At 39.8% G+C, this 121,896-nt stretch overlaps 3 protein-coding genes across 13 annotated transcripts; 1 reads left to right on the forward strand and 2 right to left on the reverse strand.

The window, feature by feature from the left end:
* Positions 1-2,868: 2,868 nt before the first annotated feature.
* On the reverse strand, positions 2,869-33,087 carry LOC147799144 (lon protease homolog, mitochondrial-like). The gene is made up of 21 exons (XM_087137038.1): positions 32,149-33,087; positions 30,939-31,027; positions 29,217-29,339; positions 28,640-28,829; positions 27,636-27,697; positions 25,797-25,867; positions 23,787-23,845; positions 22,807-22,890; positions 22,296-22,427; positions 22,012-22,100; positions 20,600-20,738; positions 19,890-20,012; positions 19,473-19,528; positions 17,812-17,899; positions 17,350-17,472; positions 14,309-14,425; positions 12,978-13,118; positions 11,835-12,000; positions 10,138-10,352; positions 8,208-8,372; positions 2,869-6,078 (listed from the first exon to the last, which is right to left on the reverse strand). The coding sequence occupies exons 1-21, from the start codon at positions 32,881-32,883 to the stop codon at positions 5,935-5,937; spliced, it is 3,111 nt and encodes a 1,036-aa protein (XP_086993164.1). The 5' UTR covers positions 32,884-33,087; the 3' UTR covers positions 2,869-5,934.
* A 6,813-nt stretch (positions 33,088-39,900) lies between these two features.
* LOC110987633 (uncharacterized) lies at positions 39,901-58,155 on the forward strand. 11 transcript variants are annotated; one of them, XR_015425311.1, is made up of 9 exons: positions 39,906-40,004; positions 41,129-41,158; positions 41,430-41,508; positions 51,064-51,149; positions 51,837-51,972; positions 53,892-54,485; positions 55,103-55,246; positions 55,689-55,758; positions 56,076-56,198. XR_015425311.1 is itself a non-coding variant. In XM_087137099.1 (8 exons), the coding sequence occupies exons 1-8, from the start codon at positions 39,921-39,923 to the stop codon at positions 56,342-56,344; spliced, it is 1,422 nt and encodes a 473-aa protein (XP_086993225.1). In that variant the 5' UTR covers positions 39,906-39,920; the 3' UTR covers positions 56,345-58,155. The 11 variants fall into 11 exon arrangements, 10 of the variants coding, with proteins under 10 accessions (XP_022106210.2, XP_086993225.1, XP_022106208.2 ...); XM_087137099.1 differs by lacking the exon at positions 55,689-55,758 and having other exon boundaries at positions 56,076-58,155; XM_022250518.2 differs by lacking the exons at positions 41,129-41,158; positions 41,430-41,508; positions 55,689-55,758 and adding an exon at positions 46,023-46,143 and having other exon boundaries at positions 39,901-40,004; positions 51,064-51,241; positions 56,076-58,155.
* Positions 58,156-62,356: 4,201 nt separating this feature from the next.
* Positions 62,357-120,513, reverse strand: LOC110987618 (uncharacterized). Its single transcript, XM_087137315.1, has 22 exons — positions 120,413-120,513; positions 115,233-115,276; positions 113,874-114,113; positions 111,313-111,596; positions 109,665-109,809; positions 106,209-106,368; positions 104,356-104,503; positions 103,681-103,813; positions 102,944-103,257; positions 99,168-99,306; positions 98,570-98,895; positions 89,438-89,573; positions 88,139-88,491; positions 87,501-87,639; positions 79,885-80,222; positions 79,459-79,597; positions 78,100-78,281; positions 72,597-72,749; positions 68,949-69,125; positions 68,288-68,417; positions 66,045-66,329; positions 62,357-65,717 (listed from the first exon to the last, which is right to left on the reverse strand). Exons 2-22 carry the CDS (start codon positions 115,270-115,272, stop codon positions 65,521-65,523), a joined length of 4,158 nt encoding a protein of 1,385 aa, XP_086993441.1. The 5' UTR covers positions 115,273-115,276; positions 120,413-120,513; the 3' UTR covers positions 62,357-65,520.
* Between the last annotated feature and the right edge of the window lie 1,383 nt (positions 120,514-121,896).

The following is a 121,896-nucleotide window of genomic DNA, read 5'->3' on the forward strand; positions in this document are numbered from 1 at the left end:
ATGGCGACATCCTGCGATAACTTATCATGGGTAAGACCGTAAGACGACATCGTAACGATTGGATGACAACATAGTTTAGCATGGGATGACGACATCATAAAGGGTAGACATCACACTTGCTGGATATCTCTGGATGACGACATCCTGAGATAATGATTATTGTCATCTGAGGATGTCTTCGTCCAACTTTTATGACATTGTCATCCCTTGATAAACTATCTCAGGATGTCGATATCTTATCTTTATGGTGTCGTCATCCCGAGAAAAACATGTCTAGATCTCAACAAGTCGGATGGCACTTCCAGAGCTCCGTATGTCCATAATGCATATCTGAGCTAAATAAGAGTCCCTGGGAATGCAAGGGAAGAGAGCGAGTATAACTAGTGGCGCTAGAATCTCCCTATTAATTCGAGTGAAATGATGTTTGACTGGGATTCTGCCGAACTGTTATAGAAATGAGGAATCACGTGAGATTGTATTGTCTGGTGAAGGAAACGTGCCACGCATTCAAAGTTTAACAAAGGAAGTGATTACGAATCCCCCTATATAAGAGCCCTCCCCACGCCATCTCCCCAGATTGGGGGGGGGGGAACTCCGTAATGTGATGCTGATTAATAAAGTGAATGAATAAACGTACAGTTATTGGCGCAAATAGCCTGAGTTGCTGAAAGCGCCATTAAGACAACAACAACAACAACATCTCCCCAGTGTTTGAAGACAATTACACTGGCCCTCTGAAAATGGGGGTGGGCAAAACAGCCAAATCTGAGATATAAAAAATGTATCAATCGGGAGGCTGTCACGTGATTCTTCATTTCGGTAACAGATCGGCAGAATCCCAATCAATCATCATTTCACTCGTTTAATTGGGAGATTCTACCTCGCAGTATGATTCAGATCACGTGATAGCCAGTGTAATGTGAAGGATACCTACACCGGAAACACATCAAGGCTTGATCAAAACTTTAATGAGAGTGGTATCAAATTAACAAAAGGCTAAGTCTGAATAATTTGGATCAATTCACAACCACTCTCAATAAACATAGCTAGTGGGTTCCTTTGCATTAAGTAACATTAGCCATCCGACTCCGTGCCGCTAAAGGCTTCACACGGAAACACGACCATTCCATAATTAGAATTAATTCGGAGGATGATACTAACAGTCCTATCTGGAAGCCCTCTTGCTTGGAGTGATCGCCTGATAAAACTGCTGCCGTCAAGACCAGTTGATTCTCCAATAGATGTTGGCGTTTGGGTGTGTGCGTGAGGTGGAGTAGACCCGGCACTCTTGGGATGATAATTGGGTGTGGCATCTGCAACAACATTATCGCCCCTAGGGATACGAGAGGCAAGCAGCCACGAATTATGTTGGAGGTACCAGGACCATAGTTGCTTGGTTCATGAATTAAGCGCAGGGGAATGACAACCCCCATATAATTAAAATAGGCTACAACACTAGTCTTGTCTCGAGGCATAATGAAATTAACGTTTTGCATCTGGCAAATTCTTTATCCACCAATGTAGCTCAGACTTGGCCTGAGAAGGCAAGGATATTTTGGCCTGAAAATGTCCGCCATTTCGATTAAATGCTTCATCTTTTGCTATTTACAAACATCTGTAAGACATAGGACCTAGTGGTACCGCTGGGAAGCTGGATACTAATCTGCCTATAACCTTGGCAACTGACAAAACAGTCGGGTTTGTCTGGTTAACTACATCACGACATGCATTAACAATACCAGTAACCTTGTTGGGAGGTACGCTCACCGTCATATCCACTGTGTTAATGACAAACCTCCCAAACTCCAATATTTGACATGGGGTTGGCTGTGATTTAGTTAGATTCACCAAAAAACCAAGTTCATTCATTACGGCATACCTGGATTTAAAGTTATTCACGCATTCTTCGATTGTGTCCCCAACTGAAAGGGAATCATCTGTATAATTAACAGAACTGTGGGCGTAACTACGTATAGAACAGCGATTGCTGGTTTCAAAACTTTCGTAAATATACATGGTGCACTGGACAACCCAAAACATAAACAGGTAAATTGCCACAATTTATCTCGCCACTGAAATCTCAGAAAATTTGGGTGTTCTTGGGCTATGGAAATAGCAAAATAAGCGTCTTTGAGGTCTACCGATGCAAGATAGCACTTTGGTCGGATAAGCGTCAGCGCAAACTCCAAAGTTTCCATCTTAAAATGGTGGTACCTAACACACTTGTTCAAGTGCTTCAAGTTAATTACGGGCCTCATCGAGCCATCCTTCTTAGGTGTCAGGAAAATATTGGAAACAAACTGGCCATGGCATGCACAACGAATTTATTTCTTTGTCTACGTTGCTTCAGAATCTGAAAACTGGATCTGGGTCGGGATAACATGCTGAATCGGTACTCTCTCAAATTCAATGTGACAATGTGCAACTGTGTCCAAAACCCATTTATCAGAGGTAATTTCAGACCAGGCTGAGATAAAATGTCTCAATCTTCCTTCTATATGGATATCAACGAGGTATGCATTTACTCACGAAGTGAGTTGCTTCCGTTCTGTCTTCTGCAAAATACGCAGAAGACAAAACTCGCATTTTGCTGTTGATAGAGTGAAAGTGTCCCCTTCAGTAGGATCCCTGAAACTTGAATCCTAAAGACCGTGCTCTACACGTGACACTCCAGATCACATGCCTTTTAAGACCGAGTTGCTTCCAACATTCTAACTTGGGGTACATTCTTATTGATAACTTGAAAAACAAACCTGTCAAGAGAATCAAGCTCTTTCCACATTTAATAAAACATTGATAAAGCTACAAAGAGTTACATGTAAGTTACTTTGTGTTGATAGAGGACACAAATCTGATATAACATGACTCTTTTGTAATGATTCACCACATTTTTTTAATAAATGCTAAATTTAGTGAATATTCATTAATCACAATAGGAAATATGCATCATTACAAATGAATATTAATTTCAGTCCACCGTGAACAGGACAAGAAAAAGAAAGGAAACCTCAGAAAAACTCAATTATATTATTTGTCATTCTACAAATTTACTTTTGTTAATCCATTCCCAGGCAGTTATGAGTGCTTACAGCATAGCATGAATTTATCAGAAATGATACACCAAATCCAATTCAACTACTGAAGTTGCTCAAATATGGGGAATGACTACTTTATTAATGCAATTCACTTCAAAAGTGGTAATTATCCACAAGGCACACATGCATATTTTAAATCACTTTTCATTAGCTTCACTACACATGTATGCAATTGTTAAGCATTCCGACTTTGATACCATGCTACTGGCATTGTTAAGGGTGGCTAGCAAAGACATGTTCATATGTGTATTAGCTTCTTAAGGTACTGCAGGAGTGCATACTGTTTCAAGGGATAAGCAAAATGAAACATCTTGTACGTTATTATGACTACTGACCAATGATTCCACTCCACAGTCACAACCCACAAGAAATGCCTAAACCGGTAGGTCATGCAAGGACTTATTCAAGCAAGGATTAATTTTTCAGAATTATTGATTGTGTTATCTAGATGTAGTCTTCCTGTCATAAACATCCTGGATGCATCACCATTGCCGTCCGTCTGACATAACATCCCTCTGTTCTTGCTTTGTTACTCCAGTGTAGTGGCAAAGTGTCTTAACATCAGACAACTTTGTGGAGTTTAGATTTGGTTCCCAAAAATTAGATTTGAAAACAGCTGTTCAGTGGCTTGGAAAGCAAGACCAGCAAATTTCAGCGCCCTCTTGGGAATAATTTACTGATTGGAGGAGCTGAGCCCTTGCCATATACATGTAGCTGAGTGTTGCGGATACTGGCTGTCCAGCACACAAAGTAGATGTGTTAAGCCCCCATTAAGTCTACAGCAATGCAGAGATATTCTCAGCATTCATGGAACTTCACTTGGTAGCACGACAAACCAGTGTTGTATTACTCGTACTCGAGTACTACTCAAGTACCGTTTTCAGAGTACTCGTACTTGTACTCAGTCTGCAAAATACAACAAATTGTACTCGAGCATCAAGGTACTCGTACTCGATTAACAGTACTTGGTTAAAAATCCTTTAACTTACCCCATCCATTAAAACACGACAAGAAAATCAACCTTCCCAGACTGATGTTTGGTACCGCCCAAAAAACAGAAGGCCTAATACTAGCAGATGGAAGCATTTACATACAATGGCATAACATCTGTGAGCTTACTAGCCAATCGTGTACGCAAAACGCTGGGTCATTGGTTATTCCTAGTCTTGATTTCAAGACCTTCCTGTTTATTCCACAAAAAGAACCATCATCAGACGAATCGCTATCATGTGAAGCGGCAGGTATACCTGAAGTGGGTGGTCGCAGTGAATTACATTATACAACACACACTGCATTGACAGACTGAAGCACCACAAAAGGCATCTTGGACCCAAGACTAGGGTATTCCTAAAAATGATCTCTTGATAAACGCGGATGTTGTTAGTCTGATGCCTACACCTGAAAATTCTAATGACATATTTAGCATATAGAAAAACATGGGCATCGGAATGAGAGCCTGGAAAGTAGACTCCACCATACATGTGCGAACAAATACGTGTCGTAACTGACGGTGAATGTATGTCATGTACAAGTGTACACTTCATGTACTGTACATGGCCATGTGAAAGCATTTACTGTCCATGGCCATGTGAAAGCATTTACTGTCCATGGCCATGTGAAAGCATTTACTGTCCATGGCCATGTGAAAGCATTTACTGTCCATGGCCATGTGAAAGCATTTACTGTCCATGGCCATGTGAAAGCATTTACTGTCCATGTGAAAGCATTTACTGTCCATGGCCATGTGAAAGCATTTACTGTCCATGGCCATGTGAAAGCATTTACTGTCCATGGCCATGTGAAAGCATTTACTGTCCATGGCCATGTGAAAGCATTTACTGTCCATGGCCATGTGAAAGCATTTACTGTCCATGGCCATGTGAAAGCATTTACTATCCATGGCCATGTGAAAGCATTTACTGTCCATGGCCATGTGAAAGCATTTACTGTCCATGGCCATGTGAAAGCATTTATTGCCTACTGTTCCTCTCCTAATGTTGACTATCAGCTTTTGAGAAATCTAAGAATCTGAAACAGCTACGTGTACATAGCTATCACACAATCATGTCATTTGTATCAACATTAGTACAATTTGGCTTCAAAGAGTAGGCCCTGCCGATAAATTTGTACAAAATGGACTTACACACCTAAGTGAAGCTTTTTGTTTAGGGAATCGGAAGTACTCGCACTCAGAGATGCATGTACAAGTACTCATGCGTTTAAGTACTTGTACTTGAAAACCAGTACCTCGGTTGGCAAAGTACTCAGACTTTTATGTACTCAGACATCTAAGTACTTGGCAGTACTCTGTACTCGGAAACAAGTACTCGACTAAAAGCACTGCAACATACTCAGCTTCAACTCATGGAGTAACATATTCTATCTGTCTGTCATTTATGTTGGGTTGAATCTGTTTTAATAGATGCCATGTATGAATTCTTTACCAGTAATTTCAGCAAGAGGCTACTTATCCGTATCATATCTTTCCCAATGTTCATTTTATCAGTACAACAAGGGCACTACTAGATTGCCCTGATAGGCACACATGTTTTGGGGGAGTACTTGATGCATTCATCAAAGCTTTTCAAATAGTTTTGTAAACTTGTCTTTTCTGGGTATTTTTTGTTTTGACTTGAAACACATTTTTTCTTTTTAGTGTTATCTGTAAGTCTCTCAAATTTTGTCAGTGCAAATGGTACAACAGTATTGATACAGATTGAGCATGAGGGATGATCAGTCATCACAAATGAACATGGTCATCTCTACATTTGAAATTAAGGCAGGCCTACACTCTCTTTATCTACAAACACTAAAATGAAGGATATGCATATTTTCTTAATCAAGGGAAGACAATGCTGTATATTTCTCTGTAGTTTTCAACAAAGTGCACTTCCAAGCCTTCTGTGATGAAATTTGGCAGGTCCGAAAAGTCTTTTCTGTTCTCAGCTGGGAGTAGGATGCAGTCAACACCAGCCCTGCGAGCCTGTCAAGAGAACAACAAAGCAATTCTCAAGCATTTTCTGTTTTAGAGGTCATCTTAAATGTAAATTCTCTGTCAACAGTTAAAAAGAAATAAATTTCTTTTTTTTAACCATGGTATAATGAAGTGGATGTTCTTATCCTCATCCATGCCTCAAATTTAAACTTCATATTTACGTCCACTCATTCTCACTTCTAAGAAAAATCATTCAAAGGCCGAAATTAATCTAAGTCATTTTCTACAACTAAGTGTTTGATTATTGATTTTTTTCAAGACAACCTGAATTCGAAATTGACATGGTTCTTATACACCTCTTCTGACAACCCTTACTGACCTACATGTTTATCTGTATGGTGTTTTGCAAGACAAATCTGGCCAGACTGTCTAATTATTCCATTATTTATGCTGACATTTCTAATGGTTTAATCACCAGTACAATGACAACAGCCAAGTTTGCTTAGAGCTGCATATGCGGTGGACAGTCACCAGGCCTTCTGCAGTACAGAGGTCGTGCATGGCCGGCGTACACGTATTCTGGGTTACTCATTTTGATAGAATGGGATTGCATTAAAGTCTGCTGGTTGTGTATCCGTGGCTCTTACCAGAAAAATGGCTGCCATTCACAATCTCTAAGCAGTTGTCTGAGGTGTATGCTTACTTGTGGCTATTCTGTGTTGGCAGTTGTCTGAGGTGTATGCTTACTTGTGGTTATTCTGTGTTGGCACTTATCTGAGGTGTATGCTTACTACTGGCTATTCTGTGTTGGCAGTTGTCTGAGGTGTATGCTTACTTGTGGCTATTCTGTGTTGGCACTTGTCTGAGATGTATGCTTACTTGTGGCTATTCTGTGTTGGCAGTTGTCTGAGGTGTATGCTTACTTGTGGCTATTCTGTGTTGGCAGTTGTCTGAGGTGTATGCTTACTTGTGGCTATTCTGTGTTGGCAGTTGTCTGAGGTGTATGCTTACTTGTGGCTATTCTGTGTTGGCAGTTGTCTGAGGTGTATGCTTACTTGTGGCTATTCTGTGTTGGCAGTTGTCTGAGGTGTATGCTTACTAGTGGCTATTCTGTGTTGGCACTTGTCTGAGGTGTATGCTTACTTGTGGCTATTCTGTGTTGGCACTTCTCTGAGGTGTATGCTTACTTGTGGCTATTCTGTGTTGGCACTTGTCTGAGGTGTATGCTTACTTGTGGCTATTCTGTGTTGGCACTTGTCTGAGGTGTATGCTTACTTGTGGCTATTCTGTGTTGGCACTTGTCTGAGGTGTATGCTTACTTGTGGCTATTCTGTGTTGGCAGTTGTCGGAGGTGTATGCTTACTAGTGGCTATTCTGTGTTGGCAGTTGTCTGAGGTGTATGCTCACTTGTGGCTATTCTGTGTTGGCAGTTGTCTGAGGTGTATGCTTACTTGTGGCTTTTCTGTGTTTTTTTCCTGTTTTTGTCATACATGTATTTACAGTTTGCTAACCAGTTGATGACAAACTGCTTTAGCAAGGACATTCAAACCTCACTGCAGATGACCTTGTTATAACAGGAACCTTGTATCATCAGCAATGAAATCAATAAAGAACAAAGGATTGAGGTCTACAACTTCTTTGGTATAAGCAGAATGTTGTATCAACAATTCTCTAATTGATGAGGTTCGACTGTACTTTGAGGGCGAACAAATACGCACAAAAAATTCAAGACGTGAAATTAGGTCAACAGCGCCATCAAATGTGAGGAAGCAGGAAGCAGGCCATTAAAACTAAATCTTTACTGAATGTACCAAAAAATGGGGGAAGGGGAATGAAACCCTAAAGGTCTGGTTAGTTTCAGGGGTGGATTTTTGGAAAAGGAAATTCTGGCATAAATGTATTTTACAGACCAAGTAAAGCCGAACAACTTTTAGTGGTCCAGGTCACCTATTGTGCAGATCAGAAGGAAGCTTCCATCTAACCTAATGTTTGGACGCATTAAGATTAGCCCCTGCAATTGAGATGAGAAAGGGCAAGGCTTTGACCAGTAGCCAGCCTCATAGGCCATCCTTGGTATATTAACACGAAGAGGTTAAGTCTGAAAAAGACTTATGTGGGGTACTAATGCTAACAATGACAATACCAACAAGATCTTGCATCAGGTTTTGTAGACTTACAGCAATAATCTTCTCCTTGATTCCTCCAACTGGCAGAATCTTACCAGTGAGAGACACCTCTCCAGTCATGGCAATGTTCTGTCTGATTGGTCGGTTGAGAGCCAGTGATATTAGTGCTGTGGCAATCGTGCTGCCAGCACTGGGGCCATCCTTTGGTGTGGCACCCTGTGAACAATAACAGAAAGGCATACAGCAAAGGTAGTCTCATTTTCTTCACTAATGCACAACCTGAGTACAAAGCTCAGCAATTATTACTGTTTTGCTATAAAGGGCAATTGCTATGTTTAGTGACAATCCTGCGTATAAACTGTGAAGCCCTTACTGTGTTTGGTGCAGAGAAGGCAAAAGTTCAGCCAAGATTTTCACAAGTAATAGGGATACACAATGCATGTCTTTGATCAATCAATGCCTAGTCACGGCCGTCTGCTTTCATGTATTAATTTTCACTTCATTCACTTTGACCATCTTGTGACTAACATGCAATGGATTGATCATTACATTAGTGAAGACACCCAACCATTATGATGCGGTATCACATTTTCAAGCTATCTGTTTTCAACTATCGAGTAAGAACTTAGAGAAATGAAATGTACATGTATCCAGGTACAAAGTCTTACATGTATTGGTATCTCTTTCCATCAGTGGAAATATCAGGATTGAATACTAACTTTGGATACTAAAGCATTTCACAGAATTAGAATTACTTTGGAAATATTTAACTAAATATGTATAACAAGTAGATGGACCCCTTTCGAAATACAATGATCTTATACACGTCCCATAAATGCATCACCTGGAAGTAATCCCTGTTGCCATGTTAAACTCAGCTTAATATACTGAGCATGAGGTTTAGGTTTCACACACCATGAAATAATTTATCATCATGACAGGTTCACACACATCAAAACATACGGTGTTGGACTTAAAAATGTGCATCGCATTGGGTTGACTTGGCCAGACCAACCCGAAACTTTACAGACACAAACTGAATCCGAACCGAAACCGATCTTAACTCTCCAAACTGACCCGACCCAACAAGAGATACGGGACAAACCGACAAAAAGGTAACTAAACCCGAAAAAATCTCAATGCCTGGTTTGGGCTAATCATCCTTTATTCCACACAAATTGTATCCGTTTTTGTGCCTGAACTTATGCCAGTATTGTAGGAATATATTTGTGAATATACTTGTCAGATGTAGTCGTATCGTCCCATGTCCTAACAAGGTGACCTGTGCTATAAAGTTCCTGCATGTCTACAAACCATGCACAATATTTGTCCCTTACATAACTTTGTCAATTTTATCTGCCTTGTTTTTCTCGAAAGAAAAATCTCGTGAAATATGCGTAGTTGGCCGAACTGCATTGAACTTTGTGTGCGGCTGTGTGCGACTATTTCCGGTCTACTCACAATAGTAGGACAGTTCACTTTTTATTTTGATGTGCCGCGTCACTGTCGCTACAAACTATGTAATCTGAAGCTCTAAAAAGTAAGTTCATCAAGTGAATTTCCTGTTTCAGTTTTTCAGTTATTTTTTAATTCCTTTTTTTTTAACAATATAGCTTAACCAACCCGACCCAACCCTAACCACAAATGGAAAAACGTAACCGACCCAATCCGACTAAAATCTTGGAAAAAAACGATCTAACCCAAAGTCGGTTTTGGGTCAGTTCGATTTCGGGTTGGTTTTGTAAAACATTAACGGGACTCATAGAAATATGGATCATTGTAAGATTACATGGTTGATTGGATTTCACGGTTGTTAGAATGACAGATACCATCATTCCCAACAGGTTTATTAAATTATCCAACAAGTTTGTGCTTGTCAAAATTTACTTTATGTTGAAGCAAACAGGCCAGATAAATCTTTAAGGAAAACAACCTCAAATGACGTGATGTAGTAAGAATTTCTGAACATGAGAGTTCTCACCTCAGGTACATGTAAATGGATGTGGCTAGTCTCTAGGTAGTTGTTATCTGGCTTTTCGGTGAACAAGAAGGACTTGGCAACTGTGTAGGCAATGTGGGCACTCTCCTTCATCACATCGCCAAGGTTACCAGTGATTTCCAATGAGCCAAATGCACCTTTTGTGTCGGTGGTACCCACCTTACGCAAAGCTGATTCTATGTACAGTGTTGAACCACCTGTATTAGAGAAGTCAATCAATTGTTTAGATTATTTACTTTTGCAAAGTTTAACCCCTTCACGCCGGAATTCCTTTGACCGTGACTGCCGGGCTGCGGTGTGCCCAGTATGCAATGCTCTGTCCAGCAGCAGGCCCCATTGAACCAGCAGCTGCATGGTGAATAGACTGTATGTGTGGTATGCACTAATCCTCACACAAAACCACGGCTGTGGACGGCTCCCTTAAGAAAGGGTTAAAATTTTGTACAAATACATAAAAAGACAATCAAGACTAACCATGATCGGCATTTCTCTGATCCAATATTATCTTTTTTTAGAATGTAGCCTCGCTTGTCCATTGAATACAGTGCATTTTTTATCTTCTGTGAATGTGTATAGGAAGCTTAAGATAATGGACCAAATAGATCATCAATCTATCAAAACCTTTGATCTGTTTTCTGATGAAGCCTGCGTTGCATTGTTCACAATTTAAATGGATGGGGCAGAGGGTTGCACAAATTTGCCTGAATGTGCTTATTTGTTTGGATAGGCATCTGGCAAAAATTTATGGGTAGATTAACCGAAAGCATGTACCAAACTTACGATACATACAACAAGAAGTACACTGACCCTCACAGCATATGAACTTTTGAGATGGAAAGAATGTTAAAATTCTGTTTTCAAATTCTCATAATGTTTACTTTGAATAATGCACCCGCAGAACTGATACATAATGCACCCTTGATAAATTCGAAAGCAATCAGCAGTGAAAATTGATCAAGTCTTACCTTATATTAACAGGCAAACAGGTGCTGCCAAATTAATAGTCACTGACCAAATTAATGGCATGATCTTACATGACAATGTCTATGCTATGCTAGTGCTAGCCTTAACCGCATGCTGCCGGGGAACCCAGTTTCGGGCACATAGGCTTTATACACGAAACCGGGGAGCCCGAAACCGGACAAAAGAGCTGGGCCTTGTAACAAAAGATTGTACTCTGAACAAAAGACAGAGCTGCTGGGAATTGCCAACTTTTTTTCAGTTGTCAATAGCGGAGGAAATCCATCCTTATTTTGAGAGATTATACCACTATTTGTGGCAGTTAGCACGAGCATATTACCACCGGGGACAAAAGTGCTCCAGCAATGAGCGATACAGTACTGCTGCATGCTAATCTGTCCCCTTTTGAAAAGATGCCTGTAGCGTACTGTGCCAGTTTCGGGAACAAAAGAAAGTTACATAACAATGCACAATCTTGGCCTTTTTACAAGGCGGCAAGCCTGGCTGAAATACTTGGGCATCAATAGAAGTTGTCTGTCAGATTAGAGTAGTCACCATACAGTTATTCGTGTAGGTGTAAATGTCCAGTAAATGAAGCTATGATTTTTTTAAGAATTTTGAAAATGTAATATCTTGAAAATCTCCCGGTTTTACGTCATGCAACTTCAAATTCCACCCGGCAGTAAGTGGACGTTACTAAACGATATCTACAAACCCACCCATGGCAGTCCATGCCAGTCCCATGACAACTCCAGCTGGAGTTTTATCATACATCCTCTCGCTAGTGAAGACTGGTTTGCCCACGTACTCATGAAGATTACTGTCATTCACTTCAACTCGTTCAGACTTGTCACTAACAATCTGGAATGCAGACTTCCGGAAAATCTAAATAAAGGCAAACAATAAACAACCACACACAATTGAACATGTGACCAAGCTCATCAAATAAGGCACGAGTTGTAACACCTAATTTCAACCTGTCTATTCTTTAACTCTTCAAGGCTCCACACAATTGAAAATCAGTACTTTGAAACACTTCTATTCACAAACTTGGCAGACACTTTCATTTTCTGTTTTAAATCTGAGATCTCTTTAGTGGAATGGTAATTCCATAGTGATGGAATGACTCTTGGATGCATTTGACACACCTTAAAGGTGGTAGTGTTTAGATACCTTTCCAGGACCATTGACATACAACTTCATGCACCAACTTTAAGATCCATTTTAAATTTTTCAAAAAGACAATTTCCTTGGCTAATTACGAATGTTCATGAGGTTAGTAATGGAATGACAATACAGTGTGCCACCAAGAGGTTGTTATGTGTATTGTGTAGTTGACTAAAAATTAAAAAAAGGCCGACTTGAGGAAATATGTGATTGATCATGGTGTTCTGTTTCTCATAAAAAAACACCATTTTATATTAACACGGACTCTGTAAAAACTTCAGAATCTTTAACCTAGACAAAAAACAGTCAAATAATTCAACATCCTGTACACAGCACAGCCAGCAGGAAGAGGTTTTGTTGACAGTTTTACTACAATGCACTGCGCAAAATGTCTCCCCATGGTACCGTCTTGTTGGGGCATGACACTGTAAATTGCCCATATCTCTTGGAAGCCTTTTGAGTGGCAAACTCAGGGCAAGTAGACTGACCACTGGTTCATTCATGTAGTTGAGCCAAGGGAAGCCTAAGATTGTCAGTCATTTGGCTGTGCTCAGTCCAGTAGATGCTTCATTATTTGGAGATGGACTATAAACTGAACCTCATGATTTAAAGTCATGAGTTTCTAGCACACTTTGAAGCAAGTCTGATGACCAGTTCAAGTACATTAATGGAAGATGTCTGGATAACGACATTACCTTTTCAATGTGCTTCTGGAGGTTACGCACACCGCTCTCTCTACAGTAAGCCTTAATGAGTGTATTGAGGGCATCTTCACCGATCACTACCTTTTCTTGATTGATGCCTGTTTGCTCACGAGCTTGTGGGACCAAGTACCTCTGTCAATCAAAACCAAAAATGTTAAGCCTGAACAAAATACTGGCTCAATTAATATCACACATCTTCAATCAGTTACAGTTTTTATTGGCGCTGTATGATTTTAAGCTAAAAGCGCTGACTTTGTAAAAATGATAAGACACCACAACCACAGTCATTTACAAAGTTTGATTTTTCAACTGCGTTTTGAAACTTTGCGACTATGTCATTGTGACATATCAGGCAAGATATGGGACGGAGGGGTACCCCTCTTTACCTGTCCAATCCCTATACACATTCTAGACTATTGTTACCTAAAACATCCTAGAAGTCTGTAAAGAATTCCTGAGATTCCGATCAAACAATGACCAACACAAAGGTGGGGGGGGGGCATTCTCTCCGTCCTATATCTTGCTTCAAATGTATTGTGAATATTTAGCTACAAACCCCAGTAGTGGCACACAGCTAATGGAGAGCTCCACGCACAATCAAATTCCATGAAATATTTCCAGATTGTGTGTCCAAAAACTTATGGAAACAAGGATAGGTGTTATTTGGTAGTGTGCACAAGTTACAGCATTGTAACTTCTGCTTAGGATGACATCACCGTTTTACTGGGAATATGGTAATGAAAGTGAAATCCAAAAGGGCATGAAACACTGTCAGCAATGGCATCAAAGGGACCTAAAACATGATTATTTGTCTAATAGGAGTCTGTTTGGCACTTTAGGAAATGAATGAACCCTTAATGTGTGGTCTTTATACAAGTACATGTATGTCCAAGGGTACGGTCACAGCTGAGATATAACACAGCAGGTATGCGCATGGACATGGTTGATATTGCACCAAGTATCTACCATCAAAATCATAACATGACTTTGCTGGCTTAGGACTGATGCATATTCATCTTTGAAGGTGAATGTCTCACATGTATCATTTGGTGGACATCAAACGCTATTCTACATGATACCAGATATTATGCTTGTATGCAGATATAACCCTTTGCCACCAGGGTCTTGGTACACTGAGTCACAGCCTACAGCCAAGACTAATGTTTAACCAGTGTGTCTGAGTGCATTTCAATATAGAACCCCACATTGCTTTCTGTTGCATTCAGTAAGTTTTCTGGACTTAGTTGTGTTGAGTAGAATTCCTTGAGGACAAATGATAGGAGTCAGGGTTAATATAAAGTAGATGCTTTGTTGCAACTAACCTTGGCAATAGCCACCTTCTCCTGTGGTACATATCCAGACACATCAATCAGTTCCATTCTATCCCTCAATGGTTCGGGAATGGTATCAATCACATTGGCAGTGCATATAAACAGCACCTGTGTAGAAACGAGGACCAAACTGATTGCTGTGATATGCAAGTAAAGAACTGGAGATGGCTGTAATACTGTGCAGAGTTTATGAAGTCCAAATTTGTGTTGTTTTTCCAACAAAATTTAGGTTGCCACAATTGAAATCTGGTACCTACTAGTAGCATGCAACATGTGCAATAGATAGGTAGGACTTAGTGCTGCAAGTAGGTGCCAAGATTTGGTTTGGGTTCAGTTTGGACATGGTTCAGAATTTTTTTGTCAAACTTTGGTTTGGTTCAGGTTTGGACATGTACACACATGTACAATGCAAATTGAGACATCAAGGAGCTTGCTACAAACGTGCCGTAGTACTTTTGTGTATAACATATGTTAATACAAGCAGTGAATCTCCTCTCCATCCCAATCTAAGAGCAACTTCGATTTGAAAATTTTTCATAATTGTTTCCCCAAAGTTCGTTTAGTTATTAGGAGTTAAAATTCCATAAAACGTTACTGTCAGAGGTGTGAGAGTTTCCAACCGTGTTTTGCCGACCAAAAGCGGTTGTGTTTGGACAGCGCTTGACTTAACAAAACGACAGTAGGATATGTGAAAACAAAAAAACGGCATGCTCAAATGGGAGTTTCCTCCTTTACAGGATGCAAGATTAAATTAGATTTCGAGCCTAGGGAATTGTGTTTTAGTTATTTTTCACGAAGCAGATTCAACTGCCAAATTATGGCATTCGATGTATTCGAAGAACATTGGTATCAAGTTAGCATTTTTTCCCAGGATGGTGCTCCTGTGGCCAATGGGGCCATTTTCCATCAGTCTTTTTCGAACAGATAACAGCATTTTGTTGAGATTTGCAAACAACTTAGAGATCTGGTAAAATTCCATTACAATGCATTCACACTACGACTTCACTACGATGACACTACGACAAAAAAACATGATCAAATGAAAGGCAAGTTAGGCCATCACGCGAACCAAATCTTGCCATGCGCTGGAGTGCTGCACCGGCCACAGCCGTCTAGCAAAATCAATATTCCCTCTAGAGTTGCTTTAGATCGAGCACAAGTCCGATTAGCATCAGTATCCATTAAAATTCATCTTGCACGGCCACTTATGACATCCTTGGCCTTATGTGGAATGTAAGGGGGTGGCTATCAGAGATTGGCAAACATACACGTAATGCTAAATCTGAATACATATAAGCACAGTTGGATGTAGTGAGAATTTAGAATTGTTATGCAGGGCATCGGAAATGCCATATATTGCATGTTCTCAATTGCTTATTAGTGAATTCTCACCACATGCTTTTTACAACATTACAAGTTTACTGTACATGTACATTTACAGTACGTGTACCAGCACATGTGCCGAGTGCCGGTGCGGCAGTACTTATCATCCATTTTTAGTTGTGTTTCCTTATTTATAATTCATCAAGTTTTCTTGCATGCACTCTTTGTGCTCTCAGTGCCATGCCATATTAAAGCCAAATATCCGAACTGACCGGTTTGGTTCGGTTCCATTCGGTGTGAAAGTGCTATGTTCGATGATTTTTTATTCGGTTTGTTGGTTCGGCTGCAGCACTAGTAGGACTTCATGGAGATGACCATGCATCTGCATGTGCATGTACATTTAAAATATGCATATTAATTCTAATCAACAAAAGGTGAAAAAAGACTGAGTGTGTTCCAAGTTACAACTCTTGTAACAAATACTACACATTAAGAGTTTTCAACCGTACGTGTCCACTTTTTAAGAAGATGTAAATTGACTCAAATATTGAAATGAAAGCAAATGTATGCCATTTCTGAAGCAACAATAAATCTAAATAACCAATATCTATAAAAATGAACAAAGAAATTGACTGGAGCGGGATTTGAACCTGTAACCTCTGGAATACCATACCAGTGCTCTACCAACGGAGCTATCCAGCCCTATGTTGGTGGCTCTACCCATTGGTCAATATCTCTATTCGGGGGGCGCTAGCCAGAAGCCATTAAACCTGAAACACCATGTGGCCAGTGATCACACCCCAATAACACGATACAACCTGGGTTGTAAGTGGTGAACAGGGGTCACTCAAAGAGGATATGGCTTTTTGAACAATGTCATTTAGATTCATTTTGTGGAATAGTTACAACTTTCTGTTATGTGTTATGTTAGGCTCTTTCAAGTAGTATGCATGCATTCATATGTAGACCCCCTTTACGCCCATTGTTCTTCACGGCAAAGAAAAATTGCAAAACTGCCATTCCTGGTTGGTGCAGGCACATTTGACCCATTACTTTTAATGAGAAACACAGTTATTATCAATATTTAACAGCAGTGCTTAGAAATTATTTGGCGCTTGACAGCGGACATTTTAGCACTGTGTATTATTTCATCTGCTTTTTCACTGATGGCCAGCCACAGTTTATCAGCCACTGGTAGGCAAAAAATACAAATGTGACTCAAAAACAGAGGGAGAGACAGAGGTACTGGAGGAGGTATTTACTTCATGTAAGTATCAGCAAGAGGTCAGCAAACAATACTATGGTAAACCGGTCAGACACAACATGTACATATATATATGCACTGGACCCATAGCATGACTTGATCTCGTCAACTGGATTAGTTTCCTGTATCATCATTGTCAAAAGGTTGCTAATTCCCTAAGGGTCCTCTGAGTGCCCTTACAGATATGGATTCAGAGACCAACCACTGGTCCAGGATTAAGATTGCATCAATAATAGTCGATAGTGATAACCAACATGAGGTCTTTACACATTCAACAGTTGGCCAACTGCACATCAGTGAAGGATGAAATGTCATTGTTCATGGTGACTAATGGAATCTTGTGAGCCTCAAGGTCAATGCTTGTCCTAATTTATGAGGACAGGTCACCAATTCACTTCAAATTCAGGAAGGTAACTGAAACAAAATCATTAGTTGAAAGCCACACCTTGCTGAGGTCAACAGGAACATCTAAATAGTGGTCTAGGAAGTTGGCATTCTGTTCAGGGTCAAGGAGCTCCAATAACGCTGAGGATGGGTCACCTTGGTAACCCTTGCCAATCTTGTCAACCTGTCCAAAGAAAACCATAATTATGCTCAAAACTGAATGTTAAATTCAAGAACGTACTTGAGGACTTTGCCTCAAACAAGTCAATGACCCAAAATAATGGAACATACAGCAATTTTAGATGACTGGGGCTGGGTGTCTTAGGGTTTTCAATCCTTCATTTAACTTTTCATGAAAGAAAGCTCACTTAAATGGATTTCCTAAATTATATGAATTATGCAAAATACAAGCCAAATGGTTGATTGACCTTGCTTAATTTGAAGGCTGGGGCTGAAGTTTTGACGTACATGAACTAGGAGGGAGAGGCATGCAGTACAAGACTGAGACACACACATGACTGACCTCATCAATGAGAATGAGAGGGTTTTCAGTCTTCACTTTCTTCAGACACTGGATGACTTTACCAGGCATGGCTCCAACATAGGTACGTCTGAATAAATGAAATTCAACCTCCCACTTTACAAAAAAGTGTTTGTTTTGATGAAGAATTACTGAAACGTTGAAACAAAATTAAGAAATGTTACATTCAAATCAGAAGAGATGAGACAAAAATACCACAAGTCCAGAAACCAATTAAGTGCCAAGTTGCACCAGGACTAGGATCAGCAATCTATCTGATTTATCACGAACAAACACCTATTGACTGGTACAGACAAGACGACAGTTTGTAGCCTTGGCGCTTATGCGAAGGTCAAATATTCCAGTGAAAATCAGGTATTCTGAATCATACAAGTGCAAGCTTGCATGGACACCCTGTGAGTGGACCTCACTGTTATTGCTCATGCAAAAAGGATATACACACACTTTCAAGTTTTGCTGTCTGCTTTTAATTTTGAGGTTTCTTGTGAAAAATGACCCCCAAATCAAGCCTGGAAGGAACATTCAGTGGAGTATTTCATGTAAATGTACTTAACAATGACATACATGTACACGAACAAACACATCATGTAGCCACAGTATACTAATTTTTTTTTATAAAATCCGTAATATATAGGTTTTCCCGGTTAATTTAGTACTTCTTTCATTTAAAATTGCCTAAATGAAAATATAATTTTGTCAAAGAAGGGTCACTTGCCCTAAATGTTGATTAAAATTTTACAATTATACCACTAGATTTCACTTTGAAAACTGTAAATCACAAAAAAACCACACTTATTCGTCCTATTTATCGTCATTTTCGTCTCACTCTGCAAATGGCGTTGAATTGGAAAAAGCAAATCCACACCGTCCTCCATAACTCACTCTTATTTAACTCTCTCTTGTTGATAAGATTAAGGGCCTATGCTCTGTATACAAATTTATATCACTGACGAAATTGAATGATTAAATCAGTAAAATGAATGACAAAAAAACCAATTTGCTTTTCCAATTCAACGCCATTCCCAGGAATGAGACATAATGACAATATGTAGGATGAATAAGTTATGTTCTGAAAGTGAAATCTAGTGGTGTTACTTCAAAATTGGAATCAACATTTAGGGGCAAGTGACAATTCTTTTCAGCAATTTTAAATGAATGAAGTGCAAAATTAACTGGGAAAAGCCATACTATACATGTATGTACATAGTTCCTTTTTCTTCTAACCTTACTGGAAACACACTATTTGCTTCATCACTCCAAAATGCTTGGACTTACATGACACACCTTTTCTGGTCATTGGTGCTGGAGACTAGTCCAAATTTTTACTAGCGTTAGAGTCAAGTCCCTTTACAAGGCCAGTCATGAGTAACAGGGAGCATAATGACAAAAGAATGCTTTTGTCACATCTCAATTGAATAGCTTGTGAACTGGCTCAAGACTGAATGACTTGTGATGGACTTGCAATGGATTTACAGGTGCATGTACTTACAGAGACTTGTGATGGACTTGTATAAAACACTGATGTTTACAAATAGAATCATGCAGGATACAAAGAATTGAATTCATAAAGACACAATGAAAGCTTTATGTTGTGACTTTATCATCTGCATCCTAACATTCAACAGTCACACACAGGGCATTACCTGTGTCCTTTGATTTCGGCCACGTCTGTCATTCCACCAACACTGAACCTGAAGTACTAGTCAAAGCAAGAGAAAAGGAACTTTATCAACATTCACTCACATCCACAAATGGACTGATCAGTTAACATAAAAAGCTTGACCAACTTGCTGTTAGTTATTATCAAAGGACTTATCAGGCAAGTCTCATTTCATGATTCCGTTAAACACATGCTTTCCATCTTCCTTTTCATGGACACTCGGAGCTAGAATGTAAAGATTTTCCCTTACCAAGGAAAGTGTTCAATCCTACTCCTGTCTGCCTTTACTATGCAGAAGTTTTTCACCTGATGTCCTGTTTTTTCCAATTCTGTTAATTTTGGACCTTTTCTAACCTCAATTCCTACATCAATTCCAAGACCATACAGTGATGATTCATACCTGTCTGTTGAGTGCACTAGCAATAGACCTTGCTATGCTGGTCTTGCCTACACCTGGTGGTCCATAGAAACACAAGATTTTTCCCTGGGTGGATCCCTTTAACTGGCTCACTGCTATGAACTCCTGTAAAGATAAATATACAGAAACACAATGACTCATTAATATGCATTATGCTAGATGTACATGGAGAAAAGGCTAAGCCATTGTTTATGCCATGAGCACAACAGGAGGGACCACTGACCCACCCTTCTGAATGTGTTTGCAATGCATGCAGCTCTGCAAGAAGGTATGCCCAGCTCCATGAGGATGAATAGCAACATTCCTAGGAGCCCAATTTCTATGTGTCTAAAAGCAGCAAAGAAAATACTGAGCCAATGATTACACTGCACTTGTAAACAGTCCTACAAAACATGGCCATTTCATAAGGGGCATTAAAGCCTACATGTATGTGTATTTATTCAGGCATTTATGCTAAAAATTTTAAAATGTGCATAAGTTCATTTTTTAACAAAGTGAGCTCCTACATACTGTATTTTATTGTTTGTAATTTTGTACACTGACAGTCAAAACGTAACCCATGGGGCAGTTTGTTTCAGCAGTGTATGTAGTTTAAATGGAAAGTCATCTTGTGTCTTTGAGTAACGTCATCCCTCTAAAACCAAGATTTCACTGCAGGTAGTGGTGTAAAGTAAAGAGCAATGAGTGTGTACCAGAATGCGTTTCTTGACATCCTCCATGCCATAGTGATCCCTCTCCAGGACTTCCCTTGCTGTCTTCAGTTCAAGATTCTCATCACTGAAGACTCCCCATGGCAACTGTGTCAACCAATCCAGGTAGTTACGGGTCACACTACCAAGATAGAATTCAAATGACGAAGCACTGAATGGCCTACCTACGCGTATGCAACTTTGTTTTTCAAACCCATGCACGAACACATAAAGGTGTACACTTACCATTACCTGACAAAGACATGCAACTTATGGTGCAAAGTGCCGGACTCACACGAAAAATGCTTTTAACATGCAATACATTAAGTCTAAAACATACTTTACCAGTTGCAACTTGAAAGTGTTCCCGAAAATAATCACTATCTTTGGATGGCTCTCTGATCAGCTGGGCACAGAGACAACCTACCACTATCTTTGGATGACTCTCTGATCAGCAGGGCACAGTGACAACCTATCACTATCTTTGGATGGCTCTCTGATCAGCCGGGCACAGTGACAACCTATCACTATCTTTGGATGGCTCTCTGATCAGCAGGGCACAGTGACAACCTATCACTATCTTTGGATGGCTCTCTGATCAGCAGGGCACAGTGACAACCTATCACTATCTTTGGATGGCTCTCTGATCAGCCGGGCACAGTGACAACCTATCACTATCTTTGGATGGCTCTCTGATCAGCAGGGCACAGTGACAACCTATCACTATCTTTGGATGGCTCTCTGATCAGCCGGGCACAGTTACAATATTGTCTTAATAATGCTATCCTCTTTCTATGATTTGCCTCTGTCTTTTTGATTTACTTGGCCAAACCATAAATAAAATGTCATCTTCTTTTGCTTCCAAGGTAGAATGAGATGAAGCATGCAGAAGAGCCATGTTTGTCTCAACAATAGGCTACAGTTTGACTATGGCACTTTGGTTGCTGTCCAAGCTAAACATCAAAAAACAGTGTAGCAAATCACACATTTTGTTCAAACACCGATGTCTGTGACAGTGTCATACAACCAAAGTCGATACAACAAAATTGTGCACTTACAGGTAAGCAAATAGGACCTTAGCAGAGTAAAATTATAATCACTGCTAATTGTTAATAATTTCTCTCTATAATTTATCACCACAATACTTGGAAATGATTCATGCAATGAGCATGCCATATGAAAGAAGCTTTGACATATATGCATAACATGCATCCACACAAGTTCATGAACAACTATTGGCAAGATTCTTAATGGGATGACTTTTTTTATTACATTCTTCCATACAAAATACTGTTGGACACAGCTTAAACTAAATTACATGATTTTGACGAATGCTTTGCTTTTCTTTAATTTTGCCTTTCGTTGAGCTGATTGGGTACAACTTTCTACATATGAGCTCAAGGCCTATTTCTTACCTAAATTCTGAGGAATGGTTATCAAGGAAAGACAATTTGTTCATCTCTTCATCGATGACATCCATGACTGGCTTTGGTACTTCCTTGCCCTGTAAGTACAAATGCATTTCCTAACTTTTTCTTCAGAAGACTGAAGTGGTAATATGTGTGAAACAATGACTGTTGAGTTGCCTCTTTGAGGTAAATTTTTGGCAGCAAACTTGACAGTGATCTACCTCTATTCCCATACAGGAACACAAGCAAAGTTAACGCAAGGGAAATGTATAGATAGCACAAAGACGCACCTTGAGTCTCTCTCGGAATTTCTCTTCTATGGCATCCTTATCATCTTTCTCCAAGCCCAATTCCTTCTTGATGATCTTCAGTTGTTCTTGGAGCATGTAACGGCGATGAGCTGTTTTCACTTTCTCCTCTACCTGTGAAAAATCAAGAAGAAACTCAGCAGTAAATTTCCACACTTGAGGTATCAGACATATCTAATGAGCCTAAGCGATAAAAAACTGTGACAATGTTTAATTTGTAATAAAATAAACAACTGTGGCCCTATTTAAGTTGCAACAAAATGACTGTGGCCTTACTGATTTGACTATGTACATCCAACCCTGTACAATAAAAAAGAATGTCCAAGACAAATCCCTTAAAAAAATTCCTGTGAAGGGCAATTGAAAGTGCCAAAACTCAGAGACAAAAGCAACTTTTTTTTTCTCTCAACAGGGTATAATTCCTTACAGCTTGACCTCACTGTTATCTGGAGCCAGATCCTAAACCTTTGGCCACAAGCTGCTGGTGTCTTACCTCTTTACCAAGTCTTTGCTGGAGTTTGCTCACTTCATACTCTTTCTTGAGAAGACTGAGTGCTAACATCAGCCTCTTAGGTATCTGAGATGATACGTGTAAAGAGACATCAGGGTGGTTATAAGTATTTGTATTTATTAGGCCTTTTAACAGGTGTTTCTAAGCGCTCTTTGAAGTTGGAGTAAGTGTGTCTTTAACTGAATGTGTCCATTGAGAGTAGGTCTTGGACATGCCATGGCAGCCTCCTCTAGAGGGTGGGTGCAGCAACTGCAAATACTCACTGACAATAGTGAGTCCTGGTGAGTAGACCTTGGGCAAGCCAAAGGTGTTAAGTGGAATAAGATCGCTGATAACGACAGGCATACACAAATATGAACGGCAAATTCAGTGCACTGACATAAGTGGTCACTGAAGAAAAACAATCACACTACCTACAAGTATAACTTGTAGGTAGTGTGTAGAATGTAGATGTATCTTTGAGTTAAAAATAAACAGGAAAAACCACATTATGCGCAAGATACATGTAAAACAGAGGGCTTTGGTGTATTTGTCCAGTACTTAGAATGCTTGCTCAAATACCAGTTCAGGTAGCATTTGATACTCTTCAAGTACTTGTTCAAGTGCATTAGTGTACAAGAATAATTCGGCAGGCCTTCACCATGCCAACAGGGGACAGTTTCTTTTGTTAGGCAAATTAGGAAAGAGTTGTGGGAACATTTCTGTCCCTGTGGGTCATTATGGGTGCATACATGTATGTATGCATGTGTGCGATATCATACATGTTCAACACTGACTGATAAGATGTCAAATAGTGAGTGTGACATGCAGTAATATGGCACCCTGCATGTGATTGTTCTGGGCCAATGAAAAAGAAAGTACTCGAGACAGAGGTATTACAACATGAGTTGAAACATATTCAGTGGGAGAACCAAAACATTGTTGGGTCAGATTTAGAGAGAATTGCTTGATGTGATCCTTACATTCATTTCTTCTAGAACTTCCTGAAGCTCAGCTGGTTCTGCTCCAGTCAGCGCAGCACCTGCCAATCAAAGAAACAATTGAGCTTACATGGAAACGAATTCCCTTTCACAAAGCCATTCCATATCCAAGAAAATACTATATGCACATTATCAATAATACACCTTCATGTACACATGGCCAGTGCATTGAAAAAAAGAAAATTCTGCATACCGTTGGCTACAACCTCAGTCCTTGTGATTTGGAAATGGCAGGCGTGTGAAAAAACACTCCTGGACATTTCCAGGTGTGCAATTTTTCTAGGAGTGTGATTTTGAACAATGAATCAAAACCTTGGATCAATCAAGACATAGTAAAATACAAATATAAAATTGGGTCAGCATTACATATAACCAATCAACAAAACCAACAAGAAATAGTGCAGCAGTTTCACATCACACCTTCTTCCTTCAAGCAAACTGGAAGAGATACCAGTATGTCCAATACATTTAAAAAGAATCAGAGTTTCACGACGGTCGTAAAATCATGCTCTTTCCACAACAGCAGCCTTGACGGACCATGCAGTGATCTCCTCAACTGCAAGATCACTCCAATTCTCCATGGATTTTAAAAATAAATTTCCCGATTGTGCGAGGTTTCTATTCGCCGGATCCCTTTCCTATGAGAGTTATTTCTATTCATAAATGCAAAACATGTCTGCACACAAAGATCTGCTGCGGTCCACACTGGCATGATCTCACCGTGGCTTTCATCACTATGTGGCACATCGTGATTGACTGGTCTGGTCCCATCCTCAACTCTAAAGGAATTTGTTGTTGCTCACTACACCTACGGCGCGGTAGCCAGCATCGTGAAAGCATGTCAACTTCTAGAGATCATTTTGTGAAGATGTGAGTAAAAAGCCCAGATTTTCTGAAAAATGCCATCGTCAGTGATCGGAACAACTGTCATAGGACAAACATCTCCACAAAATACTTGGGATAATTGGAAAATTTGACCGAAAAGTGGTGTCATCTCATGGCTGCGCTGAGCGATTGAGGCTGTTACGCTTTACGACTGCCATTAAAACTCTGCTAAAAAGTGTGTGCGTTCCAGAGCTGTCAAATGGTCTGCAATCCTTGTGTTCATTCTTTTACAAAAACAGGATATAGTCTGTCCATGTGAATATACTTTGGTTTGTCTTGAAGAAGAACGGTAAAATTCCAAACATGGTCACAGCGGTAAAGTTAGTACAGGCTAGCAATTCCAAACCTTTAACACACAGCATACATACAGGAACAGAAACACTTATTTCAATTGGTTCACATACTGACAAATATCTGCTCCATTAAGAGCCTACCTCAACAACCATGTCCATCCCGCTGCTTTCGTCTTTCCCCACCCTGTACCCGAGGTCACCCATCCCCTCCCACCTCTTGAAAGCACTCAACTATTACGGTTGTATACTTGTGAAGTGAAAACGTGTGCAGTGCAAATGCACGTGTTGCGAAGTTTTGCATAACACATGACCGTGTTTTGTGTGAGGAAGGCTGATTGGTCAGTGACCACAACTGGACTCAGTTTCGTCCAATGGTGTTTAAGCTTATAACTCTTCACTCATTATATATACTGACAACCCCGGCGATAGCCATGTATTTGTACAGCCCAGAAACAAGACTTCCCCTTGCGCTTCCAATGTGTGTGACGTACTACAAGCACATAAAGCCATGTACATGTACAGTTGGTGTATGTAGCATTATGCATGCAGCAACGCTAGCGACATGTGTGTGCCGAACGATTGTACATTTTACACTGACAGAGCGACCGCGCAAAACTGTGTCGCCGGGAGAATCAAAAATGATTCCGTCATTCCTAACAATTAGGTAGGCCTAATGTTTGATTCTTTTCGTTTCATTTCTCTCAAAAATTGCGAAGTATAATTATAAAGTATAAGGTGTGAGACTTATAGATCAACCCTTTGGGGTTGTAAAGGGTCCACATTTGGCTGACTTTCATACAGAACAAGTATTTACCTAAATCACTAAGATACACAGGATTGTCAATGACTCTCTGGCCAGCTTGGATCATTTGAGCGACAGATTCTCTGTAGAAAGGAATTAAAACACATAAATGCACTCAGTGAAGGTTACCACTTGAAGATTATCAAGTCAATCATATTTCCCAATGTACACACTTAATGTTGTTCCATTCAAGTCACTAAAGTCATTTTCATGTCAAAACTCGAGTCAAGTCAAGTCATTACATGTGGGTACAGATGTTGAGAGGTTGCGTAGAGTTAAAGACATTTGAGTCAACATGTAGTCAAGCCATTTTGCTCAAGTCAATTCAAGTCACAAATAATTAAACTCAAAACAACAAATGAACATGGGAGAAAAAGTTACTTTTTGGCCTTTGTTTACTCACATCTGGGCTATTAAATTGGGTGAATACTCTTCATGAAAATAAAAACAGTGCCGGTGATTGTTATCCATTGAAGGAGGCAACATTTGTTCCATGATACCTTCCCAACCTAATATTATACAAATCTGTTTCTTATTATGTAAATGAGGGCTTTCATCTCTTTGTGTTTTGAAATCAAGGCAAGCTTTTATGAAAACAGGGCATTAATTTAGCTGACATTCCAACAAAAGCTTCACCGATGACAAATAGCTCAATGATGAAACCAAGAAATAAGAAATGCATTGTAAGTCCAGTTCTAGGTTAGCATTACACACTGCAGAACCACAAGGTGAAGAGTCCATGACATGATGTACGTTCATTGTACCATGTAGAAAGGACAACTGACGTTGATGGCTGCTATATTTTGGGTATGCATGTAGGATGTTTCATTCATGACAAGGAACATGATAAACAGGCAAAGTAAGTCACTACAAATATTTCTAGCAAAGCCGTTTGATTTATCAGGGCTTGAGTGTTAATTTTAAGCTTTCACTTGAGTCCAGCCTTCTGATGAAGGACTTAAGTCACATCGAGTCATTTGCTCGCGGTGACATGAGTCAAGTCACTTACTCGTCGGGACTCAGGGTGAGTTGCCAGAAATTGTGGATCAAGTCGGACTCCAGTCGAGTCACTGACTCGAGTCATTACAACCCTGGTTCCACTGTTCCACCAAATATTCCATGTCTTTTCCAGGGCTAAAACGTGACAATTTCCTTGACTTTTATTTTTCTAAGAAACATTGTTTGCTATGATGAATTGGCAGAATGCCGTAGCCACTAACACAGACTGACAAGGATGTATGATTTTCAGTCACATGGTTTTTGATGGTCAGGGTTCAATTTACATAGATGTGCGTGACAAGGTGCGTGCCCTCGAAGTCTCTCAACATTCTGGCATAATGAAATTGCCAACAGAAATACACAGATTCGAAAATGCACACACCTCTGTGGACATGTTTCACTTCCTGAAATGCTTTTACCCATCCTGTTATGTCATCTGAAAAACCTCCATAGCCGGTAAATTTATTATTATTTTGACATCACATCAGAAGCCACCATTCAAAGAGAACCCTTGCACAAACTTGCTTTCCACGACTTTTCCTTGACTTTTTCTCCTCTAGCAACAGGAAGCCATGACACTATATTTTTCCCAATTTTCCATGACTTTTCAGGACAACTTTTGTCCCCAGGATTTACCCCATGTATGGGGACCCTGATTTCAGATCTGGCACATTCATCCACCACGAATGCTCCAAGATGTTCATTTCCTTTTGCATTGACATTTGTGAAAAGTATGCAAAAGCCAAGCCCTTGATAGAAATTACCATTGTTTGTGACAGAAACTATAAAAATTAACAGCTACTTGACAAATACCTCTTGATAGAAGGTAGCCCTTCTCATACATGTACCTACCTGTACAACGGATTCAACGCAATAATGTCTCGTACAGTTTTCACAACTTCAGCAGTCAGTGCCTGCATAGAACAGTTGCAATACACATGCACAATATTAAACACTACTTTCCCCCCCCCCGTCAAAAAATGACACTCACTCAGGATGCTGACATTTTACAAATTAAAGTTGCATTTTCCCTCTCTGGTGACTGGGCATTTGGAATTATTGCCTCAATGTTCTTTCTGCTTAAAGGGTACAAGTAGCTACTATAAATTTTAAAATACAAACTCTCAAAATGCACCTTTACATCTCGATTAACCTCATTGTCAATTATTGTTTCAGTATTAGAAAGTGATATTAGCCTGTCTTTTCGGTTTTCATGCTAATGAGTATTTCAATATTGTCATCAAGGAAAGGAATCTCAATGTTGCACAATTTGTGCAGAAAAACTGCTAAATTTTGTTAGATTTGGCTGGTCTCAAGTTTCTTTTCTTTGGTGACTTATGGTCGAATAAGTACAAAGCAATAGGCAAACATAGAATCCTTTCTCAGAAATGTTTTCATTAAGCTAATTTTGGGTTCATAATTTGAACAGGAAAACCCATGCATTGAAACCTGTCTTTCCTGAATGACATCCCATAAGTACATGTAACAGTGCCCTCAGTTGTCCGGGAAAGCAATGACATTTTTGGATGAGTTAAAAATTACATTTTTGCATTTAATTGAAAAGGAGGGTCAAATAATTTTCATTCACTGAAGATTATTGATTTGCAGAAAAATTGGCAAATGAAACTTCATTGCTGATACACTTAAAGATCTGTGGCAAACATATTTACATCATCTATTATCTCACTATAGACTAGCAACATCTTTATATTTTGGAAGTGCCATAGTAATGTTATGGCCTCTTGCTGTTTCATCAAGATTGCAAATAATTGACCTTGTTTTTATTTGCTTGGGGTGACAAGAGAACTGAATTAGTCCGGTTCCTGAACTATTATAGTTCTACATTTGTATAGCACCTTGATTTCTTCAGATGTCTTGAATGGATGATGTACAACATTCTCCACTTCTGCCATCAGCACCTGGTTGTCAGCCACTGTGCCCAAGGCATCTTCACTTCCCTCAGATTCTGAAATTACTTCTTCTCCTTTCTGTGACTGTTTGTCAGCAAAAATGTCAGCATTGTCCAAAACTGATGTCAACTTTATTCTGGGATGAAAAAGTGGAAAAAAAGTAGAGATGTACTTTATCACACAAATGGCAAAATGACCAACAACCAGCTGTAGTAAAGAAATTTTTCAGAGCTAGAGAAAGTTTACTTCGGTAATGTCTCTTCTATCATTCATGAGAAAAAAAAAATAAAAATACAGAGTTTTAGTTCATGTTTTGGCCCTCTTCAAAATTCCATCCATGTACATGTAAGTCCTTCCAAGTTTGATTTTTTGCCATATCTTCTGCCTGAATACATGGAATAAATGTTCTTACATAAATTAAGATGGTCTATCTTTGCATGGCATAAATACTCCAAGCAGACTGAAGCTTAGCTGCAGTAGACCACATGTATGTACATAAGTACATGTACATGTATGTGCGTACCTCCTATGTCCCATCACAATCATACGTAGCCTGTCACCCAAATCTTGCAGCTCATGGATCTGAACAAAAGTACCAAGGTTGTAGATGTTATCCAGGCTATCCACCACCTCTGAGTCTGGTTCTCTGTTGGCAATATCAAAACCAAGAGAAACACACAAATATTAAGTACACGAACAATTGATTTTCAGAAGACTGAGGGATACATGCACCGTACTTCATTTTCCAGTAAATAAAACGCTTAAATGAGAGAAAAGTTTGCATTACAGCAATTTTATCACTTTTTATAAATGTACACTTTTTTGGACCAAGAAAAGTTGAAAGTTCAAACTACTCGGTAAAGACGATAGTTACATGGTGTTTGAAATATTATAGGCTATATGTACGAGTTCACTTTTGCATTTCGTTTGTTTAATTTAACTCTTCTTGGTACATGTATTATACATGTACATGTGTACTCGGTCTTCAGTACTCGGACTCAGCCCAGTACTTGGCCGTGAGTGTAATCAAACTCAGTGCTTTGGACACAAACTCATCACCAGTGTACTTCTACTTGGCCCAGGACTCATCACCTGAAGTACTCGGAGTACTCTGTACTCAGGTTTGAGGACTCGACTTCAACACTGCTTGATGCCTGAATCAAGTCCATGAATCAACAATCCGTGTAAGAGACACTGGATGTGTGACAGATAGGCCAAGAGGCAGTACATCTCAAATGATGACAGCCACTCAAGATTGGTACGTCATTGTAGAACACCTCCGTGACCGACGCCGCAATGCAGGAACTACAGCAAGGGCAATGACCAGGCTAATGAATTACAGGGTTAGTGCTTACTGTCAGAAATCAACTCAGCAAGGGCAACGACCAGGCTAATGAATTACAGGGTTAGTGCTTACTGTCAGAAATCAACTCAGCAAGGGCAACGACCAGGCAAATGAATTACAGGGTTTGTGCTTACTGTCAGAAATCAACTCAGCAAGGGCAACGACCAGGCTAATGAATTACAGGGTTAGTGCTTACTGTCAGAGATCAACTCTGTGCAGTAGGACTCTGGAGTAGACCCCCCTACGGGCATCTGAATGAAATTCTGGAGCCAGTAGTGAGGCCATTTCTGAATGGACACCCAAACAGATGCTGTTTCAACATGATAATGCGCAACTTCAGGCCACCGGAGTGATTACCCAATATCTTGAGGATAATCACATTGAACTCTTACCATTACATGGCCTGCCTTCAGTCCAGACCAAGCCCCATCGAGCATGTGTGGGATGAACTTGATTGGCACATCTGGTCACGTCCAGAGTAGAGTAGAACAAATCAAGAACTTGGGAGTGCGAATGGCCAAAAGGGGATTTTTTGTGGGTGGGGAAATGCAGGATCTTTTTATTCATTTTGGGGTCACGATTAATGGGGTAAACATTAAATTTATGATGTGTTTGAAATGGTTATGTATTTTTTGTTACTTTGAAATACTTCATATGAACTAAATGTTTTCAATTTCTGTTAACCTTTAATCAGTTTTCACTTGAACTCCATGATGATTTGTACATTTCTAGTTCAATAAGCTTCAAGTTACTTTTTTACCACGTGAATGTGTAAAAGGACCCCTTGTTCAGAAAGCAAACTGAATTAAAGGGGTTTTGGCATGGTGAAGGATAATTATGAAACTAAATTGATGGTCAATTCTGGATGTACAGTACATGTAGCTAAACCAGTCAACTTACTGGTCATCTTTTCTCAGGAACAGTCCTGCATAGGGTTGAGCTAGACGCACCTTTCTTCTTATAAGCTCCATCAGTGGCTTGTTACTAATCTACAAATAAGAATTCAATTGTCAATGTATTTGTATTGCATCGTACATGTACATGAGAAGTATTCACATAAACGTACATACTGTAAATGGATCAACACCTGAACATGTTCCCACCTCCTTTCTCAAAGGAAAAGTCACAGAAAACTACATTCAAATTTCAGTGAAAATCTAAAAAAATTCGGTCAAGCTGGGGGAACAGAAACTTACATACATGTACTATACTAGTTTGTCTAAGGAATCTTGCAGCATCAACCTTGATCACAGCAGTACTATTACCCTGATATTCTTTTTGTAAGTATCTTCAGAGGTCACATTGTATACATGTACAATGCAGTGTATTGTTGGTCATCTGTCATTTGCATCATCATGCTGAAAGAATATAGTTTTCTGATGCTTGACAAATGTTTAATGCGTTCATGCTGTTGTGAACATTTATCAAGCATATCTGTGCAATCTTTCCTGCACTCCTTACATTCATCCAACATACCCCCTTCTTTAAAAAAAAAGAAAAAAAAAGTAAAACATCAACTTGGATCGATAAGTCCTTCATTAATGTGGTTCAAAGAAGGCACAATTGCAGAATACCCCGCCACTCAACTTGCCCACCTCGTAGCTGCGGATACGAAGTCACGCTTCCATCCACAAGGCCCACTTTGTATCCCCATATCTGCTCCCTGGAACCTACATTGGACTTAGAAAATTCTTCAACCTTCCCCATTCACTTTGCGTTGCAGGACACACAAGGCCCCCTTTGTATCCCTGTATTCGCGTAGCTGCTCCCCATGACCCACATTGGACTTAGAAAATTCTTCAACCTTCCCCATTCACTTTGTTGCAGGATGCACAAGACACACTTCGTATCCCTGTATCCACGTAGCCACTCCCCGGGACCCACATTGGACTTAGAAATATTTTAATCTTCCCCTAGTGAGTTGCATGTAATTTAAGTGAGTGCTTCGTTCTTGAAAATGATTTCAATACTGTACACAACACGTACCTTGACGCAGCAAAGATAGCTCGGAAGTTGAACAACCTCCACTCGACTACGTAGCCATGAATTTTTAGGGGGTATTTTCGCGTGGCGGGGTATTTTGCAATTATTCCACGAAGAAAGAAATTACCTCAACTATTTTAATGAATTTTGGGAAAACTGGATTTCTCTGCACAGCAATGACAGGCAATGGCGTGAACACCTCAGGAACAGTCATTGGAGCTAAGGATACAACTGGCACAGCACTCGGAGACGAGGGGAAAGGGGGGACTTCCTTGCCCTCACTGCTACCTGTTCCTTGGCTATTCCCACTGCCATCTCCTCCACTGTCCTCTTCAATGCCAGAGTCTGAGGAATCGTCACGATCGTCCCCATCCTCTCCATCCTGTCCTGACCCTTCCTGGCCACTCCCCTTCCAAAAGTACCGCTTCTGCTGCATCAACACACTGGAAGTCAGCAAAGGGCTCCACTGGCCAAATCCCAATTCTACATGGCCCATCAACGAATGTCCTATCGAGGAAGTTGGCTCAGGAATGAGCAGCTTGGGCTTACGCCTAAGCCTACATGTACCTGTAGGCCTAGGCCTACTTTGGAAAACTTGGCTTGACCGGTCACAACTGGTCAGTAATGATGATGATGTCCAAGCAAGTTTCTGCCTCCGGAGGGGATGCTCACTGCAGCAATTCAGACGCAATTTTCGGAAAGTAGTAACACTAAAACTACGCTTACATCCTACAACATCACTAAATCTTGTTCGCAAACATGGCAAAGCCGACAGACCTCCATGTACATGTAGACTGCTTGCGATCGTGCACAAACGGTCCACGTGCGTTGTTGAAAAATGGCGGCTTAACTTAAACATCATTCTTCCTTTTCGGTATTTCTCGTAAGAACCCAGTGCTGACTGACACTGAAGATTTTCTTTCCCCAACACGTGCAACCCCTTTTTTTTATCAATACGATCATAAGAGACCAAAAAACTAAAAGAAGTGCCAGGCACGCACGTACGTTTGTGTTCACCAACACTAGGCCTAGGTTTACAATATGTAATGTATACAAGTCATGTCATCATGCATCAGCGATGAAGCGAGGACGCCCTCTATCAGTTATTTCAGTTGCATTTTTTCCGGCAGACACTTTCCACTAATAAAACTGTGGCTGCCGGTTTCATTACACCAAATACGCGCCCATAGAAAACAGTGCAAAATGAGACCGAAATAGCGCCGCCTGTTGACTTTCCTGAAGAGGTTGGCCTCCGTTTTTTCACTGGAAATTCAAGATTATGGCAAGATGACCCATTTTCGTTTCAATTTTATGGGGGTTAGCCACGGCAAAAAATTATTCGCCTTTCACCGAAGATATTATAAAATAGTAATGAATATGCGTTCTGAATGTAGCCACCCACCTCTATCCAAAATAGGCCCGCAATTTTTGGACCAGATGTATATCAGACGCCGATCAACAATAGTGTAACCAAAACTTTAAAACAATAGCAAAAACAGAGAATACAGAGATGGCCAATGCGATGTTCACACATCTCATTAGCGGGTATCTTAGGCGAAGGGGAATACATGCCCCCTCTCCCAGTTACGTCAGTATTCATAAAACGTATAAACCCACGAAGGGAACGGTGTCAGCCTGAATAATTCATTGGTAATATGTTTGACTAGAACGGAGTAGGCCTATGGGTTCTTTTTATGAAATGAGATTTTACCAAAGAAGTGCCAAGGATCAATATCCCTACTGCCCTGAATAACTTTTACAACTCTATATTATACTCAAACAAAAACCAGTATTTTTATTCACTCTCCAAGGTCCGACGACGTCGGTAAAATAAAAGAAAAAACTTCGTATGCGTGAAGACTGCAGACCGCGCATTGCGTGATCTCGTGCTCATTACATGCCAGCCTATAGAATATCTTGTCGCCCTGTTCTTGGGCACACTTGGGTCGAGTTCGGTCGGGCCTGTTGTTGACACAGGTTTCTTGTTCTCGCACTCGAACGGCAGGAACATGACCCAAGAACACTGTTCTCGGAACAGGATCACACACCACTTCCTCGTCAGGGTTTTACAGGAACACACGCAAAAACACGTGAGATTTTGATTTTTGAACAGCTGCAAAAAGTAGGGAGAAGGCTTTCAAAGCCATAGACAATGGGAAGTTTTGCAAATTAACATTAATTATTTTCCGTAACACAGAAATGAATGTTTCTGTTTACATAGAAAAGAATAAAGCCCATCCAAACATTAACTCTCGAATAACGTGACGCCGCCATGTCAAGTTGCATGTTACTTGTCACTAACTAGCAGCGATAACCGGTTGTTTGTTCCTGGCGTTCGAGCGGCCGACCCACGAACAACAAATCGAGCTGTTCGTGAACATACGGGAACAACCCCGGCGGAACAAGCCTCGGCGTAGTGTACGAGAATCCACCTGACCCCTCTATCCACTCCGAAAGGAACAAAAGAGGGCGTGTTTTTTTGGTACGCACCGCATGCGCGTGCGTTTACAGTGGAGATCAGTAGCGCGTTTGACGCGAAGCACGCTGAGTACGCGTAACAAATTTATTCCTCAATGTAATACCATGGTATTTGTATGGTCTTTGCTTGCAAGAATCCGCTTGGAAAACTTACTACCATCTGTCTTTCTTTTGCCGCTTAAGACACCCTTCGAAAAGTGATAGTTCTCGAGGCTGCCCGTAACCATTTTTCAAATGGTTTTCCTCTACTTCTCCGGCACTGAGAACAGTTTGTCTTTTTCATCAGTAATATTAACTCTGCCTCAGTTGGAAGTCTCCATTTCCAGAGAGCTGATCTGTTGATCCTGGCCTGTATTTTCAAAATCGTTCCATTTTCTCTGCCAAACAAGTTCCTTTTTCGAAACGAACTGAGAGGGTCACTGTTGATACTACTGAGCTCAGCAGAAAATTATCAATTCTGTATTTCAAAAAGCCAAGGTCTTTCGGGAACAAATTGCGCGCCGAGTTAGCGCTACGTCGATAGGGTAGCCCTCCGAACCAGGTAATTGATCTCGACTCTGACGGGTTCTCGACTAATCAGAAGGCCTGATTTGGCCCCACATGACCCTCATTAACATAAAACGTGGAACAGGAATGTTCCTTTTCACACGGGGTGCTGGATAATTTTAGAGGGATAGGATTAAGGAACGTACCATTTTATGTATTTTTTTTGTGTGTGCGTTTAATTATGGTGAGCGATGTCATCTATACAGACTGACAGAACATATAATGGTCTAGGGATTTTTGAAATTTATTTTTACTTATTTCAATTACAACAACGATTGTAGGTAGGCGTATTGTACTCATAGAGGACTGTACATTTTCTCTAATATAAAATCACATTAAAATCGGATGGTTGATGACTGTCAAGTTCGAAACAAATAAAATAATACAAGAAAAGAATAGAGAAATATTATTTAAAATTAAAAATTAAGAAATACAGAACTAAGGATACAGAAATTCAGTTCAACTATAGTTGGTCTTTGGTACAAAAGTAAAGAACAATGTACGGTGTTAAAATCTGCTGCTATCAGAACACCGGATAATACATGTACTGTTAAATACTATATGAAAATACAACAGTCAATTTTGAACAAATTTGAGGTATAATTGAAAACCAAACGAAAGATGATATTTCTTCAAACTTTGACCACCCATACAAATTATCATAAACACAATGAGAGTGGTCTGTTCTTACTTGAGTAAACACAATGCAATTATGTAACTGTCACCACTTGTCTCTCTTCTGAAAAGGGGGCTCGAGGATATACCTTCCGGAACAAGCTGAAATTAAATGATTGTCGGATCTACAAAATTTCTTCGATTAATGACTCCTTCATAACTTCCCCAGCATTTGAGGCACTAGTAGTGACGAGCCAGTTCGAACGATTATAGAAACCATGAACGATGTACATGGATGGATATCAGATGACTTTGCCCAAGAACGTGTCGCACTGCTGAACTTTGTCTATGTGGCACTGAGAATGGACTTTGAATTTTAAAAGTGACAAATCCTAATCACTGAAAATGAAACACAAGCTGTAATTAAATGTTGGGGTCATTTCTTCGAAAAGAGAAAAAGAACAACATTTTCTTAATTTTTGCGGAGAGGAAAATCTTTCTGGAGGGAAAATATCGCCAGCGCAATTTAAGCCATGAATCCTGCAAGCAGACTGTATGCACACGCTCTTATCTACCATACCATCGTGTGCTGCAATAGAGTTAATCTAATGAACGTGTTGGGCACGATCTGCCGATATGTGCGACAGCTTGATCTTTGCGCGATCTGTCACAGCACCGGTGGCTTATACGGTACGCCAGTGCGGCTAATACATACTGTTTCAATCTTTATTTGCTCATGATTTTTGCTTGGTGCGTCTTATACTCCGTTCTATGATTTGTCGTTAATGCCGCTTTCAGTCAATAACCCTTTCTTAATTCACCACGAATCGCGCAAACGTTCGGGCAATAGTGCAGATTATTATTATTATTACTGGTTAGGCCTGTAATTATTATTGGTTTATTTAACTATTGTGTCGTGGCAATAGGTCAAATTGTACATGATTTACAATAAAATTGACTTAAAAGAAAAAATACAGTATTAAAAACTGAATTTAAAATATTTCTGAGAAAAAGAAGATTTTATGAACCACTATCTAATGTTAAAATACATAAAAGACGCGGAGTGGAATATATAAAAACAATAGACATGACCTCAATGAGATGAAAGAGATATAATGCAACCGTACGCGTGTCACTGAACGATCGGACGCTTAACTAGAATTAATAAGATTGATATAATTTGGAATTGGGCTATTTCTAAATTGATTTGTTCCGACAAGTATCATGGAAATATCATTTGAATTACGAATATTCCTACCGTTGCTGGCAAATCGAGATTTACAACGTTCATGTTTCAAAAGGTCTTCAGCAAAATTAAAGTTATGAATTAAGGCTATGGTGATCGGCTGATCGCGCCCATCGAATGCACTGCACGTGAAAAACCCCTTCAGTGCACCGTGAACAGGCAAAAACGCGTCCATTAATGGCAATCAAACCGCACACGTTTAAGAAATTCACGTTTGCTTCTGGACAAACCTTTTAAAATTACAAAACAATTTGAATCATTATATTGGAGATACTCTGTAGGTTAACAAAAGGTATATTTGGTATATTATACTAAATATACTTGATTTGAACTGGACTGAAAATAAGGCCAATAACAAGAAACGCTATAATGGCAAATAACTTGACATGACAATTTCGGTGCAATTTTATGAAAGGCCTGCTTCTAGTTTTTTAGAAAACGGTCGGATGTTCATCCTCGCCTATAGAGCGAAAGTTGACCCCTGAGAGCGTGCTTCTGGAACCAAGTTGGATAGGAAAAATAACGTGCACAGATTTTAGAATTCGTAATATTTTTTCGTTCAGTTCTTCTCAAAAAATCAAACTTGGAAAAAGGGCTTTAAAAATATTTGCTAGTATATCAATTTACAGAAACTGAAAAATTACCTGACCTAAAAGAGAAATATCCTGCCAAAAATTGACCCATTACTTCCGAAAATCTAAAATACATGGAAAACAGTACAATACGGCAATGTTGTACGCAGATGAATATTTACTGTTTTAAATTTTATGATAGTCTGTGGGTAAAAACCAAAATAAAAAAAGATCAAAATATTTGGACATTTTGATAATTTATAAAGTAATAAACATACGTTTTCCACACCCTTACCTTGCATAAGCTTCCTTTTTTTAGTAGGAGATCAACAATGTTAGCGATGCGTTGCGTTTTGGTTGCGTCATGCATGATCGTCGCGATTTACAAGCAGTTTTTGTATCTTTCCTCGAGCACGTGACCCTCCAGGCTAGACCGTACGTACGCGCTGCCGTGACATGTATATGTTCATGCCCCAAATAGACGACAACGTTCATTACAAGAGCGCATGCGTACTTCATTTTGAAGCCGACAACAACGGTTTTTGTGCGAACAGACGACTGACCTCGTAAAATACCAAAATATAGAAGCATAAATGCACACAATTTTCCTCCATTAGTAAGATTTTTAGATGACGATAAATCTCAGAACAGTATAAAAAGCGGATTTTACGGACCCTTTAACAAAGAACACAAAGTAACCCAGAAGTTGCAAAAATTGCACTGATTTCATCAATTAATTTTTAACAGAAACTAAGTTTTCTGAAACAAAAATCCAGCACCAAATTAAAGATTAACCCATTATGCATTGATTTCAGGCATTTATTTTTAATCCGCCGGATAAAATTTGCTAATAATTAGGTCCCCTTGAATCACACTAAAATTGTATCGATCCAACATTGCACGAAAAGTTTAGCCATTTTGTATTCATTTTTATCACAAAAATGGTATACCCAACACTGGGATGACGATTAGATTGTACCGATTTTGTTAGTACTGATACCATTTCATAAGGTAGAATCGTAAGAAATTAGTGACATTTCCTGTTCAGGACTTTCGCTGCTGTGTACGGACCAGTGCGGTACCGAGACGTCGAAGTCGTCGTGCCCGCCCCAGCACATGTGCATGAACATGTACTGTACATGTGATGCGTACACACTGCACTTGACCCGTGACTTGCCACAAGAACTTGTTACTCAATAGTCTACCCTTACAAGAGTACGGTGCAAGGGTATCCTCTTTATTGTCAAAAGTTTGACAAAGCAGTAATTCCTGACTCTAAGAATTAAGTTTTATTAGGACGTAAATGTTTTTAAATGTGATATGTGACTTATAATTCCATTACAAAATGTCTGGATTCACATGATTTAGCACGAAAATTTGGTTCAAATTCAACCTCATTTTACAAAAAAAAAATCAGGCGGATTCCAAGTTTTAGTGCAATCGATTAAGAACTAGAGTCTTCTAGTTTATACGAATCTAGTTTTTATAACCAGGAAAACTCATTTTTAATAGATATTGATCAAATTTGGCAACACTCAATAGTTTTTTGGGTTATTTAAAACCACAGTTTCCATTACTTTGTTTGAGACGGGGCACAAAATCAATACAACGAAAAAAATAAAACGATTAATGTGATTTGAATTTGTCTTGAAACATTTCATTATTCATGCTCCGTTTCCTGGAAATCCATTAACAAAGATGACACCTCATTTTTACAATCACGGCGCGCACGAAATCAGACATAGCCTGTTGCTATGCCGTTGTTACTTGCAAATCTTGCGCACGCGCTCTTCGGTAGTGAGCACCAAGAACATACATGGCATTCGATTATTACTTCCACGAGTTGATCCAGGTTTAATTAACATCGTGTTGCGCTTTTTTGACGTGGGGCGCTGTGTCCTATCTTTTAATAGAGATCATTGTGTTATACAAATATCTTGGGCGAGATTTTTTTAAGTTGGTGCTTGGATCCCGTAACCTTCCGGATTTAGAAGTGGAAAAAATATAAAAACAATTTGAGAAGTCTCAGATACGCCAACCAATCGTTTTACTAAAAATTAGTGTAAAAAAACCGACGGCGAAGTCCCCGATTTGCTGGCTAGTGCATTGGAAATACACGGCGACACGCTGAAAATAGACTTGGCCGTTCAATGCTCTGGAAACTGTTCCGTTTTGGACATTCCACTCATGATGAATTCTGTTCTCAAGGCTTTTTCCGACCTACAAGCACAAAGTTGTGAAATTGGAAGACGGGCCTGGAAAAAAGTTATGTTGATATGACGAGACTCATTCCCGATCCTCCGCACGGTTGCCAGGCCAAGCTAGGCCTAGGGCAGAGCTTCACCATTACATTCACTGGTACCGTCTCCAGTTTGCATAACAGAGAGACCGGGAACCAGTCTATTGTGACTGTCGCGCGTGCTGTACATACAATGCGCGCTCATGTGTGACAGGGACTTTCGACGTGTCAAAGCGGAAGCGCCACAAACGCCGTGGCGGCGGCGTGTATTGTGTCCCAAAGTGACGGTAAGGGGATACCTCTTTGTTTGTAAGAATTTGTTTAATTCTCTTTTTTTAAAACTCTTGCCCATAGCTCAGCGTGCGGCATTACCATGACACAAACTGTATACTACCTACTGAAACCGTGATATGGGCCGGGTACTCTGCATGATCAGTGCAGACATTCTTAATTATCACTGACTGTACCATTCATATGGAGGTAGACTGTACATGGAGGTATGGCTGTAGTCTTGTTAGTCAAATGCATTGTATGTAGTCCGGGTTGGCGCGTGTGAGTTGTATATGCCATTTATCATGGGCAGAGTCTGAAGTCAAAAGTTGAAATCGAGAAATGAAGTGACGTGACATACGTACAGTACATAGCGAGAGGGTTTGTTGTCTAGGAGTGTGTGAATGGAAGGGTCAAATAAATAAATTGATTTGATGTAATGAAGTAATGAATGCTTATGAGTGGTAAGAGAAATTCCCAAGCTAACATATTAAATGGTCTAACGTGTAGAATTGGTTTTGCTAGGGGATCAGCACTGATGAAAACAGTTAATTAGACACTGCAACCTGTGTAACGCATTCCCTGTTGTAGCCGATGGTAACACCCAAGGACGCGTACAATGTCAACGCAGTGTCAAATTAATGCAAGTGACCCTCGCATAAATTCCTATCAAGTCGGTGCTGGCACAAGGTTCATGGCTGAGTGGCATGTACATGTATCTTTAATTTTCAAGGATAAGCAGTATTTATTGGGTGGTATTTGAGTAAAGGTGCAGGCCAGCAAAATGCTCTGCCCTAAATAAAGGGACCCTCTACATGTATGTGGGCCACGGTCTGGATCTGGATCTTCTGAAGTGTTCAGAACATTTGCCCACAGATGATTTTGTAAATGCCACTTCTTTCGTATGGTTTTCGTTCCTTAATCGATCGACCTACTAATTTAACCCCGCACACTCTCATAGACACCATACTAACAAACAATGATCAAACTGATATCCATGCAGGTGTACTCAGTGCAGACATCTCTGTTCATTTGCCTCTGTTTCAAATTACTCCTTGTTTTCCTCAAAACTCCCGCTCTGGGTCACGGACTTGCATGACAAGAAATACTAATAATCGTAGTCTTTGTTCTTTCATTGCAGATATTGAGTCCATGGATTGGACCCAGGTTTTTTAGTGCCAGCAAGCTGATCTTGCTTACGATTTTTCTATGGCACATTTTGTTTGCTTATATAATCACCACTCTCCATTTGTCATCAACAGGAGAGCTAATAATAAGACTATAGACAACCCTGGATTACCAGTGCCATATCATCAGCTCCTGTAAGCATAAAAACAGGCTCTACAAGCGATTCTTAAGAAATCCATCATCGGCTAATTAGCTTCTTTACAAAAATTATTTGCAATCATCAAACCGCAATTATTCGTCTTGTCAAGACAAAGTTTTATGCTTGCAAGTTCGACCAGTGCAAATCTAACATCAAAGAAACTTGGAAAGAGATTAACAGAATCCTCAACAAAGGTAAAAATACAGATATTCCAGAGAAATGTACAGATAGAAAAAACATATTTTCCAATTTCAGTGATATTACCAACACCTTCAATTCGTATTTTAATAACATTGGCACTGCACTTGCAAACAAAATTCCTAAAACTAATTTGCACTTCAACGATATCTTCACGAACTTCATTCCTCTTCATTTTTTCCTCAGCCCAACAACTTCAGCTGAAATTATTGACATCAGTAAATCACTTCGAAGCAATACCAGCTGCAGCCTTGATGACATTCGTTCCTCTCTTCTTAAAAAAGTCATTACATTTGTTGCTGAACCTCTTGCTGACATATTTAATCGGTCTCTTTCTTCAGGCAGTGTCCCCTTAAACCTGATTGTTGCCAAAGTCACACCTTAATGGCAACTCTGAGGACATCCATAACTAGGCCTATCGTTCTATTTCTGCTCTACCGTCTTTCTCTAAAATTCTTGATCGGATAGTTCACAGTCGACTAAAAATTTCTGTCTCCCATTAATATTCTTTTCAATCAGCAGTTCGCTTTTCGCTCACATTATTCCACAGACATGGCTCTTACTCATCTCACCGACCTTATTTCCAATTGCATGTCAAACTCTCTACTGCAGGTATTTTCATCGATCTTTCAAAGGCATTTGAGACAATTGATCAAAGCATACTCCTTCCTAAACCTAACTACTGTGGATTAGAAGACATGCCCTAAAGTGGTTTGAGAGCTACTTGACTGACGAAAAACAATTTACCGTGGTTCATAAAACACCGTCTGATAGAAGTAACATCACGCACGGAGTGCCCCAAGGATCTATACTTGGCCCCCTTCTTTTCCTGCTATACTTTAACGATCTGAGTCACTCCTCTTTTGATCTTTCTTTTCTGTTGTTTGCAGATGATACTACTATCATCTATTCTAATCCAAATCTGCAGTCTCTGATTCGTATATTCTTAACAGTGAACTTTTAAAGTTTTTTCTTGGTTCAGAGCCAACAAACTGTCCCTTAATACCATCAAGGCTAACTGTTTGTTTTTTCGTAGAGATTCAAGCTTTTTAGATGCTGTGCCCTCTATTTACATTGATGGCAATGCAATACCGAGTACCCGCAGTAGTAAGTTCTTGGGCGTTGTGCTTAATAATCGCCCGTAATAGTCCGTTGTCATACAATTTTAGTCATATACTTTGAATTACTTATCTCATCGTTTGGTAATTGTGATTGTCTCAGTAATTTATTTGGGCATGTTTATATTTGCCTAATGTCTCATGATTCATCTACAATTTATTTCTTCACATTATCTCTGCCAATTAACTGTTTTCATTGCCTTATATTGCATGCGATTGTAATGAACTTGCTGTTTATTGGCTTATGTAATAACTACTGCGTTGCTCTTCACTTTCTTTGTCTCTTAATTTTTCTTCTTTGACTAGTCGCATGAGTTCATTTTACATGGCTTCATCTATTTTTCCATCCGTCGATGCTCACTTTCATCCCATGTACATTGTATTTTTATTTGTCCAATTGTAATTTTGTCACTGTTAAATGTTCTGTTTTAGCTTTTTTCAAGGCATCTCCATATCAGCCCTTGGCTTCAGAAGATGCCCCTTAATTTCCAATGACTTCATTGATTCTTGTCCCCAATCTATCGAAGCGTATAATATTAACTACATGTATATATAATTTATTCTGTTATTGTATTGGAATTCTTCGGCATTATGGAAATAAATGTGGCTTGATTGAAGTTACAAAATCAATTTGGGCCTCCAAGCTTACAAAAAGGATGGCTATTTTTAACTCTGTCCAGCAAGAAAATTACTACAGTAAGTCCGAATGAAAACAAGTATGTAGTATTGTTTCAACTGGGTCCCGGTCTCATGAAAAAAATAAATGGACAAAATCCCCAAAACTAAACACTAAAAATAAAGATGGACTCACATGGATTGATGAAAAAGGCTGACGGAAGTGTCCCCAGCCGCAGTGATGTTAAAATTGCCTCACCCATTTCAGGGCCATGGGCCTTTATATTAGGTACAAAATTCTATTTAATCGGTTTTCATGCCCGTCATGATATAGTTCTTCTCCAACATACAACACTGATTTACTCGGCTCATTACTAACCCTCTAGGCGAAGAGATCATCTAATGCTTCCCTACTTGTTGTCCCCAAAACACATAAATCTTGGGGGATAGATCTTTCTCTCATGGTGGCACACATCTGTGGAACAAATTACCCCTTACGGGGACGGAGTTCTTACAGCTGCTGCCAATCATCTAAACCTTGTGCATGCTGTTGCCCTTGAACATGTAGACCTTGAACTCTTGTGGTTAGAAATAACTACTAACCATGTTAAAATTCTTTTTGGTTGTATGTTTCGACCTTCTAACTCTCCAGCTCAGTTCTTTACTGACTATCAAAATGTTCTCGATTCTGTATTTTACCGGTGCCATAAATATTTTGCCATCTTTGTGGTTGGTGACTTTACTATTAATTTTGGCCCTTCTGTAATCCGTGGGTCAATAGATCAGGTCCAACGTGCTTCCAATATTTTAAATTTTCATCAAATGGTTAACCTGGTCACACGTAGGCATTCTTCTGACAACACTAAGGGGTCCACCCTTGACCTGATTTATACTGATACTGATAATAGACCTGATATCGCCAGTCGTTCTTCTTCTGTGCCTGGTTTTGGCCTTAGCGATCACAGTGGAGTGTTATTTGATTGATCAACCACCTTTGACAGTAAATCCTTGAACCGTACTTTTTATCAGTACGACAAAGCTGACCAACTGTCCTGTGTGATACGCTTGATCAGGTGCATTGGGACACACATTTGTCGCCTGACTTAGGTATTGACCAAATATGGGATAACTTTAAAGATTTACCTTTTGCAGCTGTCCATGATGTTGTTCCATTGGCAAGGCAAAAAGGTGAAAGGCGGCGGCCTTGGATCACTTGTGAAGTAGTTATCCTTACTAGAAAAAACATGGGCTTACAAAGTGGCCGCGCGAGAAATAGTAATTATGTCCATCTCTGGCTTAAGTACAAAAACTACGTAACAAGGTTATATATGCCATCAGGAAAGCTTACAGTCATTATTTAAAGGATTTGGCCGACGACTGTAAAACTAATCCTAAGCGATTCTGGTCGTTTGTAAGCTTAAATCGTAAAAAAATCGTCTGTCGCTTGTCCTCACATTGAAGGGAAAACTATAACTGATTCTGTGACTATTGCTACTGAATTTAATCGCAGTTTTCAACTGGATTTTAATAATGACAATAACTCTTTTGTTCCTGTTCTGTGTAGTCACACCTGTAATCAGTTTGAAGTCAAGAAACTTTTGGAAACGTTCAAGTTCACAAATCATCTGGGATTGACAACATTTCGCCTAAGCATCTTAAATTGGCTGCCAAAAGTTTAGCTTATCCCTTGACCAAGATTTTAACTCTTTAATGTTGTTCCTGTTCATAAAACTGGGTCTTCTCACAACCCGTCTAATTATAGATCAATTTCTCTTTGTTCCGTAGTTAGTAAATGTCTTGAAAAAATGGTTTCTAAACATCTCACTGATCACATGTACAGAGGTGGTATCATATCCGACTGTCAGCATGGTTTTCTTCCAAAAAGATCTTGTATTACTCAACTGACGACTGTTTATCATGATTGGGCGAAAACATTAGATACCCCTGTAGTCCAGACAAGAAGCGCAACTCCACATCACTACGATACAAGGAGGATCTTCTAGGCCTAATGGTTGCTTCAATATAATTATTTTATTGGCCGTACAGGAACAACGACAACATTCTGGAAACACAGAAACAGAAAGAGGGCTTAATTAGCAATCTAACTCGAAACGATAAATTTCAAACTATTCACTTTCCCTACACTCTAAAAACTTCCGGGTCAGATTGACCCAGAATTGGGTCCCATTCGGTATGACCCTTTTTCTGGGTCAAAATATGACCCCCTTTCGGGTCATATTTCACCCTTTCTGGGTCATAATTTGACCAGGAAAAGGGTAATGCCGAATGGGACTCAATTCTGGGTCAGTCTGATCCGGGAGTTTTTAGAGTGTAGTGAAGAGATTAACATAAATTGACATTCTACTGGAATATGGTCAACGACGTCCAATACTACTGAACTAGTCGCTAAACCAGATATCGCCGTAATTAGAATAAAGCTGAAACTAGAATTACTGGGCCGGTCATGAATAAAACAAACAGAAGGCAGAGTAAAAATCAAACCATTGACATGTGAGAAAATTGAGTCAAATTTGTCTAATGTATCGAATGTACAAACCAGGAATAAATATTTTACGGATAGCCAGACTAAGAGATATCTAGTAAATTGAAAGCAAATCTACATTCATTTTTACATTAGCAATCACTGATGCAATCTTATCGTATCGTACATTTAATCTGTGTAATTCCAATCTTAAATAAAATCATTCCTTTCAATTGTTCTACAAATGTATTTACCTGCAGGTTTTCTTTTTCCGGGCTTGTACCGTAATACACAGGATACAACGGAATGATTCAAAAATGCACGCCGTTACGCAGCAGTCCAGCTGTTATTCAAACCGCCGTAATCCACCTAGAATCGATGTCATACACTTGGACTGGTCGAAGGCCTTTGATCGTGTAAGTCACTAGTGTCCTCCTGTAAAAGTTGCACAAATAAAGTATTTGTACTTTATGTGGTTCTGTTTTGCAGTGGTTCCAGTCTTACCCACAGGGACGTCAGCAACGAGTACAGTTTTGTGAGTCATACTCTGATTGGGTTTCAGTTCCCTTTGGGGTCCCTCAGGGGTCTGTTTTGGGCCCACGCTTCAATATTTTTGCCTTTGATTTACCTTTTTGTGTAAAGTCAAGTTTAAGGCAGTATGCGGACGACACTGTGATATATAGGACCATCTCTAACAAGTATGATGAGCTAATATTACAAAATGATCTATGCAGTATAGTTACCTAATCTTAATTGTATGAAGCTTAATACCGATAAATGTAAACTGATGTCCATCACTCGCTCCAGAATCCTTCAAAGATCCACATATCAGATTGATTCTCGAAACTTGGATCTTGTCGATCAGTAAAAATATCTTGGGGTGGTTATCTCCAGAGATCTTTCTTGGACTCATCATGTGAATTCAGTTGTCTCAAAAGCTACTAAGATGTCTGGTCTTACCAGAAGACTGGTTAACTGTAAAGATCTTTATATTCTTGTCACACTTTACTGCTCTCTTGTCAGACCTAGTCTTGAGTATGCTGCCCCAGTTTTGTACTCAAGTTCTCTTTCTCAACGAAAATCATTGGAAAGAGTTCAAAGGCGATTTACTCGTTCCTGTTTGGGCCTCCCAAGACGTCATTTGCCAAATTCCAGCAATGATAATATAGAAAGTACTCGACCCATTGTTCCAAGCTGGGTCTGTCCTACTTAACGAATCGGCTAAACTTTTTGGCAGTCGTGTTTGTAGCAAAATGCTTCTAGAACAAATTCGACATTGAATCAGAGAGCTATATCAATCTCAATTCTAGAGCAAAACGTCACAGATGCCTAACGAAAGTCGCGAAAGCGTTTAACCAGTGACCAAATCTGAAACACGTTCATGGTTCAGGTCGCCCAAACGCCCTAGTACTGTACTGGGGCAGTGTACTGTTGTTTGAAGCTGGACATAATTTTGATGAGTGCGTAGCTCTTGGAAGCTTGGAATCAAGACAGTTAGATTACTGACAATGAAAAGCAAAGATTTCCAAGCCACGGTTTTTTTCAGGAGGTCTTTAATGGGACATACTTCTACAAGGCTGCCTTTAGCAGTCCCCGCATGGAATGAAAATAAAGCCCCAGATGATCTCCCCAAGAAAGGCATAACTGAAACGTAAAGTTTGCGGATTATACCTGCCTAGTGGTTGTCAGATGTCCAAGTCAGGTGGTGGAGTCAGAGTCTGTGGCAACTACAAGCTTTATACCGTTAATGCAATCTTGAACCTAGAGCAGTACCTATACCGACTCTTGATGATCTTCTTCAAACAGTAGAAGGCCAAAAATTCAGTAACCGAAACTTGTCTGCCATCAAAAGGGGCTAGATTCAACATTATCCATACGCACACTTTACCCATACACAAGGCTACCGTTTGGAATATCCAGTATCTTGGCCCCATTTTAGAGGACAAGGATTAGAATGTTGGCAAACATTCTAATGTGCTTGCTGCACTTCAATGACATCATTTCTTGAACGATGAGAGATATCTGGCCAATTTTGAAGCTTTGTTGTCCAGATTGAAAGATCCAGACTGGACTGCGTGTCAAGCAGGAAAATGTGCACTCCTATCCTTAACCCTCTAATGCGTACCTGGTTTGCAGCTTAGACTAGGACGGAATTGCATGGAGTCCGTTGCCACAGAGGCTTCATACCAGCCAGAAGGCACAGATGCCTAAACCAAACACAGCCGCAAGTGTATCTAGGACTCCTAGGTTACTACCATAAATTCATCGCCAACTCGACAGAGGAGATTGTGTCAATAACACAACTGTAGGTAGAAAATGCGTGAGCATGACCGAAATACAAGAAGAAAAGCTATCCAGGAAAGCCAGACCCAAGGTCCAAAAAGGGGACCAGAAGGCTAATGAGAAGTTGAAGAAACTTGTGTACAGTGTAGCGTCCTAATAAATTATGACACGTCGAAGCCGCTTCCACTGCAGATAGATGGCAGCCCCAATGGGCTAGGATCAGTGATCTAGGACCTGACAGCCTTAGACTCAAGGACTCTTATAGTTTTGCCCCAAGACTGGTTTTACTGTTTTTGTCGGTGCACCGTGCAGGCGACATAATAATGCGCGTACGCACTGCTGAAGACCGCGCGCCATGCAGACTGAGATTATTGGCAGTGCGCATGCGCAATTATTCATAATAATTTGCGCGCGTAAGGTTCTTTGGCAGGTCGTCTCTTGTGAATATAGCGCCCTCTACTGGTACTGCTATCCTGCTGGGCTTGCCAGAGCATGTTGCCATTACAACAATCGAATTTATAATACCGTCTCAGCTCATAAAGCTCAATTTTGGTGAATAAACACGATTATTGTGTTGAGCCCAGAATTTGGGAAGAGGAGTGTTGCTGGCATGGAAAATGACGGAGTTGGGAGTTTGGTCTGTATTTGCCAGACTCAACGGTCGATTTGGATTAGTTTGTCCGTTAGCAGGATTGGGACTGAATTTCTGACTTCTACGTATAAGGGTAACAGGTTTTGAGCTTGATCTTTGCTGGCTCTGCCTATCGACACCCACTCACTAATTTTAACCTCATCTCCCTCGCCAGTCAGAAACTCGTCTCTCACACTCACTCAGATCTTCTGGCTAGGGCCTATAGCGCGATTCATTCTCGACGCAAAGGTATCATTCTAATGGAAGTGCGACGGTATAAACAAAGAATCGCGTTTTGTGACCACAGCTATGGCTGGTACCATATAGCAACTTACAGACGGCTTACAGAGGGCTTGAGGATGCTCGTTCACGGACCCGCCTAACACTATGTATTGTGTAGGATTCATGTATATGGCTGCAGTTCGTTTTTGAGGAGAAACATCGCGGACTGGATGAGAACTTTTAGACGGCTCTATATTCGGCTCTATGTCTCCATAGTCGCAGGGATTGAAGTTGGAAAAAAAGACAGATGAGCGTGCATGAAGTTCGCACACAATATCCGTTGGTACAATGTTTTATGTAACAGCGAGAAGGAATCACTTCAGAACTGCATGGCACTCAACTGAGAGTATTTAAGATGAAAGCTCTATCCAGATCATATGTGTGTTGATCTGGAATAGACCAAAACGTGCCCAACTTGCCAAGAATGCGTCTATAGTCCACAAGGAGCCTCTATCCACTCAAATGAATTTCCAGACAAACCATTGTGTAGGTTTCATATTTACAACGCTAAAACATCGACAGAATGTATTGATACGGTAGTTGTAGATTCCGTATAATATTGCACACTCCCTCTCCTACGAACAAAGTTGGCAGGAACTTAATCTCCCACCCATCTACAACAGGTTAATCTACTTGAGCATGGCTATGGTTGTGAAATGCCTTCACAGACGTATGGATGTCCCTTCTACCCTTTATCCCCAGCCAAATGCAAGGAAAACTGATGTCTTGCTCTTCAGTCACAAGTGTAGTCGGACCAACTGCCTTAAATATTCTCTGTTTGTTTCTTTCTGCAGGTTGTTCAACACTCTTCCTTCTAGCCTCCAGAATTTGTGTCTTCTACCCTCTCAAAATGAATTTTCCCGCTCGTTACGTGACCACTTGTTTATAAACCCAGAACCCATCTCTCAGGCTTTCTAATCTTGATAAAACCTCCTTTTTCATGATGCCCTGGATCTTGGTTCCCAGTGCCACTAGCAGAGAAGCATCCCCATAGCATTATGTTGCCACCACCATGCTTTAAGGTGGGGACTGTGTTCTTCAGCTTGTATGCTTCTCCTTGCTTATATCCTTGGGGCAACTCCATTTTTGTGTCATCAGACCACGGGACCAATGACCAAAAGATAGGATCTTGTTTCAGATGTGCTCTAGCAAATGACACGAGCTTCCTTATGTTTCTTCCTGAGTAGTGGGGTCTTCCTGGACCTGCGTCTGTGGAGACCTCGTTTGTGCAATACTCACTGGATGGTTGCCCGTGACACCTTCGTCCCTGCCTTGTCAAGGGTATCAATTAGGGCCTTCGTTGTGATCCATAGGTTATTGTTGGCCTCCCGGCAGATTTTCAGGTTAGTCCAGGAGATACTTTGCACTTCCTGCCACGCCCATTGAGGTTTTCCCCCGTGTAGAACCTCGTATGCTTCCTGATGATACTCTGAACTGTTGCAACAGGGACCTCATATTGCTTGGAAATTGCCTTGTAGCCTTTGCCTTCTTTATGGGCATTCACGATACGCTGGCGTATATCTTCACTGAGTTCCTTCTTCTTGGTCATAGTGACGAGTAACTGAGAATAATCGGAAAACTTCTCTTCTTTCATACTCTTTGGGGGAGATGGCATTTAATCAGAATGTTGAACACAGAGTCATCAAAAGAAGATATAAATTCTATTGGAACATCTTGAAATAGCTTTCTGCCAAAGATTCTTGCAGTCACAGAACATGAAAATTAGCAGTATGAATGAAAAGATATTTTTCTTGGGATTTTGTCGGGGTAGGAATAATTTTAACCAGGAGCAAAACATTTTGATTTTAGAAAAGTATGTTATTTTCCAAAGGGTATGAAACATTTAGAATACAACTGTACATTAAAAGTAAGATTTTTTATTTCCACTTTTTTTCTTTAGGCAATGGATGACATCTGTATGTAAACTAGATCCGAACAGCACACACATTTGTAATAATAATGCCAAGAGCTTGCGACTCATAGCCAAAAAATAAAGTTCGCCTTCTTATCATGAGCTGTTTATGCCGACGACGTGGACTTTGTTGCAAAACACTTTAGTGGTGTATTGGATTTTGAACTTTGAGTCAATGGTACCGTATTTTACCATCTTTCCAATATCTGTTCTCGGTTTCCTTAACAGTGTTCAATAAATCTACAGTGTCCTTATTCTTCAGTCCTTCATCATGGCTGCAGCAGATGAATTTGATGTTTGCATTGTTGGAGCAGGTTTGTGGGGCAGTGCAGCTGCCAAATATTGCTCTGCACGCCTTGGCAATTCAGTATGTCTCATTGGGCCCAGCGAGCCAACCACGAAACAGGTAGTAATGTTCAGTCACTAGACAAACATGTTCATGAATAAAGGTATCAGTCCAACCTATTTATGTTAGTTCTCGATATAAAAATGCTATGAACATGCAGCTGAACCATACGCCATTAATGTCCAAATTGTGCATAAAAGACATTACCTTTGACTATGAAAAAATACTTGGAGTGTACCTTGAGATTTACGTGCTAAATATTGAAAAAGGGAATCATCTGGGGGTTGATGATTCCCGCACTTAATTGCACAGCAACAGATAAAAATCTGTTGGTTCTAGGGAATATCTGTTAATAACCTTAAGATGTTAGAACCTTAATCTGTTAAAAACCTCTCACTTTGGGAAAATCTGTGCAAATCCTTTCCGACTTATGGAAAAAATGTGAAACTCTTTTCGTACTTTTGCAAAAGTTTTCACGGTTTATTGAATTAAAAATGCAATGTACGGTAGTTGTCTCTCCACACACTTGTCACATTAATCAATATGATTTTTTCAAACATGTAAAGGGAACATGCATTATTGTTGTTGAAAGCCAGTGATAACAGAGTTTTGAAAATACGTGTTTTTATAAACACGAATCACCTTGTTTTGAAAGGATTACGACAGCCGGTTTGTTTTTGGTGCACATTATGATGAGGGCCGTGCAGTTGGAGCAATCAGTAGCAGGTTCGAGTGGGGAGAACTTGCAAGGCGGTCAGCTGGAAACTTCAGTAACATTGAACAAGAAACAGGTAAGAATTGAATGTGCATGGAAGCAATAACTTTGATAATAGAGTAGAATGTTTGACAGGAATGCCTCTAATCTATGTAAATTGAAGATAATGTTTTGATTGTTCGTTAGAATATTAGATTCACTTTACAGGAGTACAGGCTACATAAAGAACCGTGCTTTGAGACATGCATAATAAGCAAAAACATGTATTGCGGAAAGTTTTTTTTAAAGCTGGTATGAATTTCACAAGGACGTCGATGTAGTACAGATTTTATTACAGACAGAATAACTATACCTCCCCATTTAAGTGTTTGTTACAAAATAAACATTTTAGATATATACGTTATGTGGGAACATAGCATGGGGAAGTTGGAACATGGTTTGCACGTACTTAGGTGTACTCTAACGAAGTAAACTATTTGTCTTCAAGTGAAAAGATAGCACGTAAAAACGAAATAAATATGCAAAGAAAAATGAAAAAAGTTCTATAAATATCCCATAAATGTATTAAGATTTGTTTGCCATTAAATATACGAGGGGAAAGATGATAACCATTACCTAGGAGTACTTTTTATGAGGTGAGTTTCCCCTTCAGAAATCTTGGAAATTGGGATTACATTGTTCATCTTTGCTGCAGAGAAGTTGGCGTTATCTGCTAAAATCTATCACCGCTGCATGTGGCCACTCCAGTTACCAACATACAACCGTAAACCGTTTGTTAGGCATTCCGCTCTGGGTTAACTGACAACTACATAGATTTAAGATTTGCATCAATTCGGGTGTTTCTGCACCAGTTTCAGCTATTAAAACTGCGAAATGTGGTTTACAAACTTCACAAATGCATATGCAATATTTAAAGTTGGCATCTGTGGAGAAAACTATAAGCATAACCCACACACTGTAAGATCAAGTGGTATAGTAACTGGCGCTGATGGGGTTTGACTCTTAACCGCAACAACATGTCCTTAGGAATATTACATTGGACGATGAGAGATACTGGCAATCCTGGTGTGGCCTGGGCTAAATGAGAATTCATGGCATGGTACAGTTTATATGTCTTTCTTTGTCTATTAAATTTTAAATCGAGTGAAAGTTTTACTTCTTTCTTTTACAGTATGTAAAATAAACAACCCCATCTCTAAGTTTATCAGTTTGTAAAAACCAATTCAAATTAGTGTGAACTAATTTGAAGTCCTCTTAGGCCTTATGTACGTTCCTTTCTTGGTTTTTAAGCTTAACCACAGAGACAATAACGTGTTTTAATATTAGTACAACTGACGTACGCGTGGGTCTACGTTTATTATGTGCTGCATGCAACTAATTTTGTGGTGCACAAAAATTGAAAATAGATTAGAATCTTGATCCAAAATGTAATAGCATTGAGTGTAACTTGCCTTCACAGGGCAGAGGGCGATCATTGAATTGTTTTTCCAACTAGCCCTAGTGGCCTTGTGACTTTTGTAACGCTACTGTACTAGAATAACAACTTTTAAACCAAACTTTTAGCTCAGTGATAGGGTCTAAAATATAACTTTATAAACATCATAAATTTTAGAAAGTGCTGTTTTGAGTGCTGAAAAAGATTTATTCAGAAGGTGAAAAAACAAATTTCTTTCCCTGTTCAGAACTATTGTGGCACTGGTACTGTGAGCATTTGGTAGATTGCTGTTGCTGATTGTAACCGATGTTTTCGACTTACCCAGACTGGTCCTCCCTATCAAACAACTATAATAATAAATATCCTTTTCAGGAATGCTATAATGCAATTGTCTGATGCAATTATTGCAGGAAATGTGTATCTCATGGAATAAGGTCTATTCTATCTCAAATGGTACACTTCTAAATTTCAGGTTAACTTAACTATACCTATTGTTGACAGATATATGACCCTTAACTCTGCAAACAATATTACTAATTGTTCTAAAATGTATGATGCAGGTATACACTTCTACAGCAATGTTGGGTCGATGTGGTTGACTGCACAGGAAAGCTCACTCAGCCAGAAACTGCTTGATGTTGCCAATCAGACTGGTATCCATGCCACAGTCCTTGATCAGGAAAAACTTCACCAGTCCTATAACTTTTTGTCCACCGAAAGCATACCATTACAGAAAAACACAGAAATTGTGGGTATCATAGAAAAATCTGGGGCAGGGTATCTTAGCCCTCGGAAACTGGTTCGGGCTCAACAGATGCTTGCTCATCGTCAAGGATGTAAAATAGTTGATGACATTGTCAACCGTCTGTCATGCCACGATTCTCAGCACAGTTTTGACCTGATTACAGAAGGTGGGAAGATCATCCATGCCAAGAAAGTCTTACTTTGTGCTGGTGCCTCCCTTGCTCTGGAAGATTTTCTGCCTGGTGGATTGCAACTTGATTTAGCTTTAAAGACTCAGTTAGTAGTGCTAATGGAGATAGCACAAAAAGACAGAGACAGGCTTCTTGACATGCCATCCCTACACGTCCACGAGGGAGAAAAAGATTTGGGACTAGACTGCTACATATTGCCACCTATTCAATACCCAGATGGTAAATATGTTTATTTAGTGCTGATTGTATCTACCTGAGCACGTTCAATGTTTTTCCATGGTGGCCAACATCCTAAGGGACAAAAATATTTTTAGCTTCGACAAAAATGCTTCCATATGGCTAAGGCAACCAGCCCCTGTCTGAAATAAATCAATCAAAATCGCTCAACTATTTTTTCCCCTTGTAGCACCTCTGGATTATTGTTACTTCTGCATGTGCGTATCAGTGGTCAAAGCACACGCTTGAACTGTTGTTTAAGTTTTAAGTGTTAAAATGAAACATTGTTTAATTCTTTGTCAGTTGGTAACAGCTTTAAATGTAGCTGTTTTTGAAATGCAGTCACTAATGCAATTTGATTTAAGTCAGACGTACCATTTTTGAAAAAGTCAAAGTTTTGTACATTCTTCGAAATTTGCCCATCATGCACTTACTGATGAGCGTGATACCATGAATTACAAATAACTTCAAATTCAAACCCCTGATTTTTGGATGTGTTGTAAGTATTCAGGTTGTAGGTGGGATCTGAAAGGGGAGACTCTCCCACAGCTTTAAGAAGGTCCAAACCCCCGAGCCCTTTAGGTTAAGGGTTTATATGACATTTTGTAATTGCTTTGCAGGTCAATGGTACTTGAAAATTGGTCATGGTAAAGTTGGTGAAGAGGAAGTAACATCAAAGGAGCAATTGAAAGCTTGGTATTGTGGGTGTGGTGATGCCAGCACATCAGATAGACTCACTCAGCGCTTACAAGATTTATTTCCTGGTGAGATTAGTATGCATATCCATTTGATCTCGCTATATTTTTTATTATATTATCCTTAAAAAGGATAATACAAGACATGGTCGCTCATTCTTCTAAGTCTTCCTAGTTTTGGGATGCCATTTTTTTTGGAAAATGAAGAGGACCTTTTCTGGCATCTTCTGGCCTCGTTTTGTTAAAGTTTGTATGCTCATGCATTGGCAAACATTGGGATCATGAAGTAATCTCAGGTTAGCTCCGTTAGAAATTTATTGTTTTCGGTGAAAACATGCATTTCCAAATTGAAGCATCACTGTTAATTATTGACCTGGAGCCAACTCACATGTACATTATTATTGATATGCAAAATCTCCGTAAATGAAGTTAAGTGATTGGTATTGTACCGAGTACTTAGTGTGGAGGCCAGTAGTCTGGTGCTACAACTCTTTGTATGCCTTAATTAAAGAGGAATGTAGCGTGTAACTTACTACCTTCGTGTGGACGCGTTACGACAGCAGTGGCAATTAAAAGTCTAGGTAAAGTACACGATTTGTTTGTACGGAGCGATTTTTTTTCAGTGATAGCTCAAGTTGTGGGGGGGAACGAAAAGTACACTCTGTAGGATTTTGGTTTATTTTAATTAGCTTCACTTAGTTTCTTCCGTTGTTACAGCCCTTTTGGCTAAAATTTGCTTTTTGTTTAAACAAACATGGTGGCGGTATACTTACTTCCATCTAGTAGCTTTTGAAATGTGCTCCATCTTTATTTGAATGTGCACATAACTGTGTATCATGTGATTTGTCTCCCTTGACGGAAATTGTCTCAAAGCATGTGTAAATTTATTTCTGTCTAGGTTTGAACCCAATCTCCCTACACACTGTTACCTGTGTGACTGCATGCACACCAACAGGACACCTTTATTGCGACATGGTTGCCCCTGGACTTGGTGTTCTAGTTGGTGGTAATGGATATGGAGCTAAGTCATCAGATGAGATAGGTCATATGGGGGCTAACATGATACTGAAAGGGGAATGGGACTATGACATGCCCAAGGACAAGTTCGCAGTGCAGTTGAAATCACCAGAGTTTACAATATCCCCACTAAAACCTCAACAGAAATGATACAGTCATCGTGTATGCTTTGAAACTTTTATTGATGTTGGTGAGTCAGGAGTGATAGCTTGGGGTGCTTGAACATTTAGTTTAACACGATTGGGCCTTTTTATTGTTATGTATTTCAGAACTTCACAAAAGTGAAGTTGAATTTGGATTCTACTGAGCCGTACTGCGACACGGAGTTGTACACCCTTGTGCTTATACAGCCTTCAGATTTTAAAGTATGTCGTCCCGTAAAGACATCTAGCTAAATATCTCACTGTCAATGCCCTAACGAAACGAGGTTCACTTTAGGGTGGGTGGCACCATGGACAGAAAGAAGAGCATGTATAATCCCTCCGAGCAAGGCCGAATCTAGACCCACTTTTGTTGGGGGGGGGGACAAGTAAGCAGCGGCCCTGGTGCACTTTTATGCGCATCAACTGATCCCACCAGTCAGAATTAAGCAGCTGCTCAGAAACACAGTGGCTCTGACCATATAAAAAGACCTCCATTAAGACACTTTATGTCTTCACTTTGACTAAAGAAAAAAATCTCATCAGGTTTTTATTTAATTGGGGGAGTGGGCCCTGGCCCCCGTTAGCTCCCCTTTAGAGAACTGAGGTTTGGTTTGATTCTACAGAGATAATTATTTACGCTAACCATTATTTTAATTATTCATAATAACCATCACATGCTGTCGTCATTGCCTGAAGTGGAGAATTAAAGAAACGCCAGTACACTGAAGCAAAGAGTTTCATGCTCATTTACCCTTGATCCATCCTTGCCCCCGTATCGTAATACGGCTTCATAGAATCCAAATCCACCTTCAAGTTTGTTAAGCCTCTTGAATATTAGGATTCTAACTCACCTTGTATAACGTCACTAAGTGATCATGTGAGATGTTTAAAGCTAAAATCGCGGGAATGAGACACCAAAGAAATGCAAAGCCATCAGATAACAGAAAAGTATCACCATATGCTACGAGTCAGTATATTACATATAACGTCAATAGGCCTTTAGTCAAGTCAAATTTTCTCAGATTCACTTTTTGTGAATGTCTGTACTCTTCTTTTATGTATGAGGACTATTTAGATTCTTATTTGTAGTTAGATAGACGGAAAAGTGCACTTTTAAACATTCCAAATTCACCAAGCATTTCTGGACAAGTTTGGCCTTGATGCAAACCCAGGAAGACACTGCTCCTTTTGCATGCTTTCATGTTTAAATTGTGAACTCTAAATTTGCTATTTGAAATCATTTGTGAGAGGAGATTGCTCCCCGACTTATTGCCACATACTTACACAACAATAAATTGCGAAAGGAAATGAAATCTACTGTTGCAATTTTTAAAAAGAATCCAGAATTTTTTTGAGCACAAATCAGTGCAACATTTAGGTTCAGTGCCTGGTATATCTTCGTCTTGCTCATGAATATGCAAATGTACATTAGCATTAACCGCCATAAAAGCTCCAAAATATGGGTCAAGATAGTAGAACTATAATTTAAAATGAGGTTAGTTGGAACCCAAGAGTGTAGTTACAAGCATTTTAGTAAGATTTAGTATAAAAAATTCCATTTCATGGTCCCTTTAATGATTTGATATTTTCTTTGTTGTTAAACAACAATATCGCTATTATAGTTAAGTTCCTAAGTGATAAATGTGTATGTACTCCATGCCTCTTTTGTTTGCAGTATTCCATGATGCCTTTATATATGCGCAAATAAAAAGCTCTGAAAGCCATTAAACAAGTCCCCCAATCTTCTCAATCTGCAGGTACAAATTAACGAAGCATTTATACCAATTGTATTGCAATAAATCAGAGGTAATCAGAAAACTGTGTTTCAGTAGATCTTACCCGTAGAAGTGATTGTGTTTTATAAAAATGTGGCATGTCCAAGAATGCCTTAGCAAAATCTTCATCTATTGCTGTGTCTCTCACTGGGTCTACAGCGCTCATGTTATTCATATTTTCCTAGAGGGCGCAAAAAGTGCAAGCAATATAGGCTACGCTACCCACAGTGCCCAGCGTTATACCCGCCATCTTCTCTTCTCTTTCTCTTGGCGTTGGATAGTGTCAGCTCTTGAAAAAATTCCTGCGCCATTTTCTCGGGTTTATCTTCACCAACCTCATGGTCTGCTTGTGTTTATTGTCGATCGATTTATTAAAGAACAGAGTTCGCCTTTGTCTTGTTTATCTTCAGTTGTTAGTGTTTATTCTGGTAGGTAGGTCGCGGATTATACGCATATGGTTATGTAGTCATGTGGTAGGCTAAAAGGATCCGTAAGAGGAGATCGACTACCGCTACTGGAAACGGGACCCACTGTCTCTGTTGAGGCGCGAGGTGTGGCATTACCCTTCGCTGGGCCTAACCTCGACCTTAAACCTGCTGGGAGTACCTTCTCCCGTCAGTTGATTTCATTCGTCGCCCAGGATCAGGGACAGCCAACCCAGTCCCTGGGAATTGGGCTACAGTAAGCCTGCCCCGCTTATAACTATTTACGACAGTCGATAGAGAAGTTCGCCAGCATGAGACGCCAACATATAGCAGGAGGCCTAAGCTTCAACGGCAAAAGGTGGGCACCCCTCCTCTAGATTTGCCTGCCAGGGCCTCGAGACGAGCTCCAGTTTCGAGCTCCGTATCCATGGCCCCTACAGGCCCAATGTGAGCGGTTGAACAGACACAACCCATGGTTCCCCAGCGGCCAAAAATCCCCAGGCTAGCACTGCTTCACATTCAAACCCTTCACTCACCGGCTCGCTTGTTTCTGGCCTGCTAGTCGGAGACTCACAGCAACCGACGGTTTCCCCAGCTTTATCATCAACTTCGGAACTTCTTCGTTGATCGGGAACTTCTGCTCGTATGCCTTGATAGATAAACGGAGTCACTAGGCTAAACAAACAAACAAAACAACAAGCAAGAAACTGTATGCAAACAAAGCAACCAAATAAGCACACACCAAACAAACAAACCTGACAACCCAACAACAAACGAAACACGCCGTATGTCGGCGTCCGAGTTGACCTCAGACCGATCCTGCACAGTGTGAAACCATGGAGCTATAAAAAGGACGCTGCAAACTCTCGGGATCGATGTCTCCTCCGTTTTCATCGATAATTTGAAGGCGTTCCAGGGCTCCATCTTGGCCATGGCAGCGGCCGGTTTCCCAACGAGATTTGCTGGACAGTTCAACCCAACGCAGGTCATCACTCCCAGCAAGATATGAGCGCTCTGGGCGTATACCAGTTCGTCCCCATTGTTAACCCATCGGCTCACATAACCCAGGGTGCATTCGTCCAGACCAAGAACACTTTACCTCGAGCCTGGCCTTCGGTCGCTCTCCTTACTAGCTTCCGACGGTTTCTATTCACCCATCTCCACATTTTTTAGACCTGGGTGGAAATCTAGCGGCCGGAGCCGGCGATCACCGCAGCCAGGAGATCCTCATTAACACACTGGGGCTTCAACTTCAGGATAGTCACAACTCTCCCAATCAAACAGATCCTCGGATACTGAAGGGGATTACCCGATCCTGTTTCTCAACAGCATTTCAAACAACATACATCCACGGAAAACCCGCAGGACGCTCTACGCCCTTGACGGTCCTTCCGCCAGACCAGTTTTACGTCATGCACATTTAGCTAGACTGGGCAGCAAACAACAAGAAGGTCATCAACGCTTTGTTTTTCTCTCCGCAGAAGGATTTTGAAGATTACACGGCAGTGCTGCTAGTCCCGGGCACGGCCAAAAATAAAGTTGCCACGGATGGAAATGCATCCGGCTAACAAATCCGGTTAAACAAATACTTTGCCGCAGAGCGTCCCTTCCTCATCCCCACGGGAAGACTCGATTTAGACTACTGCCACAGCTCTCGAGAAAAGGCGAATAGACGATGGTGGGCATGCTGCATATACAGTGGTTAGCTGTAGCTTATGTGAAGTTTTAGCAGATGCACTGTGAACTCGAGGGAAATATGCATAGGAAAACAGGTAAGTATCCGCTGGTAGCCCTAATACATACCCTGTTACAGTACTCTGCAGTACAGTACTGACTTGGGGATAGAAATCATCACATACCCTATGTAAATCCAAGTTCCGCCCGAGAACCTACAGAAGATCAAGAGAGCAAAGAAAATAGACTCTTTAACCTGTAGCAGTCTTGAAGGTTCAAACAGTAAGTGGGTTTCTGAGCTTTGTCTGTCGGGCAGTCAAACCAGTTAGGGCTTTTCTAGGGCGGCTAATATATTAGACATACTTAAATGACAGGTAAAAACCAACCAACAAGGTGCTATTAAAGCGGATCTGAAAATGTCACTTAAATTCCTGGAACCCTTTATCAGGACAACAATAATTGCTGCACAACTAATCAGGAAATTTAACTCTTTTCCAACAAGAGCTGAGGCCCTGGCTATGGCAGCTTTTTCAAGGAAAATGGTTCCACGGTATGGCCTGCTAAGATTGCAAATGGGACATATTCCATTGCTTGAAAAGAGGTTTAGCGCACCCATGCATAGGCTGTTGTCAGGGTCTTTGACGCCAGACACCTTGGATGCGTACCAGGGAGTACATTTTAAGAGTCTCGTCTCCAATGGAAACGAGCTTCAGTTTGGCCAACCACAACACAGCAACTTGTATGGCATTCCTTGGCAGCCCTGTCCAGAAAGGGCATGGCTTCGTTTGCCATTGGCTTGAATGTCTCAGCACTTTCTGTTTTACACAAAAATCATAATCGGAATGACCAAACCCAATTTTTTTATCAAAAGAATGTTCGAAGGTCACAGAAGCAATAAAAGAACGCCTGACACGGGTGACCCATAACAAGGGATGTCTTGAAGCAATTGTGCCCACATTACATGCAGTAGGCTATGCAATAGCGCTGCTTTCGGAGTAAGGCTGTCCAAAGCTGATTTCTTTTTGGTGTATTTTGCATTAAGGGTACTGGCATCCACAGTCGCACTGGGGACAGAAAGAGTGCTGGCCATTACGGTTTTTAAATGGGCAGAGGGCCTTGCACAGTTTGAGCACGTGTTCGTTTTTTTCAAAACTGTCCAACAAGGGCAGTCAGCAACCTTTTGTTTCCTAGCATACCCTGTTTGGCCATGCCCAGATTAGACTTTAAGACAATTCATTGGCATACGATCGACCAGCAGTTCCAGGCCCTCTTATCAAACAGCCAACCCATTACGCGGTATGAATTCTAGGAAGTGTTGCACAAAGCTGTGCGCCAAGCAGGGTTATCAACTTAGCAGCCTGGTTTGGGACACATTCATTCCGTGTGGTGCAGCCCCCACAGTTGCTCTGAATGGTGCCTCAGTAGGGGACTCCCGAAGACGGGCAGATAAGGTAGTAAGTAGATGGATTTATTAATGCCTCCTTACGGTAGTGATATTTCAAAGCAACACGAACCAGAAATTCGACCAAGGAAACTACTGAGCAATGGGCTTTAATATGGACTTTGCGTTTTCATGGTTTTGTGGCACACAAAGTTATTTCATCATCCACACAGAGCAGACGCAGAGGACATGGCTATTGGGCAACAGCATTATTCGCTGGGCCAAAGGCAGAACAGTGCTACAACCATATCAAAATTGGGCACAACCAGCTCGGATATCCTCTGGCCTAGGAAAGGTGGGACACTTCTTCAAGACTTCCCCCACAGGCCAAATAGTCTCCTGCAGACCCATGCACAAATTCACTTTGGCTCAAGCGACATTGGCCAACTTGAAGCAAGGCTTTGTCATGAGGCAATAAAGCTATGCTTTAGCTCATTACGGCTAGCCTTGCCACACTGCCACGTAGTATAGTTCTCAGTTCTCCCGGAAAACGCCCGATGGTGTGAGAAAATCACTGACCTCGTTCGCAAGACGCCGTCTGAAGAAGCTAGAAAACATGACTCTCATACCCCACAGAGCCACTTGTTCCTCCAGCTAAGATGGAGTTCACTTGTCCAATAAGAGGAAGGGCATAAGCAAACACTTCAGAGCGGCTGTGAGACCTCAGACGGTAAGGCAATCAAACAAACAAATTTGTCTTTTTTTTACAATTTATTGCGAAATGTCCCAAGTTCAACACTTTCCCATGCAATTAAATATGTCGTGTTAAATATATACTGTCAATTGATAAAAGTGCGAAAATTCAAAAAATCTGTTGATTCTCACCTAGAATATTTGATTTATTAGCTGTACAAATCCTATATTAAAATAATGCTCCGCTTCCGAAAGATGACCCTACTACCTATATTTGAATTGTTTCCCAAACAGGGATCGCACTTTCACAATTCTGGTCTCAAACCAGCCGCAAATATTCCACAATAATAATTCCTGAATTAATGACCTTGATTCCAGGCACTGCAAAATACTGAGTTATCAACACATAAATATATCTCAAACACGGCAATATTAATGTAATTAAGTATAGACAATCACACTAGTCTAAAATGAAATAATTCCTAAACCACATCAGCATCTTATATGGGTTATTACCAGTATCACCACAACTCGTCCAAAGGTGACATATTAACAATCGCAGCTTGCCACTAGGCAAAATATCAAACATGGTAAGTTACTCAATTACAAGCCAAGTACAATAATCTATACATGTAATACAATAGCAGGGAACAAAATTTACAATCGATTCAGCAATATATGGCACACAAATTTATGAAGTAAGCCACGAATTGTTTTGGCAACTCTTTGCCTGAATCGTCCATCCTGAACGAACGGTGTCCACTATCCCTCATCAGGCTTGTGCACGTTCCCTGCTGTTCCCAAGTCTCGCTTCGTGGTCTCTCAGACCCGCCTCACGTGGTTCGTCCTTATCAAGATTTGGCTTTCCCTGAAGAGGGCACACTGCACCCCTTAGACAACCAATTCCAGGAAATTCCTGCCTTGGATTTTGGGATTTCTGAAAGCAATCCAATGAATCCAATTCCAAAAGAATGGTGCGATACATAATACAGGAAAAAATGCCTCCAAAAGAAAACAAAAGATCGATTACTCCCAATTCAATTACTAGATTCCCATCGAAACAATAGGTCTCGAATTAATGGTAACAATCGATTGAGAAATCATAGACCTTCTATTTACAGAAGTTAAAAAGAAGAAAAATTACAATCATATCACTCAATGTCTCATATTGGGCATTTTACAAAAGTTAAATAAAAAATACAGAAAGAAGTTCTTACTGGTTTTGGCCCTTGTTGTTGCTTGTAGTCACTGTCGCCGGCCCAAAGCTCAGCACTGTAGTTGGAAACTACTACATATACAAGATGGCCTCTCTCTATGAAGGCTTTACAATTTTGAATCTTGACTTCAAAATAACCACTGGAGCCAAACTGCTCCAAATGGCATGGAATTAGCCAAATGCAAGAGAGCTCTTGAACCATGGCGACGTTACCATCACTAGAATAGCATAACAAGTGGCCCTGGACAAAAGACGGTACACTCCTTTTATATACCACTGCGTCCACCACTTGCACACACACCCAGCACAAGCATTCATTCAAACAAAAGACCTCCTTGGCTTAATAAATAACTTACCTTTGTTCACCCCTGGTACAACTCAAACCCACGAAACCAAAAGCCCAAAATGCTAATTACATGTGAAGGAAGTTAAGCAGAATGAAAAGAAATAGCCCTCTAACTTCAATTGGTATTCAAAACTGGGGATAAAAACATTTGCATATGAAATACAAGGCCTAAGTTGGCTGAGCTCTGACAGCGGCTTATCCGAGTTGATGCATTCACCTAAAGTATATTGTCAAAGGAATCAGTCTTGTGCTGGTTCTCAATTTACTTTGTAACTATCAGTACGTCTGAAGACACTGCTTTGCCCTACACCCAAGCTGTAGCGAAGAAAAAGCCTAGAATTACCCTTTTATTTTAGAATATTGTCACAGAGATGTTAATTTTAATTCAGTTATAAGTTGTATTATGGGTCACCGTGGTACAAGGAACCTATACTACAGGTAGGCTGTGTCACTGGATGATAGTGTTCCCGCACTTCCGCTGCTGGTGGTTGTAGATCAGAGCCTCCCTCTATGGGCTCTTGTTAGTGAGCACATTGTCAAATTGAAGTTGAAAGGATATCAGTGAGACAACGAGACACTTACAACTTAATTGTTTAGTGGTCTCGAACAGTGGTCTCGAACCTTCCATTAGCAAGGAACTTTATGAATGGAATACTACTTTAGTAGTAGGCATTTCAGTGGTCTTGAATTTTGCAAGGAAGGGTTGTAATTGTATGCATATGCATAAATTATGCTTGTTAAGCTATATGATTATTTGTCTTGGCAGAGCAAAATAAATTATTGCCGAGTTACCAAAGTGCTAACTCTCAGACTCTGCACAATAACGCTCTAAAACAATTCATCACAACATCTGTGACCTGAGACAAGTTAGTTGCGGGCCCTTCCCAAGCTACCTTTCGTATGAAAACTAGTGCACAATGGAGTTCGCAGTGTGGACTCGAGGAAAAGGTAATAATTAAATATTTAGAAATTATTAGTCAAACAACTACACAAATTACGTATGTAGGTAAACAGTTTTCTAAATAGTGAAGCCAACCATACTTTTGAATCATGGACACATCGAAATAACAATACTTAAAATACGAATGCAAAGAAAATGTCATTATACGTGCCTTTAAGAGATACGTGTTGAAGAAATGCATGGATATCAGTCCACTATACATGTACATGTTAGATTTTAAAGCGCATTGAGATATGTTTTGCATCTGGGTGCGATTAAATCCCCTTCAACACAAGCAGTTGAAATAATCTCTTACTCAGTAGATATGTCAGTTAAAAATTCAAGGGCCTAAAGAAATTGCAGTATCTGGTGCATCGATTTTTTTTTGAGGGGGGGTCAGTTCCAACCCACGCTGGTAACATTTTCTGGCTTAGGTTCATTCACTCAAGCAGCAAAGTGCAGTTTGATGCGTGAAGCTTTTCTACAGCATTTCAGGCGAATAGAGAGTTAGACTTTACTGTTCTGCCATACAGACAACATCACATTAACATTACAGCCGAAAGAAAAGAAAATTCAAGTGTATAGTGTCTAAGTGCATTACGGTTCGTAGTTTTGTCGTAATTGATATTTTGGCATGCTAATACAGTGCAGAGTTATTACAGCGGATATTTTAAACATGTGGACCTGGTAACGTTTAAGTTCTCAAAAGCAGACTTTTTAGTTCTGTCCCACTCTACATATTGGCACTGGACGGGTGTTTCCATTTGCAGATTAATGCCCCAACGGTAACGTGCAGTTCTTCGATGGTGTCTGATTTGATCAGCGTGACTGGCAGGGCATCTTTGTCAGTAAGTATCCCCTCGTCGTAGTCCCAATGGGACCTGTTGCGAGCATAGCCACAGTTGCACTTCTGATGATCAGCGTTGCACTCTGTCATATCGAGTGAAAACAAAATGATGTTTCATTGCCGTGCAATCAAATCAAGGAAGTAACTCAATTGAAAATGAAAATCAGAGAGTTTTTGAGTGAATTAATCGTCATGAAACTTGAAAAAAAATATTCAGTTGCTTTCAAAATAGTTACAGATCGGTCAGTCCTGCAATCTGCTGCTCACAATCGTATCACAGGGGTCTATTTCCCAGCACAAATATTCAGAATGTACTTACTTTCATTACGAACTAAGTGCACATGTTGTGTTTTGGATATTGAAATGAAACTGCACTTTTAAAATAGGACAATATATGAACACACAGTTACCATCGGTCAAGCCACAGTCACAGCCTGTTTTCCCAGTAGGAACTCCCCAATTTGGCATTATTTCTCCATTCCTGGCACCCCACTTGAATGGTTGAGATGTCAGTGGCGATGGCGACGCGGTAAGGTTAGTTGTGGGACACACAACTCTGACTATTTGCTGACACGACAGCGAATTTTCGATTACACTAATGACTTGCTGCACATCAATGTTGTACGTAATGGCCCTGCTCTGCGGTTCGCCGATTTTGAAAGAATCCTCACCATCGTGGTGGATGATGGTTGTACCTATGAAATACAATCAAGTAGGTGACAGTTTGTAACTGTTTTTGTCACTTAAATTTGGGTTCGCCTTTGTAATTTCGTCAGCAATTTATATATGGTGGCGTCCCGCAGTTCACTCTGAAAGCCGACTACCATCAATATGATAATCAAGGGGCCCCCCAGGGTGAAAAATCAGGAGCCCTCTAGGAGTAGCAGCATTGCAACTTTTGTTCATATGGCCAATTGAAACCGACGGACACCGTAAACTGCAAACATTTTTCTTGCATTCGATTTTAAATAGAGTAAAATACCCCCAGACCCTGTATCTCTGACATGAGGGTCTACTCTACAACACAAAGCACATTGCAGAAAAATGTTCTCCATCGCAATACCTAATTTTTTTTTATATAACAAACTTTTACCATCTGTATCGCATTGACTGAAACATACCGATAGTGTTAATATTTTGGGACCTGGCAGATCTTTAGTCAGGCACTAATTTTGCTTAGTTGCCAAAGTTGTCTGATTCTTGCTTTAGGGGTTAATGAAGTCAATGAGGTCAAAGTTCAAGTACATTTTAAATAAATTAAAATCTGTGTACATCGGTCAATATCCAAGAAATTGTTTGATCCTCAACAATTTGGCAATAGAAAAGGGGTCTCAACCCCTCACTACCTGGTTAACGTGCTTGATACCTTAGCTTGCAATGCTGACTCCCAAAACACACCATCAACACTTGTGGCTACGGACTAAAGCAAAGCGTTTGGCAGGGTAGGTCACACAATTCTGAACACCAAGCTGTTAAACTCAGAACTCGCCCACCCGTGATACCCGTGGATCTGTGATTTTTTCCCATGAAAGTCAGCAATGCGTGCAATACAAGACTGGCACACCATCACTGCTTGCATCCCACAGGGAACCTGGCAGGGCCCCATAGCATTTCTTGCCATGATCATGATACAGCTGCAGACATCTCTGCCAGCATTAGAAGTATGTTAACGATATGATACTTGTGAAAACGCCCTCAACAAAGCCGCATGCAAGAAGCTTTGACATTAATTGAAAATGGTCCTCTGATAATCACTTGCAATTGAATGCAGGAAAATGCGCAGAAATGAGAGTTTACATTTATGTTTTCAGAAAAAATGCCACCACTAACAGAGCTCAGACTCTGTGATCAATGATTCAAGAATGCAATTCACTTAAAAGAACAGGCCTCGTTATTCAAAGAGATCTTAAATGAAATGAAGTGGCAAGGGATTTGGTTTCGAAAGCAAGGTTTTTCATAGGCGAATGTATATGCTAAGACTGCTTATGCACTTTGCCCTGTCCATAATCCATAATCATACAAGTAAGTTGAGGTACAAATTTCGAGATGTTCAGACTCATCTTTATTTGATTTCGACTTGATTTAATACAGAATTACAAACATTTTATTATTTTGCACAGAGATGAGACCGACTGGATTTACATGCATTAAAATTTGGCGATGCTATCAAACTGATACCAATATGGGCCGGTTATTCGTGTTTGTATCTCAAATAAACAAGTTATCTCTTCGTAAACTGGAGGTTTCTGCGTGTTTTTCTGGTGAATATCACCTTACAGTTCATGGTCAGGTCTTGGAAGACAGACAAGATATGGTGGTACAGGACGTAACGTTGGCTGTATGCAAAAAATTTGTAAAGCAGTAGGTGCGTATGTTGTGTGGACAAAGACTGAATGTTGTGTTATAATTTGCCAAGGTTGGACGCCGGTCTTCAATTTACACTACGGTTGACGTCAAGTGTATCAATTCATCATGCTATGCGAAAAAAACCCCGTTTTTTCTCCATTTCTTTTTACCTGACACAGGTAGCTAAATTTCATGCATGTTCCCTATGTCCAATGAAATGAAGGTGCTGTCAAAGCCGGGCTAGGCTATAACCAATTGCATCATTAAGTGCACATTTTAAATAGCTGCGCTTTGTTCTTTTACTCACCAGTTGACATATTGCAGAAAACCTGAAATGGGAGCTGTCCTTGGTTTAAACCGTCCATGTCTATTTCGTAGGTGTCATCCAGCAGATACCCCTCAGCGTGCAATGTTTGACATGTCCTAGCAGTCTGCAACTGAGGAGTTAACGTTGATGGGACATTTGTAAAACAGAGTTATGTCGATTACCGAAAAATAATGGATCACTTGGGAGACATTCCCATAAGAACGTGCACAAACTTTACTGTCCCATAATTGAATATTCCCTCATCTGATCTGAACCAAACTTTGTATGTTTTCAATTTAGACCCTAATATATCATCTCTCAAAAATTGGACGGTAAAATTCGGCCTCCTTCTGGTAACCGTGACTGGGGCATTAGGGAGACATGTCTCCCTAAGAGATGTTTCCCTAATGACCGATGTCTCCCTAAGGTCGAAAAAGCTACCTCAAAATGTATCCCTAGTGACCCATTTGTAAGGATATATATTACAAAAAAATAATGATGAATAAATAAATAACCGGAATAATTGTGAATAATTGCGAGTGTCACTTTAAATCCGGAATTGTGGAAGGAATAGCAATATGTTGCACTGCAAAAGTTGAACGTCACACCGTGTTCAGGTAAACATTTCGTTGAAGCGCGACCATCGTTCGATAATACTTACATGTCTACGACAGCCAAGGAAATCAAACTTCATCCAGGCGCATGTTTGTGAAGAGATTAAATCGATGTGAGCTATGTACATTCGTATGAACTGAGTGAGGACACTCTGGCTGAAAAAGCTAGTAGTCCTTTCCTCCCGACAATAAAAGACTGGAACCCCTTCTGTTGGTAGGAACGCCTGGGTGTATAGCAAAAACAAGAACTGAGAGGTACTTAGTAATACACAGGCCGAATGAGTCATTTATCATGTATTTGCTGGGCATTGGTCTCATTTCTACATTTTATCATCACTCAGAGTAGAAAGAATAATTATTTACGCAGAATAGTATTAATTCTGAGGGAATCATGAACATCTATGAGTTGGTAAGTTTCCTTTAATGAAGGAATTTGTCTACAAATTATTGATATTTCTTGTTACCTTTCCTCTACATCTTTGCTCAAGAAAGGTGAAAGGACAAAAAAAATTAATAGAATCAATTATGGTAAAACCAGAACTTGGAAAAACGGACACATCTCTTGGAATAAAACTACACAATTTTTCTCCCCATGTTTCAGGTTTCCTTGCGTAATAACATCTCCCAGATACCAAACACTGAAAAGTCATCTTGAAAAGTCAAAAGGTCTGTTGATAGTTCTCTACGGACGATTTTAATGTATAATGATGTTAGACAATCAGTGCAATAAGTAGCAAAGTTAGGGAAGAAATGGTGAAATCCACGTTTTGAAGATGCAAGATGTAGGCCTATGGGTCTTGCGCTGATGAAACGTCTCCCAAAGACAAACAAGATATAGAAAAGTAATAAAATATTAAGATATTTTTATCAATACCAATTCCATCACATAAAGGGAGACTCCCATAAAGAAACTTGCAAGCAATAAGCTACGACCTCATTGCGTTCCAAGTGAGAATAAGCAACACATTTTAAAAAATTTTAAATAAAGAACTTTTAAAATTCTTATTATGTGATAAAGAATACGACGAAGCATACAGTCTGGTCGACGAGGAGATAAGTAAATGACTGAGAGGTGCAATGATCTTTAGAAGAGGGAAACGTTTATTAAGTGAGCTTTGTGATGGTTATGCATTCAGTTGGAAAACTGAATTGAGTAAAATATCAAATTGACTGAAATACTGTTCCTCTTTAAATCAGAACTGTTCTTGATATATTTAGAATATAATCCGTTTTGGTCGACATCTTCAAGGTGACATTGTTGTGCGCTAAGTTACAGTCATTTGATGTAGATGGGAACCAGCCGGCTGGTTCTCTCCCTGGTGATGAAACATTACCCTTCTGATTTGTAAACAATTTGATTTGTTCTTTATCTTTGCCATATAGATAACTGGAGTTGTTTACAACAGACTCATAGTAGTTTGCGTTATTCCACCATTAAGAGTAATGATTATGTATATTTCGTCACTGACCCTACGAATCGACACTCGGTTGCAAGTGCGCTATCAACAATTTCAGTTTCACGAACCAGCATCCGGTGATGCGCCCTCACATCGGACACTGAAGCGAGATGGAATGTTTTTCGTTTTCCCAAACTGCCTAGCTTGTCACAGCAATTCAGCGCGAAGAAATATGCTTTGAAGGGTTTGATATGAATTTCATCCACCTGTATACCTCATGCCTTACCCGAATTTTTAATTAGAATTCGTCTTAACTAGTGCAACTCTGATCGGTATCTTTACCTGAAAACGAAAATGCACGGAGTGTGCACTAGAAGTGCCGCAGTGTACCGAGTGCCAGTTCTTCAAAACGAAAACAGCTCGGTTCTCTGAAATGCGCACATAATCACCTCACGCACAATTGAGAGTCCCACCTGTTTCAGACAGGCGTTGTAGAGTCGCACCAAACCAAAAAGACTAAAGAGCGACTTGGGTGGACTTAATGAAATTAAGGTTTCAGACAGACGAACTCAATACACTAGACACGTCTTCACGTAAACAAACGAACATATGATATAAGCTTAGCAACAAGTACGCATCGCTCAAAACTGTAATTTTTTTTTTCGGATCAGCTGTAACGTCTTCTTCACCTAAAATTACACGTGGCAGAAATTATGAGGTCGACTGACCGACCTTTGGCCTCTCACTTGGAATTACATGACTTAGGCCAGAGTTTTATTAATGCCAACTGAAAGGCAAATACAGGCTTTACACAAAATCTATACACTGTAAAAACTCTGGTGTTAAAATCAACACTTTTTGGTGTTATCAAAAGACCACACCATAGGGTGTTACTTCAACACCGCTGATGACACTTTGCACACCTACAAGTGTTACAATGCACTGGAGGGTGTTAAAATTAAGCAACACCGAATAACACCCAATTTTTGTTAACACCAGTGAAAAGTGTTGGTGTAGTCCTCTGATAACACCACGGTGTTAAATTCAACACCGGGGTGTTAAATTTACACTCCAGTTTTTACAGTGTTTACAGAAGTCCCGTTAGGTCAACAATTAGTTCCATTATCAAACTTAAATCGAGTTCCGCCTCAATACTTAATTGCAGCCTTGAAGTCAAGCTAACCATGTTCAATGCAATCTTTACATTTGCACAAATTTATAAGTTTTTTATTTGGGGAGCTGATTTCCCTTTGAATGGATCTCATTCAAAGCGTGAAAGACTTTTCCTTCCCCCATGTTATGGGAAACATGTACTTTGCGTCGGGAGATGCTAATTTCGCGGTAGGCCTACCGCTGCAACGGCTGACTCTGACCGGCCAACTGACCTGGCAATCTCGGTGGTCGAGTGGTAACGACGACTGAACTTGCTATATAGTCAGCAAGAGGTAATAAGACAATCCCATTTTTAAGCTTGTGAATTTTTTGGCAAGCTCTTAGACAAAAACTGAGCATAAGTGTAATTGGCCTACATAAACGTCGGTGTAAGGGCAAAATCCGTTATCAAAAACTCTTCCATTTTCAAAGGAAAATCGGTTGTGCACGGAGTATGAGAGATGTTTAGAGTCAAGGTGGCGCTGAGCATAACACTGGACCATCACGGCCAGACGTGGCAGGCATAGCCTATCTGCTTACATGTACATGATGTACATTATTGTTATTGTGCATGAATACAGTTCAACAAAACCAAGCAGAAAAACCCATAAATGCCAAAGCGGCTGAACTTGGTGATAGACATGAATCACAAGTGTTAATTATCCTCATGTGTGACTTCAAATTCATTCACATATTCCAAGTTTATAGCCTCCGAAATATCAATTTTCTTTTGACCAACGGAGGAGCTAAGACGACGTAAACGCGCATGAATCCGAGTACAGAGTGCACGCGATAGCGAGTGAACATGATTTCTTGTTTTTATGTTAGAGGGTCACTACTTATTTCCATACATTTACAAATTATTTGCATTTGGTTTGGCTCATGAAAAGTACGACGTCTTAAACTAAGTTTGTCTAGTTTCGCTCTGAGCGCCTTCAGTGTCGATTGCTGCAGACGTCGAACGTTAGCCGTATACTTCATTCGAAATTCGCTTTTAATTTGGTTCAGTGCAACTCTGAAACGCCTGTTCGTGGTGTAGGTAACTTTTTCAGATGGACTGTTTTTCCAATAAATATCATTCTGCTCATAGGAAGTCAACAAAGAACTGCTTTGCATTCACAAAAGTAATGATCTTGTATTCATTACCTCGTTGCCGTAGTTGTTCCTGATTGATATCCATCCCGTGGAATCATTTGATGTTCTGTGTTTCAAATAGAAACCATACGTACATCCATAACTCTCCAAAGTCCAGGATTCGAGTATAAGACCCGAAATACGTGTAGGCTCCCCAAAGTCAACCTGTGGAAAAGGTTTGGTTCTAGATTATTTCATCGCTGTTGGAATTTAGCAAGAGATACATTTTAGGGGAGGGGTGTGTTTTAAGAAGGGCTTGGAGATGCCTTTCTGATTTTTTGATTGTGAGGCTTAATTCAGGGAATTTTACTTGCTTTGGTGACGAAGCAAAAAAAAAAGAAGAAAAAAAAAGAAGGAGGATTTCCTCCCCAACAATGTTAAAAGCCTGAAAATAAGCGGTCGATACTGAAGAGTTTCATGTACATGTTAATACATTTCAGCAAAGCGAGTTTGCAACCTCCATACATTTTAAATTAACTAACTAAGGTAACTGGAAACGACTGAAAAATTCAATGAAAAGAGATATGAAAATACACGACACGTTTTATCATGTATCGAATTTCCCGTGCACGTAAACTTGACAAAACTGAATTTAACGTAATCAAAGTAATTTCTAAACATGATTTTAATTAGAATCAATTAAAAATGAAATTGTTTCTAACACACCGTAAAAGTGTCCTCAGCACAATCCAGGAAATATCACGATGGGGTGTTGTAATGTAGACAAAATGTACAATCACCTGAACCGTAATTTTCCGGTTTAAAGTAATGGTGCCATTTTGTGTGACCTACTTTAAAGATCCAGGAAAGACGCTTTGGGAGTCAGAAAAATACTCCATGGGTACAGTCCACTAATTTAAGTGCGAATTTGTGGCTAGCTCATTAGCATTAAAAGTGCCTTCACCGTGTGTTTTGAAAAAAGGAGATTGTTTGGCCCCCAAAATGCTGAGATTGTGTAAATCGTTGCCAGGATCAATTCCCTGGTCTTTAAGATTGATATGAGACCAGAATGGCAAGAACTACAGTTGAAAAATGGTCCTAAGTGCCCGAGAAAGTTGAGGGTTGCCACTTGAAAACTGGCTGCAATCAGGCTTTGGAAATATCACTCTTCGGGGGTTAGTTTTTGGGGGAATAATTAAAAATTAATTTGTTAACCAACAAAAAAGTTGAAAGATATTGAATGATTAGGGAGCAGACAATAATTTTATCTCAGGGATGTTCGTAAGCATGTTATTGAGCCCTGAAGAGTGCTGATTTTACACTGTTTCCAATGGGGCCTGAATTAGACTGTACCCCCATGTTTGATGACCTGCCTTTTTAGGATCATGCAGATGTTATTATCATTTGCAACAAATTGTTTGTATTGCCAATCTTGTACGATTATTCCTTTTTAATATAGTTTTCCCGGCTAGTTCCACACTTCTTCAATTTAAAATTGCTAAAAAAGGTTTAAATTCGTCAAAGAGGAGTCACTCGCCCCAAATGTTGGTTCCAATTTCGAAAAAAACACTGCTTGATTTCACTTTCAGAGTATTGTAATTAATGAAAAAAGCAATTCTTAATCATCCTATTTATTTTTGTCTCTCTCTGGGAATGGCCTTGAATGGGAAATTTGACAGTGGGCCAGCCAATATGACATAGCCCTCTAGAAATAGTTTCAGGGCATTGTTCGGTGATAGCTGGCAACCATCTTCAATCAGTCATTTATGCCATAAAAAACAAGATGTGGGTGGATGCCACTGTCAATTTTGCATTGATTCAAGGTCATTTTAAGGTTACGAGAGGTCAAGTGATGTCAAAATTTACTTTTTTTTATGACTTAAATTTTCATCTGCAGTTACATATGTATGCACAGAAATCATTATCAACATCATTTGATGGTCCTAAGTTATGCAAATGTTGAATAAACTTTTATTTTGCACACAAAGTTTTATAAAAAGAAACATGAAAGGTCAAACTTCTTGAAATTTCTTGAAAGTGTTTAAATGCCACTCTTTCCAAGTGAACAATACTTTTTTCCCATCTGTTTAAACAGATCTGTTTTTTAAATATCCGTTTAATCCTTTGTGACAAATTTACAGCCCCCCAGACAAATAAAGTCAATGGGTGTCCAACATGACGGTCATTAAGTAGTGACATACATACGCAGACATACAATGGACATATATATGTAGGTATCTATGGCAATAATTTGTAGCTGTATGGATGGCCAGATGATACTCAGATTTTATTGGCACATATTTTGAAACGAGAAAACAGCGCAGGAGCCGAGTTTATGAGTGGCAATTTTGTTGAGAAGTTATCTCAAAGACGCTTCAACCAGGTTCCAGCTGATCAAGCACTGAGTGGGCAAACAGGACATAATACAATGCAAAAGTGTATATTAATTGGCATCACTCAGATTGATCAAGCCAAAGACAGGTTTTGCATCACATGGTCAGAAAGGTCACGAATCAATCACTTAGGAAACTCAATATTTACTCAACATACATGTAGACAATGAAGAAGAAGAAATAGTCCCATTCTCACGAGTACCGTAAGAGGTGTGACACTGATGATGTCAGGAAACTCATAACTCAACTAAAACAAATTTGTGTTCCAAGTAAAAACTACGGTGATACCAAGGATTGGAACAGAAGGACATCCCTAGTGTCATTGGCAACCAGAGATTTCGCAGCCACTGACAGGGAGGGGGACCTTCTGACAGCTAATGAACTAGGAAACGGAAAAGGACAGGCAACATCTGATCGAGAAAACTGTAGCCTTTCATTATTGTTATTACTATTTTTTTTAAATTTTTGACTATGTCAAGGGTCGTGAACAACCTCAAGGTCCTTCTAAAATCACTCCTTCTAAAATGATAAACGAATAAAGATAAAATAAGAAACGCTGTACATATTCTAAGAACCAAAAAGCCAAAATCTACAACTAAAAATGATGCAATGGCGCAATAAAACAACACTGCACCTAAACATTAGCTGATCTCTAACAAAGATGTCCACGAAGGAGAATGTACATAAGACTATAAAAGTCGTCTGCAAGTTACTACAGCGATTGTTCAATACTGTTATTGCAACTGTCTTCAAGCATTCACTCTCTAATCTGGCTGTTCCTGGCGAAGCCTTGAGGTAAAATGAATTTTACCCCCAAAGCGGTGCTATCATTAAGCATCTTGACATCTGGACTTGCACACACTGATGTGAAGACATGTTTTGTGGAAGATGTCCATGCACTCATCAGCGATGTATCCAGCTTTTGATGGGTGGGGCCGGGGGCACATTCACCTGCGAATGTGACTTTGGGCTCACTCAACATGATGTTTGGAGAAGCATACAGGAAAGCCTTAGATGACAGTTGTCCGACATTATGCGAATATGCTAACGTGTTTTTAAAAATCTTCACGGGTCACTTTGAAAAGAACAAGAAAAAAGTTGATATGGTGTTTAATCGCTAAACCCGAGGCACATGTAGCTCAATCAAGGCAGTAATCAGGACAAAGCGAATGGGGAAAAAACTCACTGAGGACATCATGTACCACTCTTGCTTGTGTGGAACCAGTACATCGCTCTCAGTGAAAACAAAGCTGACCTTGCCAACTTTTGTTGGAAAGAGGCTAGGACCTTTCAGACCTCAGAACTGGGAAACCGTGAAGAAGCTGACACGAGGATTACGCTTCGTGCATTTCAAGCTATGAGAAATGGATATAAAAGATTACTGTTTTTCTGCAGGGATAGTGGTGTCATGCTTCTCCTGACACATTTCCTCTCAACTAAAGCTGAATGAGTGTTGGAACAGCAAGGAAGTGGAAATGATATCGATTACACCAGATTTTAAAAAGACTCACGCCAAACGTGAGAGAACACAATCTGGGATTCCATTCCCTGACAGGCTGTATCACAAACTCATCATTCACTGGAAAGGGAAAAAATCATGCCCAAAAATTTTAAAGAATCATCTACAGTTTCTTGAGGGCATTTGTCGTGACGGAGACCTTGCGCAAACCAAGCATTTGGCACACCAGAGCTTTTGATGGTAAATTAAGCTAGACTCCACCTTTTCAGAGAAGCTAAGGTGGGATTTGGGGCACTGCCGCTGACCAAGGACGCATTGGGTCTCCATGCTACTCGTGCCAACCACTAAGCAAAGATCTGATCGCAGGCCGATCAAGAACAGATGTGTGTCTTGTCTCCCATTGACAATTGCGCCTGGAAGTTGGAGTCAGACTCTCTGAAAGCTGTCTGGACAAGGCCTGACACTTTTCTCGGGCTGGTTACTTGTTATAGCAAATCAAAGTGTAGCCGCGGTGCTCGATGCACTTGTTTCAGAAGGAACATGAGACATACACCTGCCTATGGATGTGATGCCTCTGCCTGTTGCAACCCAGCTGGCCAAGGCTAGATGCAGAATGTGAATAGCGTACATACAAACATCAACAAGACGTACGTGTCTACTGTGTTATAAAAGCTTCTTTTCATGTAGCAATCGAGCTACTTTGTCTCGTTTGCAAAAGTCAAGACTATCTGGAATTTAAAATTTCATGATCGATGTATTCTATAATTGATGAAAAGCACTTTTGCGGCTACTTTACTACACCGAGGATAAATGTTTTTTCGTAAATCTCTTAACATTAGCTCGATCTCAGTTCTTTATTTATCCAACTGTTTAGATACATTATTTTGGCATGTGCAAACAAAGTGAGGGGAAAACTTTCAAAATGTTTGATTTTAACAAGGTCAGTAAATTTTCGAAAATACTTTGTAGGAGTAATGCAAAACACCTGTTTCTTGAAACGTTTTAATTTACAGCTTTCGGGTACCTCTTTAGTTACACAACTACCTTTTCTTTGATAAGGCATACACAGAATGATTTGACCTTTGACATCAAATCGACCTTTGGGGTCATAATCAAAGCTGCCACCGACCCATATTTCCTTTCCATCCTAATCAAAGCTCCCATGTTGTCATTCTATTTTCCTTTACACAAAATTAGGTCTAGGTACCTAAAAGTCAACCGCAATATGCAGTTTTCCTAATTTGAACTTTGACCTCAAATTAACCCTTCAAGATCATAATCAAGGGTAAGATCCACTCGCATTTTCTTCCCCATCCTATTATTGATTGATCTGAAACGGTTGCCAGCTATTAACAAAAAATGCCGTCCCAAGTGTAAAATTGCATTTTGGCTGGCCCACTGTAATTGATTCAATCATTCAATTTCGTCATCAGTATAAATTCATATACGAAGTATTGTTCCTTAATCTAAACAAAAAAGAAAGTTTAAAAAAGTGAGCTGTGTGATTATTGCGATATGCTTCTACCTTATTTCTTTGGCCCGTTGGTTTTAGTTAATTTTGAATCACAAAAAAGTGACAAAATTAAATCGGTAAAATGAATGACCAAAAACGAATTTGCTTGTCCGCCTCTACGCCTCTCCCGGAGTGAGACGAAAATGACGATAAATAAGACAAAAAATAGTGGGTTTTTTTTGAAAATTAAAAAATTAAATTAAAAAATACCTGGATCCAATTATCCTCTCGGTCGACAGAAAGAAGATGTGAATGATCCATTATCAGAAAGCCTATACAACCAGGTCTAACTCTATCGGCTTGGAAACCGGCACTTTGCAGACTAGAAGATGAAGTAAATGAGCTGTCTGGAATTGTTCCATCTTCCACGCCCAGTTGAGATTGGCAAAGTACTGCAAGTAGAAATAATCTTAAGTCACTTTGATTTTAGACTAGGCCTATGCCCTGACCTAATGTGACGTTGGATCACCAATTCAGCACACGTAAGGGTCTATCAGTTTTCTGATAATATGTTTGCGTTCGTTCTTCTTGTATTCAACATTGTTTACTGCAGAGAACAGTGTTGCCCACAGCAAACAGAAGTTACAAAAACTCTCAATCTAAAATTCACTTCATTTTGAGCACATAAATTGGGTATCATGAAATGGACGAGAGTTAAGGCTGCATTATGGTACACATTGTAAGTGATTCGTTTCCGCTCGACTGATCAATAATTATTTTGAGATGATATAAAATGACAATTTATCGCATGCTACAAATTAGCGCATGAGTAAAGAACAAACAATCTTCATTTCATTTGACTTTATTTCCTTTGGAAATTGTGAAAAAGAAATCACTATGAATTGGATTTAATCTCCATCGTCATTGGAATGTATCGTCTAGTGGCTATTTCCCATGCCTTCAACAGCCATGCGTGCCAACAATTATTATGATTAAGGATCAACGACGGCGACGCCATGCATGTTTTATAATCAACGTTCTTCCCATTTATGTTTCTCGAGGGCTTTAATTAATCACTCATTAGTATGGAAAGAGTCAGGATATTGGTAAGCATTAACTTTTATGATAGAAACGTTCAATTTGTTGTAACTTTTTCCAGTCTACCAGTGCAATGTAGTACACCCAAATGTGAATACCGGTAAGTCAGTAAACAACTCGTTGTGTTGTGCCCTGACACCTCAGCTTGTGAGGGAATCACAAGATGATATTACGGACCAAATTTTAGTGAATTACTAGTTCTTGTGGCCTTGGTCTTTTTGACAGGGGATGTAGAGACAAACCAAGGTCCTCTGGAAGCTGGTAAAAAATGTCTATGGGTTATACAGGTGCCTATTTAGAAAAAACACAGTGCTTATGCAGGCGCGGATCCGGGAGGAGTGGGTCGAGCACCCCTCCCCACTCTGAGAAAAACAGAAAAAAAAATGGTAACGCAGTGGGCAATTCATAAAAAGTAGCAGTGACACTCCTTATGATGGGAATTAATGCAGCAGGTGTCAAATCTTTAGTCACGCCCTCTCTTCAGGCAAAATTAAAAATCACGACCGCTGAAAATGGTCCTTAATAAGATACCTGTGCAGCCTAGAAGCTCCAGTCGCATGCTGGGTTTGCAATACCACCGGATGGGATGCACTCGAACTGACCTGGCTACAACTTGGTGTTGAAAGTAGTTCGTTGCAAGGTGATTATTGTCAAAGTTACCATAGAACTCCTATGAAAGGGGTTTGTATTCAGACTGAATTAACTTGTTTTGCTTGAATGCAGTAGCAGATTTGACTTGTGTGGAATATAAAAAAAGAATTTAAAGAGAATCCAAACGCTGTATATGCAATATAAAAACCGGACTCTGCATTAAATATTGCTCGTGGGGAATCGAGCTTCATTTTGCCCTATTTCATTACTTACCTTAAGGTATCAGTAATGATTGCTGTGGATGGTTTTTAAAAAACTCTTACCTCGCTTATTATGCATGCTTATATACACATCATGATTTCTTACCTCTGAAGAACTATGAGATGTTTTGACAAAGAGCCAGCTACGATTCTGAAGAAATGACACTTTGAATACAATCACCCACTGACTTTTGTCCTGTCGACCCTGCGTTATGACGCCTGTAACATGAGTCCACCGTGTAAAGTCAACTTGCAACCAAACCTCTGCGTGGACGTTATCGGTGTGTGCGAGCCAGCCCCCAGCCAGTCCAAGTTCGGGGTCACCTCTTTGATTCAATCGGGCCCTTTGCGGCCCATGTGTTCGGCTGTCCCAGCTGCCCGAAGATGATATCTGATGGTTGGAAATCTCCCCGTTCTCTAAACCAAGCCGCTCCTGGCAGAAAGCTTAGAGGTAATAGATGCAACAAACGTACGATGGCATAGTACCTGATAAAAATTCATGAACCAGTTTATATCTTCATGGATTTTATGGAACGTATTACCGGTTTTGCTATGCAGTGCTCGGCTCTTGGGCACATTTTAATCACTAATAATAACAAAGAAGAACACGAGAGGTTTACACCTGTTCAAGAACAGAACGTAAGGCTTTTCCGCATTTTGAATGTTTCTTATGGCAAAAGGTAATGGTGCTGTGAAGAATGGACATTAAATGCCACATTATTTTAGTCCAGCTATCTGGAAGGTTCAATCGCACATGGACTCCGGGAGATTCGAAGCTTTAAACATTGCACCTCTTATGTCAGGTTTCCTGCTACTTGAGGAGGGCACTTTTTGTCTGTACCATTTCCTTTTCTAGTTACCTCCATATATAAAAACTGATGGGACACGTCCTTCAGGAGATATTGGGCTTTTTAAGAGTGCACCTCTAATGTCACGGACTTGCCACCTGATTATGGCATCATCACATGAGGGCAATTTTACTCTGATTTCTTCCCTTTCTAGTTATCTGCAAAGTTTCAACCAGATGGGACACGTACTTCAAGAGATATACGGCTTTCTTTGAAGAGTGCACCTTTAAGGTCAGGTGACTTGGTACCTGATGACGTCATCATCACCTGTGGTCCGTTTTCGTCTTTGCTGCATCCCTTTTAAGATATCTGCAAAGTTTCAACGCAATCAGATATGTACTTCAGGAGATACAGGCCTCTGAAATTTGTACCTTAAATGCCATGTCACGTGGCACTTGGTGACGTCATGATGAAGATTTCCTTGTGGACCAAGTCTACCCTGAGGAGGACCGAGTGATGATCTTATGTGTATTGTCAGATCGAAAAAAATGCCTAGTCTTGATGTTGAAAAACATGTGCAAAAATATGGGAAAATCTTAAATATGGTAAATTCCACAATAAATCAGGTGATAAACTTATTACGACGTCATGTTTTGAAAAAGACCCTTGCTATAAGTTGCTTAAGTGTGTAAAGTTTCAAAGCCATATGACTTTGTTTAATGCCCAAAGAGGTGACAAACAAAAGGGCTGGAAGTTTCGCTCACGGTGTTTGTCTGTTTAAAAACGTGAACAAAACATATGTGGAAATATTAAATGTGTAAAATTCCATAGTAAATCAGGTGATGACGTCATGTTATGCGAAAGACCTCTGCTATAAGTGTTAAGTGTGTAAAGTTTCAAAGTCATATGACTTTCTTTAATACCCAAAGAGGTGAAGAGAAAAAGTTGGGTTAGACCAAGAAGAAGAAAAACAAAACAAAACAAAACAAAACAAAAGAACAGAAAAATAAGTAGAGAAACAAAGCCTTTTCTGCACTGTGCGAAGAGCCAGTAAGTATGTTTGAGTAGGCAGTCTTAAACCAAATGATGTTAAGATCAGCCCAGCTTATATAAATTCCCATTCATAAATACTTGTTGAGTCAGAAACTCACATTAAAGTTCACAAATTGATGGTATGCCCCTGTTGGAAGTAGTCATTAACATCGCCTTAGAAATAAACTGGCATGCACGTGGCACATACTACAGTTGTGTAGAGCGCCACTGGCCAATGGAACATTTAAATAGGCGTACATTTTCCTGTGGCTCTCCAACGAACATTTAAGACCAGCGAAACGCATTTATACCCATAAATAAATAAATCAGTTGATGAATTAATAACAATAAGCAAAAAAGAATCAAGTCTAAAAACAAGGAAGGTTTAACATGCAGAAATCATACTTTTGTTGACGAAAATCATCATGCTCAGAAACGTACAGCCGCCATCTTGGATCATGACATTATGCTCTAGAATGATTTTGAATTTGCAAAGTTTTCATGTAAAAAAAAAAACTTTTCTTAAATAAAATTCAACTTCACACTGATCCAATTTATTTTCTACTTTACACCTAACACTCAGGTTTCTATAATTTCACTTCACAGTTCTTTACATAAATGGAGCCTCCTACGACATCTGCAAACACTACATATAAGAAAATTGGCGCCTGTTGAAGGACGTGATGTGTTAAGTGAAATTAACTCTAAATTAACTCCAAAAAAGAAAGCAAAATTTAGTTTTCTCGAAAAGTACAACATTCTGGGTGGAAATATTTTACAGAGGGATTGAAACTGTTTCAAACTGTAGTTTCTTTCAAGTAAGATATTTCAGGATTATACCGTAGTCCTATTGTCGGGATTCTACTTTACACCACCTTTAAGAACGGCATATGAGGCCCAAACTGTCGACTTATAGGAATAGCTTTCCTTTCTTTAGCTATCTATGAATATCTGTCAATGTGCTTATGAGTATAACCCCTGAAGTGGTGAATAGCGATGTGAAAGTTTACGCACAACATTTTCAAACTACTTTAGATGCCACTTCTCTAGATGCTGAGCCACACAAAATATCCTTTTCGGGAAGCAGCCAAAAACTAAACCTTAAAGCATTTACAAATTTGAGCCATTGTCATATTTGCAATCTGTGTTCGGTTGCATGCTAAACCCAAAATGCAGCGCCCTTTATAGTCTTCATTGCTCCATTTCGGCTAAAATCATGCCAAGGTAAACAAGACTTGCTAACCTGTATATTTTGCAGTGCTGCTTTAGAGGAGGTGGTTGTTCCTCGCTCGAGCAAAGCAAAGAGCAAGTTAGCAACATTTACAATAAGTGGGCCGTCGTTAGTTGAAACGAGGAACAGAGCAAGAAGGGGCAACTTGTAATAGAGGTTTAACGACAATCATGATCAAAGTATAGGTAGGCGCGCCGAGGACGGGGAGCGGTGTCCTTTTTTTTCTGGTCAGATGAAAAGCATTGAACAGGGAACGACCAGTCTTTCTTCCAGCTGCTTTGGGATGGCAGATGTAATAGGTTTTCCTGGCAAATTTAGGAAAATGTGCGATCTAATCAGTAAATAAAATTTCAATTTGGCGTAGATTTTGAAAACGACATAAACCATTTCATTTTCGCAATAACAAGCATTCGACTTCGCTTTGCATCTTTCAAATAAATGAATGTGCATTACGTTTCACTACGGAGGTTACAGATACGTGACTGGGATTTCGGATTGACGTATTAGTTGTCAATAATGCATTCTTATTCGCCAAAAAAATGTCCTTTACGTGACCCTTTGGAAGTGGATCATTAATCCTTTTCATTGATATTTATTCAAAATTGCAAATCATACCTCCAACTTCATTAGAATATACATTTGTACTAAAATCATCACACAACTTTTTGTCATGCTACCCATGAATGTTTATAGTGTTTGTCAAACTGTAGAAAGAAAATTAAGATTTTTGTGATTAAAACGCAGCACAAGAAGGAAAGTGCCCTCAGTGCCAGTGTTTATAGGTTTCCTACCACAGTCGGTATGTTTCCAGTGGCAGCATGAATAGCTTATTTCAATCATGAATATTCAAACATTTAACAAATTAACTTAACACTTCTACTTCTATTAGCACATAAGCGAATTCCAATTCGTTACCAGGCATACGTTAAACAACACTTCCCGCAAAATTGCCTGCATATTTTCCGAAATAGATTGAGTTCAATTTAAGGCGAATGCAGAATTGTAGAGGTGCATTCGATTTCACGCAAAAATGAATACCAATATACTAAACCAGTGCAATATCGAAAAATTGAACTGAATGCACCCTGATTGAAATAGAATTTGTATTTGTTAAATAGAAACGGGGATTTGAATGTTTGTTCTATTTCGCTCGAAAACGAACGCTGCCATTACTATTTCATTTACATATTTTCCGACATATGCCGACATATGTTATCGTATGAAAAATGTAATACTGCACAATAATGAAATAGAAATTGCCGATGATGTTACATGAACCGATAATGAAGATCGGTCAATAATGTTGTAACCCCAAACTGTCCGATGACGAAATAACAAAAAGACCAATAATGTGACAACAATTTGTTGCTTGTATTTCGGAAATTTTGGGTACTTATTATATCATTGGCCTCTTTATGTCAAGATTTTCGTGTTATTGCATTATTGGTCAATCTTATAACACATCTCAACCACAGACAGAATCTGCAGAATCTGTGGGTGAGGTGTTATAAAACAATACTGACTGCTTTATTTTTCGTAAAACTAGTCTCCTTTGGTGATCAATGAAGCGTTCTATTTTGCCTCAGCTTCGTCTTGGAAATAGAATTCTCCATGGATCACCTCAAGAGGCTAGTTTACTAGACCACTTGAAGCAGTCAATATTTGTATATTATTACACTATTGGACCGTTATTACATTACCTGCAGATGTCCCTAATCAGCCAGATCATAATATGCTATATGAAATGGTTGACTACGGACATCCGCGGCCAAGTAAGCCACACATGCACATCAGTAACTCCGGCACCAATTTTCCATCAAAACGACTTTACATCCCATAGACTAGGGAGTGCTTTGTTAGTCTAAAGATGGAGGACGAAATTAAGGTGTGGAGAAAGTTCAACATAGTTTTTGTAAGTAAATAATTTTAATAATTGTCGCAATTTGCTTTGATGAAGCGCACCCTCTCTGGCCAATTGCTTGCAGCGCACGCACCACATTTTTCCCAACATGTATGGAGGTGAGTGCAATGGGTGGTGAGATTCGTGCTTTTTTGTTTGTAGCGACGCCATTTTTACATTATTAGAGGAACCTGAAAATCATGTACTTATTTTAACCTTATCAATGACACTAAATATAAGCATTTTTCCTATTCAACACTTTATAAAATGGGGTTACGACCTGCGAAGTGTCAGAACTAGACGTAGTTCTATTCGTTTATGCCCCGTAACGTTATCCATTTACATTTATCAGCGGGTTAAGATAATTCATTGGCATTCGTTGTGTTCCATTTTTTTTTTTTTGCTTTTTCGCAAATTTGCGAAAAAGGCATTGTTTTTGTTCCTTTTTTTTCTTTGTTTTTTTTCGCAATTTTGCGAAAAGACTTTCCTTTTGTTTTGTTTTTTGGCTTTTTCACAAGTTGCAAAAAATACATTCTTTTTGTTCTTTTTTTGCTTTTTGCAATTTTTCGAAAAAGGCATTCTTTTTGTTCCTTTTTTTTGCTTATTCGCAATTTTGCGAAAAGGCATTCTTTTAGTTGTGTTTTTGGCTTTTTTGGAAGTTTGCGAAAAAAACATTACTCTTGTTCTGTTTTTTTTTGGCTTTTTGCAAGTTTCGAAAAAGTAATTTTTTTGTTCTGTTTTTTGCTTTTTCGTAATTTTGCGAAAAAGGCATTGTTTTGTCCTTTTTTGGGGCTTTTTCGCAATTTTGCGAAAAAGACATTCTTTTTGTTCTGTTCTTTTTTCTTCCTTCTTTTTCTTCCTCTTCTGACCAAAGCCCATGTGTTTTGTGCACGTTTTTTCTGCCGTTGACTTTGGTCCTTTTGCAACTTTGGATCTTTATCAAACTTTGTGGTGTCATAATGACGTCATCAAGTGATTTATTATTGATTTTTCAATATTTATTTCGGCCCACGGATTTTGTAAACGTTTTCCAGGCACTTGTATTTTGGTAACTTAGCAATATTTGATCGTCATCAAAGTTACACCAAGTATTCCCCATAAATCGAAGATAATACGTAGATAGTTACGTCATTATGACGTTGTCAAGTGATTTATTATTAAACGTTGAATATTCCATTAAATTCGATCGGGTAGAATATTCTTCAAATCATATACAGATGTAGTCACCGTCGTATTTTGTCCAATACCGATATATCGCTTTTTTCATAACGACATTATGGAAATGTCAAATGTTATTAATTTTGCACGGATTCTACTCTTTTTTTGCTTAAAAAATATGGCTGGCACCTGATCTGCTTGGGGACGTGTTAAGTTGCGAACCCCAAACACGACGAGTGATGAGTGCTTTAGAGGAGTTTTGACCTTATGTGATGATGACGTCATCAGGAGACAAGTCATATGACATTAAAGGCACACTCTTTAAGGCCTATATCTCCTGAAGTAGATGCCCGATCGGGGTTTAAATCTTGCAGATATCTTCAAAAGCGAGGGCTTTGGAGAAATATTGACCTGATGTGATGATAACGTTATCAGGAGACAAGTCACGTGACATTAAAGGTGCACTCTTTACGGCCCTATATAACCCGAATAACATGTCCGATCGGGTTCAAATCTTGCAGATATCTTGAAAAGGGAGTGCTTCAGAGGAAAATAGACTTCATGTGATGATAACGTTATCAGGAGACAAGTCACGTGACATTAAAGGTGCACTCTTCAAGGCCCTATATCTGCTGAAGTACATGCCCGATAGGGTTCAAATCTTGCAAATATTTTGAAAAGGGAGGGCTTTAGAGGAATATTGACCCGATGTGATGCTGATGTCATCAGGAGGCAAGTCACATGACATTAAAGGTTCATGGTTTAAAGCCTTCTATCTCCTGAAGTACATATCCCATGGAGCTGAAACTTTGCAGGTAACAAGAAAGGGAAGTGTCTTAGTCGAAGATTTACCTGATGTGATGATGATCAGATGAGGATTTAAATTACAGAGTACATGCACTTTTTAAAGCATGTTTTTCCTGAAGTATATGCCTGGTTATGTTGAAACCTTAGACCCGAATGATCATGATGAAATAATTACACCATCAGGTTTGTGCAGTAGATTCGTTTTTCAACTTAACAAAACGAATGCGAAAAAGCTATCTCTTCTGTTGGCAAACAGACTCTATTGCTCTTCTTTTTCCCATGATCTAGACTGATTAGAGGGATGAATCTACTGACATGTTATAAACAGCAAGCAACACCATGACCACGAAATAAAGTTTACTTGAACACTGCAACCAACGAATATTGGCCTCAATATTCTTTTATAATCTTCACCATATTTTTACCCCAACACACCAACCGCTTTCAAGGTGAATTCACTAATAAACTGTTTTATTTTTGTCTAACAAGGAGGTGCAATATTAGACTATAGCGTCAGACAAGAAGGAATTTTTGAATGAATAAAACTTCTGTACGAGTGTTTAATATAGGCCCTAACCAACGCCCCATAAAAGGGTTTCTCTCACGTTCACGTTTAAGCAGTTTATTTTTAATTCAGTTTGATATAAGCAATTCATTACTTGCAAGCTCACGTATAAGAAGTGTTCAGTTGGACTGTGTGTATATAGCCCATGCATTTTCAGGTCAGTGTGTAATTTATGAAACTTGGGCCCTTTACACTTCAGTACCAGCACTCTGTGAGAATATACATGTGTCGCAGAACTCACTTGGGCAACCGAGAAGCTCCAGTCTCATTGCAGAGAAACCGTGCCAAGATAGAGGCACAACTCGCACCAGCCTTGCTAAGACTGGTTGACTGAAAAGATTCTCAACAGGCGAATCCCTATCAGAGTTCGCCAAGAAGACCTGCCAAAAAAGAGAAGTTCACATTTTACACATGACTTTTAAGGCTAAGAACCTTAACCAATGGCCTTTAGTTTTTACGTGTTTATAGTGGTCGCCATCTTTCTGAGGTCATGCACTTACACTGATTGCAAAGTAACCCAGCTGTGCACAGAAAAGGACGATATATTTTGCCATTGAAACTTGACTGACTGGACATTAGAACGGCTTATGATGAATATACATGTAGTTGTTTTTCATTCTTCATTTTTTCTTATAGAAAAAACAGGATAATGAAACGTGGGTTTCTATTCTAATTTTGATTTGGATAGAAATGGCTGCTTCTGTACCAAATGCGCACACTCTTTTCGAAGGGGACTGATGGCAAAAAAGGGAAGCTGCATTAGAGTGAAAGAAAATGTTCATTTCTCTGTATACGTGTCAATACCATTTTAAGTTACATTTTTGAATTTCAACTGAAGTGTCATTGACAGGAACTCTTTTGAAGGGAATAATTTATTACCTGCACTCTTCCGCTTTCATCAGCCACATCATGGATTAAACCAGCAGCAGTAGTCTCTAAACAGTTGCCACAGTAGCCCACCTTGTAGGTCTCCACCCAGTGGCGTTGTGTTGATCCATCGTGAGCTAACCCACCTCCTTGGGTGACCACTCCAGTTACAACTGTGTCTGAGCCTAAATTGACCTGTATCCACGGATGGGTGTCAGTACTCATGGGTGACCACGCTTGTTGGTTATTAAGTCTGGCTGAGTGAGCACTGCTATGCCCAAGGGGGTCTTCAAGCACACTAGACGCCGTCATTCTTTCATCAGGGATTGTCCCGTCTTCAACACCCAGCTTATCCTCACAACGACCTTTAACACGCATGAAAGAGGACTGGTGAATGGCATATACGAAGTGTGATTGCAATTATCGACATGCTACTATGTGTATATGAAATTTCTTATTTCTCTCATTGTAGTCGGAGTAGTACATGTATTGAGGTCTTTATTCAACATTTTTCTCAGTTCATCCTGAAAATGTTTCCTCTTTTTACTGAGGAAATTAAAGGAAAATCACATTGTCTTAGATTGAAAAGATAAGGAATAAGAAGCAGTGACTGAGGCCCTGGTTGCCGTCTATTAAATACTCTTGCACAAAAACGTAAACTCCATAATCCTTTGACTTATTTGACCGTGTACATTCGTAAGGTTAAGATCCATATGTTGGGAGGTAGCCAGTCATAATTTATAGCGATTCTTAATGCATAAAGGGTAGAAAAAGAAGAAGGTGCATTGAGTTAATGTCAATTTGTTCAAAAGTTATTCTATTGCCCTGCATATAATTATTCACATTTCCCAGCCCGCGCCTCTGTTCGTGTTGAAGGTGTACGTATGTACCCCCATTAGTACGTACATCATGATGGCCCCACATAGCTAACAGTCCCAAATCCTCTGATTTCAATATGATTCTACGTACACCCTCAGGGGTTAGGATTAATAAAGAGTTTTCACATCACCAAATAAGAAACAAATAAAATCACCCATCTTAACTGAGATGAGTAACATCAGCCTATTTTGAAGTTACTCTAATTTCTTTGCCACATGCTCGCTTTGGCAATTTCAAAATAAGCATCCAAACAAATCAAGAAGTTTCGGTGAATTTGGATGCCAAAAATTGTATATTAAAGACTCTACATGATTACAGCCGTTTTAAAGCGTCTGTATGGGCAGTGCATTGATGCTGTTCGTAATAAGTTAAATAGATCGGGCGTTCAGAAATCCTGTTCACTTAGAGACAGTGTTGAAGACAAAGCCTTACCTCTGCATCCCCACAGTTCAATTTGACTAAGAAATCTACGATGAATCAGTTCTCTGTACCGCAGTTTTACAAATCGGGTGTACAGAGCCGATGGAAAACGTATTACTCCTGCCTTGTCCAAGCTCGGAGTGAAGAACTGTCAGAAAACCACAAGAAATTTATTTAGATGTTAGTTAGTTACCTAATTATACAGAGGAAATCATTGTTCTCTTTTTATGCCAGTCATGCAAGCCTTCCCTTTTACGGCAGTAAATACCGTACCTCTGTAATTATAATTCACAGTTAGATGACTTGATTTACTTGCTAGAATTATATTCCGCACTGGAGAGATCCCATAAGTATATAGAGTTTGTGTGAGTTGCACTCTTGTCTAGCTTGGTGTAGAGTTCATTGATAATAGAATCGCCACTGTTTGATGGGTATTCTTGTCGAACCTGGCATTGTCTGACGAACACTCAGGGCAGGTGTCCCACTCACCGGTTTTGTCCCCTGTCCTGGCACTTGCGGCGCTAGAAATTTCGTCGCTGGCATGCATATGCAGAATGCTTGCTTCGCTATTTCGATCCCATAGTCAAATCTTGCATCAATATGGATAATGTAGGGATTACTTATCACATTTGAACGAAAGCTGGTAAAATTCTTTACCCCTGTGTATATAAGCAAACTTGAATTCTCTATTCTAGTGGGTTGATCCATGGCAACAAAAGTGAACAGATATTGACTGGTTCGAGTGGTATAGTAAAGTAAACTAGCCTCCCGATAGATAAAGCAGTATTTGTTTTATAAGTTTTCACCCACAGATTCTGAGCTGAAAATCAATAATGAAACACCAAAACATTAATCAAAGTTAATTCAAGAATTACAAGGGGAATATCAATTTTGTCAAGCCAATATTTTACAGTGCTTGTAAAGTACCAAGATCACATCAATACTTGGGGAAGTTTCACAAACAGAGATCAAGACAAATTACGGGTAATATATAACAGCTGGAAGATAAAACTAATATTCATACCTTCAGAGTTTCCATCTGTTCAAAACTAAATTTTCAAATTTTATTTGAAGCAAATTACCATGCATGCATCCATGGAAATGGAAAGTGCGATTGGATGTTGCATCAACATTAATATTCGCATCTGTAGCCACTGGGGATGAGGTATTAAAAATTGCCTGGGCGAACTGGTGAGTTAGCCACGTCTCTCAAAATAAGGATTCTTGAGATGCTGTCCTCAATGGGGAAGATTGACCATGTGTTTACTGGGTATGATTGCTGGGGCTCTATATGAGATGATGGCTGTAATTCCTGATGCTCGTTTCTAAGTGATGGCCAGAAACAGTCATGATTTGTCTGGAATCGAACCAAGTGTTGCTTAAAGCTCTAAAGCAATGGAAATAACCGTCAGTTTAATTCGTTGGACATTGTCCCGCATTACAATACCACGTGTTTGAGCAAGCAGCGTATCAAGCTTTTGGGGGGGGTTCAAAATCGAATGCGGTTTCGGACTCATTCAATATTACGTTAGGGAGAATATAAATCACGAACTCCTGGTCCCGACATCCTTGCTTTTAGTTGCTGGTGCTGTTTTATTGGGGTTTTGGTGCTAATATACGGATTACATTCTTTTCTGCTCACCTCTGAAGTATTCTTTGAAAAAAAATCCGTCATGGAACAAGTTACCCCCTCCCCATCCCCTGCTGGATACGCCATTGGTCTGAGCTGGTGCAAAAGTGGTCTGTCTGTCTTTGCCAAAGAGATTCACAGTTGGATGTAGCTTTTGTGTGCACGGTAGAAATGTGTTCGCAGGAAAGTGGGGGTTCCTAGGCACTTCATACATCAGCCCTGCATGACTTTTGTCGTCATTTTCCCTGGTTTTTTTTTCATGAGGTGATCACATTTTATGATACATGGATACTGGAACTTGTTGGAATTAGTATGTATTTTGAAGTCTGCCCTTTTGAAATATATCATAATGTCTATGAACACCTTGTTCTAAATACCAGCTGGTGGGCGATATTCCTCACTGGCGAAGCATTTATTTGTTGACGTCCTCTGGAGTAATGGGACGTTTATGTTCCACATGCCCCTTTCCAATTTTTTTGAAGTGAATTAACAAGCACCCCTGTAAGCCACTATTGGATCTCTTACTATTGGATCCTTCACAACGTCGACTGGGTTGCTTTCTCTGTCGTTGAAACCTATTAAATTTGTAGCTAGTACGTCACCCGGCCAACGGGATCGAGAGTGACAATAAAGGCTTACGCTATGAGCCAAAATACACGTCTGGGTACTATTCAAGGTTTCGTTGCTACGGATATAGTTCTTTTCAGAGCGAGGCTGCATGTGAATAGTCTTTGTGGAGTGATGGTACAAAAAAGTAAAACTGGCAAGCGTCACATGACACACTTTTGACCGATCAAGATACAGAATGTGTGGGTGAGGTGTTACACGGTTCAAATCAAACCCCGCGATGTGCTGTTCTCTATGGAATTCCATGTCTGCCGTCGCCCGTCGTGCGTCGTCCGTCGTGCGTCATCCGTCGCCCACGCGTGCGTTGTCCGTCGTGCGTCGCTCGTCGCCCGTTTTTTTCGTCTCGATTGCGCAGTGGTATTTTTAACTTTGACCCTTCATCGTTTCACATGTCCATGTACTTGTTCGATCGATCCATCGTGCCTGACTCTCATTTTATCAGTAGAACTAGAAAATGTATTCGTTTTTGCAGTTGCGCCGAACTCCACTTGAAAGAAAAAATAATATCCTTTCATTTTTAAAGACTGACAACTGTTAACCGACGTGTATATGAAATAATACTGTTTTTGTTACATCGATAACTTAGTTACTCTAGACGTAACTTTACTCGTTAACGGCCTGACGTTAGGTCTATAGCCTATGTAATATTTCTGTCTGTCCCTGCACGATATCCCACAGAATTGAATGTAAATAATAAATTATTTACAATGCTTGATTCCTTAATAGTTTTCATAACTGACGAACTGATTCAACATTATTTTTAGTGCGGGTATACTTATGATGGAATCTGCTGTATACTCCAAATTAGTTGCAGGTAGGCTCACAGAAGTCTTTTAAAGAGTAAAGTTACTTGTTAGCCCCATAAATAATGCTGATGTACTGGGAAACCTGTTCTCATTGGTCTATCCAACATGGCATACACAGCCACAAAACCAACTCGTCACATTTTCTGAAACTTAAACCAAAAGCGGTGAAGCCAATGTTCATGCTTTGGAATATTATCATTTGTTCCAAAGAGCAGTGCTGCGTGTCGGAAAAAGCTGTAGTAACAAGAGACGCACATGTCTTCGGTGGAGTATGTTGGCGCGCTGAAGTGTTGGGCGACAGCCAAGCCAGGTGGTCTGCGACAAACGCTCCGGAGGTGCTTTGCGAGTGCGAAGCGCCACAGGGTGCGTTAGAAAGTGGCATTGTAGATCAGATTAGTAGTGGTACAACTGTAGTGACTGCCGGTGTTAAAATGAGCGCTGCCAGGGACCATTTATTCGAGATGTCTCGTTAACGTGTGCACGGGCATTGTACCTCGGACGTTTGCAGGGGAGTGTCCTGAAGAAGTTATTATCTAGGATGCAAATAGTACGGGTGGGAAGCGTAAACCGCAAAACGAGATCGCAGATGGAACGGTCACGTCTGAATGAACAAAGCAGGGTGGTGGACTTAGTAAAGATGGTGCCTGTCTCTGCATTTTCCAGTAGCGTCTTAAAGTGCTTGAGGAGAATGTCTCTGACAGCCAGGTAGAGCGGGTGGTATGTAAGCACGAGAGAGATGCGATCTTGCTGTTTAGACAGGGCTTTCTTTGTGACAGTTTCCCAGGTTATAGAAGAAATCTTGCGGAGAGCTGCGTCAGTGACAGATAGTGGGTTGCCACAATGGTGGAAAAATCCATTCATTTACTTACAACGCAGTTTGTACATGTTCTTATCGCTGCAAAGTCTGCGGAGACACGGAAGTTTGCTGTATGAGAAGGCATTCTTGCCCTTCATGGGATGAGTTTCAAGAGTTATAGCGCAAATAGCCGTAAGAGTCGGTAGGTCTGCAGTGGACGGATGTGGTGAGTTGCCGTTAATGGGCAGTTTGATGTCGAGGGATGTGACGGTTTCATCTGACATTTCTGAAGTGAAGTGTAAGGCTGGGTGGAGGTTCTCAGCGTAATCAATGAATTTCTGGACATCCTTCCTTGTGCCCGATGTAGCACCAATAATATCACTGTACCTTTTGTATAGCAATGGTGTCGGCCCTGGAAAGTTAGGCACCATCTTCGCCTAGAGATGACCAACAAAAAGGCAGGCATGGAATGTACCCATCCTTAATCTCTCGGCAACGTCTTTGGTCTGCAAGTAGTTTTTCCCATTAAAGCTGCAGATGTTGATGGTCAGGACCATTTCAGCGAGCCAGAGGAGGGTAACAGTCCAAGAAATTGACAAGTGTAACTAGGCAGTCAGTGTTGGCGGCAGGATTGTCGTCAGGATGAGGAGCAGTCAACATGAAGAGCGGGAGCAGTTAACACTTGCTGCCAACTCCAGTCGTCCAGCTGGTGCCCACCCACTGGTCTCAACAAACCTCTAGAACGGGTCATTGAGAATTGCCGCTCTGATATTCGCCGCATTGACTTCCGCACCCGTTACGCCAAGTCCAACATCTCCAAATCGAAACAGCAAGCCTTGCGTGCTATGGAGAGTCAAAAGTGGACAACTCCATTCGCTTATTTTTTGCTAGTAGGTTTTCGGGATTTTGGACTTTGCGTAAAGCATTTTTAAAATAACGCAATTTTCCGCAGGCAAAAATTCGGATTTACTTTAACAAGTCACGCGGCGCTTCAAAAGTTGGCAACTAAACCTTCTAATTTCCACTAGCAAATTTGATTTGATGCTCAAAAAGAGGACAACCCAATTTACTCATTTTCTGCCCGTAAATTTTGTGGTTTTTTGATTTTGCACCACCCCTTTTCATAAAACCCAATTTTCTGCTAGCAGAAATTTAGATAGTACTTTGATGCCAGTCTTCCTAAGACCGTTCCATTTCAACGTAGGGGGAAAAGGGTCCTTTCAATGTTCTAATTGTTCCCTTTTGGACCACCCCGGCGCCATTGGCAAAGTAAAATCCAAATTTCCTCAATTCCTGGGATTGGGCAACTGCAAAATACCCGAAATTCTACCGGCAGAAGATGAGACAATGGGGTTGAACACTTTTGGAGCATGAGAGTAATTTTGCCAGTGAGAATTTGAAGTTTTCGTAGTCCACTTTTGACGCACCACGAGAGTTGTTAAAGTAAAAGCCAAATTTTGATTAGCGGAAAATTGCGTTTTTTGAAAATGCTATACGCAAAGTCCAAAATCCCGAAAATCTACTAACAGAAAATGCGAAAATGGGGTTGTCCACTTTTGACACTCCATAGCGTTCACTCAAGGATAAATATAAATTTGATATCGAAAGAGCTGATACCGGTGGTGCCACGTTGGTCTGTCTAAAGATCTCTGTCTGTTGGAGGCCGAACCTCAGCTTTCCGACACATCTTCCGCCTACTGAGCTGCCCAAGTACTGTAACTTTGTTATGTCTTTCATCGTCTGCCATCTGCCGTCGCACGTGAAGGACACTTACGACGCTTTCCGTACTTTCGTCGACTTCACAATCATTGGCCCGTTACATATTCAAGTCTCTATACACTTGCATCCTTCACGCTGACCGCCTAGTTGCGCTTCCTCACTTTTTCAAACGTCGTCTGGCTTGTGACACTTCATCCGGTGAGCGCTACTTCTATTTTATTTCCGATTCTTCCATGCTCTACGGTGCTACGCAGTACATCAATTTGTTTAACGTTATTCCACCTTCCACTCGCGTTTGTGTGATAACCATAGAGCTATAAACAGCTGTACCGCATACTAAACCCCGCGTAATGCACTATTCTAATTCAACGCATTGCGCTAGTTTTAAGCCAAAAATAAAAGCGCATATCTGGCAGAGGCCGTACGTTTGCGGCATAGGCCCTTATAACATCTTTACTGCAAATCAAGTTTGCCTGAAGATAATAATCATTACAACGCTCACACTCGCGAAACACGGAGCAAAAAGAGGTCTTCAAATTAAATCAAATTACAAGAGCGCTAACTTCTCATTGTCTGCACGGAGAACATTTTTTTGAATCCATGTGCTTGCTTGTAAAACATTCAAAATCAGAAGATATGGAATGAATATCGAATTATGTACTCTAAATGCATGTGCACCGGATACCAAGAAAATCAGATTAAAAGCATCACGGCAAAATCTATCTGCAGCGCATACTGGCCTGCGTTTGGGTTGTCCGATTTCAAATATGCATGTTTATTTATGGCTGCCTTTCGATGAATAAGTTCAGCTAAATTAAATCGTGCCCTTAATTCAGTCAGTGTTGAGTAAGTTGACAGCTCTGGAGCGGCGGCTGTCGTGCGCATCGGGTACTGATAAAAACCGATTAAAAAGTGAGGGCAAAATGTGCAGCGCATAAGCACATGCGTTGGTGTTTTTGGAGCAGAGCAAAATGAAACGCTCATTACTGATTTTGCAGGATGTTTACATATCGGCTTTGCTGACATATCGTTTTAGAAAACAGACGCAGATGTTATGCAAATAGCCGTACAAAAGCCATACAAAATTTCGCGTTTTCCATAGGTTTGTGCGCAAACATGGATGCGCCCAGTAGGCATCGCTCAGTTTGTATATGAGTCAGCGCTCTGATTTTTATGTTAACTCTATGAGTCTAAGCCAAATCCACTTGTTTCGAAAACGCCATTCGTTGCGCGTACTCAGCGTGATCCGCGTCAAATGCGCATAAACGTGCAGGCCTATGGTGTGAGTGCGGGGGAGGGAGGCAACGGCTTGTGTGCCTTTTCCATTCAGTACAAGCCCCATTTATTTCTGCTAGGAGCGAATAGCTCTGTGGTCTGTGTCCTGTATACCGTTACCACTCAGCCTTTTGGCCTCCTGGTTAGTTCAGTTTCTGGCCGTGGTTCATCGTTTCTTTCCCGGTACAAAAAGTCATACACGTCAAAAACGTCATACGTCAAACGTACGTGTGCGGGTGACATGGAATGACGTGACGAGCACACCCCGGGATCCAAATTATGTGTTTGTGCAACCTTAACCCAATGGGATGCGTCCTGTATCCCCTTGTCGTGTACATGTGAGAAGAATAAAAGGCAATGGGGAACGTGAACAATACACGCAGTCCCACAGTGAGCAAAGTCTCCCTGGAAATTGACTTATCACCTGTATATGCCAAGTTAGGTTATTATATTAAGATAATGCTGAAAAGGCAGCGCCTCGAAACGTAAAACTTACCTGGGATGCCATTATACAGATAGCCAAATGAACAGACATGCCAATAAACACCTAATGTGGGGACCTTATCAGCGTCGTTTCTGGCTTTCCACTTCTCATTTTTATCACTTTCTTCAGCGGTCCATTATACGCAGCATCTTAAACACTCGTCTTGTTCAACTAGTAGACACTGTTTTTTTGTACAGGCGTTTGAATGTAAGGCCCCTCCATACTATGGTTGCTTTGCAATCTTCTCCCCTCACCCAGCTTGAAATAGTTGGATTTACTATTACTTGATTTACTCTGGTTCACGGCCTTAAACTAAACTGTGTTCTTCTGAGAAATTTCTCATTTTGATCATGGGCATCATGACACAATTTTCAAAGGAGGGGTGCCATTGACAAATTTGTGTAGTCCGATTCCCCGACCTACCACTTACTTCACCCCTTTTTCTTTGCCATTTTGTGTCTTTTCTTGCAGAAGGCTCCTTGATTTTGCCCCCAAATGACTACTGTCAAATCCGTATCCCCGATCCTCCAGCGATGCTCGCGCAAATGATGTACAATTACATTGGATTTCCCATCCATACTGTATCTGATATCCAAGGTTAAGTTCGTTACGTTTTGCTGCTTTGAAATTAAGAGTCTTAAGATTTAACAGCAGTTGGATTTCAGCAAATGCAAGTAACGTTAGAGTGTGTTTACATGTATATCTCCTTATTCGAGATACAGAGGATACTTTTCAAACAGTTTCGCGTACCAATTATTGTTATAACGATCACAATTATTTCTTAGCCAATACGAGGGTGACATTATATATGCAAGAATGTATACTTTAAGGCTCTTTTCCAGCTTGATGTAAGAAAAAAAATGTTGCAGCCGTGGAAGCACACATCCTCGGGTTTTGCAACATTGGCGTTCGCAGAAAATTCTTTTGGCAGCTTTTGCTAAGTTGTTGGTAAAAAAATATTACTCAACGTGGCAAAACATTTGTTGTTTCGAATGTATTCCTTGGCGAAAAATAAATTTAAAACAACAATGTGCATTTGTTAGTCCTTCTAATCGCTATTCCAATTTTACCCTGCCTCTAATCATACATTTTTTCGATTATTATCACTACCCTCGCCTAACGAGGCTCAAGTTTGACCTAGTTCAACATAGTGGGATACTTAAATCTTACAATGAAGGGTTTTAAGATCGCGTAAGGTATAGTGGGAACCAACATGGCGCACGAAGACCGTACCCATGGAAACAAGGTTGGGGTGTGTGACCACAGATCTCTATACACTGGTAGGCAGCTCTGCTCTGCGAATTGATGAAGCAACTGCGCGGTCATCTTAGGCTATATTCAATACGCCATTTTCCAAGTCACCGGCTTTTAGCGCCGTGTATGAATGCACTTAGTGAATGGACTGAATTTGGGAGGTCATTTTATTGAAAATCCGAAGATGGCCGCGCGGTCACTTCAATTTACACGTAGGAAGTCACTGCTGAGCTGCCTATCCAGTGTAAAGAGATCAGTGTGTGTGGCCGTCTTCTATCGGTGGATAATACACTACCATTGTGAGCAGGCTACGAACACGCGCACAGCATGAACGCAGTCCAGGAAGTGGACTATCTCGTAGTAGGCCTACACGGAACACAGACGCACTACATTAATCTGCCTCCCACTTGCGTCCGTGTGATGACTAATAGAATTAATAATGCTACTCACTTTCTTTAAAAGTGACATCATACAGAATGTTTGGTGAAATTAAACCACATAGTAACGATGAAAAAATAAGAAATAAAAATACCTAACAGGTTAAAACGCTTACCACTGTTTGGTTGTTATGATCCAGGTAGTAAGTATAATGCAATGGATCGACTGCATACGCCAACATAAATGACGAATGGATGCTTGTTGACGAAGCGTATAACGTCATGCCAGATACAACCGTTGGTCGACTTAGATCAATAATGATTTGGTTCCTAGTGAAGTAGGGTAAAGCTTCGTCAATAGTTTCTAAGATCCACAGGTCTGGCAAGGGCCGGCCTGGTCTCAGACTGTCTATTGGATTCACATAAAGAGTCTTGCTGCTCGACGCCGTGATACGTTCATCTTCGATGGTTCCGTCCTCCATTCCTAACGTGTCCTTGCATTCTGAAGGTCAGGAAGTGAAGGTAATAAAACAACAACATGAGAAATGATTTAATAGCTAATCCCGTCCATCTTATGGACAAGTGATTAATTCAATTTGTTTGTTTTTAGTTGAGGTTTTAATGGGTTGTTAAGCAATGTAAAATAAGGAACTCTTTAGATTAAATTGCATAACAGTGCATTGATTACAATCAGTTAATCTTTGGATGTAAATATTGTTTGATTCGAATTTTATATTCCCTTCTGTTGATAATTAGAAACGGAAAATCACAAACCTTTACATCCAAGAAGTTCAAAGCGAAGACAAGGTCTTGCATGCCATGTGAGAGCTACAATCCGCACCTGGCGTCCTATTATTGGCTGTTCAAAGAAATTCTCTACGGGTGTGTTCTGATCGGTGTTCGCGACAAAGCTCTGAAATAATTGAATACATCGAAGACAAATCAGTACTTCCTCTCTTTTTGTCTAAAATACTTCATCAGTTCTTAAAATCAGATTATACCGGTAATCGTCCTATATCAAGAGATATGCATGTTGTAGACGGAGTTATAATAGCTCCAGTCTATGATAACTCGACAGGAGTCCGACTCGAATTACAATTTTGGCGACTCAACACAGGTTTCAAGCAAATGACTTCACTAGACTCGATTCCCTCCTCAAAGACCCTACTCGCTTGAAAGTTTATAAGACTCAGCAATATTTCCAGCAATTTCGTAGCAATATTTCCAGTGATTACAGTGCCGGTTAAGGATATTCACATATTATCATCAAAGTAATATGTGGTGGGACCGCATGTAATAACCCAGAGGTAAATATAAAATTCCAAAAATGACTTTCTCGCTTGTTTTCATTTATCACGTTTTATAGAAATATGCATACTGCAGAGTTATAATGACTCTAAATGGCTTGAGCAACATACTTGACTAGACTTGACTAATTTTGATTTTTTCGCCGAATGACTCCACTCGACTCCAAATGACTCGAGTCACAGCTTTGCAATGACTCGACTTGAATCACAAACACCAGTCCCTCGTTAAAACTCTGGTATATAAGATGCTTCCAATTTTCATGTTATGTTGGAATCTTAAAAAATGACTACGGCGATTTGGCAAAAATGCTGATAGTAATTAATACAAAATCGTTGTTGAAAGATTGTGTACTCTCTCAAAATGTCTCCTGTAAGCTAAGAATTCATGTGATAATTAGAATGTGGATTTGACATCTATCAAACGCTTTTTAGACACATTACCAATGATTCTTCCTTCCTCTAGAGGAACTCACGAAGTAACACCAAAGGCCGCCCTGGTTGTTACGTTTCTCTCTCCCTTTTAATTGTTTTTATTAGGACGGGTAAGTATTACAACATTAGAGGTGCGTCTTTACGGTGAAAGTTTTTCAGAGTAGCAGTTTCCTTGAATTGAGACACATAATTATGTTTTATTGTGATTCACAGGAAAAATAAACATCAAAATGATAAAAGGCACCCCATACTGTCGTCCGACATGGCTGCATTCATGGCTGCATGGCGTATAAAATATTGACATACAAAAATAATGTAATTAATAATGATTTATCACAATTTGAAATTAATGCAATCCCAAGTTTAAAAATCTTGACGGATAATTTTAGTATTAAAATCTTTTTAGAAATTTAATTTTTGTCATCTTCCTTTTCTTTTGTTGCGATTTTATTTAATTGTCAGAAGCTACGAGAATGTGAAACTTCGAAAATGTGATCTGCTTTTTAAAAATCTATGATTTTTTATTACTGATTTACTGCAGCACTACTTCTATGCATGGTGACAGGGGTGCGGCAATTACAAGTCTAACGAAGCCCTGAAACTGGTACCCAGGCTACTGTCTGGTGTGCTACTGTGGGAACATGAAGCCAGAATACCAGCTAAGTTTTCACCATGCCTTGTCGTATACATAGTGCAGGGCAAACGCCGGTGGTGAACTTTGTACTCTTAGTTAAACTTTCAAATTCATTCAAATCACGTCGTCGGTATCAAAAGTCATACAATTTGGCTTCAGAGACCAAAACCAAAAATGTATCCGAAATCTAAGAATAAGATAATTAAACACGGCGTAAGATAAAAGCAGATGTAAACAAAATGTGTGAGGAATATTATATTTTCCAACAGAGGACCACGCAGAAACACATAGTCATGGAAGCTTTACTTTGACCAACAAAATAATGATAGTCCATCAACTAGGAAAATAAATACGTTTTAACCCCAAATGTACAACAAAATATTTTAGGGGGATTTTTCACTTAGTCTAAAAAGGCTGACACTCAATTTGATTGATTTTTATTTCAGTTTTGAATTTGATAGCTGCTGATAGCTACAGTCCTGCGGGAAAAGGAAATACTCTCTGTCCTGAGACAAGCTATGACCCCGCCACCCGGGCACACCAGCACACAGAGCCGTCTCCAATGACCAACACAGTCGGCTTGCTGGGGGTAATTCTCAAAAAAAAATGAAAAAGAAAATCGAACAACACACGAGCAAAGTACTTAAGCTAAGACAACATGGAGCATTCAATGGGAAATAGCTGGGGGAACTCGAATGTACCGACGTAAAGCCCCAGACTTTCATCGCCCCAAAACTTAACATCATCCTCAGACACACCCGCCATAGCCGCAGACGTGGCCGTGCCTATGCGAAAAGAATGAGAGGTAAATCTGGCTTCGTAAAGCCCTATGAACTCAGGGGACTGGTAACGTGTAACAGGACTCCCATTGAAATGTGACAAAAACAGGCCATAAGGGATGTGGAACAGGCAAAATAAGACAAAGTTGCCCGGACGGGGCACATCCTGTTGTGGCGGCTCTGCGCGGCTGGGATTGAAATTAGGAAACTCATTAACTGCAAATTGGAGGAAACACCCGATATGTATCAGGTATTCGTCGCATGGGGCATAACCAGATACCATCAAAAATGCAATAAATCGAACAATCTGAAACAGGGAGGAGTAGTTCACCGAAACCATGGCTTTGACTAAACCACTGAAAAAGATGCAAAGCCCTCTGATAAGGTAGGTTCGTGTGGGAGGCCACTGCGTCCTGCAAAAGACTCTGGACCTCTAACTGAAGACACTACACAGGTTGGTGGGCAAGAGGGTCATATCGCGGTCTGCAGCGGGTGCGAGATGACGAAATCTGGTCATCTGAAAACGTGAAAGAGCATCAGCAATGCCATTATCCAGGCCTGGAACATGCTGAGATCGAAACTGGATATTATATGTGAGACATGTCACCACGAGGCGGCGCACCAAACGCATCATTAGGTGACATTTAGACGTTTCTCTGTTGATGACACTAACTACAGCCTGATTGTCACACCAAAATATCACGGGTTTATTATGCAACTGGACAGCCCTGCTGAACCGCGAGCACAATAGGGAATAACTCCCAGCACACAATAGAAAGGGACTGATTTTTTAACATTTTTACATGCTCCCACAAACAAAACACCATTGATGTCATAGTTACATTAATGTTGTCACGGTCAAAAATCTTAATGCGTTTTCACGAAGAGACGCAATGCTTAACGTGTTTTGAACATGTACAAAACGTATTGCAAGTTGCAAGGAAACGGCTGAAAAGTAGGTCAACCGGATTTTCGTTTTCACAAAGTAACGTTAGCTTTGTTACATTCCCAGTTTTGCGCGCGTAAAGACACGATCACCTTCCATGTGATTATTATACATTGTTCTTACGAAGTGATGCTAACCTTTGCTAATTAATTTGGGCTAATTAACCCCTTTTTATATTAATTACTCTGGTTAAGTGAACGATTAGACATCAGACAATCATTTAAGGGATTTTCGTTACAAGAAGATGTCACAAAATACAATTTTGGTAGTTTTTTAAAGGAAGAACTTCTCTAGCGGTTATCTCAAAAACCTATTTTTCCTCAAAATCCATATTAGCGACACTTCGTGGTGGCGGTGACGAATTTTTAAGCGAATTGTTTACCTGGTGACCAACAGAAACACGTTGTCGGTTCAAACACATAGCATTTTCATTTCTGCGGAGTCAAACATACCTTGCCAACAGACTCAAAAGCTTCATTATCTTCTCGTTTGTATTTAACCTTGAAGGTCTGAACCCAGTACTGGCAGCACTGTGCACCTTGAGTTATCACACCCGAAATGAATAGAGCTCGGCTCAAATCAACGCTGATCCACGGATACTGGTCGGCACTGCTGGCACACCACACTGCAAAACCGCTCGTTGTTGTCAAATTGGAGTTGTAAAGCCTTCCAAAGTGGGGTTGAAAATCGACACTTTGTACGGTTGAGGCCGTAATGGCAGAGTCTGGGACTGAGCCGTCTGCCATACCAAGAGGAGCACGGCAACCTGAAGAAAGGAGGACGAGGATGGTTTCAAGACAAGTTCAAACTGTTACAAGGGATGTGCGTGGCTGGACTTCATTGAAAGACTTCATTGTTCACTCAGCCTACTGCGTGGGTGAGATGCTGTCAATGATATCGCTGTGCTTCCCCATTCCTTTCACGGCGGACAAACATCATGGTAGTTCTCTTAAACTACCAACAAAACTAGGCGTTAATACACCAGCGCATTGAGTGTGAATTAACCTTCGACTTACAGCTTACCATTTCCAATAAAGGAAGCAATTAAGTTCAAACATTTAGATTCAATTTCAGATCTCATATTAATTTTCATTGTTGGCGTAATATTTGTAGCGTTAAAACAAATATGTCGATTTGTATAATTTTGAAACCTTTCAGATATATAAGAATTCAGTGTGTAATATACTACCTTGACACCCCACGATCTCGAAACGCAAGCATGCGTCTTTGTTCTGCATCTTGTCGATAAATATTCGGACGTATCTGGCTACAACTGGCGACGAGAAATACTCTGTGTTATTTTTACGAAGGAGATTTCCAGACTGCAATATGAAATAACAAAAAAGCCTGTTAAGTATTACCTTCCTTTACAAAGGCCGTTTTCCAAAACTCGACTTGGGCTCCGTCTCAGGCTTCAACTGCTTTTTTACTTCCTGACTTGAGGTTGTAAGCGCAATAGTAAGTCTGGTGGTGTCACAAAACATCAAGTAAGATGCAAAGAGCCAAATATTACAGTACTTCAATTTAAGTTAAACGCCTCAGGCTCACAATCGGGGATATGATTTCCTACACAAAGCCCGAGACGGAGACGAAGTCGAGTACTAGAAAACGGCCGAAGACAGCAAATTGTCATGGGTAACAATTTCCTTCTTTGACGGAACACTCAGAGGTGAGAAAGGGCTCCTCTGAACGCCTTCAATGTGCGTCACGTGTCAAGGCCTATTTATTAATAAGCAACTGAAACGACATCACATTCTTTCTCGAAGTTCATCCGTAAAAGTTAATTTTCATTTTCGAATTCAACTTGCAATTCTTAAATAGGAACAGACACAAGCATATTCGAGGTGTTACTTCCTTTCCATACATGAATTATGTTCCAGTTGTTTTCCTCCTCACTGTAGCCTACGTGCAAGCCGTCGAGGATAGGCCAATCTGTCATGCTCTCCACTCTGACACCTGATACAAAGGTTGCGTTTATCAGGTCAACTTGAATCCAGCATTCCGAGTTCGGCCTGGAAATTATTAAAATGTTTTGACTTTCATTATGAATGACTGGGAAGCCTTATATATTATTTTTGAGCCGGATAGTTTTCAATCGTTAATGCACGGCTTCCCTCAGTATTAATTTATCCTCAGCTCTACAAACCAGTCCCCTTCAAAAGGCACCATTCCATGTGCACGTTTTCTGTGCGTGTTATGTGCGTTGCGTATTCGTCCCTGCAATGCGTTGTACGCGCGCAAGTAACCTATTAATAATCTACGTAAAGTATGCGCAAGAATTGGAGACTTTGAGACGTTTAGTGGCGACAAAACTACCGGTCCTTTTACCCATAGAGATCATAATAGTAAAGATAGAGGTGACAAGCCTTACCATCTCCGTTACGCAAATCTTGCCCCAGAACAAGGTGACGTGTTCGATAACGCTGCCATGCTAACGTGCACTCGCTTAAGCGGTTCATTCCGTAGTATTTTGCGGGCATGAAGCTTTTAGGTTGCACTACAGCAAAATACGCGCCCATAGAAAAACAGTGCAAAATCAGACCGAAATAGCGCCGCCTGTTGACTCTCGTGAAGAGGTTTGCCTCCGTTTTTCACTAGAAATTCAAGATTATGGTCAGAAGATCCCTTTTTGTTTCAGTGTTATGGGGGTAAGTCATGAAAATTTTTTTTTTGTATTCGCCTTTTCCGGAAGATATCCCTAAAAATAGCAGTAAAACTATGCGTTTAGCTCTGTATGTAGTGGCCCGCCTCTATCCAAAATAGGCCCGCACTTCGGGGCTTTTTTAAAGAAATACCCCGAACTGGAATTTATCAGTCCCAAATTTGGGATTTGCAGAAATATTTCTATGGTCCCTCCTGATTATGGCATGTCTTATCGTAAAACCCCGTGGGATCACAAAATTTAACGAGCTCGCGCGCAGAATTACCACCATTTGATGGAATGCACCCTTTATTTTGCAACGTCCTCATTGGACCTTTTCGATGAAAGACACAAATAAGACAGGTGAATGCGCATTACTACCTCCGGTTGGCGAAGTTGCTTAAATCTATGACGTAATACTACAAATGTCCATGCGCACGCAAAAATGAGTACATAACGTTAATTCTGTATTAGTATAGGTTGACATGAGTGCCAAACTTAAAAGAAGAGGCATTGTTTCTTTCCAACCTCGGGAGACCGCATAAAAAACGCATAAAACGCATAAAAAATAAATCTTGAGGGCAAGTATTTGAGTTACCATAAAGCAATGACATTATTGGGAATTCAGCCGCTCTTTGATAGACGAACTAGTTTGTGTTTGTTTTCTGTGAAAACGTACAGGTCAGGCAATTTTAATCACCGGTTTCCAGAGTCTATAAGGACTCATAACATGTCCCTTAGATCTCACCGTACTATAGTAAAGAACAAACTAGCTCCACTAACAGATTCAAAAACCATCAGTACCCTTTCAAGAATTTTGGATCAAAAGTTAGGTTAAATCTGAGAGTAAAAAGTGATTTTGATCTGATGATGGTTCAATTGTGGTTATTATCATAGTCGTCTTCTGTTTCAATGTGATTCATAGTTTTTATATTATTCATTATTCAAATGACTTTTACCAACGTACTTAAATGACGTTATTGTAATCCACCGTGCAATTTAGGCTACTGCTACTAAACGGGATGGAAATAAACCAGTAATAATAATAATGAAAATACTATGCTGTGTTATCTTACTCTTGTTCTCCAACACACCACCCCTGACCACTGTCGTACGCTCCTTTTGGAATGGGCCTAGCTTTCTCTGGTCCGAAAAACACGCCGAAGGGGGAACGGATGTGGATGTTTGCATCAGGGATAAATCCATCCATCAATCCCAAAGAAGACTGGCAAAGTTCTATTTGAAAAAAAAAATTCATTGACTTGATGAAATCAATTGAAATATTGGGTATATTTGAATGTTATCATATTTTGTTTGGCAGTTACAAAAACACACACAAGTGTGTATTTGCCTGCAACTGGGGACCCCCTACTGTTCCTCTTTTGTTTGTACTTCAACTTTTTTAGAAGACCACCCATATGTTTTGTATACAGTTGTCAATCAGGGACCCTCTGTCAATCGGGGACCTTATTGTCCTCTATTGTTCAGGGTCCCCAATTGAATGCAGAAACAAACTCACACACATACACGAGTTTAATTACTACGAAAACCTCGATACCCGGTGCAAACACTGCAGAAGCACGTGATAATGTTTTATCGCCTTTTCAACGCCTTCCTGGTAGCACTTTATATTGTGATCATAATCCAACGCTAACACGTTGTAGTGTTTCATTATTTTTTAACAAATACTTATTGATATGTTAATAAATTTTAAACGCAATGACACATTTGGGTGTTAATAAGACACAAAAACATTTTATCAGGTGCTAACAATTTCTGGACACCGCAACACCCTTTTCCCCAAAATTGTGTTTACTTTTAAACGGTTACATGTTTACAGTTAAAAAGACGCGTCTTTAATGATCGTTGGTTTTTACAATGAACGTTCGTTGTATCCAACTGGCGAACACAATGGGAGGGCACTATTTGAAGTGGTATATTTTTAGCCAACACAGGGGTTTTGCCCAATTAAGCAGCGGCCTGTTATTTCAGCCACGCTTCAAATAGGCTCATGTCATTGCTTTTGGCATGATTATTAATAGTGCTATCCCACTTCAATCGACTACACACAGCTGTTAACCAATACGCTTGCATTTTGCGACTTGGTCGATTTTAACTTCGCCAAGGATTTTCATTCCTGTATACAAAGTTGACTAACCTTTTCTTCACCCGGTTACCGTGAGTAAAATAAGACATTTTATCGACCTTAGCGAAAAAATTCATTATGCACTAGAAAAAAAAGAAAACATGTTTGTGCCGAGTGTAGATTGTGTGTTGAAATTCAAAGGGCGCCTGTCGTGTAATAGTAGCGTCTAGGCGAAATGGGGTGGAGCAATGAGCCAGAACGAAGATCCAGAGATTTCTAATCATTGCGGGGGGCAGCCCGTCAAATTCATTGGCCATTCAGCTCCACGGGTTTATTAGGTCAATGCGAGTGAGCTGATCAGCAGCATGCGTCGCTCATGCTTCGCCGGCCACTTTCATCGCAGCTTCGAGCGATCAAACCACGTGGATTTTGAGTTTGAGTATAATAAGTGAAGACAACTCGAAATCCGAGGCACTTGCAGCTAACCGAATTATTAGAATGTTTAGCGAAGAATGCCGAACATGATGCAAATTTATGCCAATTTATTTGCCAGTTTGATGACTACATAAAATTTACAGTCGTGCCCAAATGCTCACATACACCTTAGCAGAACACATGTATTTTCCATTTATAATAATCATCGTTCCTTTCATCCTATTACAGTTACGGCCATTCTCCATTTCAACAAAGTATTCTGCAAATGTTTCAATGTGGAGGATATATTCCCATTGTGTATGTAATGTAATAAAAACACAACGTCACAAGTTTATATACATCAAGGACTGCGTTGACTTAATACTTTGTTGCATTGCTTTAAGCAACTTCTTATTACAATAATCTGTAGGGATTTTAGCCCATTCGTCTTGGCCAGCATAGGTACAGTTCAGGCAAATTGGTCGGTTTCCTTTTACCCACTCTTTTTTTTTTAAACAAATTCTCTATATATCGGATTTCAGTCCGGACTTTGGGCCGGGCATTCCAAAACATTCACTTTGTTCTTTTGAAGCCATCCAGTAACCAACTTGGAAGTGTTCTTAGGATCATTGTTAGCCTGGAAGGTCCATGGACGTCCAAGGTTCAGCTTGCGAGCAGACTGCTTGAGGTTTCTTTGGATAATTTCCAAGTAGCGCCTCTTTTTTCATGATGCCATCTATCTTATGCGGTGTTCCTGGACCACTAGCAGCGAAACATCCCAAAGCATAATACTGCCACCACCATTCTTCCCTGTGGGTGTGGTGTTCTTCGGATTAAAGGTCTCTCCCTTCTCCCGCCAAACATATTGTTGGTCATTGTGGCAAGAAAGGTCCATCTTGGTTTCATCAGACCAAAAGACACTCCTCCTGAAGCTGCCATCTTTGTTTCTGTGCTCTCTTGTGTACTTCAGTCTGGCCTGGTAGTAGCGTTTTTTAAGAAGCGACTTCCTTCTTGCTCTAGAGCCTCTTAGACCATTTCGATGAAGAACCCTCTGGACAGTGAACAGTGATACCTTACCCCGAGATGTCTCTAATTCACAGCACAGGTGTTTCGTCTTTGGGTTGGTCCGCAAGGCTGTCTTATCTCTTGGTTTATAACTTGGATTTCCGTCCTGATCTTGGAAGTCTTTGTTGTTCCTAGGTCCTTGTACTTCTTTTACAATGGCCTGAAGTAATGACTGTGATAATCTTAGTTGCCTCGATATGGCCCCAGTGATGTCCCTGACTCTGTCCTCAGAGTACTCCTTGCCTTTCCCATGGTGGTTTAAGTCAAAGAAGAGCTTGACTAGGAAACCCAAGCCCTTTTATAGAGCTCTGGAAGAAGTACATGACGTATTACATAACCATTCAAAACAGTACGAGTGAAAGACAAAATACAAGTAAGAGGACATTTGAGGAATATTCCAGACCTTATTTAAAGCCAATCATGCTGCACGTCAATTTGATGTATGTAAAATTTTGCCCCTCGAATTTCGTCACATCAAATGAAAATAGTGAATAAGGTCACCCCAAATGAAACATTTGCGGAATTATTGTTGAAATGAAGGAAAATAGTTGTAAATGTGGTAGGAATGAAAAGAATGATGGTTATTGTCAATTGCAGGGGTATAAAAGGAAAATAACTTTGTTCTGCTAATGCGTATTTAAACTTTTGGGCACGACTGTATGCAGTAATAATCTCACTAATCATAGGTCACCACTGTGATCTTGGTGGATTAAGCGTGTCGTTTATTTAAAGGAAGGGTACAGGGCTCTTCATAATCAGCATATAATGGGAATTAATTTTCAAGGTCATAACTGCCACTAAACACTATAACGACCTCGTTACTGAATCTGGGCAAGTCTGGAGGTGATTTATATGCAGTCACAAAGTGACTGATTAATCGCATGACTTATAATCCACGAATCACTGTGACCGTTGATAGATTTTGATTGCAACACGTAGGTACGTCTATTCGATAGCAGTATACTACCTCTGCAGCCCAACAGCTCGAACTGGAAACAAGGCAGGAGCTCTTCGCTAAACCAGGAAATTTCCAAACAGCGTGCCACAATAACTTCTTCAAACAGCTTCTCGAGGGAGTAACCATACAGAGATGCCTTTGTCTCAAGTGAAAGCTGGAAAACAACCAAAGTAACGAATGACTCATGACTGTCACATACCAGAAATCAGTGGTACACCGTGGTATGTCACATTGTTGCTCAAAGTTAAAAATAGATTCTGCACTGTCCGAAGACGTATCGACAGGTCAAAATATCGAAAAATATAAAAGGAATGAACTCACAAGCGACTTTTAGTAAGACCTTATGGTCGAAACAATGTTTTAGAAGTGGTCCTAAATTATCGAGAATAACATTTTTAAAACGAACCATTTCGTTTCTTTTTATTGTTAAAGTTAAAAAAGGATAAGCGGGTTGTCTCGTATAAACCTATTAGCGTTGGCATTGTCTGTTATTCCTGGATGGACTCGAGCTGTTGTCGGGAAAACCCTGAAGTAGGCTCCTCCAAGCATTTGCCTGTATTTGACGCCTACGGCCCTGGGAAAAGTCGGGCACAACGAGATTCAGCAGAAAATTTGCAAACTTTGAACTTGGTGGGGGTCAGGGTTCCATATGGAATGAAATTTGGAAAACGGTAAGATTGCATTAAAAGGTTTGACAGATATTATTGTGAACGACGCCTAAACAGGGACTTGCCCAATTTATGAGATGTTTAATAGGAGGTTCGCTCGGAATAAAAAAGGTCGGGAAAAAAGTTTAGGCCTACGATGGTATGAAACATAATATACAGGCCCTTCTTATAAGTAATGTAACGCAGTCTACGGAAGAAAACATGCAGGGTTGTTTCTTCACAGAAAAAACACGCTGGTGTTAAATATTCATTTGCCTGTAAAAAGCAGACCATAAAGTTTCTCCATTAGAATTCCATTTAGTTGATAAAGTAGAAATTTGCTAGTGACTCCCTGGAATCGATCCCTTTCAAAAGTATGTTAGTTCTAAGAAGAACTGGGGAGTGGGAACTCTACGTATTTTCGTCGAAACATGTACTTCCCAATGACCAGTTCCTCTCAGAACCACAATACCTTCAAAAGAGATCGATTCCACAGGCTGTTCCCGTAAACTGCGCTCTTTCTTCTCAGTAGTTGCCCTGAAAAGGTTAAGTTTAAACTTTCAGCGACACATAACGGCAATAACTGTAAGTGTCGTGGGAGGAATTTTTAAAAGGCAAGTCGATTTTGAAACGCAATTTTAAAAGGAAGCACAACACGTCTAGAAGTGACCCATTCCACATGGTGTTCTAGTGACCGTCGCTAAGAATTGCCGATGCATTTTTTTCAGGATTTGCCTTTAAAAGGTAATGAGAATAAGAATGTCCTGGGAAGAATAAAAAAAATAGTTCAATTTTGAAATGGACCTTTGATAACATGTCTCAGGGGTTCAATGTCAAATTATTAGGCAGTATAAGAGTGTAAAACACTTTATACAGGTAACAGATGACCTAATAACAGTATACGGAATATTTTCCATTGCTCAGGTATTTTTATGTTTGCGAGATTGCGTTGCCAGGACAAGCTTTGGAGTATAAAGGAAAATAAAAAAAGTTAGGCATTTGTAACTTACATTGAAATGCATTTCATGCACGTCTGCGTGGTTTGAAAACGAAACCATCATGTAAACCATTGTCAAAGGTAGAAGAATACGCTCCGTTGACTCGAACTGCATCATGATCCCAGACATATGCTCTGATCTGCCGAGATCTAATTGGATGTTAATGCTATGGGTAGTCGGGCATAGCTGTATGCGTTGGTTGACTCGTGTGAAGTGTACTTCTTTATTCCCATATACAGCAATGCTCGAATCTGGAATGTAGCCTTTTCCAATTCCAAGTGGCTTATCACAACGCTCTGCAGTAAAACATTGATGGAATCTCATCAGTTGCTTACAGGCAGTTGAACAGAGAAAAGCTCCTAGCCATACTCATAAAATGACCATTCGTATTTTATGTTCAGGAAGCCAAATGGGTGCAAACTAGGCTGCACTGCCGTAGTTCCTGTGGTTTGTATTAGATTTCGGTGTTCCACGTTCTTCTCAAACTGGATAGGTAGGTTTTGAACTCTTCCAAAGTTATGCCAATTACTTTAGTGGTCACTTAATAGAGCGTTCCGTTGGCTTCATTGATTTGATTTCTCTTTACATTAAAAAACATCATTATGCGTTAGCACAGGCTATTTGGTTTTACTTGAAAAAAACCCAACCATACCTCAAACTTTTCTCAATCTCTTCAAAGGTCAAAAGTTTAAATTTTCCAACGATTTCTAACACTTTGAGGTCCAAAGGTTGCCTCAGATTTGGAGAGTGTGGTCCCACTTGGGAAAGACTCTACCGCTCAACAGACATCTTACTATCTTTGATCTGGTAGTTGAGTTGTTTGTGTCAACACCATCTTCAAGCTGAAGATTAGAGATTGCTTTTGAAAAGTCACAGTTTAATACAACCCAAATACCGCGTATAAGTTACCATGTGGGTCTATAGTGCTTGAGTCTACCAAAAAGCACGTGTGTGTACAGATGTCATGGCGAAAGAGCGACGACACGACGCGACGTCACGATGCAAGGGAGCTGTCGTGCTGTCGCGTTGTGTAGTTGCGTCGCTCCGGAGGCGAAAATGTGCCGTAAATAGTACACCATAGACACGAGGGGTTTCATTGCAGGTAATTCACTTCATGACTGCGAGCAGCAATGTCAAAACCTAAAATCTAAAGCAGGAAACGTTTATTAAAGTGTCTAAAAAGCCTCGAGAACATCTGTTGCTAGTAACTCAGATAAGAGCAGGTTTCATTGCTTTGCCTAGCCTGAAAGCGTTGACCTGCTTAGTTCAGTCATACATTTTCATTTTTCCAGAGAATCTTTTGTGGTTTTCTCATCCGACAGTCAATAAAGCAATAATTTTGAGGAATATGTCAAATTTCTGTATGTATTCGGAGTAACAAAAGTTATTACAACAAAGTAATCCATTAATCTTATTCACTTCACACACAAGCTGCGTTTAATATCGCAACTTCCATTTGCTTCATGGTATTGACAGGCGAAGTTGCCGAACCCGAACAATTTACTCAAGTAGTACCCACACATTATGTGGGGCAGATGTTTTTGTTAGGATAACGGTGTGGAGAAGAAACTGGTATTTGAAACATTGTTGAATAGGACTTGGCTGAACATTTGGCTGGCTTGGACATTGGAGTGCATGTGTTTCTTTGACACACATGTATATCATAGAATGCCAAGTGGTTATTGAGTATTTTAACAATTTAAAGATTTGCAACGTAAAATCAATGAAAATTGTCGTATGGTATCGTTAAAACCCTCAGGAAAGTGAGCCATGTTGCATTATGGGGGCAGAAGTGGAAGCGTGACTCATTCTGAGTCAAACTGTTAATTACGTAATTAGGCACTATACATAGTATTATTTTTTCTGTTTCTATGACTTCCTTTCATCAATATTTAGCCACAAAACAATTCAAAGGGGTATCTCAAAAAAAATCTCACTGCTGCGGCCCGGCCATCTAAGGCCACTCAAAGACCACAATAGCAAGCGTGGCTTGACTCATTCCCAAGGGTCATCCATCTTCCCAGACAATTATATTCTCAGAGGAATCCCAGAAGGGCAATAAGCCTTGCTCCAAACTTGTTAACGTTGTGTGGAGAACCACTAAAAAGTAAGCAATCCTGGGCTCTGGCAGTCATCCAGGGCAGTGAAATCACTCCACAGTGGCCTGCTACACTGTCACAAGGGGGATGAGGGGGCTATTTGTACACAAACATATGAGAGCGATGTGGACCGGAGTGGGTATCTTCCCGCCAAATTTGTGGCAATACCAAACTGACCCAGTGGGTGAAACTCCCTCTAAAACGAGTGTCTGGGTCCAACCTAGGAACAAGTCAGGAAGTGTGGGTCAGCTGCTGCGTTTCACCTTCTCTTGTGATACAAATCACGTGATTGTTGCTCAGAGTGAGGCACGCTTGTTAATTCTTTGTTAATTAACATTGTTAATTTTTTTTGTAAGTAACCCGTAATTCCTGTTTTTTTTGATAATTTTGAGAGGCCTCGTGTTCAGCTAAATTTCATCGAGTCCCACGCAAATTATATTGAATTTGTCCTCAAAATAGCTTTTTGCTTCATACCTGGGCAATTCAAGAAAGCATGTACTTTACTGGTGTCACTGTCGAAGACCATCTTCTTGATAAATGTAGTTTGCGGCGTGTCTTGGCCCGTTGGCCAGATATTTGCTCCGCCTAGATCGAAGGACGAGCAATTGCATGGGTCTTTCTCATAGGTTGTCAGGAAAAGAGAACTATTGCCATAGGTTGAAGCCTTCCATTGATTCCCGATGTAACAAGCAACTCCTAGTGATTCAGGTATCACTAATAAGAGGGAAAATAACAAATCATTCAATTGGGAAAACTTTTGGTCTACTTATCTTTGGAAAAATTACACTCGAAAATATCAAAAGACTTTCGGATGATGGTGTAGATTAAATGTAATGTAAATTTTTGTAAACATGACTAAACAAAAAATAGTCATGGAAATGATTTTGGTGTGGAGGGTAATTTTACGAGCTAAGAATGTAATTTGTCACACATGTAGCCCCCAAATCAATGTGTGGCTGTCGTGCAATAAAAAAATAAATCATTCTAACCAAATCCACAATGTGTGTTTAAAAGTATGCCTTAAGTATAGATCTCAACTTTGGACATCAAATTGTTCAGACACTTTTCCATTTTTTTCTATAACTTTGACCCTGGAAAAACTCTGAAAGGAATTCAAGGCAAATATTTCGAGGGTATGACAGTTTACAATAGTGTTAAAACTGTCATTTGAAAACAGTTCCTAGTACAAACTAGTTACTTTGACTACGAAAATATTTGCAATTAAATGAGCTGAAACTAAATTTCAAAAAGTGAAGCAGTCATCTATTGAAACAGTTTATGGTTTTCCGTTTGTTGGCAATAGAAGAAAAGCCATTCAAAAAGTCTGTGAATAATTGTTAATAGATATTCAGTGCTCTACAATTCAGTCGCATAAACGGGGGCATTTTATTAGTTACATGTATATATTGCTTTAAATAACAATATCACTTAGTCGTAGTAATAGCAGTATTAATCATAAAAGCAATAAGCAAAAATCTATTGTTGCCAAAAAGGCGTTTCATTTGTTGATTCTAAAGAAAATAGAAAAAATCATATTGTAGCGAACTTTTCTCCTAGCCTCGAATATTTTATCGTAAATTTAAACAGAAAAATTCGCAAAAGTGATCTTTTATAGTCCGATGCTGTTCAATCGAGGATATATCCATACCTGTATACTACGTGGTGTACGAAGTGGTCTTGTTGCAACACTGTCAGAACCACTAAAGAGAGTACAATCATTGCGTATTCGCATCTTTTTGCTGTGTTTGACTCCCGTACAAAGCTCTCTTTAGCTTAAGGATGCGTTTCTGAGGTGTACTGAAATCAAGCATTTGGAAATACGTCTATACCCACCTGTAATGAGCACCAGGAGTAGCAGGTGTTTTTCCGCCATTGTCCTGCATTTACAGAAAAAATACCGAATAGATAAGACTTGTCACCTGTGTTTATTAGTACATGAAACCTTTTAATACACACACCACTGGGAAAGTCAGCCCTTAAGGGCAGACCTTCGTCTTTTTCAAGGTGGTGATTATTAAAGGTGAATTAGGACGGAGTTGTGGGAACCTTTCTTTGTCCTCACATTGCTTTCGGTCCCCACATAACAGTGTAATGCGAGTGTATGTTCCCAAATGCTAAACCATGAGGTTTCCAAATCCGGGAGCTCTTGGTCAACACTGAGCATACAGAATTATGAATATAGGTCGGTAGCAGGGAATCCATGAGCAAAATTACGGAGGCAGATACTCCAATTAAGATGTACTTGTCGTTAGAAATGTCTTACAACTTTTAGTGATGTCCCCAAACCCTTTTTAAAGACTATAGTTAATCCCCAAAATTACTTTGGTGAATTTGTTACACAGTGTAATTCTAAGATATCCTACAACATCCTAATGTCCTACAACTGTCCGTTTGATTGGGTTGACGCTTGGTATGTAGGTGTAACGGGATGCGTTATAATTAAGGAGACCTCAAGATGTCGTTGTCCTTGGTCACGTGAATTTCTTGAGGGTGCATTATTTTTCTTTTACTAGAAATATTTACTTCGATCTTTATATGTTTATAGACGGGGATATGCTGTAGGTATAACGATGTGACCTCTAGATGGCGTAATCACAGGTTACCTGACGTCATATGAAAGGAGCAAATGTGTTCAAGGTCCTGTAACTTGAAAAATGCACTTTCGATCGGGCTCACACTTGATATATTGGTGGACAAGAAATTACATTGAAATGACGCGATGATAACATTATCGCCTGATTTTGTTTTAAATGAATCATCTCATATTTCATAGTATTTACGTTTCTTTCATATAAATGATGATTTTTAACTCGACAGCTGCAAATTCAAAAGCCCTATATTTTGTTGCAAATAGACACGTAAGCTCTGTTTATTATCAACTTTATACTAAAAGGCCATTATGTGCGTGCTGCAGTCCCCTGTGAATGTTTTTTATCCCTTTGTGGTGAACCCCGCCTAGTTTACGATTTTTCTATACGCAAAAATGTCTTTTGCATTTGTACTCACCGCACGTGTTTAAAGCACTCACCGAAAGGAATTTTTCTGGTGCATATGGAGCCTTGTAAATGACGTTACCATGGAAAAGGGCTGCTTTTTAGTTCTCTAATGGTCCTTTATAAACCCTGGTAGACCGAAGCAATGTTTTTGTTATCCGCCTCAATCTGCCGTCTAATTTCAGCGCCTCCATTAACTGCCAGCAGTTGATGGTTGACTGCACAACATTGCGTGCAAGGTTTATTGCATTCCTTCGAAAAATACCAGCCCAATTAGCACAGAAGGCTTCAATATTGTGTCCTTGGCTCTGTCACCGGAGCTGCCAGCCGGGCAACTCTTCCAACCTGCTGACAACAACGACTTCATTATAGAAACAGATATCTCAAGGGAGGTAGTCGCCACTGCATATGGGCCACTACAGAGTTGCCAGAGCGGGTCAAAATTATTCTTAAAAGAAGTTCACCGAGCAAGGCTTTAAACCTGTTGCTGTTTATGGGTGTTAACATGATTACGTCATCAAAATGCCGTTCCTTTATCGGAAGGCAATGTTGCACATGTACTGCTACCTTTTCCGTTTAACAAAGGACTAAATAAGACTGTTGGAATGAGAAGATAATATTATCATTTTATACAACTGTATAGGAGTTTATGACATCACTGAAATGCTGATAAGTGCAGAGGCAATTTATTCGTGTGGCAACATTGAAGAGTCAATGCAATGCACAAGTCCAAACAGTTGCCGGCTCCAAAAGATACCATAATAATGTAAACAGTTCCCGCCGCGTGCTGTGTCAAATTTGTATAATAACGCCAAAGTAAGCACTTAGGAAGCCAATGTAAATCAAAAGGGAAGCTACCAACGTATAGCAGTTAAGGCAGGAATCCAATAGAATTTACTTTCTGTCCTTAATGGAATTTTTTTATTTTCTATTTTTTTACTTTTCGGAAGATATTTACCACTCTTCCTTATGATAACCTGTAATCTGCAATTCCCAGCAACGGTTTGTTGCTATCTCTTGCTAGTTATTGTCCCCGAAAAAGCTGTTGGGGGCAGTTTTTTCGTCAATTTATTTCTGGCGCCCATTATGTAGGGAGGCAAAATAGGAATTTATGCATCAGTATTTTCATTCTTTCTTATGAGTCCCTTTGTTTCAGCTGTTTAGCATGTGTTCAACTTCTCTGGTAAAAATTGTGGCGCGTGCTCAGAAGTCAACTGGTTCACATACAAAAATGTCAGCGTATATAGTTCTCAACGGTGGCAAATGTATGGGTTTGTTGTTGTTGTTGTTTTGTTTGTTTGTTCGTTTTTTGTTTTTTACCAATTAGTTTGATAGGAGTTGCAAATGTCTACCGTTTCTTCGTGTTCAGAAAAAATAAAATAATCAAATAAACGTCATTGCTCAGTAAAATACTCTCAACATGTACCAAAGGGGTCACAACCTTTCACAAACACATCAAAAAAAAAAAAAATTGCATTTACCAAGTCCCTATTTAGGCTCACTTTGATTCCGTTCTTACCAGCTGTGTGCTCAATCAGCCCAGGCAAAATTCTACCTCGTTAGAATAATGTCCGATAATTTTTCAATGCTTGTGAAGGTCTGGCTCGCACAAATCGCCGTTCTTTGTAGATTTTGTTTTAATACTTGACAAATCTGACAAGTTTTCACACATTTCAATCACGTGTTTTAATACCGAGTTACAAATCAGCAAAATTAAATTAACGCTATTATTGTTGAAACTGGCGGGTGAGCCGCAATAAAGCATAGACACATGCGCCAATCAAGGTTTTGAGTGGGCAATGTTTTTTTTTTAATGATTGTTCACTTTTTGACAGTAAATAATCCCCTTACGAATACATTAGTATCATTTCTGATGTGTTAGTGGTCAAATTCCTAAAAACAAACCTATAATATTTTCTTTAGGCAACATATCTCCCCGCTAGATACGCCAGAGTACAAACGGTTGGCTTGACACTATGTTATATTTATTTTGGAAACTAACGGTACCAGCCATGAACTTGACGCAGCTGAGAGACGTCAGAGGGGTGTCAGGAAATGTAGACAGTATATGGTACAAGGAATTTTTGCCACTATGATGAATAAACATGACCCACGCAACAGAGTAGGTCTACACGTTACTTACGTATAGGCTTGCGTCCCTTACATTAATTTATGGAAAGGCCCAAGTGTTCTTTCAGGTTTGATGAAATCTAAAGGATGAAAAAGTCCACGGAACGGAGATGTGTTTGCCTTCAGGGAGAGCAAAACACATATAATGCAGGAAAATGCCGCGAATATGAATGTTTTGACAATGCCACATTTTGGAAAAATGACCTTTGCTCATTACTTCGATGTCTATTGAATGTGATTTCCATGTTTAAGAAGAAATTTATTCGTCCACAGTGATAAAGACGCCTTGGTAACTTTCGTATTCAGAGGCAAGTAATGCTTAGGATGGTAAACATTGCGGCAAGTCACAGAACCGGGTGCCTTGTAAAATGCAATACCGTTACCATGGAAACTAAACCTTCTCCTGTTTGTAGTTGCATTTTTTTGTCTTACTTGTAATACACCACGGCAAAACACTTGTGGTTGCATCTTGACATCTGTTGCTCGTAAATAGTGGCAGATTTGTTGATGTGAGATGGTTTCCATATCTTAATACCACTTTCTGTATTTTAAGTGTTCACTTTGCGGGAGGTCGCTTAGTAGCAGACATACAGTATTAAAAGTGAATCCCCGGAAACCCCCCCCCCCAAAAAAAGACTCCGGTTTTGGGTCATGGGCTTGTTCCAAAAGTGGTGCCGTGACGCGGTTTAATTTTTTTCTTCTTCTTTTTGCTTAGATGTGCTGCACATGCACATACACTTCAGAGCGCATGGCCTTGCTACTACGAGAAGTGTGAATTAACAACTTTGAATTAATAAAAGACCATAAAATATGACAAGAGGCAATGGTTTCAGTCATCTCACTCAAACAAGAGGCTTCTATTCTTGGCAAGATTGAGCTTGTTTAAACACAGTAGCACAACCATGGAAAAATTAAATGTGGAAAATAAATGTTCAGCTCCAGTTTCAATTAGATTCAATTAGATTCTCGTGACGTAGCTGCACATGGCATTCTTTGCACATTGTTTCCTGCTTTAGCTTAGAGGAAACAAGTTACATGTCAAATAGCCAATGAAAAAAATAATTGAAAACAGTTCAGCTAAAGAGTCAAAATGAAAACAAAATTCTCATGAGGTACACGATATACTGTGCACATTGTTTTCTATTTTAGCTTATAAGAAACATGTTGCATTTAACATATTGGGGGAAAATTCAGCTCCGAAAATGAAATCTCCTCTCACTCTAATCTACCTTTGATCTTGGCAAGTGACGATGAATGAGTCGTTACATGAATACATGTATGGTTGTCATAACGCGATGTCCGTCGCTACTGCATGCACAGCATGCGTATGTACAGTCACTGCCTCACAGAACTATTGGTTAGCAGAATGTAAAATCTCAGATGTAAAAAATACATAAAGAGGCATCGCAAAAACACTGCATGTGTTAAAAAATGCATATGTACGTTTATTAAAAAATGGAATTCAAAATAGCGCTTTCTTAACTTTTGGCATAGTGAACATAGCCCATTTGATGTTTAATTTTGTTACAAAAATAAAAAAAATACGTACCCGTCCCTGCCCATCTTTAAAAATATCGCGGTTTGCTTTGAAACCCAATTTATTTTAAAGCCTAAAAAATGTATATGTTAGTTTGAAACACCAAATGGCGACCTACATGGAAACACGACGTTGCATCATGGTATTTGTAAACACTTAACATGTATGTCAGATGTTGAAATCGTCGTTAGGGTTCTTATATTGTATTGGTATGTACATGTATGTCACTGGATAACTTAAAGGCATGATGGAGAACAACTGCAATCGCACAACACCCTTATTTATCTAAACCAAAACTCCACATGCCTTTTTAAAATGAATTAAGCACAACTTTATAATGTGATCTGTCTTACCTTGTTATTGCTGCACTGTGGTTTCCACTCTCCTGTCTCTCAACAATGCATAGTTGTGTCTGGATGCTCCAAGATACTAAACCCTAACCAATGGATACCATGTACATACATGGAACCGTGAGTCGCGCGGGGTTTTTACCCAGTTGCAGACTCCCAATAAGGAGTGTCCTTCATCACTTTTAGAATGATGAGTTCATCAATATAAGTGGTATTCATCAAACCCTCAATTCTGACAATATGCAACCACCTGTACAGATACTGCAATATTGCCTTTTAAAGGTACTCTCATATGAACAGAAAAGTTATAGACGGAATCTTTTTAATGTCCAAAAAGACGACCATTTTACCAGGTAAATTTCGAGAGTATAAAATTTCTGCTATTGGAAGTGTGGAAAATACTTGGAAATGGTCAGAAAGGAATGTATATATAGTAGAACATTGCTTGACTCACTCTTATTAACACAAACAGAAACAAACTGAATAGGTTAAGGTTTTAGTTCAAACTCATTTTAATCTGATGGAGTTATGTCAAAAGGTAAACTATCTGGTCCGTTGTAACAGAGTGAATAGAGACAAGCAAAATGAATAGAGATTGAGATCCACAGGTTTTCATTTCACAGTCTACTCAGAAAAATCACATGCTTGTCCTCAGCTTTTGCTTGCAAAGAGCATGTACATGAAGAGCGTTCGCTTTCGAGCGATAATTTATGCAAGAAGTAGTTCACAGTTTTCCACATTCCAACATATTCAATTATTTCTTTGCTATTAGTCAAAAGTTCAATAGTCAATTATATGACAATTTTTATTGCGTTAGAAGTTAATGGGATTGGATTATTGTTTAAAGTTTCATTTCAAAATTATTAAAGTCGGAATAAATTTCCATTTACATTCCTTAATACAGACACAAAAAAGACAAAATTATAAGTACATACGGGCATTGTGCAAGTTTTTTCATTAAGCTTTTGGTAAAGTTTTGCTTTGAGAACAGGTACGTAAATTTACGTAATATATTGGTATACATTTGACTTCAGACTCATGCAAAATTGGACGCTTTTAGCGATAAAACTACATGAATTATGCGTTGAATATTTAGGCTTTACTTGTTCATTGAGTTAAAGTTTTACCAAATGCTACAGTTTCGGAAACGCTATATTAATATTTTTAATGAAAAATCAATTTTCAATGACACTGAATATATCAGAACGTGGATAATATGAACAAAAAAATATTTATTGATATATATCTATAAAGGTAGATTTGTTCACAATAAAAATAGTGCATTTATAAATAATAACAGCCCAAAATTCTCGACAAACTCTACCCTTAAAACTGCCGGGCTGTTTTGAACCATCTCGTTGCAATATGTGAATAGGGACTATTTTGTTCGCACAAGCATTCTGAACAATCTAGTTCCGCACCCAGACATATCTCAAGTTTTCGTGTGGCAAGGTATACCCTTTCAGTTATCTATAATTACCTTTTTT

The sequence above is a fragment of the Acanthaster planci genome, linkage group LG05 (assembly GCF_054643075.1).
Source record: "Acanthaster planci isolate LZ-2023a linkage group LG05, COTS_SCS, whole genome shotgun sequence".
Classification (NCBI taxonomy): domain Eukaryota; kingdom Metazoa; phylum Echinodermata; class Asteroidea; order Valvatida; family Acanthasteridae; genus Acanthaster; species Acanthaster planci.

What these genes read in the sequence shown, in the direction of transcription:
- LOC147799144 (XM_087137038.1), bottom strand. Translation starts at nt 32,883, where the DNA reads ATGATGTTTAAGTTAAGCCGCCATTTTTCAACAACGCACGTGGACCGT. An exon ending in GCGTTGAATCCGTTGTACAG is followed by an intron (nt 25,868 to 27,635) that starts GTAGGTACATGT and finishes TCCTTTCTACAG; the next exon opens with AGAATCTGTCGCTCAAATGA. An exon ending in AAGTTCTAGAAGAAATGAAT is followed by an intron (nt 22,891 to 23,786) that starts GTAAGGATCACA and finishes GTATCATCTCAG; the next exon opens with ATACCTAAGAGGCTGATGTT.
- LOC110987633 (XM_087137099.1), top strand. Translation starts at nt 39,921, where the DNA reads ATGTGTGACAGGGACTTTCGACGTGTCAAAGCGGAAGCGCCACAAACG. An exon ending in TATTGTGTCCCAAAGTGACG is followed by an intron (nt 40,005 to 41,128) that starts GTAAGGGGATAC and finishes CTTTCATTGCAG; the next exon opens with ATATTGAGTCCATGGATTGG. An exon ending in CATGGATTGGACCCAGGTTT is followed by an intron (nt 41,159 to 41,429) that starts TTTAGTGCCAGC and finishes GTCAAGACAAAG; the next exon opens with TTTTATGCTTGCAAGTTCGA.
- LOC110987618 (XM_087137315.1), bottom strand. Translation starts at nt 115,272, where the DNA reads ATGGCGGAAAAACACCTGCTACTCCTGGTGCTCATTACAG. An exon ending in ACAACTGGAACATAATTCAT is followed by an intron (nt 103,814 to 104,355) that starts GTATGGAAAGGA and finishes TTCATATTGCAG; the next exon opens with TCTGGAAATCTCCTTCGTAA. An exon ending in CTTTTGAGTCTGTTGGCAAG is followed by an intron (nt 99,307 to 102,943) that starts GTATGTTTGACT and finishes CAATTATTTCAG; the next exon opens with AGCTTTGTCGCGAACACCGA.